This window comes from Grampus griseus, assembly GCF_964374135.1.
Source record: "Grampus griseus genome assembly, chromosome: 6".
In the NCBI taxonomy this organism is placed as follows: domain Eukaryota; kingdom Metazoa; phylum Chordata; class Mammalia; order Artiodactyla; family Delphinidae; genus Grampus; species Grampus griseus.
Window position 1 is genome coordinate 63,477,567 of NC_139000.1, and position 139,931 is coordinate 63,617,497.

At 36.6% G+C, this 139,931-nt stretch overlaps 2 protein-coding genes across 3 annotated transcripts; both read right to left on the reverse strand.

Annotated features, from left to right (window-relative positions):
- Positions 1-34,194: 34,194 nt before the first annotated feature.
- ZDHHC21 (zDHHC palmitoyltransferase 21) lies at positions 34,195-103,233 on the reverse strand. Of its 2 annotated transcripts, XM_082657495.1 has the most exons (9): positions 103,051-103,233; positions 95,696-95,824; positions 90,341-90,539; positions 88,728-88,826; positions 83,442-83,553; positions 80,249-80,387; positions 48,017-48,133; positions 35,691-35,734; positions 34,195-35,138 (listed from the first exon to the last, which is right to left on the reverse strand). In XM_082657495.1, exons 3-9 carry the CDS (start codon positions 90,492-90,494, stop codon positions 35,006-35,008), a joined length of 798 nt encoding a protein of 265 aa, XP_082513621.1. In that variant the 5' UTR covers positions 90,495-90,539; positions 95,696-95,824; positions 103,051-103,233; the 3' UTR covers positions 34,195-35,005. The 2 variants fall into 2 exon arrangements, with proteins under 2 accessions (XP_082513621.1, XP_082513622.1); XM_082657496.1 differs by lacking the exon at positions 95,696-95,824.
- Positions 103,234-116,390: 13,157 nt separating this feature from the next.
- CER1 (cerberus 1, DAN family BMP antagonist) lies at positions 116,391-119,206 on the reverse strand (the record flags this gene model as incomplete). The annotated part of the gene is made up of 2 exons (XM_082657538.1): positions 116,391-116,705; positions 118,544-119,206. 2 exons carry the CDS (start codon positions 119,204-119,206, stop codon positions 116,391-116,393), a joined length of 978 nt encoding a protein of 325 aa, XP_082513664.1.
- Positions 119,207-139,931: the final 20,725 nt, after the last annotated feature.

The following is a 139,931-nucleotide window of genomic DNA, read 5'->3' on the forward strand; positions in this document are numbered from 1 at the left end:
GGGCCCAATGGAGAAAGCAGCTGAGCAGGAAGAGAAAGCCCAGCAAGGTGGGCAGTGCTTGGCCTCAGGACTGAGGCCAGAAGAACAAAATGGAAGCTTAGCTTAGTGGAATTCAAGTCTCAGGGAAGGCAGAAACTGCATACATCCCACTTCCAGTTGCCTAGTGTGATAGTTAACATATAATGATTAAAAACTGTGTGCAGTTGAGTAAACAGTACACGTGGTAGGGCCTTACCGGGTGGAGGTCTGAGGAGGAATCTGGAAGGGCTATGCTAAAAGCCCCAACAGCTGGGATTCCAAGGCCCCAGAACAGGGTCTGGTACCCAGGGAGCCCTCGGCAAACATCCATCACATGAACACCTAATAGGGCGACTAGACTGACAGGTGAGGAAGTGGCCCAAGATACCATGTGTCTTGATTTTGATAAACAGTAGATGAGGTCTGTGAGTATATCCTGTGGACAAGGGCACTGCACAGTGTGGGTGGTAGTTCCATTATGTGTATTTTTACCTGATTGACCAAATGTACCCAAACTGTGGATTAATATCAATAGTTGAAGGTATATGTCATAGGGCTCTGTCTTTGGTTTTGTCTGGTTTACTATTTTCACAATTTGAAATTTTGTTTCTCCAAAGTAATTCCTTTTATAAAGAAAGTTTTGACAGACCTCAGTGTTTGACTTAAATTATTTTATTATAGTATTACTTAAATACAGGCACAAATAAGATTAAATGTTGCTGGTGGCTTTTATATAACTCCAAAGCTAAATGTTAAAAATAAAATGCAAACCCCGTGAAAGTCAAGTGAACAGCATTAATGTGACAGGTGATGTTCTCTGGCTGACATGAAATCACTGGCTTACCTCAAGTGGTCCTGACGGCGACAGGCAGGTACTTTTGAGCTCCACGTGGCAATCCTGGAAGGGGCTGGGGATGTCTGTGAGTCATCCTTCTGCAGCCTGATACAGTGTCATTGGCCTCAGCTCAGCACACATGCATCATTTACATGTCCAGTTGTCTAGTTTTCTTTTCTCATCAGCCTGGACCACTTGTTACAAGCACAGTCTTAAACACTAAAGCAAACCCATGCACCAAAGTACCATGTTGATCTCAAGACAACTAGAGCTTTTCATTTTTTATATGGTCATTGAAAGGAAAGAGAAAATATAAGATTCCTGTAGAGAACTCATTCAACTCATTCAACCAAGAATGGCTGGACTTCCCTGGTAGTGTAGTGGTTAGGAATCCACCTGCCAATGCAGGGGACACGGGTTCGATCTCTGGTCCGGGAAGACCCCACATGCTGCAGAGCAACTAAGCCCGTGCGCCACAACTACTGAGCCTGCGCTCTAGAGCCCGTGAGCCACAACTACTGAGGCCATGGGCCACAACTACTGAAGCCTATGAGCCTAGAGCCTGTGCTCTGCAACAAGGGAAGCCACCACAATGAGAAGCCCGCGCACCGCAACAAACAGTAGCCCCCACTCGCTGCGACTAGAGAAAGCCCGTGTGCAGCAATGAAGACCCAACACAGCCAAAAATAAATAAATTAAATTTAAAAAAATTTTAAAAAAAGAATGGCTGAGCACTGACTAGGCACCAGGCATTTTCTAGATGCTGTAGGTACAGTGATGAACTACACAGAGCATGCTCCTGCCCACAGGATGAACTGAACTAGGGATACTAGGATTTGCAGGTGACACCGGATTGGGACAGAGAAGCAACACGTGAAAACAGGACCTGGATTATAAAGAATCATTATATTTTTTCTCATTATAATACTTTAAAATTCCTAAATCAACTACCTGTTTATTGTTTAAAAAATTGCAAGTGATACAGGAGTCTACAAACCAAGAACTGAAAGCTACCCCCTCTCAATACCCTCTAGTCCCACTCCTCAGGAATCACAACTGTGCTGACTTGAATTTTCCAAACTTTTCCATGAGATCAGAAAGCTCTGAATAAGTTCGTTCTCTGAGCAGAATTCCTTTAGTCTCTTGCCTTCTTCTCCCCTCGATGGCATTTTCTAAAAGGTGTCCTTCTTATGTGAGAGAACCTTCCTAGATTGAAGTTACAAGGAATCACAGAGACTGGGCAAAACTCTTCAATTGTGTAGAATCATTACCTTGTTCTAAGTTTTGTGAAAAGGATTAAAAGTACTGCATGCAAAACACCTGGTATACAGTAGGCAATAAACAGTGATTGCTATGATTACATTTTAAAATATTGGTTGTTCTTAAAATGCACTGGCTCTTCCAAGTGTAGTGTTCTGTGTCTTGATTATGCAGTGATGGTGGTTCTTTTTCTGACAACCCTGGAAAAACAAAGTGTCCTTTAATATGGCTGCCCATCAGGGATTATAGCTTTCCATAACCTTTGGAACGTCACTTCTCAGTTGCACTGGCATTTAATATAATATCCCCTTGTTCTCACAGAGGAGATGCTGGAGGAAGGTGGAGGTTTGGTCATTTGAATTGAGATAGGCGTTAGTGTCAGGACCATATTTCTTTTCCAATTCTAAAATCTAATTTCCTCAGAACTGTGTTTAACAGTTCTACGTTTACAGCTCGAGTTCCTGGCGTCCCATCCGCTCACATCACTTAGGTAATGCTTGGAAAGTACTTCGAAGGAAATGGGCCCAGAAGTGCTAAGTAGAATTACACGATATGAGTCGACAGTTGGGAGCCACAGTGAATAGATAAAATCTCCTGTCTGCACTACATTTCATTTTCTCTGGTAGATTTTATGGAACCCTCATGTGTTGCACTGGAAAGAAAGCAGGAAGTCACATTTTTATGAAAAATCTGTGTGTTGAATATTGAACAAAATAACAAAGTAGTGAAATGGATTACTTGCACTCAGTCACCAGTCGGGCTTAATAAAAATAGTCAGAAATTAAGGGTCAGTCACTTTCCATTCTGTAATACTTTTAATAAATAACAAAAAATAAAGACAGGAGAAGGATCATGGAGGCGGAACAGCTTTGGAAATTTTTCTTATTCAGGGAAAGTGGTTCTGGAGAATTTGAAAGGTTCTTTGTCCATGGAGAACGTTTACTTAAGAATATTCACCCATACATTCATTTGCACATTAATTAAGTCAACCTTTACTACATACCTTCAGAGAACCAAGTGCTGGGCTAGATACTGGTGTAGAAGGCATGCTCTCCTGGAGGCCAGATAAAGTGTGTCCCTGCAGAACAGAGAGAAGGGAATCCTCTGGGAGGTTCATAGAAAGTGTCCCTGGACGAGGTGACATCTAAACCTTCACAACGGTGAATAAGTGTTTTCCAGGTGGAGATGGAGAGGAAGGGATTCCATGGTGGTGGAACAGCAATAACAGAAGCCCAGAGGTACAAAACACATGGAAGGGTGAGGGAATGACAAGGTATAATGAACTGGAACACATCGTGTTTTGCACCTATGATCCACGGAAGAGCCATGTGGCTCCTCAAAGCATCCTGTGCAGCTCCACAGGGAAGAAACCACCACTGCCCACTGTTCCTGTTCTGGGACTGCTCTCTGTACTTGCAAGATGAAATGTACATAATTTGGAGACGTTTGTTCATTATCTTCTGTAGAGCCATCGTCATCATCCCATTATATGTTGATGGAGAAACCTATGGTTTATGAGTGCTTTCCAGCTGTGTGTAAGTTTGTGTAAGTTACACAAACCAGTAACAGAGTAAACTCTAGGCCATACAGCCCAAAGAGACATGTAATACCTTGACACGGGAAATAAACTGATGACTTATTAAAATAAAATAAGTTGGTATTTACTACTAATAGTAAATAAAGAGGAAAAGTGTTTTCTCTTCTCTCCAATGCCAGAGTGATATATGTATTTTGCTTCTGAGTGTCTCCCTCTAACCTCATCTCTATTCCCCCCAAATTGGAAAATCAGATGAGGAGACAGAGGGGTTCGGGAAGCTGAAGTTGAAGAACATAAATAAAACAGATGGACTACTTGACATGTGTGAATATACTGAGGGACCATTTTAACTTCTGGCAATGAGCTTAGAGCTAAATCATTGATCGGTGCATAGAAAAGTAAACGATTTTAAAAATCATGGCAATTATGAACTCCAGGGAAAATAAAAAGTTGTTCTATAAAAGAAATGCAGTCATAATATATACCATGGCTTAGCTGTGAGAAAATATTCACCTAGTTATATTAATGTAAAGACAACATGTATATATCAAATTTATGATATAATTACAGTGAGAGGATATGGAAGGGAAAGTTGATGTGCATGAATTGGGAATGCAGGAGAGGGTATAATAAAGGTAACAGTGTTAAATCTGAAAAATCAAAACAGGGCACTTGATCATGTTATTTAGAAGCACAGAGGTAAACACATAAAAAACAGCTAAAAGTTGAAAATGGCTGCTCATATACAAATGGCCAATAAGCACATGAAAAGCTCAATATCACTAATCATTAGGCAAATGTAAATCAAACCCACAATGAAATACCACCTCCCACCCATTAGGATGCTTCCATCAAAAGTAAAGAAAAATCACAAGTCTTGGCAAGGATGTGGAAAAATTGGAAACCTTGTGCACTGTTGGTGGGGATATAAAATGGTATAGCCCTGTGGAAAACAGTATAGCAGTTCCTCAAAAAATTAAACATAGAATTAATGTATGATATGGCAATCCCACTTCTGGGTATATACCCAAAAGGATCAGAATCAGAAACTTAAAGAGATATTTGTACACCCTTGTTTATGGTACCATTATTCACAACAGCCAAAAGGTGGAAGCAATTCAAATGTCCATCGACAGATGAATGGATAAACAAAATGTGGTATATTCACCCAATGGAACAGTATGCAGCCTTAGAAAGGAAGGAAAGTCTGACACGTGCTACAACACGGTTGAATTATGCTAAGTGAAATAAGCCAGGTACAAAAAGACAAGTACTGTATGACTCCACTTACGTGAGGTACTAGGGTAGGGTCAAGTTAATAGAAACAGAAAGAATGGTGGTTACCAGGGATGGGGGGAAGGGGAAGGGGGAATTGTTGTTCAATGGGTATAGAGTTTCAGTTTCTGAAGACTGTACAACAATGTGAATGTACTTAACGCTACTGAACTGTACACTTAGAAATGGGTAAGATGATTTTATGTTACGTATATTTTACCACAGTTAAAAAAAAATGTTCCTGAAACAGAGAGGTGAATGGCCAAACTTGTCCCTCGGGCCATACTTTGTCAACCCCTAGTCTGAGATTGGAGGTAATGACATCAAAGAGTAGACAGAAAATTTTTTGCCTTAAGAGCTGGTGAATGCTGTGGAGGCAAGCCATTTCCAGGGCCTCTCTGCATCTCTGGGATTTAGTCTTGGGACGGTAAGTCACAGATGCCCGGCACACATTCCCTGAATGGAACTGCAGCTCCTCGACGGCGACTCCTAGAGAGGGTTGAGTCTGGAGTGAATCAAACAGGGAAGGTAAGGAGTAAGAAACAACGTTCACGCTGGAGGAAAACTGGTTTCGGTAACACCAAGGCTCTCCCTCAAAAGTAAAAGTTCCAATCACCTACATTAAAAGCATCCTATGTTCAGGGACCCTGTGATAAGCCTCCGGAAAGTCCTCGTGTGTATCTGCTCCACAGAGCTGCTTTGTTTTCAGTGCTGACTGTTTTTAAGGTATACTTAAGACCATGTCAGAAGATCTTTGGAGAGGGTTTCCAAGTGTCCTGCTGTACTGTAAACGTAAGGTGTCTAGGTTTAAAATAAGAGAATATCACCAGTGACCTGAAGACCCACACTATATGCATCCTCTTGGGGCCACGTTACCTGAAGTGGGGGGTGAGGAGAGGGGGTGGCTCGGTTTTCTAATGCACAAACCCTGGCAGCTGTCACCCTCAGTGAGTGACAGCACTTATGTCCTTCCACTCATGCCCACGCTTCCATATTCTCTCTGAACTACCTAACTGCACAGTACTTTTATCAAACCCATTTCTTTAAAGGACACCTCCCCTGAAATTTGGAAAATATTTTACTAAGAAATGGAGATGATACAGAATCACTGAAGAATATACTTATGGTCCTAAGTCCTGTAGCTCCTGATTTGAGTTAGCTTATTCCTACAGCACCAAGGCATCCTGTCTCCCTCCTTGCCACTGTGCCCCATGTGGTGTCTGATTCACACTGTGGTCCCGGCACCCAGACCCCAGGGTTTGTCCTAGGAAGGGGTGTTTTTTCTGGTCTCAGTTAAGCTCCTTGTGTGTCGGTCCTTCTGGGGACCAACTGGCTATTGGCTGGGGGGACTGAGAAGACTGGGTCACATGTCAATCATTCTCCAGAAGGCTAGCTGAGCTCATGCCACGTGGGCATGTTCCAAAATGGTGAGTAGAAGATGCAAGGCCCCTTGTGGCCTAGTCAGAGCTGTACACTGTCCCTCTGCCACATTCTATTGACCAGAGCCATCACCAGGCCAGCCCAGATTCCAGGGGCTGAGGAAAAGACTTCCTTTTGGTGGAGGAAGCTTCAAAGTCACGTTGCAAGAACTGTGCATCAAGGGAGGAAAATAATTTGGTCCACTTTTACAACCTATCGTGGGGGCCATCTACTCCCTTATTTACCCCCTGTCCATTATACCCTATACTCCAGCCAAACTCTAATCCTCACTTCCCAAACATGACGCAGATACTTTCAGACATACATGTTTCTGGACTTGCTAATGTATCTGCTCGATTGCCTACCTTTCTACTAGGCTTTAGGCTTTTTGAGGTCAGAGTGAAATCTTAATTTAACGCTGGGCATTCAGAAGACATTCATTCCCAACATGCAGAGAGGTAGGGAGTGGAGATTAAATTACGGCCACTTCATAAGGCAAAAATTTTCTCCCTTTATTTATTTTTAATTTATCGATTTATAATTCGTCTTGTTGCTAAAAAGAATCTAGGTTGACTTGTAAAAACATATCCAGTCAGAAGTAAGTGAAGAAATCAGGGCAGATGGGAAGGCTGTGTTTAAAAAGTCACACCAAAATATTATTTAAAACAAAAGAAAGAAGGGTGGGGGAGAGAGGGATGAGAAACACAAGCAGGACAGAAGGAAGGAAGGGCATCTAAGTCACTCAAATGGCCAAAAGAATTTGCCACATGCTTGCGCTTCATCCCCAGCCCTACCATCCACTTAGGAAATCTCACAGCCAGCTCTTCACTCAATCTGTCCTCCCCGCTAACCAGTTCCTTCCCTTAGCCGATGGCCGATGCCAACTCATCCTATAAGACCAGGCCACTCAAAGTGTGGTCCGTGGATGTGTGCCAGTCTAGGAACAGTTTTCTGTTTGTTTTTTAAACCAGTGAATTGAGGTAAGTCTGCAAGTTGAAAGACAGCATTTAGAAATGTTTTGTAGTAATATGTTAGAGTAATTTCATATCTTTGTACTCTAATCACAAAGCTGGGCTTGAGGTTTTTTTAAATTTATTTTGCTTTCCTAGTCAATCATTTTTATTGTATTTGCATGGCAGACTGAAAATTAAAAAGAAAAAAGGATTAGCCCTTTAGTATAGATAGTTTGAAAAGCTACATTAAGACTCCTTTCCAATATCACCTCCTCCAGGAAACGTCACCATTTTCTCCCAGGTGGGGTGGGTGCTTTTCCTCCCTACTTCCACATAGCCAAGCTGACCTTGTGCAGTAGTTTTAATTATCTGTTTATAACTGTTTCCTCCAATAAACTGTGAGCTTCTTGAAGGGCAAGCACTATATCACTATATCTTAGTTATCTTCGCATGCCCCACACTGAGAACAATGCATGGCCCACAGCAGATGTTTAATAAATGTTTGCTGAATATAAGAAACTGAACCGTCTCACTTGGGAATATACAGCCAAAATGGGACTCAGTGCTACCTGCTTATCTAAGTTTCCATTATTAATCAAATCACCTTCTGACTGACAATCATTCTTTAAAATATGCTTAATCATTAATACAGTTATTGGCAAATAATCATACTGTTATCCTGGGAGCCTTTCTGACAAGTTTCTTTAGCATAAAGTTGTAAATACTTTCTCTGAATTTCAGGTTGTGTTGATTTCACAGTTTAACCCTCTGAGGTAATTTTCCTAATTTTTGAGTTCAAATGAACACTTCACTTTTGCTCTCCTGCACTGCCCATATGGGAGAATGAAACCATTTCCTAGTATTGCTATGAGGAATATAGCATATAATATATGAATATAGTAGTACTATACATAGCATATATTAGGCTTAAAGTAAATATTTCTCTCAAGGGATGGCAAATTTTCGGCACATAACTTCTCCCCCGTATCTGAGGCAAACACTGCTAAACAACCAATCACACTTTACTACTGACATAAAACAGACCCCAGGTTCCTGTTCAACAACCGCCAACTGATGAGAATATTTGTCACCCTCAGTACATATCACGCAACCCATGTCGTGATTCTAGGCTAATCCTGAAGCGAGTGAGGAGCCCAGTTCTGACCTTGTTTTTAGCAAGTGTAAGAGTCTAGACAGCAGGCATTAGATGGTATAGAAAAGTGAGAAAATAGTTCTCTCCAGATTTCCTGAAGATAAAAGAACTACCACAGTATTGAAGGAGACGCAAGTAGGCCTTCTGGATGGTTATGCAGTCTCTTTGTTTTTAAGGAACCAGAAGAAATGTAAACAGGCTACTGCTGGGTTAAAACCTAACCAACCAATGCATTTCCCTCAAGAGAGATGAGTTGGTAAATACCAGTCTCCCACTAACTTTACTTGACAAGGTAGGAAATCTTTGTGTCAGTCCTTAAGATGAGGCATGGAAAGTGAATGGATGCTTCAGACATAAAATTAAATGCAAAATAGTATAAAACTTTATTAGACTGTTGAGTACAATTATGTAATAAATATGCATAGCAAAAAGAGACTAGATGGGAATACACCAATTTAAAGATTGTAGTCTCTCTTAGAATGGAGTTATGGGTAATTTTTTCTTGTTTTTTGGATCTTCTATAATGTAGTTTTATTTAAAATAACATTAAAAATGAATGAAGTAACTGTTTCACATTCTACAATTTTCTAAATAAAAGAACACTTAAGAATAGGGCAAACCCTGGTCTCAAGTTGTAAGGGCCTGAAGTAGGAAGGTGGCATAAGTAAGCAATGAGCATTTTGTTGGTTTCCTGATTCTTGGTTATGTACAGGATGAGAAGACAAACTCATTTAAAGGCAGCCATATGTAAAAATGATAAAAAACGGAGACTTCCATACACCCCAAGAAGGATAGGTCTTGACATCTCAAGGAGAGAACTGAGGATTGATTCACTAACTGTGCTATTTTAGCTTGTGTGTGTGTGTGTGTGTGTGTGTGTGTGTGTGTGTGTGTCTTTCGAAGTCAGAGGTAAGTCTGGACCATCTGGAATCAGTCTCTTCTTTGCATAACGCGGTTTTATTCCAGAGCACAAGACAGAGTTACCACATCCACACAGCTTATGAACTGGAAGTTTGTGTATCTTCTTCAAATACTCCAATGTCGACTGGGTGTTTTTTGAAAGGGCCTGTTTTAATCTGACCATCACTGTAACACGTTACAGAGACAGCAGCTTGCAAAAAAAATAATTAAGGAAAACAAAAGAATGTTGTCCTTTTGTTGTAATCTGTTGGAAGAGATGAGATGAATGCTTTGAAATGAAGCATTTAATGTGAGAACACTGAATACTGTGTTGCTATGAGGAAGCCGTCTTGTTTATAATGCATCTGTAGCCAGATGCATTACGAGCTGTTTGCAGAAACTTGGAGTCTGGGTTGGAAATGACTTGAGTATTTTTTTCCCCCAAAAGCTATAGTTTTGTCTCCTCTAATATTAGTGGAAAGTGGTATAAAATCAAAAGTTGTGATCTTTTCTTAAGCTGCAAGTTCATTGCCATCCTGCGGTATTGTACTTTTCATCCATCCTCTTTAGCATAATTGCCTTAGAAGTCTCCTTCATGTTGATTCCTAACACTTAAAAATTTTTTTTCTCCAACCTTCCTGAAACCTAGACCAACCTACCACACACCCATGTCCTCTAGGGTGCAACTGTCAGGGGCTCTGTAGCACGTGTAAGAGGCTGAAGTGACAGTGTACAGACTGAAAGGCCATGCTGGGTACTCACTGCACCCGTGGGAACGTCCCATTAGCTCTTGCACCAGCCCCAAGGTAATGCCCAGTCCCTGTGAAATTCCCAGAATTCAGACACTAACTAGATACTGTAAGATGGGCTGCTAGGAAGGGCTACTGCCATGTGAATCTCTGTCTCCTTGACTGTCTTTTCATCTTTTCAGCTTGATAGTCATGAGTGCTTTTCTGTTGGTTGATTTTTTGTTTTTTCAGGGGGTGGGGAGCTGTATGGGAAAAGGTACTCATTTCTGTATTGCTGCTGTTGCTACTAAGAGGTAAAGTTGAGGGTAACTGCCAACAGCTTCCCCTTTCTCTTCTTTTTGTTCACTCGATCTGTCTGGACCAATGCACAAGGAAAAAAGGCAGACAGAGTGGCTCTGCAAAGTTGCACTGTTTTAAAACTGATAAAGAATGTGTTTCCCACAGCTTAGGAGAAAAATTTATTATAAAGTGCCTGAGCAATTAAACAAATTGTATTTGCAAACATCTGCTGTCCAGTACTGTTGCCTGTGTTCAAACAGAGCCTCACAGTGTCTTTGGCAAACCAGGGTGAGAAAAGCTGGGTGCCATTTGCTAAATGAACTCTTCCAGATTACAAATCTGTGGCCTGAGGGAATTCTTTCAAATACACATGGGAAAATTAATTCCCAGAGAGGTAGTTATTCCCTAAAAAAACCCAAAAAAAACCCCTGGGACTTAGAGTGAAGTTGGCAGTAAGTCAATGAGTGTTTTGTTAACCTCTGCTAAACCATATTTATATTTACATCTGAGTCACAGAATCCTAAAGCTAAAAAGGAGAAAATGAGACTTCTGGTTGAGAATGGCTTCTAACATTACCAGTGCTCCCCCTGCAATTTCTCCAATCGATACCTATAAAGATAAACCCAAAAATAGAAACTCTCAGTAGCATCACAAAGACTGCCAGCCCAATGCCCAATATGGGGAAAATGGTTAAAAATGCAGATTCAAGTTCTGAATTTTGAATCTACTATTTAATAGTTGAGTAACCTTAATTTTCTCACCTGCAGAGTAGAGATAATGGGGACAGTCTCATAGGCTTGTTCTGAGGATTAGAGAAGATATGCCTGTAAAGCCCTCAGCGCCCTGCATTGGCACCAAGTAAATATTTAGCAAATGTTAGCATGAGTAGCATAGTTTCATGGTTATTAATGTTGTCATTGTGAAACAGGATTTCCTCCATTGTCCTGGAATTGTAGCAAATGCAGAAGTAATGGCACAGAATGTTCTACGTTTACTTCGAGGTGCTCATTTTAGTCCTCCCCACCCCTAGCCCCAACCCCCCTCCACTACTAATACAAAGGAAGAACTGGCAGAGAAGTATGACCTCTGGGTGAATATTCAGAAAAAGTGTCTATAATAACCTCTCCGTCCCCATGGGGGAGGATACCTGATGTTTCTTCTCTAAGAGGCTAAGGGAGGGGGATCCTAAGAAAAATTCTAAGTTTGGGGGATTCCAACACCCCCATTTTGCATTAACCAAGAGATTTAATGATCATCCTTACTCTGAAGTTTGGTGAGGCGACAGGAGCTGAGGATCTAATGTGTTCCTTGGGCTTAGAGAAATGAATGTGAAAGATGGCAGAATTGAGGGAAGAAGTGGCTGAGAAGCTGCTTACACTTCCACTGCATTCATAGTAAGGATACAAGAATGTTCCATGGTTGGATGGATACCACTTAGAGGTGGCTGGACTTTTTTCATTTCACCTATATCTCAACAAGGAGCCCCATCTACCATGTAAAAGCATGCCAGCTACAGAGGCTGCTGGGACTGTCTTTCACTGGAATCAAAAGGGAGGACAGAGGCCAAACTGAAACCCGATCCCTCAAATCAAGGGCTCTGCAGAGGACAGTGTCCTTTGTTTCTCCCAGGGTCCTCCAAAGAGACCATCAGAGAGCCGGCAAGGGGAAACTAGCCACACAGAAGTGTCGATAACCCGCTAGTGGTAGCCAGAGAAGCAGGAACAACCAACAGTGAAAGGACCTGCCTCTTGTCCTCTCCCACTCCAACCCCTGGAGAGGAAGCAGCTCTGAAGTCCCATCTCCAGCCCGATTTGTGGTAGGGATGGGGATAGAAAGAGCTTTGAACTGAATGTAAGACTGACATTTTAAACTGATTATGAGCAAGGCTTATTAATCTGTTTTGATAACCAAAAGTGACTGAAAACGTTGCAGAATCTGGGTAAAATATCAAGGGACCCACCACCCGTGATGGAAATGGCAGTTAACAGAGCATAACTAGAAAAAAAAGTTTCATGTTTTTGCTTCATTATGTTGAGATTCCTCAATAAAGTATATGTTATTATTATTAGTTATAAGGCTGTTGGGGCAAGATTTAAAAAGAGAACCACATATAAAGGCTTCAAGTCACAACCAACTCTGGCTTTAAATCACGAAACAGAAATAGCCTGAGAAAAGGCGTAAAAGAGTCCCCATCTCTCCACGATGAGCCCACTGACTCAGTTGATGGAGCCTGTACAAACCAGGAAACCAGGCTACTATCCCTCTCTATGCATTAGGAATGCTCTATGAAAACAATTTTTCCTGCAGTAGTCCTCATCAGCATCTTCTTACAACCAAGCAGGTAACACACACACACACACACACACACACACACACACACACACACACACACACACACACAAAGAACTGGCTCAGAAACTAAAGGGCAAACGGTGGTGCTGTCTGAAATCTACAGCCCATGTCACAAAGCACCGGCAATGGTCAACGGAGAGAGCCTCAAAAGAAGTGCCCCCTGATCACTGTATTTCTCCATGCCTTTTCTTGGCTCAGAACACCAGAGAATCACACAGTAAAGAAGGAGCATCTGCTGAGAGCAGAGGTTCACTAGGTCAAAGTCTCCTGGAAAAGAGAACTGGAAGGGAAACAATATACACTAATTTGTCTTTTAGCTGAAGAAAGATCAAGTGAGTTAAGTGAAACCTGTGACCAGTTGAAACAGGGATATACCTAGGGAATGCATTCAAGAGTCCAAAGCACTCTTAAAAGATTTTTAATGTTTTTAAAAACCTCTTTATTGAGGTATGATTGGCAGGGTAAAAAGTGGTACATATATAATGTATACAACTCAATGAACTTGAGGATAAGTATACAGCTGTGAAACCAGCACCGCCATCAAGGCCATAAACAAGAAAGAAATCTTACCATTTATAACAATATGGATGGCCCTGGAGGCTATTATGCTAGGTGAAATAAGCCAGATACAAAAAGACAAATATTATATGAGCTCACTTACATGTGGAATCTAAGATAGTCAAATTCACAAAAGCAGAGTAGAATGGTGGTTGTCAGGAACTGTGGGGATGGGAAACTGGGGAAGTGATGGTCAAATGGTACAAAGGTTTAGACATGCAAGATAAGTTCTGGAGGTGCACTAAACAGCTTAGTGCCTACAGCTAACAATACCGCATTGTATACTTAAAATTTGCTAAGAGGGTAGATCTCATGTTATGTGTTTTTAGCACACACATACAAAATAATAAAGCAAGTGGCAGGAAACTTTGCATAGTGATGGGTATGTGTATAGCCTTGATGGTGAAGATTTTAAATGTTTTTAATGTTAAAAAAGTAATGTAACCCCCCCCATAAAACTAAAAAAGTGGACAAAAATGTATGAATCAACCATTCTGAGACAGGCAGTACAAGACTATGACCCCTAAAAAAGGGAAAACAAATGAGGTAAATCCTAAAATCCCCTTGGATTTCTGCCCGTAGTCACTTTGTAGGCTGCTAGATAAGGAAGGGACTCCTACACAGAGCATGGTACTCTCACGGAATTCAGAGAGGCAGAGGAGGCTGGGATTTGCAGGGCAGAGTACCACAGGAAAGGCACCACACAGAACAAGAACTCCAGAAGTCTTTGTGAGGATCTCTGAGGCTGCTGCTGAATACGGAGCCATACTGGTATAAGGTGAGACTCCACAAGGTTGAGCAAAAGATGACTGAGAAATTGTGAGCTGAACAATTTTCAGAGCTCACACAGGATTGGAGAAGTTCAAGCTGAACACTCATGCCTCAGTACTAGGATCAAACTAGCGTTTTTAAACAAAGCCTCCAAAGGATCAAGCTGATCAGTAGTAACTTTGCTCGTCATAACAAAGTCCAACACTGTTTTAAGACAATATTCGTTGCTCAAAAATATCAATTTCAAAGAGTCCAGCATTCAACCGAGCATCACTAGACACAGAAAGAAGTATGGACATATAACTAATAATTAGGAGAAAAGTTAGTCAATCAAAACAGATGCAAAAATGACAGAAATGATGGAATTAACAGACAAGGGGCCTAAAACACAACTGTTATAATCATGTTTAAGTATTTAAAGGAAAACATGTACATAATAAAAAGAGAAATGAATGACATAAAGAACTAAATATAACTTCTATGAATAAAAAATACAATATCTAAAATGAAAAATTCACTACATGGGATTAACAGTATATTAGACATTGCAGAAGAAAAGACAGTGAACTTGAAACATCAAAATAGAAACTATTCAAACAGAAGGACAGATTAAAAAAAAAGACTGAAAATAAAAAACAAAACACAGTCTCAGTCACCTATGGAACAACACAAAGTGTTATAGCATATGTTTAAAAGTGATGACGTGGACAAAATATTTGAAGATATAATGGCCAAAGTTTTCAAAATTTGATGAATATAATAAATCCATAGATTTAATAAGGTATTTAATAAACCCAAGCAGCATAAACACAAAGAAAACTACACCAAGCTACATTATAATCAAACTGCTGAAAACTATAGATAAAGGGGGGAAAATTATAACACAATTCTCACCAGAAAATGTGCACACCAGAAAACAATGAAATGGAAGGGGATGAATGTGTGTGTTGGGGGGCATAGAAACCCCACCAACTTAGAATTCTATACTCAACAAAAATATCCTTCAAAAATTAAAGTGAAATAAGAGTTGTCCAGACAAACAAAAGTTCAGTGAATTCATTATCAGTAGGACTGCATCATAAGAAATGTGAAAGGAAATTCTCAGGTAGAAGGAAAAAGATTTACAGGGAAAGCAAGATCTACAAAAGAAATGAAAAGCACCAGAAATGGTAAAGAGATGGGCAAGTCTTTAAAATATTTTTCCTACTTTAAAATTGCTTTAGAAGATCATTGACTGGTACAAGAAAAGTAGTTAACAATGTATTGTGAGGTTTATAACACATGGATCATCAAAATATATGACAACTATATCCAAAAGGGAAACAGAAGCAAAATATTATATAATTTTTATATTATACATGAAGTAGAATAATATTTAAAAGTAGAATGATAAAGAGGCATATTACAGTTTTGAGGGAAACCACTAAAAATCAAAAGAGGTAGAGTTAATAAACCAATAGTGAGGATAAAATGAAGTATTAACAAAATACTAAATTAATCCCCAAAAGATAAGAAAACAGAACAAAGAACAGATAGGACAAACAATAAATGAATAGCAAGATGACAGATTTAAACACAACTATAAAAATAATTACGTTAAGTGTAAATGGCCTGAGCAGTTCTAAAACTGAGGTTTATTGTCCCTTAGCAGAAATCAACATATTACATCAAACTGTACTGGCAATCACTGTATTGTTCATTATCATTAAATCTGCACAGAAAAGAGTTAGTCTCACTTAAGAAAATTCTTCATGAAGCAGTAAAAATTACCGATATTATTAAATCATGACCCTTAAGTACCTCTTTTATAAAATATCCCTCTTCGTCTCTTGTAATATTTCTTGGCATAAAATCTGTTTTGTCTGATGTCATTATAGCTATTCTATCTCTCTTATGATTACTGCCTCCACGGTATATCTTTTGTAACCCTTTTATTTTTAATCCATTTATGTCTTTGAACATAAATTTTGTCTCTTGTAGACAGCAAATAGTTGGATCTTGCTTTTCTATCCAATCTGACCATCTGTGCCTTTTGATTGGAGTTGTTATTCAATTTATAATAGTAATTATTGATACGGTTATATTTACAGGTACCATTGTAATAGTAATTATTGATGTGGTTATATTTACAGGTACCATTTCACTGTTTGTTTCCTATGTCTTACATACTTTTTCCCCTCTGTTCCTCTGCTACTGCCTCCTTTGGTCTTAAATATATATTTTTAGTGTATCATTTTAATTCTTCTACTGATTTTAAACTGTATTTTGGGGGACTGGTTTCTCAGTGGTTACTTCAGCTACTAGAATGTCCATTGTAACTCATCAAAATCAACTAGGGAATGACACTTAACTCCAGTAAAATACAGAAACTTTGTTTCAGTATGGTCCATTTCCTCTCCTCCTTTGCATTATTGTGTTATATATATTTTATAAAATATCTATGTAATAAACCAAACAGTTATACAACCAGGAAGATGTAGCAATTATAAATTCATTTTCATCTAACAACATCTAATATAAATGATACAAAAACTGAAAGAGTTAAAAGGAGAAATAAACAATTCAACAATATATTTGACTATTTCAATAGCCTAATCTCAATAACTGGCAGAAGAACTAGACGAAAAACCACCAAGGAGAGAGACTTGAACAAACATATTAACTAACTTTCCATAACTGACAGTTATAAAATACTGTACCCCAAACCAACACAATGTACATTCTTTTCAAACATACTTGGAACATTCTTCAAGACGCATGATATCCTAGGCCATAAGATAAGTCTCAAAAAGTTAAAAGAATTGAAAAAAGTGTACTTTCCAACAATAATGAAATTAAGTTAGAAACCAACAGCAGAAATAAATTTGAGAAATTCCTAAATTCTTGCAAATTAAACATATTTCCAAATAATCCATGATCAAAAAATAAATCACAAGGGAAATTAAAGTATTTAAAATGGAATGAAAAAACTACACCGTATCAAAATTATGGGATACAGCTAAAGCAGTGCTAAGAGGGCAATTTATAGCTTTGAAAAATCTATGTTAAAAAAAGTAATGGTTTCACATCAGTAATTTAAACTTTCACCTTGAGAAACTAGAAAAAGAAAAGCAAACTAAACTCAAAACAAGCAGAAGAAAAGAAATTAGAGTGGAAATAAGAAATTATAGTACAAGTCAATGAAATAGAAAAAGTAAAGAAAATCTGTGAAAACAAAATACGTCTTTTACAAAGATCACAAAATTGACAAAAAAGGAAGACAGGTTACCAACATTAGGAATAAAAGAGGGGACATCACTACTTACACTACAGAAATTAAAAGGTGGGACTTCCCTGGTGGTGCAGTGGTTAAGAATCTGCCTGCCAATGCCGGGGACATGGGTTCGATCCCTGGTCCGGGAAGATCCCACATGCCATGGAGCAACTAAGCCCATGCACCACAACTACTGAGCCCACATGCCACAACTGCTGAAGCCTGGGCACCTAGAGCCCATACTTTGCAACAAGAGAAGCCACCGCAATGAGAGGCCCACACACCACAACGAAGAGTAGCCCCCACTCGCCGCAACTAGAGAAAGCCTGCGTGCAGCAATGAAGATCCAACACAGCCATAAATAAATTAATTAATTAAAAAAAGAAATTAAAAGGTATCTAAGGGAATACTATGAACAACTTGTGTAAACAAATTAGACAACTTGGATGAAATAGACAAATTCCTAGAAAGACATAAATTCCCAAAACACACTTAAGAAGCAATAGATCCCATTTATTTGTTTTTGTTTTTATTTCCATTACTCTAGGAGATGGATCCAAAAAAATATTGCTGCGATTTATGTCAGTGTTCTGCCTATGTTTTCCTCTAAGAGTTTTATAGTATTTAGCTTTACATTTAGGTCTTTAATCCATTTGAGTTTATTTTTGTACATGGTTTTAGAGAATGTTCTAATTTCATTTTTTTACATGTAGCTGTCCAGTTTTCCCAGCACCACTTATTGAAGAGACTGTCTTTTCTCCACTGTATATCCTTGCCTCCTTTGTTGTAGATTAATTGACCATAAGTGTGTGGGTTTATTTCTGGGCTTTCTATCCTGTTCCATTAATCTATAGGTCTGTTTTTGTGCCAGTACCTACTGTTTTCATTACTGTAGCTTTGAAGTATAGTCTGAAGTCAGGGAGTGTGAGTACTCCAGCTCTGTTCTCCTTTCTCAAGATCATTTTGGCTATTCAGGGTCTTTTGTGTTTCCATATGAATTTCAGAATTTTTTGTTCCAGTTCATGAAAAATGCCACTGGTAATTTGATAGGGATTGCACTGATTCTGTAGATTCCCTTGGGTAGTATGGTCATTTTAACAATATTGATCCTTCCAATCCAAGAACACAGTATATCTTTCCATCTGTTTATATCATCTTCAATTTCTTTCATCAGTGTCTTATAGTTTTCAGACTACAGGTCTTTTGCCTCCTTAGGTAGGTTTATTCCTAGGTATTTTATTATTTTTGATGAGATGGTAAGTGAAATTGTTTCCTTAATTTCTCTTTAAGATATTTCATTGTTAGTGTATAGAAATGCAACAGATTTCTATACATTAATTTTGTATCCAACAATTTTATGTAATTAATTGATGAGCTCTAGTAGTTTTCTGGAAGCATCTTTAGGATTTTCTATGTATATTATCATGTCATCTGCAAACAGTGACAGTTTTACCTCTTTTTTTCCAATTTGGATTACTTTTTCTTCTCTGATTGCCGTGGCTAGTACTTCCAAAACTATGTTGAATAAAAGTGGTAAGAGTGGGCATCCTTGTCTTGTTCCTGATCTTAGAAGAAATGCTTTCAGCTTTTCACCATTGAGCTCATGATGTTAGCAGTGGGTCTGTCATATATGGCCTTTATTATGTTGTGGTATGTTTCCTCTATGTTCACTTTCTGAAGAGTTTTTATCATAAATGAATGTTGAATTTTATCAAAAGCTTTTCCTGCATCTATTGAGTGATCATATGGTTTTTATTCTTCAATTATTTAATGCAGTGTATCACACTGATTTACAGATATTGAAAAATCCTTGCATCCCTGGAATAAATCCCACTTGCTCATGGTGCATGATCTTTTTAATATATTGTTAAAGTCGGTTTGCTAGTATTTTGTTGAGGATTTCTGCATCTATGTTAATCAGTGATATTGGCCTGTAATTTTCTCTTTTTTTGTGTGGTATTTTTGATTTTGGTATTAGGGTGAAGCTGGCCTCATAGAATGAGTTCAGAAGTGTTCCTCCCTCTGAAATTTTTTTGCAATAGTTTCAGAAGGATAGGTGTTAACTCGTTTCTAAATGTTTGGTAGAACTCATCTGTGAAGCTATCTGGTCTTGGACTTTTGTCTGTTGGCAGTTTTAAAATTACTGATTAAATTTCAGTACTGGTAATTGGTCAGTTCATATTTTCTATTTTTTTTCTAATTTTGCTCAGCAAAGGAAGCTATAAACAAAATGAAAAGACAACCTATGGACTGGGAGAAAATATTTGCAAATGATGCTACCGACAAGGGATTAATTTCCAAAATATACAAACAGCCCATACAGCTTAATATCAAAAAACAAACAACACAATCAAAAAATGGGCAGAAGAGCTAAATAGATCTCTCTCCAAAGAAGACATACAGATGGCCAACAGTCACATGAAAAGATGCTTAGTATTACTAATTATTAGAGAAACGCAAATCAAAACTACAATGAGGTGTCGCCTCACACCAGTCAGAATGGCCATCATTAAAAAGTCTCCAAATAATAAATTCTGGAGAGGGTGTGTAGAAAAAGGAACCCTCTTACATTGTTGGTGGGAATGACTGGTGCATCCACTATGAAGAACAGTGTGGAAGTTCCTTATAAAACTAAAAATAGAGTTACCATATGATGCTGCAATTCCACTCCTGGGCATATATCTGGAGAAAACTCTAATTCGAAAGGATACATGCACTCCAATATTCATAGAAACACTGTTTACAATAGCCAAGACATGGAAGCAACCTAAATGTCCATCGACAGATAAATGGATAAAGAAGATGTGGTGTATATATGTAGACACACACACACACACACACACACACACACACACACACACACACACAATGGAATGTTACTCGGCCATAAAAAGGAATGAAATAATGCCCATTTGCAGCAACATGGATGGACCTAGAAATTATCATATTAAGTGAAGTAAGTCAGGAAGAGAAAGGAAAATATCATGTGATATCACATATGGAATCTAAAAAAAAAAAAAAGATAGACATGAACTTATTTACAAAACAAAAATAGACACACAGACATAGAAAACAAACATAATTACCAAAGGGGATAGCGGGGGGTGGGGGGCAGAAATAAATTAGGAGTTTGGGAGTAATGTATACAATATATAAAATAAACAAGGGGGCTTCCCTGGTGGCACAGTGGTTGAGAGTCCGCCTGCCAATGCAGGGGACACGGGATCGTGCCCCGGTCCGGGAAGATCCCGCATGCCGTGGAGCGGCTGGGCCCGTGAGCCATGGCCGCTGAGCCTGCGCGTCCGGAGCCTGTGCTCCACAACGGGAGAGGCCACAACAGTGAGAGGCCCGTGTACCGAAAAAATAAAAATAAAAAAATAAACAAGGACCTACTGTATAGCACAGGGAACTATATTCAATATCTTGTAATAGCCTATAATGGAAAAGAATCTAAAAAATAATATATATATAAATGAATCACTTTGCTGTACACCTGAAACTAATATAACGTTGTAAATTAACTATACTTCAAATAAAAAATGGTTTAAAAAAAAAAAAGGAAGAACTAGAAAACCTGAGTAGACCTATAACAGGTTAACAAAGTGAATAAGTAACTAAAATTTTTCTAGCAAAGAAAAGCCAAGGTCCAGTTAGCTTCACTGGTGAAACCTAACAAACATTTAAATAAATAATACCAATTCTTCGTAACTGTTTCAGGAAGTGGAACAGATAAAAACACTGAGGTTTATTTATGTAACAGAATACCACTCAGTAAGAAAAGGAAACAAACTGATACTCACAACATGAATGAATCTCAAAAACATAATGCTGAGAAGCCTGTCAAAAAAAGAGGACACATTATATAAGTCCATCTATGTGAAGTTTTGGAAAAGGCAAATCTAATCTAGAGTGAGAGATAGCAGACCAGTGTTTCCTAGAGTTGGGAGTGAGCGGGCCCAGGGAATTTTTTGTGGTGACTGAATGAATATTCTATATCTTGATTGTACTGGTAGTCACACGGTGTATATATTTGTTAAGAACTAATTGAAATGTACACTTAAAATGGGTTCCTTTTGTTGTATATAAACTATACCTTAATAAAATTGATTTTAAAATGGATGATATAAAATAATAATCTATAAAATTCCAAATTATATTCACTAAAAAATAAGCGGAAATAGGGAATTAAAACATAAAAAAAATTATTGTTTCAAATGGGTGGAATTAAAAAATACTATTTTTACATGAAGGTTACAATTAGAAAACTATAGGTGAATGCTTTTGAAATTTTTACCAATAACTATTAAAAGAATAAAATGCATGCTACTTACCTTTAAGAACACAAATGATATTATAAATCATATATGCAAAAATGAACTTTGCAAAAAATTGTGTTGGTGATATTTTGTATATCTAAAAAAATTTAAAGTTAGTCTCCCACTATACACTTATTACAAAATAAAAGTTTACATAAATACACAAAAACACTGAAGTTTACAAAAATTAAAGTTACACTGGAGTTTATAAAAGTATCTAAATGAATTCAGCAGCATAATACAAAAGAGCAAAACTAACAAAGTTTTTTGAAAAATAAAGGAAAATATATAATCTTGATTGAGGAAAGGCTTTTTAAAACAAGATAAAACCCCAGACATCTTAAAATGTTTAAATTTCAAGATAACTTAATTCTTCCATAAAATATAATGATTATGGCAGATTTTATTTTCCATATATCTCAACAATACCTCCCTTCCAAGATGATTTTCTTGTTAAATGTGAATTTGACACTCTTCCCAAGAAGTGGAGTCCACATTCTCTTTCAGGCAGGGTTGAGACTACAGCAGGCTTGTGACTTCTGAAACTAGGTCACAAAAGGTGATATAGCTCCTACCTGGTTCTCTTGGGCTACTCTCCTTGAACCCAGCCATCATACTGTGAGGAAGCTCAGATATCTGGAAAGACCCAGGCAGGTGTTCTCAATGACAGCCCCAGCTGAGGTCCCAGCTGACAGCCAGCATCAACCATCAGACATGTGAGTAAATGAGGCTTTGGCTGATTGCAGTTCCCAGTAATAGATTCCTTCACAGTTCAAAACTTTCTAGCTGAGGCCTCAGACACTATGGAACAGAGAAAAACTGCTGTGCCCTTTCTGAATTCCTGACCCACAGAATATGTGACCATAAGAAAACAGTTGGTTGTTTTGTGCCACTAAGTTTGCGGTTATTTGTTACACAGCAGTAAAGAAAAACCATAAAGAAAAACAAGAGACTGGGCTAAAATTTAGAAACATATTGAATAAATTTAAAAACAATATCCAGAAAATATAAAGAGTTAATAACACTCAATAAGGAAAAGTAAAGAGTCAAATGCCATAAACAAGGAATTTGGAGAAGAAAAAAAATGAACAGATGCCCACCTCTATTAGACTGACACAAATTTTAAAGATTAATGGTACCAAGTGAGGCTGTGTGTAAATTAAAGAATTTGGGGAGACAATTTGGTATTTCCTATCAAAATTAAAAATATGCACATCCTTTGACTTATTTCACTTCTAGAAATCTACTTACAGAAATACTAGCAAATGGACACAAAGGTTTTTGTACAAGTGTTTACTGTAACATTGTTACCAATAGCAAGAAAAAAGGAATATATTTGAAGTTCATTATAGAGGCATGGTTGAATATACTTATTTATTTATTTATATTTATTTTATACTTATAGGATATTAATATGATGAGATTTACAGAAAAGTTAGAAAGAATGGGATAGACTATTATGTCGTGATATGGATGATCACCAAGATATATTGTTAAAAAGGCAAATCACAGAAAAGTTAGTTGGGTCTCCCTTGAAAGCCAAATAACCATGCATATGAGAATAGATAGATAGATAGATAGATAGATAGATAGATAGATAGATAGATAGATATGAGATATGTGAAGGAAAGGGAGAGGAATGATGGATACCAGGCTATTCAGTAGCTACCTTTGGAGTGGACAGTGGAAGAGGGGATTTTTCACATTTTGTTTTAGATGGTGGTAAGTGCTATGGAGGGGAAAAAAAAAAAAAAGCAAGAACAAAAGATAACTGCTGTGAGGAGGTTTGTGTAAATTTTAAAAATCATCAACTAATAAAATATTTCTCATGTTTACACACGTGAAAGTACAAAAACATGTTTGGGAATAATACATTCCAAATTTAGAATAGTGTTTACTTCCAGGGATGGAAAAGGGGAAAATTCTACAAGAGTTTGAATACCAGGAGGTGGGGAACACCCGAGGTCCTTTTAGAGATTATCTACCACCGGGAACACCCAAATTACCGAAATTATTTTCCAAATATAAAAAATACACATGGAAAATGAATGGCAAAAATTAGAGCACTTTGTATGGATTAGTATTTTATATTGTGGATACTTTTCCATGTTGAGAACATGTGAAATGCTTTCAAACACTCAAGAACTCTCTAAATCACACATCAAGTTATAACATGTGTAGACCACCCAAAAAATTTGATATTGGTTATTTTTAGTTGCCATTAAAATATGAACCTGTTAAATGGAATAAGGGTATTTGGTCCAACAGCTACACAGCTTATACAGTTTATAGAACAAATTTCATTAACTTGATGGTCATTCCTTATTCATCAAGATTACTCACCCACAGCTTCAAGGTGGAACTATAACAACTCCACATTGTATTAGATCCTCAATCATTCAGTTTATGCCAAGAACCATCACTCATTAGAGTGAGGGAACACTTCTAGTTATAAAAATAGTAAATTTCAGTATTAAGAAAGATAAATATCATCCAGATCATTCCACAATTTACTACTAACAACATACTTAAGCATATATGTACAGTAGCATCTGACTGTCTGGATTTGTATATTCCAAGTTCTCTATTTCCTGAATTATTCTGGCTTTTTCACATGCAAAACACATTGCTATTTGGGTGTTTGATCCTTAAACAGAGGCACATTTTTGTTTGGAGAAAAGGGCTAATTTGAAAAATACTAGGCCAGGGGACATATAAATACTAACCAGAGGACATATAAAGAATATGCTGTGACTGATACAAATATTTTTTTAAGGAAGCTTAGTTTTTTGTTTTTTTTTTCCCAAAGAACACACATCCTCTATCCTTCCTCAGTCCTGTTTGCTCAGCTGGATGTCCACAGGGTCCAATTTTCCCTCCAATTGCCCTTGCACACTAATGTAATTGCTGCTCATATGGATAATTGATCAGCCTAGAGCAGCATTTGTATGCATTTGTTCACTTACAGTATCTGGCAGCTTCTCAAATGATTTTGCAGTATTATAATACTATCATGTATTTTTAGTTTTTGTCTCTTTATAACAAGGCTAAATAGATGTGAATCTTTAAGAACACTACATTTTAAGTACTTCAAAAGCAGGCATACAGAAATACAAATTCTCTTTTTAAGCAGCTAATGCTCCTTTTCACTTATCAAATATAGAGGAAATGAACTGGAGTCTCAAATGCATAGTGTTCTGTCCTACCTCCCCCCCACTCCCCATTGCTCTCCTCCCTAAACAGACTCAAATTAAGTAGACTCAAACAAACCTCAGCTTAAAAAAGAAAATGACAAGCCAGTTTCACTTAATATGCCCTTGATGAATCAGTAAAAATATTTTTTTTTATTAAATGTTGTCCTTTGAGTACATTTTGAATATTCTGTTTGACAACATGGGAAGTAAACATGAAGCCCTTTACCTGCATTCCCAAGTATGACTGTTCATTCCTGAGGAAAAAAGCACTGGTGCTACTGAGTTTCAAGCTGAACATTTTTCATGGAACGTCGGTTTTTACTTGAAAGAATAACTGACAAACTTTCATTTTTCAGACATGGGTATCTGGCAAACATTTTCTCAAAATGAATGAAGTGAACCTGTCACCTTAAGGAAAATCACTGACATTGTGGTTACCAATAACAAAACTCAAGTTTTTACATGAAAATTAGGATTTTACAAAATGTAATGTGTCATTATGAGCTTAACAGTTTTCTAGTACTTACTTTTCTGACCAGATCAGTGGTAATATTAGTTTAAAATTTTTAATTTAATCTAATTTTATCTTACTTTTATCGAATGAAATGTGTAACACTTGGAAGATCTGTGTTACTCCAATAGTTTCCAAATGACTAATGAATGATGTCACAAAATCATGTATGGGTGAAGAGAACTTTCCAAAGTGAAAAAGAGACCAATGGCTTTTAATGTAACACAGTAGGAAAAGTTCCTTGGTATTGTTTCCGGTTCTACAATGCAACTAAACTTTCAGAAACCATAACTTGTTGAGATTTTTATATTATCAAAGAATATCCACAGGCACTTGAAAAGACTATTAAAATATTCTTCCTTTTTCCAATTCCATTATTTGCATGAGACCAGATTTTTCTAGATACTTCAGCCAAAATAACAATGCAACAGATTGAGTGTAGAAGAGTATCAGGACCCAACTTTCTTTTGTAAAGGCAGATATTAGAACTTTGAAAAAAATGTAAAATCATGGATCTCTAAATAAAAATACATTATTTATGTTAACATGCAATAGGTTTATTATTGGTATGTTTAAATGAATTAATAAATAAGCATTTAAAATACTCAGTTTTAATTTCTAATATAGTCAATATTGATAAAGACTATTTACATAAGCAAAAACTCCTTGGGGCCTGTAATAATTTTTATGAATACAAAGGAGTTCTGAGACCAAAAAGCTTGAGAATTATAATTTATCATCACTGAGAAAGCACAACTATTTTAAATGCTGCTTTGAATCAGAGCAAAGGAAATTGAAAAAGGAACAAGAATAAAGTTTTATAATCCTTTAAGGTTTGTCAGCATGCAACAATTTGCTTTCATTTACCAATGCAGCAAAGTTTATAGTTTTATCTGAAACTCTATCAAGTCGTTTAACTTATCTGTTAATTCAGAGTATTTATCAACATTACTTTTCTGGTAATAAAAATTTAAGAAGGGATTTTTAAAATAAAGTTAAGCCCCTATCTTTCAATCTCAGTTTCTATACCTTCATTGTTTCTAAGACATACTGATTTGTCTTTTCAGATATTTTTGACCAATTTATACCCACTAATATACACGTCTCTGTTCTCACTTCTCGCATATACAAGTAAAGCAATTAGTTGAGACTTAGGAAATTTGTCAATAAAAAGCTACCCACATACTCTTAGACTATAACTCCATAACAGCAAAGGCTCTAGGTAATTTAATACCCCTAGATCTAAAACAATGCCTAGATATATACTCTCTGCATTTTATTTTATGTAAATTATTCCACAAAGAAAAAATAGTTCCATAAAATACTGTCTGGCACAATAAATGTTAAATAAACGGGGTGACTGAATCCAGCCAGTTGGGTCATCTCTAAACAAATATGCCTAACAAGAAATACTGCATTTGTCAATTTCAACCCTACTATGTATACCCAGTTTTTCTTGAATATATAAACAATTTTGAGATTATAACAGAACAAAATCCTAAGGCTATTATGTATGAATCATTATCCAAATTGCATGAAACTAAACAAAGTGGCCTGCCACACTGATAGTGCTGAAATCTAGAATTTGGGTTGATTTTAATAAATACAGAGGTGGGGGAGAAGAACAGTCCTATGTTTTTAAAAAATATTTATTTAAAAATAAGATTTCTAAAAATACAGTACATAATACATTTCAAGAGAAGTAAAAACTCCACAATTTAAATTAAAAACAATCTGCAAAGAAAACAGAAATATTACATGAATAAAACTAAATCGTTAAAATAAATTAAAAACAAAACACCGTTCTTAAGCTAGATACATGGTTTGTTTTTCATTTTAAGAACCAGTGTCGACTTTTCATTTAAACAAGTATATCTCAGATACATACATGCCTCCCACCTGTCATTTTCCTCCCTCTTCTCAATCTATTCTCATATCCCTCAACTACCATTTTCCTTATTACCTTTAGCACAAGAAATGTCAGTGAAGATTTTTCTTTAAATGCTCTTAGGGTAACTGACAAGGTAAAACAGACATGCAGCAAAACAGCACTCAGATTTAAACATATGCACTGAATGAAAAAATGCCTGATAAATGTAAAAACAGGATCGTCATATGGCACTTGGAACATACCGCTATTAAAATAAAATCTTTTATTTTAGGGATATAATATTAGACACCATTGAGGTTGACACAAAATTTTAGGAGCCTTGAAATATCACAAATTTTGCCTATTCATTAAACTTGCCAGTCACATTTTAAAAAGACTAATTCCAGGGACATAAAGCTCCTACAAGCAACATCATCTACGCTCAGTTCTCCCAAAAGCCTATTCCATTCCCCCAGGTTAGACCTGCAACTGATTTGTCTGAGTATCTCCAATTGTGGAGAAACTTCTTCCTATTGTATCATTTAGTCGCTTTATTGTACCTATGCTAAAGTAGATATTTCTTTTTAATATTCATCTCTGGAGGAGAGCAGATAGTTGTGAATCTTCTACTATCCAATAACTTGAACAAATAACTGCATTCAGCCACATTAATTTAAGTAACACATAAACAAGCTGAGTAACTCAGAACTGATATTGTCACAACAAAATCTAGAAAATATATTGTTGACAGAGAGAGACAATGTTGTCTCTTCCCATTTTGCTTTTAAATTTTGTCTTTACCCCTAAAAATATGTACATCTGTATTTCTACATATCATTCAAATGATCCTAAGTCACATCTCACACTAGTTTGACTTGATTTTTTTCCATTCAGAATTCACTGCAAAACCATATACTGTATCTACATTCAAAGACAGAGTGATTTTAGTTGATTGAAAACTATGCAAAACATTCTCAAATGTGATTGTCTACTTTTCCAGTACATACACACAGTTATCTTTTTGCCAAAATTTTTAATCATTTCAGCTACAGTTTTTTTAAGGACACTAAATGAGTGTTTTAGAAGTCTGTGGAAAAAAATAGGGAACCAGGATAGTACACATAGCAGTATTACATTTGGACAACTACTTCTAAAGGATGTTCTCTCCCATTTTTTGTAAAATGAATCACTAAGCAGAATTAGTTTTAAAAATACTCTTAACTCTAACTTATGTAAAGTGAGTAACAACATCCAGGCTTTTTTTTGGGTAAAGTTCAATTTTCGTTTTGCTTTTAAATGAAAGTTTTGCATTTCCTCTTGGGCAAGAGTGTGTGTGTGCGCGTGTGTGTGTGCATACATATATCACATATGCGTATATTTTTAAAACGTTCTTTAATTTTATCTTTATTCACAAAACAGACAAATGGCAATTATCATTCTTTAATACCACTAAGGATTACACACACACACACACGCACACACACACACACACACCCCTACACACACACAGATGCAAAATTCTTCATCTGTAATCAGAATGGGCCCTTAACTTCTCCTTTTAGCATTTTGCTTTAGCATTTATTAAAAGGACCCAACAAGCTACAGAGTTCATCTGTAGAGATAAGACTTATTATTTCTCATTTATTCCTGCAGAATAAAACAAAAAAATCTTGTGTAAAGTGTTTCAATTATCTTTGTAAGTTCGACCTATTAAACTACTTTTTAAAGTAGCCAATCTATACGAAAATACAAAATTAAAGACCATATTAAGTAAAAAAAAAAACCTCTTTTTTTTTTACTTTACTTTCTAAGCAAAAAAGAAAAAAACAGACCAAGTGAGAGACATTTAAAGCCAACTAAATTGAGGCAGCAGTGTGCAAAAACTAAGATCTATTAATCAAAATTGTTCTTAGTGACATTAAATTCTACTTTATAAACACAAGGATGTGAGAAGAAAACTCAGTGAACCAAAAAGAAAATTAACTCTTTGGTACGGGAATTAAAAATGTCACTCAATGCTAAAGTGAGTAGCACCAGGATGTCTTAGCTGTTGAGGCTGTGAAACACTAACTTCAGGCACCAGTAGTTCCAATGTCATCCGACACACCCTGGCAAGAACACCGAGTGTGCAATATGCAGACTAGCTCTCCCTTTACTTGACAGCCTACCCAGGTAAACCCTTATTTAGTCAACAGACAAGCAAAACCACAAAAAGACCACCTTACATTGCTACTGTTTTGTCCATATCTCTGTTTAGATATAAAGCTATCAATACCCAAAAGATCAGAGTGTTGAACAACTGTGGTAAACACCACATTACATGTTACAGGGATTCAAAATACCAATAGCTACGGAGACCCTCAAGATATGAAAAACTGAAATAGTCCAAATTTTAAAGTAAAAAGCACCCTTTATATACAAACTGTTGATTTTCCCTCTGTTAACAGATTTTACTACAATACTTAGTATATCCTTTCTCTGCAAGAGGAGACTTATAAAAAGGTCCCAGCTTTTTCAATCAAACCTTGGGCAACCTATTCATTTCTGCTTGGCATTAAGTAGCTGTACTTTCGCATAATTCCTGACACTTCATGTTAGCGTACACTGTACACTTCCGATATTTAAAAATCAAAATAATTTCTTAAAGGCATCTGACTAGCTGACAAGAATCAGCAATATACACTCCTTGGATAAAATAACTCAAACTAAACGCTTACACGCATCAACAACTCTTACAGTGAAACAGTGTCAACAAGAGATAAGGCTAAAATGATTGTAGCAGAGGAATTCTCTGACGTCACAGATTCTGTATCCAGTAAACCCTTCTGCTGAGATGCTGATTATACATGCTCTGTCTAGCCTTCTCTCCATCTTAATACTCTCTTTATCTAATTCTGGCTACTCACTACTCATTTGTACCTGTCCTCTATGGTAGACAAGGGAAAAAGGAAATAATAATAGTAAAAAAAATAATGATAATAGAAAATACCAATGACATAAGGATAAACACCATTACTATTTCTGTTTCAAATTAGCACTAGCAGGTAGTATTACAACATCTGAAGAACAGACAAAAATGTAGTAAATTTTGTTGTTAAAAATTGCACAATGATAATGAAAGGAGACATCAGAGAAAACACTTCCTGAAGTTAAACCATCATCATCCTAAATGCAGCTGAAATGCTAAATACTGATTGATATACATAAGAACAACATTGGTTCAAAATACTTCCAGCAAGTTGGTTCTATTACTTTCTCACATTCTGCTGAAGAATATTCTAGAATTCAATTGAGAATGGCTAAATTCAGAGCATAATGAAATTTGTGATTTACAGAGAAATTCAGAGGATTCTTAGGATCGAAAGTAACAAATGTGGACATTAAATAATACACTCATTCATTTGTTAATTATATGGTTACTAATACTAGCAAGTAGAACATACTAAATGTACATGACTTACTAACTACATTTGCCAGTACTTATATTTTTGAAAGCAACAGTAGTAGAATTGGGTAAAAAATCTAATACTTATAACTATTAATAAATTATTTAATGTTTGTAAGTGTAAACTGTACCAAGTAAATTCTAGATATATCTACATATATAGAGGTCATGTCAAAAACTTATTTAATGAAGCAGCAATAGTTTAGTAAACTTGAGCTAAGTAGTCTATTCATACATGAAGCACAAGGGAAGTAGACACTAGAGAAAAGTCCAGGGAAAGACTAGCAGCTCTGTTAATATTAATACCACTGTAAACTAGAGCTGGATACATTGTGATTTTATACCAACATATGTGAGAACATTCAAACTGCTCCATTATCTAACACATAGAAAGGTATGTGGTTATAATCAAAACTACTTCATACTTCCTGGGTGGAGGTGTTGCCCTAACTCAAGTCTTTATGATGAGCATTAATACACCCTTTTGGGTGACACACCTTCAACTAATTATTTGTAGGAAAGTGACTTGAAAAAGCCTGATGAAGAACAGTTATAATTAGCCGCCATCCTTAGAGAAAAATACCTCTAAGCATTAGCAAACATTCACTGATGTTCATTCTGACAGAAGTTTTAACTTAGCTGTTACACTAAACTTTATGCTTATGTTCTCTATTTCTATTACTTAAAAGTAAACTATGCTTTCTTCTGTTCAAAGACATTAACATATTAATATTTTAAGTATATCTACCTCTTATGTTAACCACAAATATTTTTAATACAACTCTGAAGCAAAATAGTATTTTTTTCACAATGGAACATCAGCTAACAATATTTTTAAAATTCTGAACTCAGTCACTTTTTGCCTACAATCTTGAGCCCATAAACATTTTTGTTTGCAGAAAAGAAGAGCAACAAATATAATTGTTCAAGAGGTGCAATTTATAACAAGTACTTAACAACTACTTTCATTTCCAGAAGTCCAATTAATGACTTTGCTGAATGTAAAACATCCTTTAAAATACATTTCGCTTAAAATGAAATGAAATGTTTATAACGAAATACTTCATCCAATATACAGATTACATCAGTAATCTCACTGCTTATAATTATTTTCTAATGCTCAACATCATTAGTTATTTTCAGGGTTATCCAGAATATATAATAAATTGGCTGCTAAAGCTACAGCTCTAACTCACAGCAGGAAAGTTAAAAAGAATGAAGAGAAGTATAGAAAGAATTATTAATCTCTTATTATTTTAATGCAATTGAATCAGTTAAAAAAATCATTCCAAAACTGGGATTAAAAAACTGAATGTTTTTTTTTAGATATTCAGTAAAACACATTAGACACTGGCTTGCCATTGTAACTACGATAAATTTGTTTTGTAATAAATTGGTAATTTTAAGGTAATGACTTTTTAATTCTAAGGACTTAATTTGCCAAAATAAGGTTCAAAATAAAATTCATGAAATGGTTTATATTTATTTATCCTGATCTGATATAAATTTGTCTGATAGTAAAAAATATAATATGAATATACATAAATGAAGCAAAGTAGTCATATATGTATGAACCAGACATCAGAATCATAAATAGGAACACATTAATTTTCATAAAACCTTACATTTTTGTACATAGGCTTCCCTTAAGTTTGTACCTCTGAAATGTTCAGAATTTGGGTACACATTTCATTTGGGCAACAAATCTCTAGAGCCAGTATAATTACATCAATTAGCCAAAAGAGGGCGCAGAGAGCACACTAGAGTTTATGGACTCCCCAGGAAAGTGCCAGGTGTTCTCTCTCAAGTTGTCTAACAAGAATCATAAAACCCAGTTAGGTGTGCTAACTCTGAAATACTGAAAGTTACAGCATAAGTATATATAGATATACTTTATATAGATTCCTACATAAATATATTGATATGTAGCATTTCTGCCATTCAAACAAAAATAAATATATGCCTTGCCTAGTGCATTAGTTTGTATTCCAGTAATTTAGAGAAATCAGGTACAGAGGGATCAGGGAAGGTAAAGAGAAAGGTGGGAAGAGGTGCCCTAGAAGTGGGGAACCTAAGAAAACCAAGACCAGAAACCGTTAGAGTGGGAAAGAGACCACCTCTTGATTCTCATTACTGAGACAGAGGTTGGCACTCAGTACCTCCCTGGTACCTTTCAAGGTAGCTACTGCTACCATATGAAGTATAAATTCGTCCATAAAGCTCTTTAGGGGGTCTTCACTTGGCTTTGCTGTTTTCTCAATGTCCTTATTTGAAAGGAATGTATACAGCATAAGGCATCTGACTGACATCTATCTACATTATCTATACGTTACTCCTTATAACAGTTCAGTCACCAGGCCAAATTTGGTCAAAACCCAACCCATCTGCCTGGAATGAATATATGTACTAATTTTGTGGTTCATTAAGCTCTATAAATATACTTCTTATATTAAATTTACTATGAATCTTATCAGCACCAATAAATATTTCCATCTGCCACTAAGTTTTTAAATAATAAAGCACTGTAATCAGAACATGAAAGACATGGTACTTGTATCTCTGAGTAGACCTCATTCTATTATTTTAGGAGATATTTATAATTTCTAAAAAATAACCACAGTACAGTTAACTAGCTGACAATGGTAACCTTCTGTTTCATGATTTCTCAGGTATGACTCCTTACTACCAAAACTAACCAAAAAGAAAATATTGATATGCTCCAAGAACACTAGATACCCCTTCAATCCTCTCTTCAAGGGAAAGGCTGAGTACATAATTAGTTTTTTAAAGATATATGGATTTTGCAGTATTCTAATGGAAAAAAATTTTTAACTGAATTTTTTTCAAACCATGCTCAATTTTTTCTCACACAAATATTCTATGCTTTCCAAGAGACCATCACAATTAGCCATTTAAATCTGTATAAGGCTAATAATGAATATAGATTATATTTTCTCATTTTAAGGTCATTTCCTAACATTGGCTACTAAAAATGGTCTCTCAATCCAGATTATAGTTGGTCAATTAAAATTTAATTTCAATCTGGGTGATTACAGGTACACAAAAGTTACTTTTACTAGTAACTTCCTATAAATAAAATTTCAATATTAGTTGGCCAATATCTATTATATAAAAACCTTCAAGGTGTAATTTTAGATCTACTAGTAGGTAAACAAAAGTAAAAAGTATACATATTTTTTTTAAAGCACAATATTCTTCTTTATACTATACATTATATATTATCTAGTTATATTAGCTTTTTTTCTTTTTTGCGGTATGCGGGCCTCTCACTGTTGTGGCCTCTCCCGTTGCGGAGCACAGGCTCCGGAAGCGCCGGCCCAGCGGCCATGGCTCACGGGCCCAGCCGCTCCGCAGCATGTGGGATCATCCCGGACCGGGGCACGAACCCGTGTCCCCTGCATCGGCATGCGGACTCTCAACCACTGCGCCACCAGGGGAGCCCTATACTAGCATTTTAAAAACATATGCATTCTAACATAACTACACTAGAAAAGGTATCAGTGAAATTATTGCAAATTCTTTACCCTTTTTGCTAATAAAAATCTTAGGGTAAAATAGGAACACATGCCTGTTTGGTCAAAAATTTCCCCTTGGAGCAAATATTTTAACAAAAACCAATAATTACAACAGTACAGGGGAAAGAAATGGGAAAGTTAATGTGAAAAAAAATTAATCTTTCCTTTAAAATAAGGTAGGTAGTTGGTGTTTTACTTTAGGGTGTTTTTGGTGAAGTGAAAAAAAAACATTAGAAAGCTACTTCTAAGAAAACACTGTCCTTTTTGTTGCTGTTTTTGTTTCGTTGTTGTTGTTCAATCCTATATGCTAAATTTTAAAAAATCTTGCAGCACATACAAAAGGAAGTATAACATAAAATTGTATTTGAAAAAGAAAATTTACATATAAGGCGTATCAATTTTTGTAAAACCTAAAGAATGAAATTCAGATTTGGTTAGTACTGCTTAAGGGTGAAAATTTTAAATAAACATCCGAAGTTTCCCATAAAGTAAAATCTGTAACACTGTCAGGACTAAAAGAAATTATGTACAATTACTTCATCCCAATCACTGCCTTTTGAGTTTAATAACAAAAGCATTTAAAGAAATCCCTGTGGAAAGCTAATTTGAAAGTAAACATGCTTTAAAACTTAAATATAGATCATGTATTAGTCCCACAACAGGATCAAGATCACTATTAAAATAAAGCCTGGGGCACATTATGATGCTTAAGATTGGTGGGTGGATTTTAATTGACTTGAAGACTGTCATAGTTCTATTATCAGAAAACCTGTAACGCATTTCCAGCATGGAGGACCCATCTGTGCCCACCATCCATCTGTTTAGACGTGATTGGCAAAGTGGTAGGGAACTCGCAGTGGTTGCCTCTGCCTGAAAGGAATAAACCACAGGATCTTCCAACGAGTGCCAAAAACTTCTGAGAAGGTCTGCTGCCATGGCTTTCGGGGCCTCGATCTACAGAAGACAGCATTATTAGTGAAAGACAGCACTCCCATGGTGCACTTCAGTCAGCTAAAACAATACAGGTTGGCTGGGGATCCATTACTGGACTCTGATGAATTGTGTCCCAGCATCACAAATACAGCTTTTCTTTCATTATGGCATGCAGCTGAGTTTTAACTCTGGATAGCAGATATTTTATCTGTGTCGTCAATCAACCTAGGGCAACTTTTGAAGCAGAGGAGAATCTCAGGATTAACAGAATGTGTGTCAACAACACAGTAGCAAATCTCTTTTGATGTATTTTCAGGACAAATAATTTAACTTACTTTAGTAGGACAAGGAACAAGAATGATCAGTACTTATTTTGTTTGAAAACTATCACGGCTAGAAGACCCCTACCCCTACTGTAAGACTGGGTTATGCTTGCTAGCTCAGGTCTTAGAAAAGGCACCAAGAAAAAGCCATCATTATATTATCTTTCAACTACATGCACACATTTTTCAAATATAACCAGGTGTTTGCATTTTCAAATAAGAACACTACAGACTTCACTTTCATACTTACATTTCTTCACAACAGTTTGACATCTTTTCAATAGATGTTGTATCCTATTAAAAATCAAAAAAAATACTCAGATATAACAGTTATCAAGGCTTGATTCTATATCTATTTCATGATGTTTTTAATCATATTCAGAGAATATTCTAAAGATATAAAAAGTTTATATATGGGTACTAAGCTGGGACAAAGTGAGAGTGGTAGTGTATATAAGGACAGATATACACTACCAAATGCAAAATAGCTAGTTAGTGGGAAGCAGTTGCATAGCACAGGGAGATCAGCTGGGTGCTTTGTGACCACCTAGAGGGGTGGGATAGGGAGGGTGGGAGGGAGACGCAAGAGGGAGGGGACATGGGGATATATGTATACATAGAGCTGATTCACTTTGTTATAAAGCAGAAACTAACACACCATTGTAAAGCAATTATACTTCAATGAAGATGTTAAAAAAAAGAATTTTAAATTATCTATGTACATTGCTGAAATTCCCTTGGAAAAACAGAATCAACATTACGTTGTGCTAAAAAGAACCAATTTATTCAGTTACAACCCCCCCCCCCCCCCGGCAAATTGTAGGAGTCTCACTTCATTAAAAAATAACCTTTTATTACACTTGCCTTCTTGATAATTCTTTTAAAAGTCTATATTTAATCCAACTGTCATTAAATATGCATTAAAAAATAAATACCAAAATGATAAATGAAAGACACTATTGAACAGAAAACTGTCAAGAGCCAAAGAGCGCTACTGGTTATGGATTTCTGTAAACAAAGCCAAATTCAACAAGGCAATGTATGCATTTGCCGTACTACAACATTTATTACTCTGAAAAGGAAAGCTAACTGATCAGTGTTCTTTGGTAAAAAAACTTTTTTTTTTTTTTCAAGAGAAAAACCAGTCCCTTCATCATAATGCAATTTCTCATTATGTGTTTTCTATAAAGCTGTTAACACAAATATATAAGAAAAACAACTCAATAAAGAGAAGAAAGCTTCTAGACATGCTGGTCTAATTCATGTTAATGGAAGATCCATCATTAGACTGAGAAACAGTGATGATAAGGAATATCCAAATAATCAAAACACAAATTATATAATCTTATTTTAGATATATATATTTACATTTTAAATATACTTTTAAGTTGTACAAAAGAAAATATATTCTTTTAAATATACAAAAAAATCTTCCTCCTTTTATCCTTTCCTTTATTAGCTTCCTCAGATATAGCAGGTGGACTGCAGTTATTAAGCAATACTATTCATGCAAATATTTGTGGCTGCAACTCCAATTGCAAGAACTTATTTAGCTATAGAACTCTCTTCCAATAATACTACTTAAAAGCACCTTTACTTCAAAAAACTCTTTAAAGAAGTTACACGAATGGCTCAGAACATTAAATTCTTATGTATGAACAGCTGTCTAACTACAGTTGGCCTACATACAGGAAAACAAATCTATCATTTTTTATGTGACTAGTAACTAATAACAGAGTTTCATTTCCAGATTTCCCAGTAATCTGTGTGGAGGCTATAGATTAGTCACTCTATAGTCACTAATTTCCTAGCATTTTCTGAAATTCATGGTTTCCAATGACAATTCTATTTATAATTAACCTTTCCTGGTTCTGTTGCATAATTTCCTCAAAATAATGTTTTACTTTGTGAAAACACAGTCTGCAAATACATAAAAAATTTATTAAAGACTTAGAGGAAAGCTGGGGTTCTGGTTCCATATCAGAAAAAAAGAGTGAAGGAAGTAATTTAAATGGTATCTTAGAACTGATGGTGACAGGTTATTCCAAAACAATTAAGATAGCTTGCGCAAAAATACCAAGGAAAAGACAGGAAAGAAATTTAAAAGTGTTATCATGAAAGGTATATAAATGGCCCCAAATTGCAGGTGTAGATAACACTTAAAAGTGGAAACTATTTCAGGATAAGGAAGGCAATTACAAGGTTAGACTACTAGAACTAGCCAATGTTACAGGACATTTTTACTGTGCAGAAACTTAAAACTCGATTATAACTTTGAGGAATGTAGTTGTGACAATAAACTAATCAATTTTAAGGACTTTGAATTTAGACTTCATATGGGAAAAGCTCTTATTTGCAAGTGCTTTTGACATCTTTCTAGAATCTGGTTCAAGAAATACGAGGAACACTACCTTTCAAGTCATCATAAACAGACTGTCATTCAATCAAAGGATGTGATGTCTACCATGACTTTATGAACAGGATTTGTGAGGCCAGCCAAAAAAGACTATTTTTTTCCACTAGAAATGGCAAATGCTTATCTCTCAGCTATCCAGAGTACTATTATAAGAAAAAAGAACAGCCAAACATGTCACAAAGTTTTTGCACTGGCATTTATACAGCATACTCAGGGAAACGCAAGTTATCATGCTATCGTATTTATATGCGCAATAGAAACAGCAAACTAGAAGAGAAGAGAGGTTACTACTGGCAGGAATATTGACAACCATAAGTTATTTCCAAGTGCCGAACTAGGCTTAATAAACTTTTTGTTTTGTTTTATTAAGCGGGGAATTGTGGAATATTTCACACATGAAAAATAAACTAAAAATATTTAAAATAGATTTTAGTGCAGCTAATTCCATTCAACATAAAAGACTCAATACCTTTAGTGACTATCACAAAAATTACCAAAAAGGTAATTGCTATCTTCACGGAGTATATTTTATAAATTCTTAGTTATATGTAAAACAACTATCTAGAAAAACTCACTCTTCAAGGAATGATAAGAAACACATTTTTATTGTATTATCTACAATCAAAATACCTTATTTCCAAAGAAATATTTATGTATTGATTATGGTCTAATGATAAAAATATCCAAGACTTCTGCCAGTCTGCATAACTGAGATAAATGAGAATGCTTTCCTATTTTAAAAACCGGAAGTTTATCTTCCAAAAAAAAAGAATAAACTAGAAACAAGAAAGACTTACAGAAATATAGGGCTCAAGTATTTTATCAACTATACTTTATCTCCTCCTGATGGCTCATCTTACTCTAAGAAATTATCTTTCAGGTTCAGTCTAAGGAAATATGTTTGACTTAAAAGAAAACTGTATCTCAACTAGTAAGATTATAACTGGAATGGGAAAAAAAAGTTTCTAATAGGAAGGGGGAGGGAGGTATTTATTGCCTATTGGAAAAATTGAGGGGGGGGAGGTGAGAGGCAAAGAGCAAGAATTTATCACCAGATGTTTCCTGGTTAACAGACCTGAGAATCTAGTCCTCTTGGAATAGACAGCTTGATGATACAATCCATCCAACTAACTCATTCTGCTTTGAGTTCATTCTCACAAAGTAACACTTTGCCATATATGTTGTTGTACAGGAGAAAGAATGTACTGCAGACTCCTTTGGTACCTGACAATCATACATAAGGGAATAAATAGTCAACCTGGTTTATATGACTATCACTTTTGAGTCTAGAAGTAGAGTCACTGTTTCTGGGCCTGATTAACCCTGGAAACATTTTCAAAATGGAGTTTCCAGATCTGTCAAACTGAAGATCTGAGGAAAGTAAGAACATTCTATCAGAAAGTCTCCTTGAAGACAGTTCGATCTAACCTCAAGGATCGCCTGCACTCTTTAGTCTTATCATAGGTCTTGTTGATGCTTTTAACTCTACTGCACATACCTGATTCAATGACTCTGCTGATTTAACCTGGAGTAAAAAACACTATTAAGGAAAGTTTATCACAACTAGAGATTATATACCTGTTTTGTCTACTACTGATTTCTGCTAATTCTAAAATAGACTTTTGCTTAACTTCCTAGAATTTCTGCTCAACATACAGAGAGCAACTCATTTAACTTTGTGTCTTTCATAGCACCGAACAGCACAAATTATTCAAAGTGGGTACTCAATATATGTTTGCAGCACTAAACTAATTGAACATGGACAGAAATAACATGATTCCTTATCTTTAATTTTTTTCAATCCAAAAAGAGAAAACTTTCTGTTAACCTTAGCTCTCTCTCCTCCTTTGAAGCCAGAACTCACTACTATATTACTCACTTGAAATAAATGGTTCATAAGCATCCATCTCCAACAGAGGACCAGCTACATCTTTTATTAGAGATCTTAAGTTAACACAGACATTTAATCAATCATGAAACCAAACTGAGAAGGCAGTAGATGTTACTTTGATAGCCACTTAAAACATTTCTTTCCAACACAATTCCCATACTCCTCTTCATCAAGCCATTTTCTGGCTGTATAAAACCTTAAGAAAGTTACTAAAATTCTGTATCTCAATTTTCAAATACTACTATTTACCTCATAGGTTTTTGTAGAAATTAAATGAGTTAATATCTTAGAGCCCTTAATAACTCCTCAATAAATGACAGGCCTCAGTTTTTATTGTAGGGCTTGGAGCTATCTTAATTACATTAGAATGTAACTAGAAAAATTTATGTTTAAACAAACAAGTGTTTTTTATAATCAAAGATACAATGACATGGACTGTAGGAGACTACACAGATAAAATCCAATGTCCACAAGGGGCTTATAATCTAGTTGAAAAAATAAGTACTAAGTACATAAAACATGATTCATTTACTCATTTATTGTCTATCAAAAATTTACTAAGTACATATTATGACACAGTCCTTAGCAACAGGAGCTTACAGTCTAGTGAAAGTAGTTAAACATACAAGAAATAATTATACAGGAATATACCGAGGATGTCAGAGAGGAGGATTATATACAATAACATATATAAATAAGCCATACACTATTTAGAAACAGCTGAAAACTTACATTTGCAATCAACAATCAAATCAAGGTCAACTATTCTTACATTTTTAGTACAAAACTATACTTTCATAAGATTTTCGGTTATCAGTAGAAGTAAGATGGGCTAATGTGCCCCTCTGGCTGGAATTTGAGAAGTAATTAATATAGTGATAGATTGTGACAGAGAGAAGCATATGAATCACTGTGGAAAAAGATCTAAAAGTTAACTATAAATATAAAATTCACTGTTTTCTCCAATCCTATAAAGTTGTAAATTCAGATTAAAAATTCACGTGGATTCAGAACATGAACAATAACATGGGAAAAACAGCAAGTACAACTCATAAATGTTTAGCTTCCTTACCAAAAAAAAAGCATCTATTTAATCACTCAAGCTATTCATCATGTTTTAAGAAAATTAAAATGCACTATTCTTATTGAAAAAATCTACAGAAATAGATTTAAGTTGTTTTAAATTACTTTCAAGAAGTTTATTACATTGAGTAAAGAGAGAGGATGCAATATAAATACATTTTCACATAGGAACACGTTTATGCTAAAGAGCAATCCACTTCCACACATAATAATTACGATGCTAGCAGGAATTTTTAGAAAGAAAGCTTTTCTATTACTATGCAATGTAACACAGTATGTATTTAAATTAATTCCTTGGCGAGGGGGAACCTAGTTTCTATAAAGTTCTCTACTGTATCCAAAATTCAAAGAAATATTATAGCCAATATTAGAATATGACATTAAAAACATATAAGAAGTAACAATTTAAATTTTAATGATTCTTCTAGGTTTTAAAAAAGCTACAGAGAAGATACTTCCCATAATATAATTAGAAATACCGTATTAAAAATATATTTTGTTTTTATTAAATGAAAACATAATTCAGAAAGGAAGACAAAATGCTGTACAGAGCTCCCTTTACAGAAATGTAAGTGAGCTGGGTTCAGCATAATTAGCAACGATTTCCATATTTGCAATGCTGATTTGGAGTTGAGTAAAGCAAACATAATTTGTACAGAGACTATACCGAATGCTGTTAATTCACCACACTGATTCAGGGGATACTTAGCAGAATTTCATTATAAGGATTAATAATCTCAGGACTACATTTCTAGGTACATGTTAAAAGGCAGGTAAGTCCACTAATCATCTGATTAATAAGAATGTTATTTAATAGATAATGCCATTTAAACTAATTTAACATTTTGAACACAAGATACTTTTCATTGTATAACATAATCAAGTTAAAATTAAGTCACTCCTGCATCTGTGATTCTGTCTATATTTATTTAAGTAATCATGAGCCAGTATTTAGGGGGGAAAACATTTTCTCCCTTTATTTTGAAAAGCTTTGCTTTAAGCTATCTTTAGTAATTCAAGTAGAGTCCAACAATAGTTACCTGTGAGACCAAATATAAAAAGCTCAATTTTTTTCTTTGAGAATTTAAAACCTTTTACAAAATTTCAACTAAATATATCTTCCCCACCCCACCCTCAATCTCACCACAACTGAGAAAAGCACTAAGCTCCAGAGACGCCATCAAAAGCTTAAGCTTTTACACAAACTCCACGGTGCCCTGAAAACAAAAATGCTTGTATACAAAATTTAGATAAACTGTCAGAGCAGTGTCATGGTATACAATAGCTCACTGTCAGACCCTCACCAGAAGGCGCTGTACCAGCTGTTACAGAGCTTCTTGATTAACTCTCTCCAAGCCCAGCAACTCAAAACATGACTAATACAATCACCCAGCACTCTTAGTGTTGGTGCTCATCAGAATGGACATTATTCTTGGCTGTGTGTGAACTACTGCTCAATAAGAAATTCTGACATCAATTACAATAATGACAACATCACTATCCATTTCATTCAGAAACAAACAAAAAGGCTAAACGGTCTAAGTAAGGAATAATTAGAATAATCTGTTCCCTAACTAAATAAAGAATGCTTCAAAGCAGACTTTGAAAACACTTTAACTTCAGTATTAATTTTAGTAAAAAGGAACAAGCATATATAGTTAAATCTTGTTTAAAATTATATCTAAAAATAATCAAAGGTAATCCTTTAAAATTGGGTTTAAGATTAGTCTGTTCCATAGAAACATCAGGTTGTGTTGAGATCTTTTAACCTTGGAAATGGGATTAGAAATCCACTGTTTTTAAATTTAAGTAATTTCTAATTATTTTATGTGGGTCACAGATAATCTGCTCTTACTAGGTCTAAAATGACATCAGATTATCATTACTATGATTATCCTGTTACCTTCTACTATCAATAAGATGGGATTTTTCCTCTTATACAGGAGAGAAATGATTTTTCCAAGTAAGAACAAATAATGGGAAAAATTACTGAAAATTAATACACTGCTTCCTCAAAACCTCAACCTAAACCTAAATAGAGATGGCACTTGTTTTGCTTGTTTGTAGTCTAACAGGCCTATATTCAAGCTATGTAATTACATACTTTCTATAATGAAATGATACTCCCACCAGTGTTTTCCCAAAATGCCTCTTGGTCTTTGGGGGCAGGAGTAGGGGAAGGAGAAAGACATCAATGAAGTAATTAAAGTCACTGTGATTCTTTCTCCCCCTTTTCTTTCTTATGCTAACTGACAAATTCGTCACTGCTTTCACACTGTAAAGAGAGATCCATGGATTCAGATTATGACAAAACCATGTCCAGATGTGAAATGTCCTGTAGGCAGTATTAATTTTTTATAAAATGAAACAGCAAGCATATTTTATAAAGAAAGGAAGCAAAATCTATATTTTAAATTTTAATTTTAATATTAAATACTATTTTTAAATACTAATAATTCGTTAGATTTAAAATTAAATACTGAATGCATAACAACTTCAAATAATTAAGCCCTAAAGAACCTTAAATCAATGTGGGGAGGAGTGAATTCTGGAAACCTTTAAAAAATGTTTTTTTTCATTCAAAAAGAGTGGTACTTGAAGTTCACTATGAAAGCCCAGGTAAATGGAATTGAAATTTACTGTAATTTTTTTAAGTACTTAGATTCAAGAGGAAGTACAGTGCCTAAAGGCTGGACTAACAAATGGAATATATTCTCTCTCTTAATGCTTGCATTCCTTTTTAAATGTTTCACAAATATATAATTTCCAAAGACATGAGACCTGTCTAGCACAGAGTGTTCTGAGAGGGTACTAAATGTATACAGAAAGAGATGAGACTTGGGGAGAGAGCATTATTTAACAAATGTGGTTTCTACTCAGTTTTAGAAATATCACAACATCAGACCCAATCTCCCTGTCTTAAAATGGTGAAATGTTGTTCAATATTATAGCAAAAGAGAAAATCATGCAATTTGAAAATTAATATTAACATACTGGTAGTACGGAATAGTCAGAAAGGGACCTGATACTATATACCCTTTAAAAACCAGCAAATACTATAAATAACTTTATGTCCAACTCAGAAGTGATTACTAAAATTTGAGAATAGGAATTCTTAAAATATCTTGAAGTCTTTGCTGCCAAACCCCACTTTCTGCTTAGGTGAGAAGGAAACTGTTACCCTCAGCTATAAACCTCTGACAGCTCTCAGAAGTAACTTGTAGTCTTAACAGCAACACTCTCAAACGTCCATTTCCAGTCATTAATCATAAGAAATTGGGGGAAATCAGAGAAACTTCATTCCAGGAAATATAAATATATACCAATGATTTGGGCAAATTCAAAAGTGGAAATTCAAAAATGCAAGCATAACCTGGCAATTTAGACTTGACTTATGAATAGGCTATAAAGTAATTATGAATGAGTATAAAAGCAGAGAAAAAAGATGTTAGGGGAAGCCCTATTCTCATCCACAGGAATGTGATTAATATCATGTTATTTATCATCATCACTAGATAAATCACAAGAGATATTAGAAAACATTTCAAGCCACTGAATAATAATAAAAACATATTTAAACAGACATTATACAATCCATGAATGTCCAATAAGCACATGAAGAAGTGTTCAGTATCATTAGTCATCAAGGAAATGCAAATTAAAACAACCAGATACTATTAAAACCTACTAGAACAGCTGCAATTAAAAAGACTGACAACAATAAATGCTGATGAGGATGTGGAGCAACCAGAATTCTCATACGTTGTTGGTCAGAGTGCAAAATGATACAGTTGCTTGGGGAAAAGGCCTGGCAGTTTCTTATGAAATAAAAGATAAACCTGTCTCAAGTGACCAGCAATTCTTCTCCTAGGTATCTACCCAAGAAAATGAAAACATGTTTCCACAAAAAGACTTGAACAAGAATGTTCACAGCGTTTTTACTCATAATTACAAAAACCTGGAACCAGACCAGTTGTCTTTTAATAGAATGGATAAACAAACTGTGGTATAGTCATACAATGGAATACTACTCAGCAATAAAAAAAATTACCAATACATGCAACAACATGGATGAATCAAAAAAACATTATATTGAAACAAAGGAGACATATTAATGGGTATATATGAAATTCTATAACCAATACTAATCTGTGATGGATGGGAAAAAAAACAACACATCACTGCTGCCTCTGCAGAGGATATGGACTTACTGATATGAGGCATGATGGAACTTTCTAGGGTGATGGTAATATTCTGTATTGTGAAAGGAGTTTGGGTTGCACATGTGTGCATTTATGCCTTTCACTGTATGTAAAATTTGCCTCAAAGGAAAAACATAAACAAGCACTGAGCTCCAGTTAATGATTTGTGTGGTGAACTATCTGATGCTGCAAATTACTTTGATATATATTACAATATATAATGGATTGATGGACAATTTGAAGTGAGATAAAGCAAATACTCTAAAATGTTAATTGTGGTTGAGGATTCACTGTAAGATTCTTTAAAATTTCCTGTGTTTAAAATTCTTCCTATAAAATCTAGAGGGGAAAGGTTATTATGAGTACCTTGCAAAATATTAAAACAATGGTTACACAATAAATGTTTTCCTTCCATTTCTGACTGCATTCTTCCAGTTTTCTTCAGAGGCCAGTACCATTACTAGTATCTCATGTGTCTTTCCATAGATAGTCTTTGCATATAGATAGAGGGATAGAGAGAGTTACCTCCGCATTATTTCTTTTTTTTGAATGTTTTTATTAACATTTCTTATTAAACCATAAGAGAAAAGAACACCTGAATAGAAAACAGACAAAGGACATCAACAAACCATATATAAAATGAATAAATAAATGAATGAATGTGAACAAATGAATAAAATTAACATTTAATTTATGCCAGAAATATTCTTTTGTTAACAGCTTTACTGACATATAATTCATATACCATAAAATTCACCCATTTAAAGTATACAATTCAGTGGTTTTTTTAGTATGTTCACAGAGTCATACAATCATCACCACAATCAATTTTAGAACATGTTCATCACCCTATGAAAGAAACTCTGTACCCTTTAGCCATTATCTCCAGCCCCCACTAGCTCCCCAACCCCACACAACCACTAATCTACTTTGTCTCTATAGACTTGCCTATTCTGGACATATCATTAAATGGAATGATACAAATATGTGACCTTTTGTGACTGGTTTCTTTCACTTAGCATAATGCTCTCAAGGTTCATCTATGGTGTTGCATGCATCAGTACTTCACTTCTTCTTATGGCCAAATAATATTCCATTTTATGGATATATACCACATTTTGTATATATCCATTCACCAGCTGATAGATATCTGGATTGCTGAGAGTTTTGGTCTATTATGACTAATGCTGCTATAAATATTCATGTACAAATTTTTATGTGAACATACATTTCATTTCTCTTAGGTACATACCTAGGCGTGGAATTGCTGAATCAAAACATAACTCATGTTTATTTACAGAATGGTCAGACTATTTTGTAAAGTATCTGCACCATTTTACATCCCCACTAGTAGTGCATGAGGGTTCTGCTTCCTCTGCATCCTCACCAACCTTTGTTATTACCTTTTCTTATTATAGCCTCCTTGTGTGCATGAGAAGTGACACCTAATTATGGTTTTGATTTTCATTTCCCTGATGACTAATGATGTTGAGCATCTTTTCATGTAGTATTTATTGTCCATTTGTATCTTCTTGGAAGAAATATCCATTCAGATCCTTTCCCCATGCTTTAATTAGGTTCCCTTCTTATTACTGAGTTTAAGAGTTCTTTATTCTAGATACAAGTTCCTTATCAGATACACAATATTTTCTCCCATTCTGTGAGCTGTCCTTTCACTTTCTTGAAAGCATCCTTTGAAGTGCAAAAGTTTACAGTTTTGAGTAAGTCCAAATTATCTTTTTTTTCTTTATTTACACTTTTGGTTTCATATCTAGGATATTATTTCCTAGTCTAAGATTTAGTATTGCCTAATCCTTAGTATTGCCTAATCCTATGTGTTCTTCTAGGAGTTTTATAACTTTAGATCTTATATTCAGGTCTATGATCCATTTTGAGTTAATTTACATATATGGTATGAGGTAAGGGCCCAACTTCATTCTTCTGCATGTGGATATCTAGCTGTCCCAGCAGTATTTGTTGAAAAGACTTTTCTTTCCCCTATTGAATAATCTTGCTACTCTTGCTGAAAAACTGACTGACCATAGATATATATGTCTATTTCTGGACTCTCAATTCTATTTCATCTATCCTTATGCCAGTACAACACTTTCTTGATTACTGTTGCTTTAAAGTAAGTTTTGATGCATTTTCTTACATTTTTTTCCACTGAATATAGTCTTATAAACACTTAAGTTTTCATACACTATATCAATATAACAATGAAGATCTTTTTTAATATACACACTTATTTACACACATGTGAAAAAACAGTATCTAGAGGTGGTCAAAAGGGTTGTGCCTTTAAAATTTTGATAGACATTGACAATTTGCCCTTCAAAAAGTTTATACCAATTTATACCCCCGCCAACAACATATGAAAAAGCCTATTTACTCTGCATCTTCTGCAATGCAGTGTATTTCCAAACTTTTAAATCCTTAACCAATGTTATTTTTCTCATTTTTAAAACCTTTTCTGTTGTGACAAATCCACTTTGGCTAATAAGTACATTAAAAAAAACCCGTTTAATTACTAATAAAATGTTTCTACCAGCAACATTCCATTTTTTGGAATTTACCTTAAGTTACTAGTTTAAAGAGGAAAAAGAGATGTTCAAAGAGCTATTTGTAATACAGAAAAAAAAGATTGCATAGTAGATGCTGATCAACAGAAAAATGATTAATTAAAATATGTTATGTTCACTAAATAGTATATCCAACTATTAAAAACTATAAACATGATGTCGATAGCCATATAAAAATACTTTAATCTAATTTTTAAAAGCAGGATACAAAATTATATGTACACTCTGTACACTGATTATAACTACTTTAAAATTACACAGGCATACGGAAATGGAAATACATAAATGACTACGGATAAGTTTCCTCTTTAATTTCTAAACTTCCTGTAACTTTTTAGAATTAAGTTCGTAATTAGGCAATATGTTCACAAATACATTACTTTACATTAAAAATATACTTACTGTGATGATGCCAATTAGTTGAGTATAAAAGAGTCCAGTTATTCCAACGAACATTGTAATGCCCATAAAGGCAGCTAGTCTCATTATGGCCAATTCATGTCTAACAACAAAGAGGTCCTATAAGAAGAAAAAGAAAATCTTAAAAACAATTCAAAAATTACTTACAGTTGCAATAATAAAGAATTGAGCCATAACATTTTCCCTTATTATCTTAAAAGAACTACTCTCCCCATTTTTTAGTTTATTCCACTTCATAAACATATAAATATTTGAAAATTTCAAAAATAATTGTTTTTAATTCATAGTAGCAAGCTGAAAAATGGGATTTTACTACTCAATTGTCATAAAAACTCCTAATCCTAAAGTTGCAAATTAGCCATGCTCATTTACTATTTGGAGCAAAAACAAAACAGAAAACCCTCCAAAAATCAAAAAAACAAAAACAAAACAGATGGTGTACAATCTCTGGTTCAACAAAAGGAAATTTTATTACGGTACTGCTAAAAAGCTTGAATGCACAAACCTGATTCATAATATTAAAGTTCAAGTGGCCAAGATACCTAGAGATTATGTATTTTAGTCAAAATGAGGGGGTAACACAAATAATAGGATCACATGAACAGCCCTCTGCAAGACCAACTCATTTATTCATCCATCCACTCACTCAACTACCACTGCCAAGCACTGAGCTATGTAGTAGAAATGTAAAAAGGATAAAGATATGGTCTGTGCCCTCAAGAAGTATGCAGTTTATTCAGAGAGAGAGCCCAACTCTGCAAAACTCCAAAACAATGCGATATATACTTTAACAGGAATGTGTGCACAGAGGACAGCAGAAACATAAAGGAATGCCTAGACAGGAGACAGAAATGGAAACGCTGTGAGGGAAAACTGATTTTCCAGCCCAGGGCATGAAAATGAGGGTCTTGAAAGTGATCCAAAGAAACTGTGGCAGGAGGTCAGGAAAACCAGGAGAAGCCATTTCATTTACCCTCACTGTTCTTTCACTCTCTCTCCCTTGTCTGGCCAGACCGTTCCAGTCGAGGGAGAGAGAGTGAAAGAACAAAGACTTCTGGAAACCTGTAGTTACTAAGCTTTGGAATAAAATAGCCACAGTGGATAAAAAGCAACAAACGAATGGGAAGGACCCCAAAACATAACCACGCACATGCTCTTTTAATACTGATTCAGGTTAAGGCTTAAAGGTACCCTGGTAGCAATAGCAGAAACGGGGGTCACCGAACATAATGATCTTGTTTGAAACAAAAGAACTGATGCTTTTCTGTGTGGCACAGTGATCATCCATCTGACTTAAGCAAAACTCTGAGTCCACACCCAAACCACTCAGTTTATTAGCCAGGGAAAACTTAAAATTCACCAAGATACTTAAGGTGTTATGTAACAGTTACATATTAGTTTTGACTATTTCAAAATTTCACTAAAAAGAGCCTAATGCAAAATCCTTACCAAACATGTAAAGAGGAAAAGATGGGGCTATGAATGATATTAAAAATTCAGTACAGTAAACTCTGCTATTATGCTGTATGAAAACACAAATATGTTCCAACATGATTGATACATTAAGCAACAACTTGAGCATAGCAAGACTCTTGTGTTTGTTTATGTGTGATTTTACCTGCAAGAAACCCAAGATGAACAGTAAAAACTTCACCCAGCTAAACCAAGCCATACAGGAATACACAAAACATACACCCCCAAACATCTACCGGCTAACTCAATTTGTCATGTGTGTTATGAGCCACACTCATCCGTACCTGGTATCACAATTTTCCCTCCAATTTCATATGACTCTCCTTCCATCACTTGGTAATAACTCACATAACACAACCCTTCTGATGCCCACTTCCACAAGAAAATTTCAGGTCTCTTCTAAGGTAAAGTGCAATGTTTGTTATAGTATTTACGTATTTCTTAACTAGTTAACATGTATAAAACTGTGCTGCTATTTTTATTAGGAACCCTTTTAAGTGTCACTGACAAAGTTTTTGAGTGTTGTGTCTTCATTTTCCCATAAGCCCTATGGTTTTCATTGCATGATTTTGCACAGTGGGGCAAATTTTAGGAATGAACATACTGTGTCATAGTAGAGCTTACCCTAATAAAAATACACATGGTCCCCAATTTACAACGGTTCACCTTACAATTTTCCGACTTTTAAGATGGTGCAACTTTGGATATTTTCAACTTAGAACGGGTTTATCAGGATGTACCCCACTGTAAGTCAAGGAAGATCTGTGCCATATATGACCAAATAAAATGCATCCTCTTTTCTCCCAGTGAAAAGATTAAAAAACTTTTTTGTCCACTAGAATTTATACATGTTAGGGATGAAGATGAGACTAAAAGATCTACTTAAAATTACATTTATTCACTTAGGTATACATTTATGTTAGAGAGTACTTGTGTAAAATAGTAAATTGATTCAGAAATTGCTTTTTATCGCTCTTACATTTTCAAAAAAAATGCATCCCAACTTTACACACACACAATTAACATCAGTACTAAATCCATATTTTGAGTCATTTAACATACTTCTCCAGAGCACAACATCTTTACTTCTATCTTAGATTTTTTTTTTTTTTAGATCTAGCACTTTTTGAATCCAAAAATTGGCTTGGGAAATTTTATCTACATCACAAGCATCCATTTGCTATTCAAATCTTTATGACATAATCAGTGTTATTATGGCTGAATTGTGTCTCTCCAGAAATTCGTATGTGGAAGACCTAACCCCACCCTCACCCCAGCACCTCAGAATGTGAGAGTATTTGGAGAGAGGGCCTTTAAAGAGGAGATCAAGAAAAATGGGGCCCTTAGGGTGGACATTAATCCAATCTGATTGGTATCCTTATAAGAAGAGGAAACTCAGAAACACAAAGCGACACCACAGATGCTCAAGCACATGCGAAGACACAGCAACAAGGTGTCATGTGCAAGCCAGGAGAGAAGCCTCCAGAGAAACCAAACCTGCCGACATCCTGATCTTAGACTTCCAGCCTCCAGAACTCTGAGAAAGTGAGTTTCTGTTGTTTATGCCCCCAGTCTGTGGTATTTTATGTCACCCTAGAAAACTAATACAGTAACTGTATTTCTTTATCGTTTTCATTCCTTTCCATTTTTTGGTTAAGAAATGTGCTTATATATAGAGAAATGCATAAAACATAAGTTCAGTTTAGAGAAAAGAATGCAAACATTTGAAAACATGCAGACGCTTTCCTCAGTGCATTTCTTCCCCATCACATCCTCTCCCGCATCCCTACCTTAAAGAGAAAGGTTACTGATTCGTTCTTCAGACATTTTCGATACTACATTTCAGTTGCATATTACAAATATCTTTTCCTACTCTGAGTCTACTTTTTCATTCCCTTTATGGCATCTTCGAATAATCCCAAATTCTTAATTTTAATGTAGTCCAGTTTATCAATCTTTTCTTTTATTGCTTTTTATTTCCTGTTTAAGAAATCTTTCCCAACCCTGACATGATGATGACATTCTCCTATATTACCTTCTAAAGCCTTTAAAAGCTTTATAGCTTTGCCTTTCACATTTAGGTCACTAATCCACCTGGAATTGATTGTGTACTGTGAAATACAGGGTTCTGAATTTACTTTCACTATATGAATACTCAATTGTCCCGGGACGGTTTATTTAAAAAGCTGTCCTTTCCTCAGGGATCAGAGGTCAAGTGTCCATAAGTGCCTGAGTCTGATGTGGGCTCTCTATCCTGTTCTCTTGGTTTATCTGTTTATCCCCGTACTAGTGAGCACATCTTAGTTACTATGGCTTTGTAATAACTCTCCATACCTAGTAGGCCAACTTATCCCAACTTGTTCTTTTTCAAGAATATCTTGGTATGGGACTAAGAGACACAAACTACTAAGTATAAAACAGATAAGCAATAAAGATATATTGTACAGCACAGGGAAATACAGCCTTTGTTTTGTAATAAATTTAAATGGAGTATAATCTATAAAATATTGAATCACTATGTTTTATACCTGAAAATAACACAATATTGTAAATCAACTACACTTCAATGTAAAAAAAGGAATGTATTGGTTATTCTAGGCACAGTTGACCCTTGAACAAGGCGGGGGTTAATCTGCATATATCTTATAGCAGGCCCTCAGTATCCACGGTTCCTCAGCATCAGCGGATTCAACCAACCGTCGATCCTGTACTACTGGAGTATTTACTACTGAAAATATCCGCATATAAGTGGATCTGCACAGTTCAAATGTGTATTGTTCAAAGGTCAACTGTAATTTGTATTCCCATAACAATTTTAAATTAGATTTCGAGTTACAACACACTCAGACATACACACACATATGATATATTCTCTCCACTAAGAGTCACAATTTTCCCCTAGAGGTCTTGTGCTTTTTAAAGTCAGATTTAATTCCTGTTTCTTGATTCTATTATAAATGGTTCTGCTGTTAATTTCATTGTCTAAAGCACTGTTTGCTAGCATATAGAAATAAAACTGATTTTTTAAAATATTGTTTTATAGTCACACTTCTTAAACTTGCTTAAAAATTCCAAAGAATCTACAGGTAAGTTATTTACATGATCATACCATCTAAGAGTAATGATGGTTTTCTTCATTTCAGCAGTTATACCGTCTCTTTCTTCCTCTTGCCTCACTGCATGGACTAGAATTCCTAGCACTATATTTAATAACAATGGCAGTGGGGGCACAGCAGGCATCAACACCTTGTCCCTCAACTCGGAGGGAAAAAGGTCAACATTTCATCATTAAGCATGCTACAGCTATTGTGTTGGGTTCTGTGTGTGGTTTTTCTTTGTTTGTATTGGAACCTTTTATCTCACTAAAAAAGTTCTCTAGTTCTAGTTTGCTAAGAGTTTATAACATGAATGGAGGCTGAATTTTATCTTTGTCCTCACACACTAATACGTACAGTCTCCATACATCTGGGTTTTTTTCCCCTAATTTGTTAATTGATAAAAGTACTGACGGATTTTCTAGTGTAAAAACAACCTTTCATTCCTAAGATAAACTCAACTTGATCAAGCTGGTTATATATGACCAGATTCAGTTTGCTAAAATTTTGTTTAGGGGTTGTTTATCTATGTTCATAATCAGACTAATTTCCTTTCATTCTCTTATTGCCCTTAATAGGCTATATACCCAACATATGCTATACACATAAAATGAGTTGGGGAGTTTCCTCTTTTTCTGGTGTTTTGAAGAGTATGCATAAGACTGGAATTACTGTTTCCTTTCATATATGATAGAGCTAGGATTCACTGGTAAATGTGTGAATATTCTTTTCAGGAAAAGTTTTAACTACTCACTCATGATCATAGGACTACCCATGTTTCCAACTTCTTCTTGCTGCTATACTATGCTTATGATCAGGAAACTCAGTAAGGTACAGATGTCAACTAACCAAACTGATGTATAGAATCAATACAATCCCAATAAAATTCCCCCACCAGTAGAGTATATACTGGTAGGAGTTTTTACTTTGTTTTGATTTGTAAACTGCTAAGTAAGCTGTTTCTAAATTTCACTGAAAAAGACAAAAGCAAAGGATAGCATACCACTCCTATATAAAAAGAACAAGGAGGAGGATCTGCTCTACTGCATGCATTCTCAGTAGGGGTAGTATCGCCCCCAGGAGGGAGAAAATTGGTTCTTGGAGGAAAAAAAACTTAGCTATTACAGTGATTTGTGGCTGTCCACAAATCAATCCTACCTGACAAAATCTTATTCCTTAGTACTTAACTTCACAGAGAAAAGAAGAGAAAGTGTCTAAAAAGGCTCCTGATGGGAGCAATAATAATGAAAAAAAAAGGCAGAAAAACTCTCTTATACTGGATAGCAAGATTTATTATAAAATTACAGTTGTAACAGTGTGGTGCAACCACAAAGATAGACTAATGGACTAGAAAAAAAGCAGAAACAGATACACACATATATGGCTCTTGGTTTATGACAAAGATGGTATTGCAGAGCACAGTGGAATTATCTTTTCAATAAATGGTGCTAAATCAATTGGATATCCATCTGTGAAAAAAATGAAATCCTAACTCCTACCTCATAAGCATTATAAAAAATCAATTCTGGGTAGAAATATAAAAAATATAATACTTGGAAGACAATATAGGAGAATTATATTGATGATTTAGGATAGAAAAATACTTCTTAAATTGAACCTCAAAAGCACTAACTAAAAAGGAAAAGACTAGTAAGTTGGAATAAAGTTAAAACTTCTGTTCATCAAAAAATAGCATTAAGAGAGTAAAAAATTTAGCTACAGAGAAGATATTTACAACATACATAATCATAAAAGGACTCAAATCTAAAACATGCTACAATTACCAGGAAAAATAAAGTTAAATAACCCGCCTACCAAACACGCAAAATAAACAGACACACTGCATCAAACAGGTTATACATATGGTTGATAAACATGTGAAAAGGGGCTCAATAACACAACGAAGTACTGCTCATCCCCACTAAAATTACAAACTTTAAGATGACTGGAGGGCATTATGCTAAGTGAAATAAGTCAGACAGAGAAAGACAAACACTGTATGATATCACTTATATGTGGAATCTAAAAAAATACAACAAACTAGTGAATATAACAAAAAAGAAGCAGACTCACAGATATAGAGAAGAAACTAGTGGTTACAGTGGGGAGAGGGAAGGGGAAGGGGCAATATTAAGGGTAGGGGGAAAAGATGTACAAACCATTAGGTATAAAATAAGCTACAAGGATGTACTGTCCAACACAGGGAATATAGCCAGTATCTTATAATAACTACACGAATTGTGAATCATTATATTGTACACCCATAACTTATGTAATATTGTATATCAACTATACTTCAATTGAAAAATAAAGGAGATACTTTTAATATTATGCCATTAAAAAAAAAAAGGAAAACCTGAAAAAGTATTAGCAACACTATGAAGTAACGTGAACTTACATACTCTATGAGTGGGGTTTTGAATTGGTACCACCACTTTGTAAAACTTTAACAGTATCTAAAGGAACGTACACATAACCTTTGAAAACAGCCACTTCTAGCTGTACATCCAAGTGAAACACATGCACCTGTACAGCAAGAGACATGAACAAGGTTGCTTCTGGCAGCATTATTTGTAATAGCCCCAAACTGGAAACAATGTAAATATCCATCAATAGAATGGATATATAAACTATTTTACATTAAATGAAACACTATGGACTTCCATGGTGGCGCAGTGGTTAAGAATCCGCCTGCCAATGCACGGAACACGGGTTCGATCCCTGGTCCGGGAAGATCCCACATGCCACAGAGCAACTGAGCCTGTGTGCCACAAATACTGAAGCCTGCGTGCCTAGAGCCCATGCTCCGCAACGAGAAGCCACCACAATGAGAAGCCCGCGCACTGCAAGGACAAGTAGCCCCTGCTCGCAGCAACCAGAGAAAGCCCGCACACAACAACGAAGATCCAACGCAGCCAAAAATAAATAAATAAATAAATTTATTAGAAAATGAAATAGGGGCTTCCCTGGTGGCTCAGTGGTTGAGAGTCCGCCTGCCAATGCAGGGGACGCGGGTTCATGCCCCGGTCCAGGAGGATCCCACGTGCCGCGGAGCGGCTGGGCCCGTGAGCCATGGCCGCTGAGCCTGCGAATCCGGAGCCTGTGCTCCACAACGGGAGAGGCCACAACAGTGAGAGGCCTGCGTACCGCAAAAAAAATAAATAAGTAAAATAAAATACTATGAATATTTGTAGCAATGTTCATAGCAACGAAAATAAACTGTATCTAATGTAACAAAAGAATAAATCTTATAAATATTGCTCAAAGAGGCTTTGCCATCATTCACTGAGCTGTATGTTCTTATTTTTGTGCACACCTATATATGTGTATTATATTTTACAATATAAAAGGTACAAAAACTGAAACTGCAGTAAAAAGAAAGTTGTGATCATGAAATATTAAATACAAAAATACTTTCTTAATTTTAGAATAGAAACAGAACTCTTTTAAAATATATATAGCAAAATGAAAACGTTTAGTTACATATGGCCTGTGAAAGGACAGACAAAAAATGTCAAATAAGTTATAGAAAAGGATACAAGAGACAAAGGGAAGAAAGAGAGAGGAGGAGTCGGACTGGCCTTCTGAGCTCATCTACCACTTTCTTCCTGGACCACTCTGATCCCACCACATTGAGCTCTTTGCTATTTCTCCAACATATGAAGCAAACCCCACATCAGTGATGTTACACTTATCCTTCCCAGCAAAATCTTTCCCCAGATATCCACAGGTTTACTCCCTCATTTTCTTTAGGTCTCTGTTTAAACATCACCTTATCAGAGACCCATTTGTTTATTTTTACCAGGGCCCATTTGCTTATTTTGCCTTGACCAAACTACAGAAAATCCCAGCATTCCCTACTGCCTTGGTCTATTTTATTTTTTCTAGAGTACTTACCTCCATCTGATATTTACTTATTTATGTAATTATGTATGTATTTACTATCTGCCTCTCACAACAGTAAGTTTCTTGAAGATGGGAACTCTTGACTGTTTTGTTCAATGACGAGTCCCTGGAGCCTAGAACTCGCTCTAGCTCACAGTAGATGCTCAATAAATGTTTACTGAATGAATAAATGAAAATGAGGAAGAAAGCGAGCCAAAAAAGCAGTCTCCCCCAACACATGAAGAGTCAGAGTACTACCTACAAAGACTATTACACACATGAAATAGCAGAGAGAAACACAGAAAAAGAAACACATAGGCAACATGTACATAGACACACGTCACACAAACCAAGAGAGGTGGAAAAGGACACTTACATGAAATAATATTCCTATATTCCTATCTGCTAATTACATCATTTAAAATTTCAAAATCGTACACAACTAGGGAGCAGTGGGGTCATCACCTCCTGATGCAAGCTAAATGAAAATAAACCAAGGATCAGATTTGGCTATTTATGATCTAGCAAATAATTCTTCCAATACTTGGTCTGTGAATTCCTTGAACTCATTTCTTCTAATAATCTTATTCCAATCTCAATCCAAATTCTATGATTATATCCTCTACCTTAATATTTCCCATCACTGTGCTCATGACATGATTGCAAATTCAAACACATCACCTTCTGAATACCACCTTGTATCTTTCAATCTAACTCCCTGTAGACCATCAATGTTAACACATTCTCACCCTCAATGAACGTCCGATCTGTTGACCCAACCACCATTTCACTGTCCATCAATGCCTTCCTCCAATACCTTCACTTGACTTCCTACTTGTTTACAGTCCACACTACATTGTTATAATTTCTCCTTCAATATATACCGTCAACTTTTTTTTTTTTTTTTTTTTTTTGCGGTACGCGGGCCTCTCTCACTGTTGTGGCCTCTCCTGTTGTGGAGCACAGGCTCCGGACGCGCAGGCTCAGCGGCCATGGCTCACGGGCCCAACCGCTCCACGGCATGTGGGATCCTCCCGGACCGGGGCATGAACCCGCGTCCCCTGCATCGGCAGGCGGACTCTCAACCACTGCGCCACCGGGGAAGCCCCCGTCAACTTTCTTGATGCTCTCTTTCACTAGTGCTCCCTGGTTTCACCGGGTATTCCTGCTTAGTCACCTTTCTGTTTCCTCCTCATCTTTCTGTCTTCTAAAATTTAAGAGTATTCCAGGCTTAGTCTTAAGACCTCCTTTCTTATCTAGCTATACTTACTCCCTAGAAAATCTCCTATCAGGTCCCATGGCTTTAAATACCATCTTTACACCTAAAGGTCCCAAATTTATATATCTAGCTCAGACCACTCTACTGAAATCCAGATTCCCATATCTGTCTACTTAACAACATCTCTTCTTGGATATCAAATAGGTACCTCAATAGAACCAAAATCTTCAAACTTTTTCCGAAAACTTACTCTTCCTCCAAGCTTCTCCATCTCAGTAAATGACAACTCTATTCTTCCAGTTGTTCAGGACATAAAACCTTGCAGTTATCCTCTACTTGTCACTTTCTATCTCATACCCCACATCCAAATCAACACTAAATCCTGTCAGCTCTTAAACTATAACGCACCACTTCTCAACATTCCACTACTCCCCACATCATCTTGTTTGGACTATATTTTAACAGTCTAGTAAATGGTCTTCTTGCTGCCATGATTGTCCCTAAATTTATTCTTCCTAGCAATCAGGTTTCTTTCTCTAATGTAAATGAGTTTGTGTAATTTTGCTAAAAAGCCTTCAAAAGCTTCCAAAGTCCCAACCACTAAACATCCTGACAAAACAAAGTCTCACCTTCAATCCGCCCTCACTGCTCTCAATTCATCTCCTACAACTCTCTCCCTCACTCAAGATACACTGGCCTCCTTACTCTTCCTTAAAAATGTCAAGCATGCTCCCACCTCACAGTCTTGGCATTGGTTCTTTCCTCTCACTGAAATGCTCTTCCTCCCAGTATCAGTGACATGCTTGAGCTCCAGGTCTCTGCTCAAGTGTCACTATGAGAAAGGCCTTCCTTGACTATATCATCAATCATTACTTTCTATCCCTTACTCACCTTTATTACACTTCATAATACGAATCTTGTATACCATATATTTGTTTATTGCCTGTCTCCCCCAATTAGAATGTAAACTCTTTAATTCAGGAACTTCGTTTTGTTCACTGCTGCATTCTCAGAGCCTAGAATGGCTACCATGCACATCGCAGGCACTCAATAAATATTTGTTAAATGATTTACTGAATGTTCTTCATAATTTTTGAAAATAAACAACTGTTTTACAAATAAAATTTTACATATAAAATAATAGTCTTATTAAATCAGTAGGAAGCAATTTTATTTACAAACTATTATTTATAAGTCGTTTTGTGTTTTTATGAGACTAGCCTGAAAATTAACATGTGAGGTATTTGTTATCTTCCTCCTACTGAAGGCGTTTCTCAACCTCAACATTACTATACTTTGGGCCAGATCAGCCTTTGTTGTAGGAGGTGGTACTATGATTGTAGGATATTTAGCAGCATCCCTGGCCTCTACCTACTAAATGCCCATAGCATTCTCCCAGTTGTGACAACCAAAAAAGTCTCCAGATATCATTACCAATGTCTCTGGGGTGGAGGGGGGGAAGGGGGGCCAGAGACTCCCTCCTTCCCCCACTGTAATACTGGAAGGGATGTGTTTTCTGTTTTTCAAAAATGAAAATAGCTTAGATCACAACTAAGATATCTAGAGTATACAGATTTGAATTTTCAAAATGGCTAAATAACCAACTTCACATGCTAAGTTAGGTTCATGTGGCAGTTACTCTTGCATAAAGTAAAATCCTACCATATCTGTATGGTTATCAGCACTTTTGGGAATGGACCTCAGCTTAAGTTTTATCATTACATTCAAAATTATAGGCAAAGAAGTTACACGATTATTCTGTATATCCTTCTCACCTCCAGCCCCCTGGTAAAATGTACTTTTTTTTCAGTCTTGTTAAATCCTAATGGAAACTAATATCTAAATGAAAAAAATCACTATTCATACTTGACTCATGGCTATCACTGAGTGACCAGAATTACACATTCAATTTTGATACAGATATAAATGCAGCTTTCTTAGGGAGCAAATTTCACTGGCACCTGACTGCTAGGTTCATGGCTGAGGGTACAATATTTCAGAAAAATCATTTTGTCTGCCTTCCCATCTTTTAGCAGTAAAAACTCTAGAAAAGTTATAGCTGTTCAATAAGAAACGATACTTTCTTGCTACATTTACCATTTAATACAGTATGCATTTAATACAGTACTATAGCATTTGATAAAAGTAAAAGATGAGTGAGACAGTAAAACTGCTGCCAGCGTTTAACCATTTAAGCTCAAAGTGACTGAAACATTCTCACAGAGAAATAAAACTGCTAAATTTTTATGCTAAGTGCTATAATATTCATAAATAATTAGCTATATAAAATTTAATGAGGACATATATTCAGTAGACCTGGTACTGCAAGGCAAGGTCAAGATTTAGCATAAGGTTTCTTTGTTCCATCTGCCAGTCAAAGCACAGGGATATATGACATATAGAATTGACAATTGTTAGAATAATAGGGTAGTCTTATACTTTTTTTTTTTACAAACGTAAACTAATTATATATCTGACACCATACCTTCCAAGCAAAAAAAAAAAGAAAAAAGAAAGAAAAGAAAAAGAGAAAGAAAAATTTACCAAGAGATGCTACTACCTCCACTAACATTTCAGGATACAGAGGCAAAAACACCAAATTACCCTTACACTTGCTAATGAAATAATTTTCATTTCATATTTACCTTAATTCCACACTATTGGCTATTCTTGCCAAAAACAAACTAAATACATATTTCAGCAATTTTATTCATTCTAAAGTACCCACAATAAATGACCCTATATAAATATTGAGTAAAGCCTAAATCATTTTTTAAAAATAGCAATAAATAACAGAAGTGCTCAGGATACTTTGAGATTGATTATATAAAAAGATTAAACTAAATTGTAAAGAGCTTTACTAATATTCAGAGCTACCTGCAACTAAGTCCTCTGGCTACTTCTATTCTTTGTTAGCCAAAAAGCTACGCAAATAACTCTGTGGCATAGTTCTATCCGACATCAAATCCCTAGCAACACTATTAGATAGGAGCTAATCAGAATAATAATGATGTATCTTCCTAGCTGAAGCTGTTGGCTGGACTGCTAAACATTATTTATTTTCCTCTTCTGAATATTGGCAGCATGTCCTTTATTCAAATTCTCACCCTTCCTTCCCCACTTCTATCACTCTACCCATAACCTTAAATGCAGGTAGTATATTAGTTTTTGCCCTTCACATAAAAATAGACACAAAAGAATCATCTGGGAATTATCTAAATCTACTTCGTCTAAAAACAATTTAAAACATATAACTTTAGAACTATGCCACAAATGATTAGTTGCATAAGCTCTACACTAATAGCTACCAATTATTTAAGAAAGAAAACAACTTGTTTTCTCACATAGAAAGTAGAGATAGTACTGCCTACAATATGTGATTATCAGCAGGTACATAATTTAAAAAATATTTTTAACCTACTATAATGCCTTTATAAGATGTATTTTGACAGTCTTTAGATTAGATTAACTACTAACAACGTACTGCCTCAATGAAAAATGAAAACAGCAAAGTATGAATTTACCAATCAGGAGATTCAATAAGCTGTCCCTGAAGAAGAAATTTTGTGATGCTTGAGTATTTTTTAAACTGCTAAAAAGTATCCTCAGGGAAAAGTGTAAAAAAGGGAAATAGCAGCTTGATACTATAGAAAGAACACTGACTTAGGAACAGGCAGAAATGGGCCCAAATCACACCTCTGCCAAGTGGGATAATTCTCTGCTTAAACAAGTTACTGGACCTCTCTGAATCTCAGTACCTTCTCTGTACAATGGGAACCATACTACTTATCCTCTCAAGGATATTTTAAATAAGTTGACATTTTCCACTAATCCAATTCTTACAAATTGAGAATAATATAAAAATCCTGAAACATATGACTAATGAAATATTCATGGATCAATAAATAATAATCTTTAGAAAGTATACTCCCTAATTATAACGACACCTTCCTTCATATTTAATCATTGGGCTGGCCAAAAAGTTCTTTTGGTTTTATCCCATAAGATGTTAGAGAAAAACCCAAGCGAACTTTTTGGCCAACCCAATAAAATGCTGTAATTTTCTAATAATGGTTTTGGTAAACAACTAGTATACAATAAGACGAAGTACATTTTTGTAATTTAATAATATGCCAAACGGCCAGGCATTTGCTTATAAACATTTAAAATAACTATGTGAAAAATAGTCAAATATAGACTTTGGCCAAAGAAAATTTATTTTATTTAATATCTATCCATTTTATTCATTTAAAATGCCACATCACTCCCCACTCTACAGGTTTTGAAATCTTTAAAATGATTTTCATCCCAATAACTACTTAAAGGAAGACATTAGTTTCAAGAGGATTTTAAGTAAAAGTTAACATTATAGCAGCATGATAAATACAAATGACGGTCAAACTAATTTGACATCTAACATTTGAAAAACTTCTCCAAATATCTCCAAGCTTATAATCTTTATTAATTTTGGATTCTGTGATTTTAACTAAAAATGCTTTATTTATCCCCATTTATTTGGAAAGATACCTATTACTTACATTTCTGTAATTTTCTAAATATGAATTTTTGTCTTAATATCAACTGAGAATTTAGAGATTTTTTTTTTAGTTACTATTTACAAAGAAGATGGTAATACTAATTCTTCTCAGGTTTGTAGGCCTTCTTTATAAGACTTAGGATATAAATCAATACTTACAGCATAAAAATAAATCCTTTTTGGGGGCACTGATTCATGATGAATAAATTCCTTATCTTCCTTACCTCTTATTAACTCCTTCTCTAACTAAAGGATATATTAAAGTATTTCCTCAAAACTTCACATAGTAAAAACACATAATTCCTTGAAAGTCCATGATAGGTGGATATTTTAAAAGTAAAGATTAAGGAGAAATCTAAAAAGCACTAAGTTACTCTCAAAAACAATGGGGTTATTGCAAAGCAATTCAAACAATCCAGCAGAGAAAGCACTCCCCTGAAAAGAGAAAGCCAAGAGGAGAGAGAAATGGAAGAAAATCAGGTCCCAAACCCTTTATTTTCCAGAGTTTGTGAACAGCCTGCTTTCTCTCAACTCTTTCTTTCCCATGTGCTTAATCATTAATGTACCAGTTTTCTACTAAATACAGGTTAAGCGACATCACCACAAAGTTTAAAAGTCAGTCCAGTGAATAAACACTTTCATGTTAAAAAAGAAAAGAAAAGAAACAAAAACCTAAGTAAGAGTTTTTAACACTTTCTTTTCCCACCCAGAGATAAGCACTCAGTTTTAGAACTTAACGAAAGATACTATGCTGCCATCTATCTACCTGAAAGGATATAAAGAAAAATGCAGACTAAAGCTTTCACTTCCTCTGGCTGACAGAATATAGAGTCAAAGTCCATGGCATACTTTCATTGTACTTTTTCTCCAAAAGAAAGAAGCACAGTAATCAATAACACAATCTCTAAAGATAATTAGGGATATCTGGGGGTCTTTATACCATATCCCATATAATGGAAAGAATAACAAAGTTTACGAACAACTTTACACACAAAATGAAGACCTGGATATACTTTGTTTGTTTTAGAGAAAAATGAAAGAGAGACAGGCAAGGACTTAGAAAAAAACTGATGGGGCAGGATTGTTTGAAGAATATTCCACTACAAAACATTAATTTTTTTAAATGTCAATAGTGACTTTTGTACTGAAATTACTGGCAATTTTCTACCTTTATAAAAAAAATGTAATAAATGTCATCACTAAAAAAACCCCAAAAAAAACAAACAAAAAAACCAGTTATAAGGATAATTTTCTATTATTTAGCTTTAAAAGTATTTGCTATAGAGTTTTTTAATATCTTAGAAAAAAATGTGACCTTAAAACCAATTTCCAATTAACTGCCTCAAGCTTTCTGTTATTCTCTTGTCCAGCAATGACTTCCTTCATCTCTCCATCTGGTTAATCTCTACCAATACTATCAAGTCCATCACCAGTCTCATTTTCTACAGCACAATAGTTCTCAAACCTTATGGCTATAGTCGTATGGTTCTGCACAACTCCACAGGATATTGTTTACATAGATTATGACATTAGTGTGGTCTCCTGGAGTTGTGTAGTTAGGAAGCAATGATTAAAATCACTTGGGAAGAAATTTTTAAACAAAATCTTACTGCCAATGACACCTAGGCAGGAAAAGATTGTATGAGACTAACCCTACCAATAAGAACATTACTAAAAGCCAGATAAAATCCAATTAATTGGTCAATAAACAGCTAACTGAAGACACTGGGAAGTAGCCAAACTAGCCAGGACTTAAAGGACAAAGATCCCAGAAAGAGTAGAAATGCACTAAGGTGAGTCCTACATTCCTCAGTACTTTTTACTTAAAGGTAATTGCCACCTCATAAACATTACATATGAAAGGTCAAGTAGAAGTGGAGGCTCAGAGTTTTCTGCAATCCCAGAGAACTGGGGAAACAAAAAGGAGAAGGCACAATCCACTGTTAACATTGAAGTTTCCAGCTGAGAAACTCCTGAAGGGCTATGACATAAGAGAAAGGGCAAACTGAAACTAGTTTTTATGAAGACAAAACCCGAAATCATAAATCCTTACAAAGTCTCAATAAACACAGTAAATGTCATCTTCAAAAGCACTGCTGTATTAAGACCAATATTCTGTTATTAGTCTTAGAAATATTTATTATACAAATCCTTGACTGGATCAAGATGAGTCTTCTCTTACTGACAGTCCACAAAAGAAGTAAATCATATCTTGAAAAACAAAGAATCAACCAGCTCTTCTACAATTTGTCATACAAAATGCCCAGTATCTAACAAAATTTATTAGATATATCAGAAGAAAGGACAAACTATCTGGAAACTACAAAAGAGAAGGAAAAAAAGTCAACGGAAACAGACCCACAAGTAGATCTCAACACTGAAGTTATCAGACATAAATACTAAAATAACTTTCATTAAAATGTTCAAAACTTTAGATGACAAATGAAGAATTTCACCAGAGAAGTGATCTATGAAAAAAATATCAAGTGGAAATTATAACTGAGAAAAATATAATAACTGAATTAATAACCTCAACAGAAGGGTTTGACAGTAGATTAAACAGAGCAGAAGAGTTGAGCAGTAAACCAGAAGAGGGGTCAGTAGGAAATACCCAGTCTGAAGCACAGAGGGAAAAAAAGGAAAAATGCAGGAAAGACTGCAAAAGTTATGCAGTGCAGTGAGATGTCATGTGCATATAATCAGAATCCCAGGAATGCAGGAGAAAAAGTTGGGCAGAAGTAACAGTTGAAGTGACACAGGTCAAGAAATGTCCATAACTTAAAAATGTCATCAAGCCATAGATTTAAGAAGTTATATAAACTCTCAAACAGGAAGAATGCAAAGAAAACAACAATGAAGCACATCATAGAATAACTGCTAAATACAAAAACAAAAAGAAATCACAGGAGTTCTGGGCCAAGATGGCAAGAGAGAAGGCTCCTGAACTCAACTCTTCCCACAGACACAATGAATCTACTACTAAGCATGAAGCAATTCCCTTTGAATGAAGTCCAGAAACTAGCTGAGTGAATCTTATATTGATAGATCAGGCACAGCACTAAAGAAAATCACCAAAAAACAAAGGAAGAAAGCAAGAGAAAAAGAAAGAAACAAAGGAATTACAGAACAGCCAGAAAACAATTTTTAAAATGGCAACAGTAAGTCCATACCTATCAATAATTACTTTAAATATAAAAGGACTAAATTCTATAATCAAAAGACAAAGAATGGCTGAATGGGTAAAAAAAAACCAAGATCCAGTCATCTAGGGCCTATAAGAGATTCACTTCAGCTTTAGGGACACACAGACTGAAAGTGAAGGGATGGAAAAAGATATTCCACACAAGTGAAAACCAAAAGAAAGCAGAGGTAGCTATATTTATATCAGACAAAATAGACTTCAAGCCAAAGATTATAAGAAGAGACAAAGAAGGTCAATATAAAACAATAAAGAGTCACTCCAACAAGAGGATATAACATTTGTATAAATATGATGCATGCAACACAGGAGCACATAAATACATAAGGCAAATATTAACAGACCTGAGGGAGAACTAGACAGCATTATAATAATAGTAGGGGACTTCAGTACCTCAGTTTCAACAATGGATAGATCATCTAGACAGAAAATCAATATGGAAACATCAGACTTAAACTACATGTTAGACCAGATGGACTTAACAGACATTTAAAGAGCATTCCATCCAACAACAGTAGAATACACATTCTTCTCAAGTTCACAGGAAACAGTCTCCAGGGTAAATCATATATTAGGCGGCAAAACAAACCTTAATAATTTTAAGAAGACTGAAATCATATCAAACATCTTTTCCAACCCCAATGGTATGAAATTGGAAATCATGTTATAAGAAGAAAACTAGAAAATTCAAAAATATGTGGAGATTAAACAGCATACCACTGAACAACCAATGGGCCAAAGAAGAAATCAAAACAGATACTAAAAAATATTGAGGCAAATTAAAATGGAGATACAACACACCAAAATTTACGAGATGCAGCAAAGACAGTTCTGAGGGAAGTTCATGGCTATAAATGCCTACATTAACAAAAAAGAGAGGAGACTAGGGGAAGATGGCAGAAGAGTAAGACGCGGAGATCACCTTCCTCCCCACAGATACACCAGAAATACATCTACACGTGGAACAACTCCTACAGAACACCTACTGAACGCTGGCAGAAGACCTCAGACCTCCCCAAACGCAAGAAAGTCCCCACGTACCTAGGTAGGACAAAAGAAAAAAGAATAAACAGAGACAAAAGGACGGGGACAGGACCTGCACCAGTGGGAGGGAGCTGTGAAGGAGGAAAGGTTTCCACACACTAAGAAGCCCCTTCGCGGGTGGAGACTATGGGTGGTGGAGGGGGAAGCTTCAGAACCGCGAAGAGAGCACAGCAATGGGGGTGCGGAGGGCAAAGCAGAAAGATTTCCGCACACAGGATCGGTGCCAACCGGCACTCACCAGCCCGAGACGCTTGTCTACTCACCCGCCGGGGTGGGCGGGGCTGGGAGCTGAGGCTCGGGCATCGGTCGGAGCAGAGCGCAGGGAGAAGACTGGGGTTGGCGGCGTGAACACAGCCTGCAGGGGGTTAGTGCACCACAGCTAGCCGGGAGGGAGTCCGGGGAAAAGTCTGGACCTGCCGAAGAGGCAAGAGACTTTTTCTTACCTCTTTGTTTCCTGGTGCGCGAGGAGAGGTGATTAAGAGCGCTGCTTAAAGGAGCTCCAGAGACGGGCGCGAGCCTCGGCTAAAAGCGCGGACCCCAGAGATGGGCATGAGACGCTAAGGCTGCTGCTGCCACCACCAAGACGCCTGTGTGCGAGCACAGGTCACTATCCACACCCCCCTTCCGGGGAGACTGTGCAGCCCGCCACTGCCAGGGTCCGGTGATCCAGGCACAACTTCCCTGGGAGAACGCACGGCGCGCCTCAGGCTGGTGCAACGTCACACCGGCCTCTGCCGCTGCAGGCTCGCCCCACATCCGTACCCCTCCCTCCCCACGGCCTGAGTGAGCCAGAGTCCCCGAAGCAGCTGCTCCTTTAACCCCATCCCGTCTGAGCGATGAACAGACGCCCTCCTGCGACATACACGCAGAGGCAGGGCCAAATCCAAAGCTGAGCCTCAGGAGCTGTGCGAACAAAGAAGAGAAATGGAAATCCCTCCCAGCAGCCTCAGAAGCAGGGGATTAAATCTCCACAATCAGCTTGAAGTACCCTGCATCTGTGGAATACATGAATAGACAACGAATCATCCCAAATTGAGGAGATGGACTTTGAGAGCAAGATTTATGATTTTTTCCCCTTTTCCCAGTTTTGTGAGTGTGTATGTGTATGCTTCTGCATGAGATTTTGTCTGTATAGCTTTGCTTCCACCATTTGTCCTAGGGTTCTATCCGTCCTTTTTTTTTTCTTTAAAAAATTTTTTTTTCTTAATAATTATTTTTTATTTTAAAAACTTTATTTTATCTTACTTTATTTTATTTTATTTATCTTCTTTCTTTCGTTCTTTCCTTCCTTCCCTCCTTCCTTCCTTCTTTCCTTCCTCCCTCCCTCCTTTCTTCCTTCCTTCCTTCCTCTCTTTCTTTTTTTCTACTTTTTCTCCCTTTTATTCTGAGCCATGTGGATGAAAGGCTCTTGGTACTGCAGCCAGGAGTCAGTGCTGTGCCTCTGAGGTGGAAAAGCCAACTTCAGGACACTGGTCCACAAGAGACCTCCCAGCTCCACATAATATCAAACAGCGAAAATCTTCCAGAGATCTCCATCTCAACACCAGCACCCAGCTTCACTCAACGACCAGCAAGCTACAGTGCTGGACACCCTATGCCAAACAACTAGCAAGACAGGAACACAACCACACCCATTAGCAGAGAGGCTGCCTAAAATCATAATAAGTCCACAGACACCCCAAAACACACCACCAGACGTGGACCTGCCCACCAGAAACACAAGATACAGCCTCATCCACCAGAACACAGGCACTAGTACCCTCTACCAGGAAGCCTACACAACCCACTGAACCAACTTTAGCCACTGGGGACAGACACCAAAAACAACGGGAACCACGAACCTGCAGCCTGCATAAAGGAGACCCCAAACACAGTAAGATAAGCAAAATGAGAAGACTGAAAAACACACAGCAGATGAAGGAGCAAGATAAAAACCCAACAGACCTAACAAATGAAGAGGAAATAGGCAGTCTACCTGAAAAAGAATTCAGAATAATGATAGTAAAGATGATCCAGAAGCTTGGAAATAGAATAGACAAAATGCAAGAAACATTTAACAGGACCTAGAAGAACTAAAGATGAAACAAGCAATGATGAACAACACAATAAATGAAATTAAAAATACTCTATATGGGATCAATAGCAGAATAACTGAGGCAGAAGAACGGATAAGTGACCTGGAAGATAAAATAGTGGAAATAATTACTGCAGAGCAGAATAAAGAAAAAAAGAATGAAAAGAACTTAGGACAGTCTCAGAGACTTCTGGGACAAAATTAAACGCACCAACATTCTAATTATAGGGGTTCAGGAAGAAGAAAAGAAAAAGAAAGGGACTGAGAAAATATTTGAAGAGATTATACTTGAAAACTTCCCTAATATGGGAAAGGAAATAGTCAATCAAGTCGAGGAAGCACAGAGAGTCCCATACAGGATAAATCCAAGGAGAAATATGCCAAGACACATATTAATCAAACTGTCAAAAATTAAATACAGGGCTTCCCTGGTGGCACAGTAGTTGAGAGTCCGCCTGCCGATGCAGGGGACACGGGTTCGTGCCTCGGTCCGGGAAGATCCCACATGCCTCGGAGTGGCTGGGCCCATGAGCCATGGCCGCTGAACCTGCGTGTCCAGAGCCTGTGCTCCACAACAGGAGAGGCCACAACAGTGAGAGCCTCACGTACCACCAAAAAAAAAAAAAAAAAAATTAAATACAAAGAAAACATATTAAAAGCAGCAAGGGAAAAACAACAAATAACACACAAGGGAATCCCCATAAGGTTAACAGCTGATCTTTCAGCAGAAACTCTGCAAGCCAGAAGGGACTGGCAGGACATATTTAAAGTGATGAAGGAGAAAAACCTGCAACCAAGATTACTCTACCCAGCAAGGATCTCATTCAGATTTGATGGAGAAATTAAAACCTTTACAGACAAGCAAAAGCTGAGAGAGTTCAGCACCACCAAACCAGCTTTACAACAAATGCTACAAGAACTTCTCTAGGCAAGAAACACAAGAGAAGGAAAGACCTACAATAACAAACCCAAAACAATTACAAAAATAGGAATAGGAACATACATATCGATAATTAGCTTAAATGTAAATGGACTAAATGCTCCCACCAAAAAACACAGATTGGCTGAATGGATACAAAAACAAGACCCATATATATGCTGTCTACAAGAGACTCACTTCAGACCTAGAGACACATACACACTGAAAGTAAGGGGATGGAAAAAGGTACTCCATGCAAATGGAAACCAAAAGAAAGGTGGAGTAGCAATTCTCATATCAGACAAAATAGACTTTAAAATAAAGACTCTTACAAGACACAAAGAAGGACACTACATAATGATCAAGGGATCAATCCAAGAAGAAGATATAACAATTGTAAATATTTATGCACCCAACATAGGAGCACCTCAATACATAAGGCAAATACTAACAGCCATAAAAGGGGAAATCGACAGTAACATATTCATAGTAGGGGACTTTAACACCCCACTTTCACAAATGGACAGATCATCCAAAATGAAAATAAATAAGGAAACACAAGCTTTAAATGATACATTAAACAAGATGGACTTAATTGATATATATAGGACATTCCATCCAAAAACAACAGAATACACATTTTTCTCAAGTGCTCATGGAACATTCTCCAGGCTAGATCATATCTTGGGTCACAAATCAAGCCTTGGTAAATTTAAGAAAATTGAAATTGTATCAAGTATCTTTTCCGACCACAACGCTATCAGACTAGATGTCAATTACAGGAAAAGATCTATAAAAAATACAAACACATGGAGGCTAAAAAATACACTACTTAATAACGAAGTGATCACTGAAGAAATCAAAGAGGAAATCAAAAAATACCTAGAAACAAATGATAATGGAGACACGATGACCCAAAACATATGGAATGCTGCAAAAGCAGTTCTAAGAGGGAAGTTTATAGCAATACAATCCTACCTTAAGAAATAGGAAACATCTCGAATAAACAACCTAACCTTGCACCTAAAGCAATTAGAGAAAGAAGAACAAAGAAACACCAAAGTTAGCAGAAGGAAAGAAATCATAAAAATCAGATCAGAAATAAATGAAAAAGAAATGAAGGAAACAATAGCAAAGATCACTAAAACTAAAAGCTGGTTGTTTGAGAAGATAAACAAAATTGATAAACCATTAGCCAGACTCATCAAGAAAAAAAGGGAAAAGACTCAAATCAATAGAATTAGAAATGAAAAAGGAGAAGTAACAACTGACACTGCAGAAATACAAAAGATCATGAGAGATTACTACAAGCAACTCTATGCCAATAAAATGGACAATCTGGAAGAAATGGCCAAATTCTTAGAAATGCACAACCTGCCAAGACTGAATCAGGAAGAAATAGAAAATAGGAACAGACCAATCACAAGCACTGAAATTGAAACTGTGATTAAAAATCTTCCAAAAAACAAAAGCCCAGGACCACGTAGCTTCACGGGCGAATTCTATTAAACATTTAGAGAAGAGCTAACACCTATCCTTCTCAAACTCTTCCAAAATATAGAAGAGGGAGGAACACTCCCAAACTCATTCTACGAGGCCACCATCACCTTGATACCAAAACCAGACAAGGATGTCACAAAGAAAGAAAACTACAGGCCAATATCACTGATGAACATAGATGCAAAAATCCTCAACAAAATACTAGCAAACAGAATCCAACAGCACATTAAAAGGATCATACACCATGATCAAGTGGGGTTTATTCCAGGAATGCAAGGATTCTTCAATATATACAAATCAATCAACGTGATACACCATAGTAACAAATTGAAGGAGAAAAACCATATGATCATCTCAATAGATGCAAAGAAAGCTTTTGACAAAATTCAACACCGATTTATGATAAAAACCCTGCAGAAAGTAGGCACAGAGGGAACTTTCCTCAACATAATAAAGGCCATGACAAACCCACAGCCAACATCGTCCTCAATGGTGAAACAGCGAAAGCATTTCCACTAAGATCAGGAACAAGACAAGGTTGCCCACTCTCCCCACTCTTATTCAACATAGTTTTGGAAGTTTTAGCCACAGCAATCAGAGAAGAAAAGGAAATTAAAGGATTCCAAATTGGAAAAGAAGAAGTAAAGCTGTCACTGTTTGCAGATGACATACTATACATAGAGAATCGTAAAGATGCTACCAGAATACTACTAGAGCTAATGAATGAATCTGGTAAAGTAGCAGGATACAAAATTAATGTACAGAAATCTCTGGCATTCCTATACACTAATGATGAAAAATCTGAAAGTGAAATCAAGGAAACACTGCCATTTACCACTGCAACAAAAAGAATAAAATATCTAGGAATAAACCTACCTATGGAGACAAAAGACCTGTATGCAGAAACTTGTAAGACACTGATGAAAGAAATTAAAAATGATACAAATAGTTAGAGAGATATACCATGTTCTTGGATTGGAAGAATCAACATTGTGACAATGACTCTACTACCCAAAGCAATCTACAGATTCAATGCAATCCCTATCAAACTACCACTGGCATTTTTCACAGAACTAGAACAAAAAATTTCACAATTTGTATGGAAACACAAAAGAACCCGAATAGCCAAAGCAATCTGGATAACGAAAAATGGAGCTGGAGCAATCAGGCTCCCTGACTTCAGACTATACTACAAAGCTACAGTAATCAAGACAGTATGGTACTGGCACAAAAACAGAACTATAGATCAACGGAACAGGATAGAAAGCCCAGAGAAAAACCCACACACATATGGTCACCTTACCTTTGATAAAGGAGGCAGGAATGTACAGTGGAGAAAGGACAGCCTCTTCAATAAGTGGTGCTGGGAAAACTGGACAGGTACATGTAAAAGTATGAGACTAGATCACCCCCTAACACCATACACAAAAAAAAGCTCAAAATGGATTAAAGACCTAAATGTAAGGCCAGAAACTATCAAACTTTTAGAGGAAAACATAGGCAGAACAACCTATGACATAAATCACAGCAAGATCCTTTTTGACCCACCTCCTAGAGAAATGGAAATAAATACAAAAATAAACAAATGGGACCTAATGAAACTTCAAAGCTTTTGCACAGCCAAGGAAACCATAAACAAGACCAAAAGACAACCCTCAGAATGGGAGAAAATATTTGCAAAGGAAGCAACTGACAAAGGATTAATCTCCAAAATTTATAAGCAGCTCATGCAGCTCAATAACAAAAAAACAAACAACCCAATCCAAAAATGGGCAGAAGACCTAATAGACATTTCTCCAAAGAAGATATACAGAGTGCCAACAAACACATGAAAGAATGCTCAACATCATTAATCATTAGAGAAATGCAAATCAAAACTACAATGAGATATCACCTCACACCAGTCAGAATGGCCATCATCAAAAAATCTAGAAACAATAAATGCTGGAGAGGGTGTGGAGAAAAGGGAACCCTCTTGCACTGCTGGTGGGAATGTGAATTGGTTCAGCCACTATGGAGAACAGTATGGAGGTTCCTTAAAAAACTACAAATAGAACTACCATATGACCCAGCAATCCCACTACTGGGCATATACCCTGAGAAAACCAAAATTCAAAAAGAGTCATGTACCAAAATGTTCATTGCAGCTCTATTTACAACAGCCCGGAGATGGAAACAACCTAAGTGCCCATCATCGGATGAATGGATAAAGAAGATGTGGCACATATATACAATGGAATATTACTCAGCCATAAAAAGAAACGAAATTGAGCTATTTGTAATGAGGTGGATAGACCTAGAGTCTGTCATACAGAGTGAAGTAAGTCAGAAAGAAAAAGACAAATACCGTATGCTAACACATATATATGGAATTTAAGAAGAGAAAAAAATGTCATGAAGAACCTAGGGGTAAGACAGGAATAAAGACACAGACCTACTGGAGAATGGACTTGAGGATATGGGGAGCGGGAAGGGTGAGCTGTGACAGGGCGAGAGAGAGTCATGGACATATACACGCTAACAAACGTAAGGTAGATAGCTAGTGGGATGCAGCCACATGGCACAGGGACATCGGCCCGGTGCTTTGTGACCGCCTGGAGGGGTGGGATAGGGAGGGTGGGAGGGAGGGAGACGCAAGAAGGAAGAGATATGGGAACATATGTATATGTAAAACTGATTCACTTTGTTATAAAGCAGAAACTAACACACTATTGTAAAGCAATTATACCCCAATAAAGATGTTAAAAAATAAATAAATAAAATAAAAAGAGTCATGTACCAAAATGTTCATTGCAGCTCTATTTACAATAGCCTGGAGATGGAAACAACCTAAGTGTCCATCATCAGAAGAATGGATAAAGAAGATGTGGCACATATATACAATGGAATATTACTCAGCCATAAAAAGAAATGAAATTGAGCTATTTGTAATGAGGTGGATGGTCCTAGAGTCTGTCATACAGAGTGAAGTAAGTCAGAAAGAGGAAGACAAATACCGTATGCTAACACATATATATGGAATTTAAGAAAAAAAAATGTCATGAAGAACCTAAGGGTAAAACAGGAATAAAGACACAGACCTACTAGAGAATGGACTTGAGGATATGGGGAGGGGGAAGGGTAAGCTGGGACAAAGCAAGAGAGAGGCATGGACATATATACACTACCAAACGTAAAACAGATAGCTAGTACGAAGCAGCCGCATAGCACAGGGAGACCAGCTCGGTGCTTTGTGACCACCTAGAGGGGTGGGATAGGGAGTGTGGGAGCGAGACACAAGAGGGAAGAGATATGGGAACATATGTATATGTATAACTGATTCACTTTGTTATAAAGCAGAAACTAACACACCATTGTAAAGCAATTATACTCCAATAAAGATGTAAAAAAGAAAAAAAAAGAAAAAAGAAAGATCTCAAACTAACTTTATATCTCAAGGATCTAGAAAAGGAGGAACAAAATAAGCCAAAAGTAGAAAGAAGGAAAAAACAAAGATTAGAGTCGAAGTAAGTGAAATAGAGACTAAAAAGACAATAGAAAAGATCAAGGAAACTAAAACCTGGTTTTTTGAAATGATAAACGAAATACACTAGACTCACTAAAAAAAAAGAGAGAGAACTCAAATAAATAAAATCAGAAATGAAAGAGGAGACATTGCAACTGATACTGCACAAATACAAAGGATCATAAGAGACTACTATGAAAAATTATATACCAAGAAATTGGACAACCTAGAAGAAATTGATAAATTCCTAGAAACAAACAACCTACCAACAATGAATCATGAAGAAACAGAAACTCTGAACAGACCAATTACTAGTAAGAAGATTGAATCAGTAATCAAAACCTCCAAAAGTGAAAAGTCCAGGACCAAATGGCTTCATGGATGAATTCAACCAAACATTTAAAGAATTAACACTAATCCTTCTCAAACTTTTCAAAAAAAATTGAAGAGGAAGGAACACTTCCAAAATTTTGTACAAGGCCAGCATTAACCTGATACAAAAGCCAGACAACAACACTGAAAGAAAAGAAAACCATATCTCTGATGAACAAAGATGTGAAAATCCTCAACAAAATATTAGCAAACCAAATTCAACAATACATTAAAAGGAACATACATCATGATCAAGTGGGATTTAATTCCAGGGATGCAAAGATACTTCAACATCTGCAAATCAATCAGTGTGATATACCAGATTAACAAACTGAATGATAAATATCATATGATCATCTCAAAAGACACAGAAAAGCCCTTGACAAAATTCAACATCCATTCATGATAAAAACTCTCAACAAACTGGGTGTAGGAGGAAACATACTTCAACATAATAAAGGCCATATATGACAAACCCACAGAAACATCAGACTCAGTGAAAAGCTGATAGCTTTTCCTCTAAGATGAGGAATGAGACAAAGATGCCCACTCTTATCACCAATATTCAACGCTGGATATCAAAACAATTAGGCAAGCAAAAGAAACAAAAGACATCCATTTAGAAAGGAAGAAGTAAAACTGACATTATTTGCAGATAACATGGTATTACATATAGAAAACCTAAAGACTCGACCAAAAAACTGTTAGAATAAACAAATTCATAAAGTTGCAGGATACAAAATTAATATACAAATATCAGTTGCATTTCCATACACTATCAGGAAGTTATTAAGAAAACAATCCCATTTACAATTGTATCAAAAAGAATAAAATACCTAGGAATAAATTTAACCAACAAGGTGAAAGATCTGTACAGTGAAGACACTGATGAAAGAAACTGAAGACAACACCAATAAATGGAAAGCTCTTCCACGCTCATAGATTGGAAAAATTAAATATTCTTAAAATGGACATACTACTCAAGCAATCTACAGATTCAATGCAATCCCTATCACAATTTGACTGCATTTTTTTCACAAAAATAGAACAATCCTAAAATTTGTAATGGACCCACAGAAGATCTCAAATAACCAAAGCAATCTTAAGAAAGAAGAACCAAGCTGGAGGCATCTCATGTCTTGATTTCAAAATATACTGCATAGCTATAGTAATCAAAATAGTATGATACTGACATAAAAGGCACTTATATCAATGGAACAGAATAGACAGCCCAGAAAAAAACCCACTCTTAAATGGTCAATTAGTTTACGACAAAGGAGCCAAGAAGAGTCAATGGGGAAAAGACAGTCCCTTCAATAAATGGTCCTGGGAAAACTGGACAGTCGCAAGCAGAAGAATGAAACTGGACCCCTATCTTACACCATACACAAAAACCACTCAAAATGAATCAAAGGTTTGAACATAAAACCTAAACCCATAAAAATGGTGGAAGAAAGCATATTGGGTAAGCTCCTTGACGCTGGTCTTGGCAATGTTTTTTTGGATTTGACACCAAAAGCAAAGTGACCAAACCAAAAGAAACTAGTGGGACTAAATCAAACTAAAAACCTTCGCGAAGCATAGGAAACCACCAACAAAATGAAAAGGCAACCTATGTTATGCGAAAAAATATTTGCAAATCATATCTCTGATACAGGGTTAATATCCAAAATATATAAAGAACCCATACAACCCAACAGCAAAAAATAATAATAATAATTGATTAAAAAATGGGCAGAGGACCTGAACAGACATTTTTCCAAAGAAGATATATTGATGGCCAATGGGTATGTGAAAAGGTACTCAACATCACTAATCATCAGGGAAATGCAAATCAAGACCACAATGGGATATCACCTCACACCTGTTAGATTAGAATGGCTATCACCAGAAAGATAAAAGGTAAGTGTTGGCAAGGATGTGGAGAAAAAGAAATCCTTTTGCACTGTTGGTGGGAATAGAAATTGGTGTAGCCACTATGGAAAGCAGTATGGAGACCACTCAAAAAATTAAAAATAGAACTACCATATGATCCAGCAATTTTACCTCTAGGTATATATCCAAAGGAAATGAAAACAGGATATCAAAGAGATATCAGCACTCCCATGTTCACTGCAGCATTATTCACAATAGCCAAGATATGGAAGCAACTTAAGTGTCCATCAATAGATGAATGGATAAAAAAGATGTATATATACACAGTGGAATATTATCCAGCCATGAGAAAGGAGGAAATCCTGCTATCTGTGATAACATGGATGAACCTTGATGCCCTTATACTAAGTGAAATAAGCCAAATGGTATCACATATCTGTGGAATTAAGAAAAAAAAAGTTCAACTCATAGAAACTGAGAGTAGACAAGTAGTTGCCAGGGGCTGGGGTTGTGGGAAATAGGGAGAGGTTGGTAAAAGGGTGCAAATTTTAGCTATAAGATGAATAAGGTAAAGCTCTAATGTAAAACATGATGACCACTGTTTTATCACCGTACTGTACAACTGAAATTCACTAAGAGAGAAGAACTTAAATGTTCTCATAAAAAGAAAGATTAATATGTGAAGTGTTGGATGTGTTAATTAACTAGATGGGGAAATCCTTTCAAAGTTATACATATATCAAATTATCATAATGCACAATTTAAGTATCTTATAAATTTATATGTTAATTATATAATTATGCCTCAGCAAAGCTGAAATAATATAAATAACTAAATCATAAAAGCAGTCAGAGAAAAGATACATTACTTCAGTGGAGGAACAATAAAACTAACAACTGACTTTACAACAGAAATGATGGAAACCAGAAGACAAGGAAATAACATCCTTTAAAACCTGAAAATAACTCCAAATGTATGATTCTATGCCAAGCAAATAAATCCTTCAAAAATGAAAGAGAAATAAAGACATTTTCAGGTGAACCAAAACTGGGAGAATCTGTTCCAGTACACTTCCACCAAGAGGCAGAAAAAAAATACTCCCAGAAAGAAACTCAGAAACTTACGAAGACATGAAGGACTAGAAAAAGCATCAATATGTGGGTAACTCTAAACAAATAGTGACTTCATATAACATATGTATTATAACACATAATATATAAACGACAATAATTACTTCTTGTTGTCATGAGTTTTAGTTCAACATCTATTTTATGCGCCCAGAATACCAAAAATGATGATAGGAGGGGTTCTAAGGCCACTACATTTACTATCACAGCGATGTTTAAAGTACCAACTTATATTAAACTTCAGAAAACCAAGGAAGAATGTTTTGATCTCCGGGAAAACCACTTTAAAAAGAGTAAAAGGAGGAACACCATCAGAAGGGATAAATTGGAAATCTTTTTAAATTGAAAATTTCCAAGCAGGTAAGAAAAGGAGAGCAGCTATGTTTCAAGTAAAACTTTATTAACAAAAACAGGCAGAGGAAAAAGAAGACAAAAAAAAAAAAAAACAGGCAGAGGTCCAAACTTATCCCAACGCCCATGGTTTGCCAATCCCTTCACTATCCTACAATGCATTCCCTCCTAGAGAAGCTCTAGTCGCTTTTCATTAATACCACTAAATTTTACCTCTCTCTCAGTTTTTAAAACATTCTGACCTTAATCTTACTGGGAAATTTTTATTTTAATGCTTTTCTTATTAGGCTCAATCTACTTGAAACAGGTTACTCTTGGGAGAATACGTATAACCTTTTACATATTTTAACTACAATGCCAATTATATCAGAAATTAACCTATAATTGAGATTCAAACCCAAGGAGTTTGGCTTTAAAGTCACTCTCATGGCTAGGTCACCTCACACAGTTGTTGTGGGAATTAAAAGAAATAACACGTGCAGAAAAAGTACCTTGTCGACCCTAACGACTCCCTAAATATTAGCTGCTATTGCATTAGAGCTTTTGATCTGGATGTTTTGGGTGACCATTCTTTTGTACCTGGTCTTACTAGAAAGTAAAATTAAAATATGAGAAAGCATAAAAAAAGAAATTCATCTATAAATAAAACGTTTCTAAAACCACAGTACTAGCATGCACTAAAGTCTCAGTGTGATGATGTCAAACACCTATATTTACAGTTCTCCCTTTTGAACTTTTTTCAGTTATTAGTTTTTAATTGCTCACTCTGTATTTAATAAGGAGAATTACCACAAGGCCCCACTAATATATGCAACTAAGCAACAATAGTAAATATCTTCTTTTAATTAAACAAAATGACCATGTGTATAAAAAAGATCTAAATACACAGAACTTAAAGACCTTCTCTCAATTGCTCTCTTATTACAAAATTTAATTGTATGTACCACCACCGAACTTGTTATTTTTAATAAAAAAAGATTTAAACAGTATAAAATGATATAAATAGGAAAGAAAACACCCTTCTCCATCAGGGAATCTATTCCTTCTTCCCTCTCTCTTCCCTACCGGTTTCTCACACGCACCCTTGCTCATACTCTCTCTGTCTGTCTCTCTCTCCCACACACAAAACACACACACACACACACACACACACACACACACACACACACACACACACAGAGGGCATTTTAAAAACACAATCTAAGTCCAAATGACACATAGGATCAGGCTCAAATACCAGTTCTACACACAAAGCACACAAGATATGATTCAGAAAACACAAAATCAGGTTCAAATCCCAGCTCTACAACTAAAACCAGTTTAATAATCACTTCCCTAGCTTTGCATCTTCAGTAACTATTTATTCAAACTCTATTAGTCTGTTTCCATCTATAAAATGGTGGAAAATCGTACCCACCTCATGTGGCTGTAGTGAGCATTAACGTGAGAATTAAAATCACACGCCCATAGCATAGTGTTGATATAGAGTCAAGCCTTAACATTCCTAGGTGATGCTATTACCACTGCCACCACTAACACCACCATTCTGGGCAAATCTTGTTAACATCTATTGTAGTTCCTCTATAAAATGGAAAAAGCAATGCCTCAAACGGTGTATGTAATAACTTTTTAGGGCATCCTGCAAATTCGTCTTGTCCTTTCTCTCAAGAACTTAATGTTCCTTTGAGAACCTTTAAGAATTAAACAAGTCTATTTTTATTCCTGAGAAGAAGCAAGAAGCTAACATTTTCACTTTGTTTTTCATTACTGTAGATATTTTTAAACCAATATATTATTAAGAGATCTAATATGTCACTTTTTAAAGAACTCAACACTAATAAATAATCATAAATAGATGTGGTTAAAAGGCAATATCAGAACAGGGTCCACTTTCTCAATTCCAATATATTTTAAAATGCACCAATTTGAGGGTTTATGTTTGTTGTTTTTGTTTTCAGTTTTCTGCACTTAAAAGCACCACATGTTAATAACTGTATAATATAGTTGCTCTAACATTAGTTGATATAAACATTTCTTACCAAGTTATGCTTTTTTAGTGGAAGAAAGTAATAATAGTGGCAGAAAGAAAACATCAGTGCGTAGCAAGTAAGAAGTTCAGTGTAGAAACACAACTGCAGAAAAAGCCAGTGATTATCTTCACCAACACAATTGTTAATCCTGAAGAAAAAAAGGAAAAAGAAAAATTATTTCAAACTTTAATGTTAATTTTAGGACGGTAAAACTAGACGCAAACACACACAAACTTCACATAAAGCACAAACTTCATATGTGCTTTACTTCACAGAGATAAGCTAAAGTCACTCAAACCTAAAAGCAAAGAGTACATAAGATATGACACAAATATGCCACTTCACATTTGTAAAGCACATTCTACTTTTTAAAGAAGTCCTGTATATGATTCCCCTTCAACTCAACAACAACCCAGTGAGGCAGGGAAGAACAGATGGCAGCCTCCTTGCTTCACTGATACAAAAAAGGAACAAAGGAGTTAGGACAATTGCCAGAGGATGTACAGTTAGGAGAGACAGTGGTCAAGAGAACAAGAACCCTCTTCTGTATACTGCTCTTCCACCGCAGCATTCTAGCTGTGCAGACCAATTTGAATGATGTGAAGTAAAATAACTTAAACCTGCCACTCTGAGATACTGCTAAGCATTCACAATTTTTCTTACTTTTAAAATCTAACCTTGGTTCCTGAAAATAAACACATATCCAAAAGTATTTACAAATTCTTAGAGCTACATTTTCACCAATACAACAGTGAACCACAACTAGGAAAAAGGATTAATGTCATAATCCCAAAATATTCAAGATTAATGCAAGCTGACCATATTATTGTTCCAAGGTTATTTATTGTACCTAAATTTTCAAAATATTTTACAATTCCAGCAGAAAACCCTAGTTCAAAACTACAAATTACCTTTCACAAATGTTTTCATTTCAATATAGCATTACACTGCCACTGTTTGAAAAAATAAATAAATAAGGTCAAATTCCTAACTTAAATTGTTGTTTTAAAGGTGTGTTGTCTGTTTTTTAAAATCAGATATATAACTGAACCGAAAACCTGGAAGAGGCATTTCTTAGACTAAAGAGTGCACGCTTTGTAAACAAGAAAACTTCCTGTGTTTTGTTATCTGCAGGCACGGCTACCAGAGAAGGGTGCTTCTGTATGCACTCAAAAATACTCTTCAATAGCTGTTGCTTGAAAGATGACTTATACTTGCCCCATTCCTTTCTGTCCCCCTAAAATTTGAGAAATAACTGCTATGATCATGGCGCTCTTCTTAAGCACAGAACTTTAAGAAACACTAAGATAATCTACATGTAAGAGTTCTTTTGATAGCAAGTTCCTTGGAAGGAGTGATTAGAGCCAAAAATAGAGTAAACCTTGAGGTCATCAGAGAACTGACCTCCAAATCCAAAGCTGTTAAGCAGCTAAGATAATGCAGTTTCTGAAAAAAATCAAAAATTCTCCTTGCTTCTAGTTATACTGTACATTTCCCTCACTCTCTGAATATCTCAGCACTGCTCTATTAGGGAATTCAATCACATAAATCCCTAAATCTACTCAGGCCCCCTGGTCTACCCTCCCTTCTTATGCTCCAGCTCTTTGTACTTTCACTCTTCTTCCCACCAGTGTTCTGAGAAGGTGACAAAAACTATGGAGGCACAAGGCCTAGGAACAGAGAGCTCACCCCAATCTTAGAATTTTGGTTAAACAGCACTTTATTTTGTCACCAAGTCAATCTTTATTCCTTGAAAATAAATCAATAAATAAAATCACTCATCTATATAGTACCAAAACAGTTCCTAGTTGATTATTTTTTCAGCTTAAGCTATTGCATTCACTTAAAAGGAGGTATCAATATCCAACCAACTATCCTGAACATTTATTATACTTTTAATCAGAAATATTACTCTAAAAAGTGTATAAAATTGAGTTTTTAAGTGTGATTATCCCTTACCTGAATACATGTTTTACATAGCTTTAAAAAATCTACTACTATTGCAACTGTAAACAGAACACTGAGGTTTGTAAAATCACTTGAGAATTGATCTGTTTAAAGTCAAGGCACATTTTTTCAACACCAACTGTATGTTATATACTAAACTATCCTGTTGATGGAATTTTCAACTTTTTTACATAGTAACAAAGTGCTTTTACTTTTTCTTAATCTCAGGAAATTACCTTGTATTTAAACAATCAGTTTATAGTGAAAACCAAATTCTTACTAAAAGCTTGCTAATAATAACTTGTGTTATCAAAAACAAGGGAAACTCTAAATTGATTAGCATTACTAGGCAAAGCTAAACTCTACCCTGAGTCAACCTTAGATAAATGCAATTATAAACTTAAGAAGATTATTATGTAGCTAACTTTGCATATATGCATGTATGTGTGTACAAACATAAATATATATGTATATAGATATATTTATAAAGTGCTACACCATACCAGTTTAAATATTTATACAGAGATCCCATGCTAGGAAAGCAGAATTAAATACAATATCTTTTTCACAGATTTTTGTGACAGCTTTGAAATGAGATACAATGAAGAACTCTCACAGCATTTGTTTTCAAAAATTCTATTTCTCAACTGAACATTTTCTTTAAATATTACAAGAGAGCCCCCTATTGACCAAAAATGTTGGCAGTTCAGCAGAATCAGCTAACTACCACTTTACACATCCAGCCAGCATGTAATGTTAATACCTATTACCAATTCATAGCACTGAAAAAGGCTGAAAGTGGGTGAAATGAGGTATAAGGGTATCTGAAATGTGTTACTCTTTAATTAAACAAACTGGAAGGGAAATACAAACAATGAGATGTATACGGTTTATTACAGTTAGAAACAATAACAGCTACTATATTTATATTTAAGTATTTTCTATGTCAGATACTACACTGAATGCTTTACATACATTGCCTCATTTAATAAAACCACCTTAGTTCTTTTGTATATTTGGGTGCATGTTAATTCTTAGTTTTCTGCTCAAATATCTCCTTGTGAGAAAATATAGGATCTCTGGAAAAAATGACTTTGGGAGTTGACAGAACCATATGATCAAATAAAGGGATCTTCATTAAAAAGGTTTTCTTAAACTGTGTAACTCTAATATAACCTTTGTTTAAATCTGCTAAGTACTAAGATTTATTTTTTACTACCTTTTTTTTCCAAAAAGTGAATTACTTATTTCTTACCATGGACAGTGATGATCCATTCTCCTAACACAGTGGCCGCAGCGGCTGCAGTGATGGGAACGCTTTGGTCTCATCAAATTACACTTGTTACACAATTCCCAGAACTCCCTTTCTAGAGGAGGAAATTAAAATCCATTTAATAAAGGCACATGAATAATGTTGAAATTTAGCAACAAGTGTTTAGAAGAGTTTATAGGAATTCTTCGATATATATGTCTAAGTGTCCAGTGAAAATGTCTGCCAAAAATGTTGCTGCTCTATTCTATGCATGTTTTATTTTGTACGTTTCTAATTTTAAACACTATAAAAATAAGACACTATTAATAGTTAAACTAAGAGATAGAAAACAATATATTTGAGTTTAAGCATATTGCTGTAAGTAAAATTTAATGACAAAACTCCGAAGTACAACCAAATTATTACATTAAAACAGAATTATATTTAAACAAATTAATTTCTAGAAATTTATTATCTAAAGGCTCTAAAGAAGAAATAATGCTGAGTACTGGTTTCATAGATTAATAAGTCAAAATCAATCGTTATGATATTGTAAGAAAAACAGAGATGGCATCCTCCCAAACTCCCCACACGAAACCATTTTTTAAAATATTAATGAACTCATTTGGGAATGTTTATGAGAGAGGGTTGGAAAAAGATTTCAGATGGGTTTAAGAGGTACTAGAATAGTTTCAGAGGTGAAGAAGATTACAAGAAGATTACTATTTAATGGAAATAAAGGAGTCCTTTACAAAATTCTATCCTACCACCAAATAGCAATTTCCTCTAGTCTGTTGTGAAAGAGCACACAATTAAGCTTTGTGCTTAAAAACATGAAGTTTACAGGAATAAAGGGAAATGTCATTTGTTTTCATTAAGAACTGCTCTAATTAGATCCATAAAAACTCTATGGGACAGTCATCTACCAAGATAAGACAATTGTTATATAGAACATATCATTTTAATATTTCTTGAAATGGAATTTTACTTTTATAAAAATTTTTAAACTTTATATCACTTATGGAAAACTATATCCTAACCTCACTAAAAGTATGGGCATAGTAAAATTAACCTAACTCCAATACTCAGAGTGAGTATTAGTATATGCAAAATGTGACCCAGCACACAGTAGGTAGTAACTAAATCCTTGCTAAAGCATGAAAAGTTTAAAAAATTTTTTAATGAAAGATTCTAAATATAAGTAATAGAATTGTGGGTAGTTTTCAATTTTCTAAAAAGATACCCTATTTTAATTCCATTATTTCTAGTTTAATGGCCAGAAGTAATCTCAAGATACTGGAATTTTATAGTAAAGTGCTGGAAAAACATTCTGCTACCAATGTCTCTGAAGAAATCAATAAAGTATGAATAAAAGCTATATCAAATCAACTGTTCATTCCAATAATATGAAAGTTGAGAAATTATCTTTTACATTTAAAATATTTCACTTTAAAATAAAATTCTCTTCCGTTTCTTACTTACAATTCTTATTTTAATGAAAACATATTACATGAGAGAGCAACAATATTAAAGCTTAATTTAGGTACAATTGAACTATGATAATTTAACTGTTAGTGAAACAGAAATATTTCATTCGTAGCATAATACAAGGTCACAAGCATGTCACTTTTTTTTTCCCCTCTAGATGTTAGTGGATGTTAGATGTTCCCAAATATCCCAATGTTAAAACTTTGAATTCACATATTACAAGGAATATGGTCAGGAAGGAGACTCTCTTTGATGAGCCGATTTTCATTAAAAGACAACATGAAAACTTTATGTTCTTAAACCAGCCCCTTAAAAAATAAATATGGGGTATTCGCTATTGGCAATTTCAGCACATAATACTGCAAAGAATAAATTATTTATTTCATACTTAAAATGTTGTATTCTCAGAAAAGAGCGTTTGGCTAGACTCAGAGAAAGACTGTAATTCATTCTTTAGTGTAGACTATGGTTGGCAAACTACAGTCCACAGGGAAATCCAGGCCACCACCTGTTTTTGTGTGACCCATGAGGTAAGAATGTTTTTTACAAATTTAAATGATTGAAAATTATAATGATCATAACAATAATAATTTGTGGCATATAAAAATCTTGGAATTTAAATTTCAATGTCTATAAATAAAGCTTTATTTGAACACAGCTATCTATGCCCATTCATTTACATATTTCTATGGCTGCTTTTGGGTTACAATGACAGAGCTGAGGACTTGTGACAGAGACCATATGGTCCATAAAGCTAAAAATATTTGTTATCTGGCCCTTAACAGTATAGAAGAATGTGCTGACCTATGGTCTGGTACATAAATTTGTTCAAAGAAAGGGTTTGAGCCATTTAAGACTCAATTTAAGATGTAAGAATCTAAAATGAAAAATACAAATGAAAATGCACATTTTCACACACAAGTACACACACACATTTATGTTTTTAGAAAAGAAAAAAATCACTATTTTTAAAATCCAGAAATTAAAGTATCATCTATGTTTTTGCTTTGCAGAGCAAGAAAAAAAGCCATCCATCTTAACCTACCACCCTATGTATCTATAAACCATTTCTTAGTCTTCTCCCTTTTTTCTTCAGGGTTTATTCATGTCCAGATAGAATCTTGATGACTGATACATTCTGGTGTCTGATGGTCACCTACAAGACTTTTGTACTACCCATCTAACAAAATAAAAGCCTATGGGAGACAGAATCCAACTCCTAATTTATGGTAGCTATAGAAGATAAAAAATCAACAGATACATTTTTTAAAGGAAAGAAAAATCAAACATAAAACAAATAAAAGAAAAAAGGTAAACTCTATAAATGATAGATGCTCTTTAATGTAAGGTAAACAGCATCTCATTGTTTAACAGGGAACCTTATTAATGCTGTAAATGCATGAATGACTATAAAGCAAGATTTGGTTTGGTTTATCCCTCAAAAAGGAAGGAATCACCTTCTATTTGAGTCTTTTAAAAGACTCACATATGAGGAGGCCTTTTCTCAATTACTATATCTCTAATCACAAAGTAATGTTTTGGGGAGAAAAATATAACTTGCAACTACAAAAATCAATACAAGGGTTGGGTTTTAACAGAGGTTTTCTGACAGAATCGGTTGCCAGTGTAGCTCTGTAACAATACCAAGAGACTTTGGAAACATTAAAATGTGATAAATGAATGCATGTTTTTTTGGTTGGGCAAATGGGAACTCTTCACTGAAGAAAAACAGGCCAAATGTCAGTGAGACCAGATATAATGCAGATATCGTAATAGCTGGCAAGATGCCATGGTGTCCTCCATCACTGGAGTCTATAAGCTAAAGGTAACACAGCAGTTTCAGGTGGATTCAATCTGACCCACAGGTATAATCTGTTTGGTATTTATTTTAAAACGATGCTTTAAAAATTTTGAATTAGTTGCCAATATTTTTAAAAATCATGAAATGTCTCATAAAAATTGAGATTCCATATTTTCTCTTCAAAAATTGCAGTATCTAATAATACCAGGCCTGTATGACTATTTCACTGTAGCTGAATAGTGCCACTCCCTTTAGATAAGATATGAGATTTTCAACGTAAAATAGTTCCTCCCTGGCCCCTTTCACTGATTTGCAGTATCCGACAGATGTAGGCATTTGAATGTTTGACCACAGAAAACTAAAGATTTCATCAGAAATGAGTCCTGAGTTAGGAAAAGCCTGCTTCTTTGATTTTCTGATAACATTGGGTTTCAGAGTTGAAGTAGAAGATACATGTATCAGGGCTTCCCTGGTGGCGCAGTGGTTGAGAGTCCGCCTGCTGATGCAGGAGACACGGGTTCGTGCCCCGGTCCGGGAGGATCCCACATGCCGCGGAGCGGCTGGGCCCGTGAGCCATGGCCGCTGAGCCTGCGTGTCCGGAGCCTGTGCTCCGCAACAGGAGAGGCCACAACAGTGAGAGGCCAGCGTACCGCAAAAAAAAAAAAAGAAAAGAAAATACATGTATCAATATTTTAGAGAGCCTTTGGTTTAGGCTAGTAGAGAAGAGGGATTCTATACAAATTACAGAGTGCCATCCTCCCTGACCAAACACAGGTACACGCGCGCGCACACACACAATAACCGCTAAATGACAGTGATACTGCTTCTATAAATTAATAAAACTAAATATTCAAGATAATTTTCAGAAACTTCTACATAAACATCAGTGTCATATCATTTCCACTTAATCGTTAAACTTGCAAGACCAAGTAAGCCCCAAATGATGGATCTCAAAAAACAATCAGAAACTCAAGGGAGGCTATATAAGTGACTTGCCAGTTTATCTAATTTTAGAAAGAATTAGTACATTGGTTCCCAAACTTTGTGACACACTAGAATCACCTTGGATCTTTCAAAAATATGGATACCTGGCTCTCACCCCCAGATATTCTGATTTAATTAATATGGGATGTGATCTGGACATTGAGATTTTTTAAAGCTCCCCACGTGGTTCTAATGTACAGCAAGTTCGGAAACTACTATAAAAATTTTTCTGGTTCTATAACGTATAACAAAGACATATAAATTTCTTTCTAGAAGAAAGTACAGAGAGTTCTCAAAGCTTACATAGCAAATGATGGAAAAGTGAAACTTGGGAAAGAGGGTAAAGGAGGTTTACTATATCTAGCATGTAATAAAACAAGCAATACATTTGTAATTTTTTTGTGTTGCCTGAATGGTTACTATGCAATAAAGTGACCAAAAATTACCTTCATTGACACTAGAATAAAAGGCTTTCAAAATTTTCACTGAATTGTTCGAACTTGAAGAAATATAGGCAATAGTATTATAATACTACAAATATTTAAGCAATATTATATCAATAATATCATGAGGTAAGTGGCACCATCAAAAAATTCCTTTACTAAAAAAAAATATAATTTCTCAGTAATTATACAGCATTCAACAAATATTTACCTAGCAACTATTACTAAGTGACAGAGACTATTTAGGCATTAAGGATACAGTACTGAACAAATGAAGAAAACAAAACAAAGAATCTACACCCTCACAGAGGTTACACAGATCTAGAGTGGGAGGAGGGAGAGACAAATAAATAAACAAGTAAACTGAAAAGGAGAGCCAGAGAGTGGGGGATATGAGGAGTCAGCTGAGATTTGTGGTTTTAAATTGAGAAGTCTGGAAAGGAAACAACTGAGGAAAGACTTGAAAGTGGCGTTACATGACATATATAATTAATATACTAAAGGCAGTCAAATACATTAATAAAGATGATAATTCTGGCATTGTAAAACTGATAAATCTGAAAGGTACCATACCTCCATGTGGGATCTTTGGGTTCTCAGGGAGTCTTCCTGGATCAGTTATTGAGGCCCTCACTAAGGCAACCAGACAAAATATGGCAATGCCATAGAATACTTGGAAATAAACAAACAAATAAGGAAATAAATAAAATTAGTATTTACCCTTCAAAATATTTTTCAACAAGCATATCTAAAGGATAAATGTATATTTTAATTAATACCATCAGGATAAATAATTTTCAAAAATAAGATGGAAAGATGATTAATTCATTTCATTCATCAAATAATACTGCCAAGAGGATTATCTAAAATGTAGTAATTTTAAATAGTTATTTTGTATAATAATAACTGATAAACTTGTTATAAACCAGATTCTTTATTAACAGAAATTCCCTACTAATATTGGTATAAATGAATCCCTTTTAATTATTACATGTATTATATTTGACAGAATCAAAGCAGCATTTTTATTTTTATTTTTATTTATTTATTTTTTTTTTGGCAGTACGTGGGCCTCTCACTGTTGTGGCCTCTCCCGTTGCGGAGCACAGGCTCCGGACGCGCAGGCTCAGCAGCCATGGCTCGCGGGCCCGGCCTCTCCACGGCACGTGGGATCCTCCCAGACCGGGGCACGAACCCGTGTCCCCTGCATTGGCAGGCGGACTCTCAACCACAGCGCCACCAGGGAAGCCCCAAAGCAGCATTTTTAAACCTATTCTACAATTAAACTTTTCATTAACTCTAAGTAGCTAGCTTCAAAATTACACTGGGTTAGTGATGTTCAATTGCTCTTTTCAATAGATCTTAAGAGAGTTAATTTGAAAATAAAGAATCTAGAAATTTTTGTGTTTTAAAATGAATAACTAGAAAAAATAACAGTAAAGGAAAATATATTCATTCATCATAATTCTACCTTTTAGATGAAAAAGAAATAGGCATTTTGTTGGGGGGATAAAGGCACTGCACCTGTAATAGGAAACTTAGTTCAAGTGCTAACTCCAGGACTGACTGCATGGTATTGGTCAGTTTTATCATTTGTAAAACAGATTATACTTCCCACAGCTCTTATGAGATCAAAATGACATAATGTACATGAAAATGATAAATGCCATGTACATGTAAATCATATCACTTCAATCTTATTCTTTTAATCATAAGCAAACCATCACCATTAAACTATAGGAGAAAATAATTATCCAGAAGTTCAAAGTATTATCATAATCAAAATCATAATCAATAACTTTTATATCATGAAACTTTTTCTCAATAATGTGTATCATAATCATTCTTAAAACTCCTTCCACATTTGCAATAAGTATATAACAGAAACATTAAAAATACACACAGACCTACACAAATAGCACTATTGTGCCAGTCTTTTATTAAACAAAATGGTCTTTATATATTTTGTAGAGTTAGGTATGAAGATATCACATTTATCTAACCCTGCAAAATATATAAAGGCCATTCTTTTTAAAAATGTCCATAATTTAGTAAATAACTTCATATTAATAGCACTGAATAATGTTAAAAGGAAGGTTATTATAGTGGTATTTTACTCCAAAAACATTCACAATGAGAAAAAGCTTTAATTATCCAAAGAAATAAATAAAGATCTAGAAACTTACTTATTATTAATATGCCTGGAATATGTCCTTCTTCATAGTGAGGAAAGAGGACAATTTTGGGAATTAAAACAAAGTTGTATAACCAGACAAAGACAATCAAACCCATGCAGCACCAACCATGTGGGTCAGCAACAAAGTGAATCCGGAGACCCATTTTGCAGTCCTATGACTGCCTGCCAACCCACAAGGAAAGATCAACCTAAGGAAAGGGAAAAAGAAAAATTTACTTATATAGGAAAAATTATTTGAATAAAACAAAACTACCTTTTTGGCAACTATAAAATGACACTTAAATTTTCTTTCTATGTATATTTTTGACAAAATAGAACACTTTGGAAAACAAAGGGAAGTTTCAGCCTATTAAAATTTCACCATAAGCTTCAAATAATTTAATTTCAATTTTCATATGAATTGGAATCACAGAGTATAAACTGGCATTACCTTCTGAAGTTAAACACAAGTCTGCCCTTAACTCAGCAATTCCATGTGTAAATTCAAGAGAAATGAGTGCACATATTCACCAAAAGATATGATTAAAACTACAAAAAGGTTTTATACATAAGACTAACTGATAGTAATACAAGTCAAAAGAGTGCTCATCTTGTGGTGGGAGGGGTGTTTATTAATTGGGAAGGGAAATGGGGGAAACTCTGGGGAGCTAGAGATGTTCTAGATGTTGACCTGTTGCCTTACAGATATCTACATATGTAAAAACTCACTGAGCTATATACACTTAAGATTTGTTCAATTTAATTTAATTTTAAACCACAACAAAATGCTTAAAAATCATTTTGAAAAATTATAATAAAAAGTGAGAAGTAATTACAAATTGCCAAAAATACTTAAATTCATGGAATGAAGCCCAACTAATATTACTATCAATTCGAGAAGACTCCTGCTTAAATGGGGCTTTTTTCAGTCCAGTGTTAACAAAATGCTAATAGGCCTCACAATGAGAGGCTTAAAGATACTTCAACATATGGTATTTAAAAAGTGACCTAGGGCTTCCCTGGTGGTGCAGTGGTTGAGAGTCCGCCTACCGATGCAGGGGACACGGGTTCGTGCCCCGGTCCGGGAGGATCCCGCATGCCGTGGAGCGGCTGGGCCCGTGAGCCATGGCCGCTGAGCCTGCGCGTCTGGAGCCTGTGCTCCGCAACGGGAGAGGCCACAGCAGTGAGAGGCCCGCATACCGCAAAAAAAAAAGTGACCTAAAATATATCCTTACTTTAGTAGCTATAATTTATAAACCTTAAATAATAAATTACTATATGAGGTCTAGGGGGCAACTTTTTTACCTAAAATACAATGGAATAATACAATAATACACTAGGACAATGTTTCTCAAACCTATAAGCAAACTGGAATCAGTTGAGGAGCTTTTTAAAAATACTTATTCCCAGGCCTCATTCCAGATGTACTGAATCATAATTCTTTACAGAGTAATGCTCAAAAACCTATAAAATGTTCTAAAATGCTCCCCAGGTGTCTCGATACAGCTGACGGGTATCCAGGAACCACGGATCCAGGAGCTTCACTAAGACTTCAATGTACAGCAATGAGCTGAACTCAGTTCAACAAATATTCATTGAGCCTCCACTATATACTAGTCACTTGCTAGACACTGTAGATACAATGATGAATAAGACATGGTCTTTGCTTAAAGGAACTAACAGTCTAATTGGGAAAAGAGCCATAAAATGGGTTTAATATAATACATTCCAGGGATGTGGACAAGATCTTACTATAGGCACAGAAAGATGGGGACTGATTAAATCAGGGCAAGACCCCCCTGCAGGGGAGGGAACTGAGTTCAATCTTAAAAGAGTAAAAGTTATCCAAGCAAAGAAAAGTGACAACAATACTGCAAACAGAAGGAAGAGCAGGAGGTAGACAAGAGTAAAAATTGTAGGAGGTATTACAAACTGCCATGATAAATCACAAACCTTTCAGTGGAGAGCAAGTGGTAAGAAATAAAGGGCTATATCATGATGGATACAAAGATGCCATTCTTAGGCACTGGAAAGCTACTAAAGCAGGCGGGTAACATAATGAGGTTCATATTTTACATAAAGGATTAAAGCTCTGGTGTGGAGGATGAAATTAAAGACAAAGATCATTTAGGCTACGAGAAGGCAAAAGCCAAAATTAGTTTTGGAGAGATTAACTGAAGAAACAGAATCAAACCAGTAAGCTTCTGGAGGATGACTCCCAGATTTCCAGCTTATATCCCAGACTACTTCATTCTAAGGATAATTTATCATCAGTTGAAGAGCCTCAGGGTACTACCCTTTAGAGGCCTTGCCAATGTTCTTTAAAGTTACAAAGCTACCAGAACAAAGAAAAAAAGATTAAGGATTAATTTTAAAAGAATACCCCTATCCTGTTATCCCTAGAACCTGGAAACACTGGGACAGCAGAAAAAAAGACAAGAACTCAAACTCACCACCCAACTCTTTAAATCAGATATGGTCTCAGTAGCACTTATGTATGAATTTTAAAATAGGAATAATGCCTAGGCCTTTAAAAAAGTAAAAGTTGAACTTCATTACCTTTTAATTTAAAAATTAAAAGACCTATCAGTATCGTTAAAGTGAGGAAAGTCACAGAGGATTTAATTTTCTAGGGATGATTATTTTAAAAGCTAAATGAACTCAAATACAAATGACAAGCTATCAACATACCTAAAAAGAGAAACATTAAAAAGAATGTTTATTTTTATAGTCTTGCCAACCATCAAGTGCTAAAAGAATGACAGAAGGCTCTGTCTCTCAACATGTTCAATATCATTAACTTCATGTACTTTCTTTCTTTTAATGTTTCAGTTCCATTCACGACTAAAAAAACAGACAATGAATTCCAGTAACTATACAGAACAGAGTAATTTCGTTGCTTATTTCTAAATGTATTAGTATTAGAAACAGAAAAGCATACAAGCCAGCAAAACAAGTAGCAAAATTATCAAACACTCATTTGTTTTTTTAAACTCTATTTTTATTCTCCTCTACCAGAGAATAACAAATTTTTCTTATCACTGCAAGAGTTCCTCACAACAGAAACTATAAATGAAAAGTATAGTTAAAAATGTGTCTGTTTTTCCTGGATATAAACATACACAGACAACAAACTCTAAAAGAACAAGCATCTCCAAGGAAAAGTGCACTAAGGAGAGAAAAATAAAACAATGAACAAATAAGATGTTGAATACTTTTTAAAATACCTGAGTAGTGAAAATTAATCCACATAATTAGTGCCACATAATCCTTACAACTAGATTGTAGAAAAGAAAACAGTAGCCTTCCAAGAGCTCCAAATCAGATTACAACCAGAAACGTGTAACTGGTAAAGTTGCAGGATCACTCCACTCAGTTATTATCTACCAGGCGCGGCTCACGGCTGAACAGAAACTATTACACATCCTGAGCAACAACCAAACTGAACACAATGCTGCTACTCAGTCTTAAGGGTGGCATCTGTAAATACTTGCATCAGCTAGAGAATCCAACATATTAATCTGTATATTAAATGGTGAGCTCATAACTCTTTGATGTAACTAGTGGACACACTGGTATTTCAACATTTTTGAAGATTGATATCTGGTAACTATACTTGAGTGCCCTCACTTCATTAATGATGTAAATTACTACAGCACGACTTTTTTTTTAAAGAAATTATAACTCAACTCTAATAAACTAGACTAGTAAATATTCACAATGTTCAAACTACTCTGGTAGGAAACCACCTTTCCCTTTTTTGCCTTTTCAGGCAACAAAATTTCACCACATATTTTCCTCAGGAAGAATACTGAAGTCACTATGAAAAGAAAGTGACAGAAAACTATTGCATGACAGAAAACTATAACACCAGAATGCAGATTTTAAAAAGTGAGCCAAAATAATTTACAAGAAATGGAGCCAAATGAATATCTCTAAACTTGCAGTTTTATATGACTCGCCACCTCAGCCAGTGGTCTTATTATTGTTCCATGAATATGAAAAATATATTCCCTCTCTCATTCCTTCTGTCCAAAATGTCTCTACCATTTTGTCTACTCTATTTAAATTCAACTCACACTTCAAGGTCAATTTGAATCTCACTCGCCATATGAAATGTTTCCTGGCACCTTAGTTCACAGTGATTTTTCCTTCTCTTCAAAATTCCAAATAAAAAGCAAAACTAGTAGAAGAATATAGCAAGTGGTTTTATAATCTTAGAATGAGGAAGATCTTCAACAAGACCCATAAGCCACCTTTGACCACATAAAGATGAAAATTTCTGAAGTTCAAAACACACCAGAAACAGAATTAAAAGACAAAGCATCCCTGGAAAAAAAGAATATACCATATGACTAGTAAGAGTCATACAAAGTAAATACACAGAGAGGCAATTCACAAAAGAAAAAAAAATCCAGTGGTTAATCATTACTGATTAGGAAAACGTGAAATCACTAGGTATATTATTTACCCTTAGTACTGACAAAATTCTAGAAAGACAGGTGACACCCAATGTTGAAAGGGAACAGAGAAAAGGACAATCTCATCCATTGCTGATATGTATGTAAACTGACTGGGGAGAGGGGGAAGGAAGTATACTGATGTCTGCAATTTACTTTCAAATGGATCCCCTAAAAATGGACTGATGTGTGGACAGAGAGATGGATGAGTATGTGATGTAGTTCAGTAAAATATTAGTTGTAGAATCTAGGTGATGGGTATTCAGATGTCCATTGTATAACATGTTTCTTTTTTTGTTAGAAAAAAAATATGTATAAGTAATTTCTGTATGGGTGGAAGAAAACACATCTACCAAACTGTTAACAGTGGTTACCACTGGGCTGAGGAAGGAAAGAGTAGTGAGAAGGAATGCTGTCACATTTTATACATATATTTATGTGTTCATGTAAGTTTATTAATAGACATATGTACTTCTAAATTCTTCTCGACCAACTGAAAAATAAAGATAGCCAATAAGGTGTGATTTGACACTACAACCTCACAAACAAAATTTTTACTTTTAGCGTCTCTTTATCACTATGTATTATCCTTATATGAAATGCTTTTAAAATTAATATCTTTAAAAATGCAGCACAGAAGCATCAGCTGTAAAGCCATATAAAACTTATAATTCAGGAAGATGTTTCTGAAACTTGTATTATTTACAGATTTTTTTCTCTATGGAAAAAGCCTTATTTAAGAAAATGTGTAGTTAAAAGATAATACGAAAATTTTATATAAACATAAAGCAACTATCATTTTTTTTGCAAATGAAAGATTGTTAAATTCATCTAAACAAAACACTTTAAGGATACTACGCCGCACAATTCAGAAACATATTCCCATTAAAATTAAATGCACTTACCACCTGCAAATTCACTGAGATGTGTTGTAATTTTTCTGGTACTTGCATTTAGAGGTTTTATCTTGATTCATTCTTTTTATTATATCCCAACAAATGGATCTCTCCTCAAGAGCAGTTCTCCGTGCAAATCTATTAATGGTTTAACAAATAATATCTCACAACAAAGATAAAAACTGTAAGCAACTAAATATTCTAACTGTAAAAAATGTCAATTACAAAAAAAAAAGTTTAAATTTAGAAATAAAGTGATTCAACTCCACTTAATTCTATGCTTTCATATCTAATCCAGCCAGCCCCCCAAAATCTTTATTTGATTACCATTATACATGAACGTTCTACGTTCTCTCTTTTGAAACCACTCAGTTCCCATAAAATCAAATTAGTATTACATGTTCAGCATTTGGGCTTCATCAGACTTACTGACCACAAATCACAAAATGACAATACATTCTGAGGTCACTGATGTGACAAAATCCAATGTAATATCTATCAAGATATTAGGCCTGGACTATCTAATCACAATTGATAAACATAAAATAAAGAGTTTAAAATAGAAGCACATATTAGTTTAAATGTTTTAAGAAAAAAGTTATCCTCCTATAATGAAACCATTAAGAGAATCAACCATTAAAGTTAGTTTCTACAGTTCAGGCTTAAACAATAATACTGTAAAGAGTTCTAGAAAACATATACTGATTCAGTATCTCACTAATTCTATCACTATCTATATTACTACGCCTTGGCACTGGTATAGATAAAAAAGAGACCCTCCCTATTCTCAATAGAGACAAACTAGTAAACAGACATGATCAATACCAAGTAAGACAAAGTAAGACAGAGGGCAAGGGGGCAATAATGCATCTCATACAGGAAGGGTATTGGTTCATGGAACTTTTCAGTTATGTAAATATTTGTGTGTACAAGGTTGCAATAAAAAATTTCTTTTGGTACGTTACCATCAGGAAAAGATTTCTGGAGAGAGCAAAACCTGTGGATGAAGCATCGAGGCTCTTCTGAACAAGAGAGCGGAGTACGCAAAGGTATAAGGGCAGGCAAAGAAAATCTAAGTAAACTGAAATGACTAGAGTCATTGCATATAGAAGAATGGGATAAAACGCATTTAACCTTTCGAACACAAGCATCTTTAAGAAATATAGTTCAGGACATCTGGTAATATATACACAGAAATATATGAGATATGTGAGTATATATTTCACATATATAAAATATATAACTGAAAAAGTTTAATGAAGTGATATTCACCCTGACTATATGTGACGTACTCTGATACCGTACTATTTTATTATATTTCACTTTAATAAAAATATATAATGCTGGTCACAGCCGACTAGACTGATTTCATGACCTACAAGAAGAGAGTGATCTAAGAATAAAAAACACTGTTAAACCATGCCAATGAGTTTGGACTTCACCCTGAAGAAAGTAGTTTGGAAAGTACTGAAGGATTAAAGGCAGAAGAATGCCATGATGAAATGTGCACTTTGGAAAGAAGAGCAACACTTTGAAGAATGAACTTGGGTGGATGGATAAAGCTCCAAGACTGACTATATGGAATAAGCTAGGCTTACTGGTTATTCAGGTGAGAAATGAGGGCACATGGTAAGTACCCCAAAAACAGTAACTTCTAAAGGAAGTGGGGAGGGGAGGGGGGTGAGGAAGGAACACTTAAGACAGGAGGTATGCTGGAAAAGGGCAGAATAAGAACTTAATGAGTAAAACTGATAGGACGTCGTGATCAATCATGCAAAGGGCAGATGCTAGGATGACTCCCAAGTTTTTGGCTTAGGGTCTTGCTGAATGGTGGTACCATTCTCCAAGAAAGGAGATAAAGGACAAATTGTGAGTTTGTTATGCATACTGCTTACCACAGCAATAGGAATCTATTACATACTGAGGATGTGGGAAAAAACATCAAAATCATTATCATTACATTTCCATTCCCCTTACAGACTTTTTTTTTAAACTGTACTTTCTCCCAGGGTCACTTTTTCTATGGTCCATGATTGTTAGATTGTGATATATATATAACTTGTTTATACTCTAACTTTCTAAGCTAATTTAGAGTGGTCTCTTTGGCTGCACATTTGCTTCTTAGAGACAAAATACAGAATGATTTAGTAAAGGAGCTGCTACTCTAGTGGCAATGAATGAATTCATCTTCTTCTAGAAAAGATCTCAAGCAGAATTAAGTGTGGTACGATGAAGTGCTCTGAAACATGGCCAAAGTCAGTAATTCTGCTAAAGCTATGACTCTAGGGTGGCTTCTTACTGTTGCAGCAAAACAGTAGTTTCCATCAGTAACATTAGGTAACAGCACAAGTCAACCGTCCATGAGTCAAACCCTAGTCACTCACTGGCTTAAAACCAAGGAAAAAATCCTACTTTACATTTACAGTTATCAGAACTAAATCACAGCCATAGCATCCAAAATGAGATGAACGTTTTATCTAGTTCAGCATCGCCATCACTGTGGAATCAAATCTCACCCACGTGATATAAAAGCAATTCTAGTCTTAAAAACCCAAGAAATTTTGTGATAACAAAGAATATCTCAAAGTTCTGTAACTACAAAATGTTAAGTATTTTTAACATTGCTACATCTGAGACTGCAATCAACAATTTACAGGGCAAACCAAAAAAAAAAAAAAAATCCCCCCGAGGGTCAAAACAAAATGGTTAATATACAAATATATAAAATTTTTAAATATATAAAATTTAAACCTTATAACTGCAGCTTAAAATGAATCTTACATATTTATACAGCTATTTAATTTCTGATTTTATCAACTCTGAAAAATTGGTCAAGTAATTCTACCTAAAATATCAGGATATAGCTGTCTTTAATTAGCCAAAGAGGTAATTCAATTTTTAAAATATCAGAGGTATTCAGTTTATTTCAATAGAGTAGGAAATTAATCTTATACAGACACTTAAGAGAGCCACATTCAAATTATGAAACAGCCTCTTATTAGCTCTCCAAACTTCAGTTTCTTTTCAAGCTTCGGTTTAACCATCTCTAAAATGGTAATAAAATATCAACACACAAGGTGGTTGTCATACTTAAAAGAGAAATTGCCTGGCAAATGATAAGCACCTCCAACAATGGCAACTTTAAAGGGGCGTTTGTGGGGGGTGGTGGAGGACAGGGGGGACTAAAGATGAGTTGTACATCTAGTCTTACAAACTCCAGGATGAAACAGTGTTTCTGGGTCACCATCATTAAATACAATTTAGCTATACCCAGCTGCCTACCTTCTCTAACACTGAAGTCTGAGAACTTGTCAGAGATGAGAAACCTCAGATAGGACAGTACACAGCCTTTTCCCTCGCATCACACTATAAGCATGTAGGGAGGTTGTATTTCCACAAGGCTGGCGTGAGGTCTCTTCAAGCAGAAAACCAAAAATAGAGATCTGATCTAAAATAGAGTGACTGAACTAAAGCCTGTAAACTAAATCTCTTTCAGGTAAAAGTGGAAGGACTGGGAAATTAAGCAATGAAGCATGGCAGAAAACCAGGACGTGATTTCAAAAGCTAAGGAAGAATGCAGAATTAAAGTAGGGAATTCTGACCCAATTGCTCAGTTCTCCAGGAAGACTGTTAAAATGTGGGTAGACAAAGTGTCAAAGCATATCAAACCTGTACCATCAATGGTTTCAAGAATCCACTTCCTAGAACAAGTCTTTAAATCACTATATTCTGGGCAGAACTGAACGTAAGCTGTTGCTCTTCTGTGTACCCGCCTCGTGAGTGAAAAAAATGTAAATTAATACCTTTATTAAAAGTATTGCACTACAACGACACACTTCTTCAGAATCTCCCAACAAAAAGTAAAAATAACTGGGAAGGTGTGTGATGATATGAATTAAAGACTACCAAATACTGTTTCAATCAGTACAAAATGTCTAGGCAGGGCTCTTCATTTAGGAAGGTATGGGTGTGGGAAAAAGGACAGGACAGGCAAGGGAAGAACTGGAGTTAAATGCAGGGTAGGAACAGAAGGCACGGGTAACCTTTGCTCCAAAAACAGCACAAGGAAAAAACTTCAGCTACAGTAAAAGCCAGAAGTTAGACTCTGGCATTTCCTGGGTGTGAATCAGACATGTTCTTCCATGAGGAAAGGCAAGCCAGCTACTTACCTCTATCTAGTACTCACTGCACCAAGAACAGATTGAAAAAAAGAACACACAAACCAAAAGGCTAAATTAGATTTCCTTCACACCAGGCTTTACCAGAGCAGACATGATTTAAAACCAATAACACTAAAAGAAAAAAAATCTCTCCTTGCTTGCTGAAGTTGAAAATCCTGCAGCAGGTAAAAAAGTTATTCATTCCATAATTACAGATAAAAGGCTTAAAATCAGAAGCCTGGTTGAGATCACAGTGGAGCACATTAAGTTAAAATTGAATGAATCAGTGAGTAGTAAAATACTAATTTTTACCTAACTTGCCCTTTTGTGGAAGTGGCAGCAACAGAGAGATGAAGAGAGCAGAAACCTATTCAGTCTCTTAAATGGATCAAGTCAATCTACCTGAGAGGAAAAGCACAGGGAAAGAAGAGGCCTAAAAGGCAGAAGACAAACTTTGAAAATACCACGTTTCTTCCCATGGTACATCAAAAGAGGGAAATAAGTAAATAATCTACCATCACTTTAAGATATTTTGGGGAAGGTAGCTACCATGGAGAGCAGTGCTATTTCATGTCTATTAAGATATGCTTTTTAAACTAGGCTAACTCAATTTACCAAAGATTCTTAACCAAAAAAAGCACTACTCTGAGAGACCATGGACATATATACACTACCAAATGTAAAATAGATAGCTAGTGGGAAGCAGCCGCATAGCACAGGGAGATCAGCTCGGTGCTTTGTGACCACCTAGAGGGGTGGGATAGGGAGGGTGGGAGGGAGATGCAAGAGGGAGGAGATATAGGGATATATGTGTAGGTATATAGCTGATTTCACTTTGTTATAAAGCAGAAACTAACAAACCATTGTAAAGCAATTATACTCCAATAAAGAAACAAAAAATCACCACTCTGATAATAAGCAAGACTGGTGTTTTTCCATTTTTCTTCATGTTGTTCACCTATAGTTTTTACTTATTCAAAGCAAAACATTTTCAACTTTAATAAGAGGTATTAATTCATTGATTATTCTACTACATGCTACGATGCCGTTTATACTTAGTGCATTTGAAAAGTTGAAACTGAGCCCTAATGTTTTACTAAAGTAATATAAAATGTCTTCATTCCTTAATATAAAAGTAAAACTGAGCTTAAGGAACAACCTCCTGGTAATAAAAAGAGCTTTTCCTCCGCCTTCCCTGTTATGCCTGGTAGTACTGATAACACCACTATGTAGCCTTCTACACTGAAAAAGATTTTATTGACTCACATTCAATTACAATTCCTGAAAAAAAGCTCCATGGAGACATTACTAGACTTCTAAATTCATTTCTTCACTAATACACGACATTATTCTATCCATGTGCTTTTCCACAGGTTCTGAATCAGTCTCTATGAATTAGAGAAATCAGGCAGTGGGTAAATAAGTAAAAAATTTTATGATTCACTGGTTACTTCTTTAGAACATACCTGTTAAGCTGATGGTTACATGTTTGCATTTTTAAATGCTTAAATTTCTTTTTATTAAGTAAAACACCCCAGAGATAGGCAATGTGACACCGTTTTATTTAAAATATGCTCTAGTTCATTTATTCCAACTACGGCTTCGAAAGTACGTTAAATTTAACAGAAGTCACAACAGTTTGAAGGGACTTAATATAATCCTATTGTTTTACCTCCAAAATGAGGAATTCTGGAATAGTACTACACCAAATATTATTCTAAAAGTATAGAATTATACATTTTTTGGTTATATTTTGATACAATTTTACTAATACTTCTTCAGGTAAATGTTTTAAAAGTAACTTTAACATGTTAAAGGGTCTTAAATTATTTACAAACTTAGCATATGCCAAGTAAGGATGGAAAAGCTAAAATAAGCATTAAAGAATTTATCCTGACTTCCTGGTTGTATAGATGAAAAATGGCATGGGTCACTGACCTACCCATGACCCCACAGCTAAATAGTGACAGCAATGGAACTAAAATCTAGTTTTTCTTTCCACGACACCAAATCATTTGGTTCCTTCTTTCCAACTGATTTCTCATCTCTTCAAAAATCTTTTTTGCCATGACAACTTAGCACACCTACGGCAAAATAAAGCATCTCTCTGGATTTTATCTTTAAAATAAATAAAATCTAAAGAGTTGGAAGGATTTAACAAGATATTACACCAAAGGCCTGTTAGTTCAGGAATGGCATATACTAAGCAATCATCAGATGATAATTATTATTACTTTTTATTACAAGGAAGGCAGTGAATTTTTTAAAGTACACATATTAGGCCTTGGATCCATCTGACAAATATTTTTAACCTGCATGCTTAATTATCGTTAGTTGTCATGATTTTATACTGTAACTTTACACTATGATTTATGACCTGCTCACAACGACCTTGATTTTTTTTTCCTCTTGTACTTTTATAGACTGCTATATAGCAATATTTTCAAGTAATAAACTGGTCAGGTTTTCTTAGCCCTAGAGATACAGACATCCTCCACTGACTCACAAGGGATCTTAAAATACGCTCCAAATACAGCTTGAGAAAGAGCACAACTTTAAATGGACTCCCCAGTTAAAATTTAGCGGTCTGTTACAGTGAATGGTAACAAGTGCAAACTGCTGCCATCCATAAGCCATTTTCTTAAAACCACTCTTGAATCTGGGGGAGGGAGGCAGAAGGTCAGTAAAGGAGCAAACTATTTCTCCTCCTGCAAGTCTTCTGAAGCCTCACCCAGCGATCTGGAAATGAATGAAAGGCTGTGATGGCAAGGATAAATCCCAGATCCCTATGCAGGTCTCCGGGCGCAGGTACAGAGAGAGAAACTACAGTTCACACGCGAGAAACTCAGGGCAAAGGTTTTTTTTAATTAAACACACACACACACACACACACACACACACACACACACACGAAAAACTACCCCAAATCATCTTGACTGGAGCACGAACCCACCCACCACCAGTTATAGGAGGGGCACTTGGCGGGCGGCTGCAGCTCTGGCTGAAGATGCTGGGAGAAAGGCCAGGCCCCAGGCGGGCAGGGCACGCAGAAGACCCGGGGTTCTGAGCGGGAGCGAGGGCAGGTGCGGGCAGGGAACAGGGCGCGGAACAGGGGCGCAGCCAGGGGCGGGCGGCCGGGCGCCGGGCTGCAGGGGCCGGGGGCGGGGGGGCGGCCGTGGCGTTCTCGTGCCTGCACACACTCACCGGCGCCGGGGGCTCGCCTCTCCCCGCCGCTGTTCTCGCGGCCGCCGGCAGCTCTTCCCCCTCCACCTCCGCTTCTTCCCCCTCCGCCTCCTCCTCCTCCTCTAGTCCCGCCGCCACCGCCCTAGCCGGGCCGCGCTCCCCTTCCGCTTCCGGGAGCCAGAGCGCCGGGACCGGCGGGTTAGGTGTGCGCCGCCCGCGCGGTGGAGTGACCGGCTGCCGCCGCCGCCGCCGCGGTCCCAGCTGGGCGCCCGGGAGCCGCGATGGGAGCCGCCGAGGGCCTAAAGACCAGAAATCGCGCCTCGAGCACGCGGAGACGCGCCGCGGCAATGTGCCCTGCCGGACAGCCATCACCCGAACACCCGTACCTGACGCACCTCGGCGCCGCCGCCCTCCCCGGCTGCCACCTTCCCAGCTCTGCCCACGCTCTCCTCCTCCTTCCACACCATTGTCCCCGCTCTCCTGAGTGACTGGAGAAGGGCCTTTCTTTAAGGATCGCATTTATCCTCCTTCCGTACTTCGGGAAGGATGCCCCACGGGCCTCTCTACCCCTAACGCGCTCTGGATGTCCTCTGGTACCTTGCTTCAAATTGCAGTCCCCAGCATCAGCATCCTCTGGGAACTTGTTAGAAATGCACCGTTTCAGGCCTGCTGAATCAGTATCTGTATTTTAACAAGATCTACAAATGATTCCTACATGTGCACCTTAAAGATTGAAAAGCACTGGCCTGTAGTGAATGGTCTTGCCCACTTCAAGAGCCACAGTTGCCCAAGACATCCATGATTTTTTCGTATTCCTGTCAGCAACCAAAATCCATACTGAAACAAGCTTTACTTAGTGTTTCAGATGCCATCCAAAAGTTGCTGGCTTTCCCATCCCTCCAACCTAGGAAAAATAAATTGACTCTACACTGCAAATAATCCAACTCCCAATCTCAATTCGTATCTTCATCAAACATCAGAGACATGCTAATACCTTCCCTCTTCCCACTCACCTCAGCTGAACAATACTTTGGGAAGGTTAAAATGTTTGCAGTAACCTGGAACTAGAGCTTTGTGACTGCATGCCATGGGAGGAATAATGTGGGAATGGAAGAAATACTACCTGCTACATAAAATCTGAACTCTTTATAGAATGGCATTGAAAGCCATTCTCCACAAACTGGTCCCTACCTACCCCTCCAGTCTTACCTCTAACTAACTTGATTCTTCTGCCCATCCTAGAATGCCCTCCACCTTCCTCTCTGATGATCTTAATTCCATCTAGAATTGGGAGTCAGCTCAAATCCTGCCAGCCCCGAATTCCCTCTCTCTCAATATCACACACACTGTAGCTTATTTTGGACCCTTATGTTACCTTGTATTACTAGGTAGTTTAAAACATGTTATGTCCTGGTTTCTGAATTAATTACCAATACCTCACAACCTTAAAGTCCTACATCAGTGGTTATCAGCATGTGGTTTCCACACCAGTAGCATCAGAATCACCTCGGAACTCATGAGAAATCCACATTCTCCAGCTCCACCCCAGATCTACTGGATCAGAAACTTTGGGGATGAAGCCCAGCAATCTGTATTTTAACAGGCCTTTTAGATGATTCTAATGCATGCTCATTTTAAAATTACTGAGTTAAAATATTATCTGTTAATCCCAAAGGAACTCATTGGTAGGGGTTGATTTGACTATATGCAAGTTTTATTGCTTTTCAGATTGAGAAGTAAGCTCCTTCGCTCACGAATAGCTAGGTTTGAAGGCAGTCACACTTGCTTTTGGAAGAATTATCATTGATTTTCATAATGCTTTTGCTGTTGTAGGATTTTTGTAACTGGGTTTGTTTGAAAAGAAAGAAGTAATAATGATAACTAGTCACTTTGAGGAAGAGGAAACATGGAGTTTTGCCCCCTAAACCCTGGTGCTGAATAGCATATTCTTTTGCTCTCTCTTTGCATACCCTTGTGGGAGAGAATAAGCTGTGGCAAATGATCTCAACAGGTGCCAAAATGAGGCTTAGTTGATGGGCATGTGAATGCACATGACTATTGGAAGTGTACATATTTTTCATGCCTTTTTCTAATGCTAACCTGTTATTAGCCAAGTCAGTTCCACAGAGACTTTTCTAAGAAAGGCATGGAAGAAGTGGCAGGAAAAACATTCTCAAAATCATGAGTCTTTTTCTCATGGGCAGTATCATCAAGGGCCTGTCTCTTGCACTGAAGGTCAGGTCATAGCTGTCTCATTCATGCTCAACATTGACTGTATTGTCTTGCAACCCATATACTTAGACACCTGTGTTAAAGTGAGAGAATAGGAAGATATGGCATCATATAATCCTTTTGAGGAGCTTTTCTATTTAGTCTAAGGATGGAGAAAAGAAATATGTCATGCACTACTTTTTCCCTCCAGAATTTTAGTCTTCATGGTGCCTGTGACAGACTGAAATGTGATTATTAATCAAACTAAAATTTATCTGGGAATAGAAAAAGTAGATGAGGACAAGTGGCATTGCTGCCACTGCCAACTTGGCTTCTCAGCAAAGGCACGGTCAGGGCATTTATGTGGACAAACTCAGCCAATGACTGTGCTGCTGTGCCTTGACGGGGGAGGACAGAATTTTATTGCAATTTCCTAAAGTCAGTGAAAGTACAGTCCAGAGTTTAATCAGTACTGGCAAATAGCCCTTGGCAGCTTTGGGTAGATAGAGTTCTCCACCTGCCCAGCTGGGTACCATGCCCTAAGCACCCACATCTGATGCACATTCATGATTTCTGGGTTGTTTGTATTCCTCTCCCCCATCTGTTTGAGTGGCAGAGTGCCCATTCCACAACAGTCTAATATTCTAATAGTTATTCTTAACCTCTTTGGGGTTACACATCTCTTTGAGCATCTGCTGAAAGTTGTAGACCCTCTTCCCAACAAGTTACACAATTATATAACGTGTACATACAGATGTATACATAAAGTTTCACAAGATACTTCACCTTCCCATGTCCCCAGACATGAAGTCATGAACTTCAGGTTAAGAACGCAGAGAGTTCTATGTTCCCCAGGACGTAGAGAGTCGGTAAAATAACACTTTTCCCCCCAAATATCACGGATAACTCTAAAAAACACTGCGTTCTTAGGAGACCGAAGAAAAGCAATGCTAACCAGAGGCATAAACAAAGTGCTATGGGAATGCTAAAGAAGCAGCTGGTAGTGTCAACAGGCTGATTCAGGAGTGGCTTCCTGGAGAAACTTCTTGCTTCAGATAAGTGAGAATAGGATTTTGATTGGGACAGAGGATCCCTCCAGGATGAGGGAAAGTGTAAGCAAAGGCATGGAAGTGTAGAAGTACAAGGGTCACTCTGATGTGGCTCAAATGTGAAACACATAGAAAGAGAGGAGAATGGAAAGGTAGAACAGAGCCAAATCATGGTGAGCTTCAAAGACAATGAGATTTCCAATGAGGGGCCATTAAGCTTTCGGAGTAGGGTAACAGACCTGCTCTAATCTAGAAAGTCTATTTGTGAGGGCAGTAGCATCATCAAAAGGCAGAGTGGTGGGGCATTTGGAAAAGTTCTAAATATCCTAAACTGGAACCTGGGAGTGAAACCACATGGCTTTGCCTCAACTTTTTAAGGTTGCTTGATGTCTGCTCTAGAGTTTTCTATTAAGTTAAATCAAGATGAACCCAAATACTTACAATTGGTTAGGTGGGGAAATGTATTTCAGTGAGTTTAGAGTCTGGGATGCTGAAAATCTGTTTGGAATTGAAAGAGGGAAAACCAACTTGGACTGAAAAGAGAAAAAAAGAAAAAAGCCCTGCCACTAATCAGGCTGGGAGGACAGACACAGATGAAGGCAGCTGCAACGTTAATAGAAAACACTGTTTCTGCCAAGATCAAGGAGCAGTTAGAAATTACAATAACGACCCTCTCTTTGGGTGGTTACTGACCAGTGATGCCCCAGACCACGTGCTATTTTCATTTCTTACTAGGGATACCCAATTGCTCAGTCATCTTGACACCTTCACTTCATGAAAACACCCAGTTCCTAGTTAATTGCCTCTTTTTCTACTCGTACCTCAAAACAACAACCAATGCAAAACTGATCCCTGCTTCCCTTAGACCTTCTTCAAAGTCCTTCAGTGAGAGCCCAGTTCACAAAAGATGCCTACCTCTTCCTGCTTGTCTAGCGGCAGGCACTCCTCTGATGTGCCCTCCCTTTTTCCAAGGCAATAAATCTGCTTTTTTTTCATGCTACAGGCTAGTTCCTGGTAGTCTTTGGCTGAGTACGTTTTAAGAACCCATTTGATAATGAAAGCTCCCTGTTGTCAGGACTCAAAAGTCAAGGTTCTTCAGGAAAGAGGTCTCCCTTTCTGTGTCAAAGGCACAGCAAAGTAGCTGCCATTCTCAGCAATGAGACTCAGCAGTCTCACACGTGGACTCTTCCAACATGGGAGGAAGTGATGCTTTGGGCAGATCCCCCTGATCCTTCATCCTTTAGAGAAATATGGATTGAGATAGAAGGTTTTTAAATGCTTTTAAAAACTATTTTTGTGAGTGGTATTTTCAGAAAACAGCTTATTCTAAGTAAATGGGATTAACAGAATTCCAAGACAGAAATAAAATGGGTCTAGAAAGATGATGGCAAGTTCTGCCCTGATTCGATGCAAACAACGTATTAAAAATAGGGCAATTTTGATGATGCTGACCTCTTTGCATGACAGAGAAAGATTGAGTGAGATTTTCATCGAGAGATGTTATTATAAAGAAAACAGCAGAAAGAGACGGAGAAAACCGACAAGACAAGACCATAAAAACAGAGAAGAGGAAGACAAGTTAGAATTGGGAGCTTAAACAAAGTGAAAGGCAGGAGCACCAGTAGAATCAAGAGTCCAAATAGGAGGGTTTTCTTTGGTAGAGAAGAAACAGCTGCTTAATTCTCAAAGTCAGAGCAAAGAAGAGCCAGAGGGTGACCAAGTGGGAAATCTTGAAGGGGAGAGGAGGGAGGCTAAGAGTTCAAATTCAATGGCTTCCATCTTTGTGCAGACACAAGAACAGGAGGTGCTGGGCTCTCTGAAAGGGGAAGAAAATAGGGGAATATTCAGCACTAGGAAAGGGGATGAAGAGACTAAAAGGGACAGCCCATGTGACTCATGTGGAGATATGTTGACTAGGGGGATAAAACAATTTCTGAGTCCTTCAAAGAAAACCCAGATGCCAGAGATAATAAAAATAGTACTTTCTGCTGTTCTGCATAATAGTACTTATGGCTGTAAAACACTTTAGAGGATTTACTTTGGTTGTTTTCTACATATACTAACTCAACAGACCTGGTTTGGATTCATGGAATCTACATCTAATATAGATGAAAAAAATTGAGGCCACGAGGCATTTCACCTTTTGACACCCTGCAGTGCCACAGCAGGAAGCTGTAGCCTTAGGTGGTTAAAAAAAAGAGTGTAATTGACATGGGTGCACCACCAAACAGAGATGCCTGGGAAAATTCCATAGGTAATGCAGGCTCAGAGTGTCACAGTGGAGAAGAGCATGGGGCAAGCTAATGCGTAATTGAAGAATTCAGTGCAAGCGATGGTGAAAGACTGATGTACTATTAGAATGTGCTGACCACATCTTGGGTTTATTAAATACCTGTGCTGCTTTGGATAGCCATACCTGCCAAACTGATAGACATGCACGACACACACACACACACACACACACACACACACACACACACACTTCTGTTGATATCTTTGTTCTTTGCTCTCTTAGTCAAGGAGTAACTTTCACTGTAACTGCATTACAAAAACAAAAAGTCTGTCCCAAGCTGTTCTAGCAAGTGACCCCCTTGTTCCCATCACCTTTTCCTAGTCCATTTTTGCTGTTTGGGGAGAACCTGGAGATATGACCCTACAGAACCATGTAGGCAATAATGAAATGGTGCCAACCTTAGGTTTAGAAAATCCTGAACCCAGGAATCGTCCTCAGGTCTGGATTTGTGAATACCAGCATTCTGAGAGACTTTTTCCTGAAGATGTCTGATCATGGTTGTGCTGTCATTCATTACTTGCCACAGAAATCACTGAAATCTTCTACGGGCATACTGTAAATATTAAAGGAGCATGTTAAACTTACACTGTGTGCAGCAGCAGCAGTTGATGCTGTTTTATGGAGAGGATATTAGCAAGCATGCAAAAGTATCACGCTACCACTCCCACCATCCCTGTCCTTTACAGCTCCCCTGAAGCCTGACGCTGGACCACAATTTTAACTCTTTAATCACAGCAGAGAATCATTCAACATCATTTCCACGGAATCAATCTTATCCCTTAAACTGGGATTGTAGTTAATGATTGTAGATACCTTTTTGTACACTCACCACCCAACTTTCTATTTTAAACGTAAGGGCAGGAGGATTTTCTCTGAAGTTTCCCAAGGCAGGAAACAACATTTCACCTTTCTTATAGTTCAAGCCAGTGTGCGGGAGTGCACCCTAGGAGTTGTATGACCTGTCTGGCTTCTCTTAGGCTTTGTGTCAAGTGGAATGGGTCTTCTGGCCAGCTGGGACATTGGCCTGTCCTGATTTGTGAAATCTACTCAGAGCTAACTCAAGACTTATTTGGGTTGTCTCATAAGTCCTGGTTGCTCCCCTGGGATCTCCTCCACTAGCCCACCATAAAGTCAGAAATTTCCACCTCTATACTTGAGAGAGTGAGCTAGATCCAGGAGACATCAGTTAAAATGCAAATAACTTGGTAACATGTTGGAAATATTGCTAATTTCCTTAGGAGTGATAATGATATCATTATCTTTATTACATAGGAAAACATCCTCATTCTTGGGAGAGGCATACTGGAGTATTAAGGGTGAAATGTCATGATATCTGTGATTTACTTTTGAATGGTTCAACAATATAAAAATATGTAGTGAGCACACATATACACACATTCATACAAACAGAGAGATAAAGCAAATATGGCAAACAACAACTGTTGAATTAAGGTGGAGGCTACGGAGGTATTCTTGGATCTATTTTTTTCCAACTTTTTGGTACGTTTGAAAACCTACATAATGAAAAAGTGGAAAAAATGCAGGCTCCCAAACATATCTCAGACCCAGTGAATCGGATGCCCTGGGTGTGAAACGAAAAACACATTGCTTGTGAGCACCCAAAGTAAGTTTTAGACACACTAAAATATGAGAGTTATTGAATTACAGTGCTAAATGCTAATGGAAGCATACATGCAATAGGTATATGAGAAAAAGAGGAAATGATTTGGGGGAGAAAAATCAACTCAATTAAACACCTCTATTTCCTGTGGGCAACAAAGTGGAATTTAGTTAATCGGGTGAGAGTAATGCTACTCATAAATTGCATGAAAATGAAATTTAAAGAACTTAAAAGAGAGTTTTGGTGGAGAACAACAGGAGGATCAAGAAGGTCTGGGAGAATAACATGATGTTCTTGTTCTAGAAGAAGTCTGAGCAAGTGTTCAGAATTCCTGTGACCAGAATTCTGCAGTGGCTCCCACCTACTCATTATCTGCCCTGGTGGCAAAATCACCAGTGGAGCTTTCAAAAATATATCGACTATTACCTGCTGTACCCCGCCCCTACCTCCAACTATTAGAACAGAATTTCTGTATTTAAAATGCTCATGGATAATTCTAATACACAGCCAAGGTTAAGAACTAGTTACCTGTATAATGAAACCCGAACTCTCTAGTCAGTAAATTCTGTCTGCTTAAGGAAGGGAAGCTGTCAGAGCCATCTTGGTACCCCAGTGGGTCAGCCCAGTGCCTGACGCTTAATCCATTCTAAATAGATGTTAACTGGATGAATACACTGATGAGCTACATAGATGAATGGACATGAATTAGGAGCCCTGGGCAATTGTAGATAATTTGAATATCCTAAAATCAAGGTGAGAGAGGGAAGGGAGCTCAAGGGTGAGGCAGAAAGAAGGAAAAGTAGACACCAAAGAAAATTCCACCTGCTTTGCCATTTTCCTTAGAGCTATGCCAGGACTCATGATCTCCTTTGCAGACGAACAGGAGAGTGAGGGACATAAAGCCTCTTTTTTCAATCTCTGCACATGGGGGAGCCCCTTCCACTGTGTTCTCATGGTCCTGAAAAGCTCCAGGTCCTGAAAAGCTCCAGGATATTATTTTTTTAATGGTCAAAGATTACTAAATCCCATGGATCCCAGGGTCCCTGATGGAGGCATCCTTTTAGTGTCTTACTTGAACTGCTGTAAGATGTAAAATCTGTGTATCCACTTAAATATTTATCTATTTCTTGCCTGAGGTTTGGGCAGGATGCAGGTCTCCTTTAGTAATGGAATAGTGACTTATAAAGAATCATGTACTGGAAACTCTTGTTCTTTGTATATTGAACATAAATAGGTGTGTTTCCCTTAGCTGGTAGACAAGAGGAAGTTGTGATCATTTCCTTGAGAAACATTAACCCAAGTCCCCACCCAGAGATGGGTCACTGGTGATTGTTTCTTTTGGATGAAAGGAGGAGGAACAAAACAAAATAGGAGAGAGGAAGGCAATAAAATGAAAATCTGAGCTCTCTCCCGGATATGTGGGTGGATAAGTGGGGCCTGGCTTTGGAAAACTAGTATTTCAGGAAAGTCCATTCCTTTGCTCAAGGTATTATTACTCACCCACTTCACCATTGCCAACTCCTGAATGTGAACAGTAGATTAAACAAGGTGAAGAGGACCCACTGACTTACACTTAAAACTTGTCTGCTGTTCCTGACATGGAAATGTGACTTTCTTGAGATTCAGGCAGAAGAGTTTTGTGCACATGATTTCCAAGCTTTCTTCCAGCTCTTCTGGCCTCCATGCTTTCTCTCCATTCCAATTGACCAGCCCCACTGTTAAAATTTTTGGCTCATGGAAATTTTGTAGAAGCAGAGGAAAGTTCTGGAGATCTCCCCTGAAGTATGTCCATATCCACAATATTTGTGCACACTTCAAGTGGGTCATGAGCCCCTCTGAAGCTACTGTTGTAAATCCTTACCATCTAATCTGCTCAAAAACCTTCAAAAACTCCCCACGGCCTACCAAATACATGCTTAAGACCTGGTGGCTGCCTTTCAAAGCGCCCCACGCTATGTACCCTACCTATCCTTTCAAGAGCATCTCCCAAAATTCATTTATTTAGCTTTACAGGTAATAAACATCTATTCCTTACAAAACATTAAAGTTATACATTGTAGGCATAGGTGTATGTTCATGTATACATGCAAATATATCAATCTCAGAATATATAAATACATGATATTATAATATATACAGAAATATATCTGATATATCTAATAATACATTACAATAATGTAATATATAAAATATAAAACATATTAGAAATGGAAGAATAACAAAGGTGTATAATAATTATACAGGACTTGCTCACTATTATTGCTTTATAATTTGCATATATTTTCTCTGCTACTATATTATAAGCTACAAGGTAGGGGGAAATGTGTTTTATCTATCTTTGGTTAACTGAGGGTCCTCAGAATAGTGTCATGTATAGAATAAATGATCAGTAAAAGTTCAGAGAACACATAACATTCTTAATTAGGAATTAAATTGACAGGTTAAGGAGACTATGTACACCAATAGCTTTGATAATTATCAAAGCTAAGTTAACCACCCTCTGTAGGGAATACTTAATGCCAACTTCCTAGAATAGAGATAAAATATATGGGAAAAAACAGCTCTAAAAACTTTTGTAAAAACACACCAGAATCCTATATGGAGAGAAGAGTAACCATAGAGCAATTTATATAGAATATCATGCTTGTAATTAAAAACTCAGCTTTATTGTCACCCTTTCAGAAACTATTCAGTCTAAGGTAACTAATTTCTAGCACACTCCTCTATTTTCATTCTTTGCATATCACTTACAACCATCTGATATTTTACCTTTTCAGCTGATTGATTGATGAATTGATTGATTTTCAAATTGCTTGTCTCCTCCCACTAGAATGTGAACTCTAGAGGACCAGGGACCTTGTGTGACTTGCTTCCTCGCTATAGACACAACTATACACCTATATCTTGCACAAAGCTGGTGGACAAATAAATACCTGCCAAATAAAGGAACACATTCACAAAAATAATACTATGTATTATCTATGGATGTTTATGTACCTTTTCAAAAATATAAAAGGTATTGGAAGTGTAAACAAGAATTTTGGGGGGTGGGGTAAGTACTGAGCGGTCAGAGTCTTGGAGGATAGAACTCAACACGGTAGTTAAAGGAGACTTTACTTACATGAGAAATGGTTTATTTCTTTAAGAAAATAGACAAGAAGCACGAGATGACAAACATTAACTATTCTGGTGGTGAGAATTTGAGTGTCTGTTATATTGCTTTTTGTACTTTTCTCTATCTTTTAAATTTCTCAAAACAATTTTTTTTAAAGGTCTGAATAGAGAAGAGTGAATTTATCCTAGCTTTACAGGATCTAAAGCTCTCTGATGTGCTGTTACCTATACTTGATCATTACAGTAATTCTGACGTAATTATTACCAGCCTTATTTTATACAGGAGGAAAATGAGACCAAGCTTGATAAGGGGGCTTGCCGATAAGGGCAATGCTTGGCTGAGAATCTGACCTAGGGATGATTTCTCTTTCAAGAGATAACATCACTGCCTCATCAAATATGAGGGCTAGACCAGAGGTAAAAAAAAAAAATTAGCTTTGAGGCCAATAGGCAAGAGACCTAGAAGAGTTAAATCTAAATTGACGAACAACAAATAGGTAAATATTTTAATACAAATAGAAAATATGCCTCACATGATCTTAGGCAAGTTGCTTAAAATTTTAAGGCTTGTTTTCCTCTCCTATAAAATAGGGTATTTACTTACCTCATTTGATTCTTTTTTTTTTTTTGGAACTGGGTCTTAGTTGAGGCTCGCGGGCTCCTTAGTTGTGGCTCGCCGGCTCCTTAGTTGCAGTACATGGGCTCCTTAGTTGCAGCATGCAGGCTCCTTAGTTGCGGCTCCAGAGCTCCTTAGTTGTGGCTTGCCAGCTCCTTAGTTGTGGCATAAGAAGTCTTAGTTGCAGCATGCATGTGGGATCTAGTTCCCTGACCAGGGATTGAACCCAACCCCCTGCATTGGGAGCGTGGAGTCTTATCCACTGCCCCACCAGGGAAGTCCCATTACCTCATTTGTTTCTTGTGAGCATTGTATAATTTATGTATTTATGTATGACATAAATTATATTATATATAAAAGACACAGCATAGTATCTGGCACTTAATAGATTGTTCAATATTTGTGTGTTTCCTCTCAGTTTCTTATGCTGCCATGTATTATGTTGAACAGTTAGAAATTGCCTTTTTTTAATAAAAATCATCGAATATGGACAATTTTGTGAGGTTCATGCTGCTACTCTTTGAATGTGACCTCTGATAACAACCATCATCTACCTCATCTTGAATTCACACATGAGGGAAGGGCAGAGCAGAGTTTGAATAAAACTGATGATTGTTTGGGGCTTGGGCTGGAGAGTCTATTTGCAAGGATAGATAAAAGGGATTTGCAAGTGTGTAAGGAGGAGAAGGATAGTCCAATTGGCAGAGAAGGGTTTACATAATCAAGGTTAGGCAATTGCAAGCTAGACAGCTGCTCAAGAGCTTTTGGCACCAAAATATATTGACCAGCTGGGATATCATTAATGCTTAACAGTTTTATCCTCATGACCATACCTTGGCCAATTAGGTTGTCTTTGACCACCGAAGGGTATGATATATTCTGATGTAAATGTCACATGTGTATCTGTGTAGCACGTATCCTGTTGCTTTGATGTGTTGTAGAATATACACTAAATATAAATGCATTCTTTTCTTCAGAACACACGGTTAAACGGTGTGATTAAAGAGGAATAGAATTTAAATAGGCATTAATTTCTTTTAAAAAACAATTATTATTCTGAGAAATACTTTTTTGTATATTCTGAGAGTAAAGGGATTCAAATAAAATTATTTTTAAGATGAATTTTTAGAGAATGATTTTAGAAAAAGAAATATGGGTAAGGAAAGCCAGTTCTGCACATTTTTCATACAAATAAATACAGACAGGAGAAATGTAATGACTAAAAGACAGTGATTGAAGGACCTTAACAGAAAGCTGTTTGCAGTGTTAAAAGAAACACTTGGACCAGTGTCATTAGCCTATGAAGCCGTTTCAGAAATGCTCTTACTAGGTAATTTCCCAATAGTGTCTTTAAATTATGGGACAGGCAAAACAAATAAGGACAAAATATAAGACAATTGAATGCCACAACATTTCCCAGAATGCTTCATACACTAAAATTTAATACGTTAGAATATTTGGAATATTTTCAGAATTTGCAACTGTGACATTGGCAAGTAAAATTTGTAATACAGAGTTTTTATACAGTAGCAAAAACACAGTCATCCAAACACAGAACCCTTACTAAACTACCTAATCCAAAATGCAATGTGGATAAGGGTTTCACCTGTAAATTGTTTTTTAAATTTTAAATCATTTGCAGTTTATTTAATTTGATATCTACTGGAATTCCTTGGTCACTTGCATTAGCATTTCTGGATTAACCTTTAAACGTGGTACTGGTCATATATTTTTCCTTCCCCATATTTTAAGTACTAGTTTGGCTACTGATGATTGTTCCTTATCCCTATGTAAACCACTACAAGTAACGTCAATGTTCCTTCTTCAAAGCTGGAGATCTGACATCAAGAATTTTATATGGGGAGTATCAAAAATAAGGAGGCAACCAAACAAGTTACTCCTTCCATCTATGGAACTACTTAATCATCTGATAGAAGTCAAATAAAACACGGCCTGAGGGCAAAGGCAGCTATAAGTATGAGGAATCCTTTCTACAAATACCATACAGATATGTATATATACATGCATATACATATATGTATAAATATATACATATAGTTTTCTGCTAATGCTTTGATAAGCTATTAAAGAAACCCATTTTTATGGTCTAGTTTCTTTTCTTTCTCCAGATGGAAGGCTTTTACCAAAACTTGTAGACAATAGATCATGTAATACTAGTAGCGGAAAGGACCTTAGCTATCATCTAGTTCAAGTCCCTCCTTTACAGATGAAAAATTTAAGGGGGTGAAAGCCTTTGCAACTTGTTAACATCCTACAGCCAGTTAGCGGCAGAGTCATGACCAGATCCCAAATGTGCACCGATAACTAGATGAATGCCATGACCTCTAAATCGTTCTTACTTTGTAAACCACATTTCTCTTAAAATACTACATACCCACTTAACATTTCAGACTGAATAATCAGCAACTTTGCTGATAATAGTGGGATGGCTTTTTTTTATGTTGAAAGTCCTGGGATAAAGGGATCCTGGACGTGAAATTCTGCCTGAAAGCCAGCCTGTTCGGGGTGGCCATGCTGTTGCTCTGTCTTCACCTTGCACTGACACTCCTCCACCAGCATCACCAGCTTGACCACGGGGGCAAGGCCAGTGCAGTTGAGCTGCAAGTGCATCGTGGTGAACTTGTCAGGTAGGCAGTGGGAGCAGAAGGTGTAGGGGTGCTGCGCAGCTTCAGGAAAACGAACAGACCCGCATTTTCCAAAGCAAAGGTTGTTCTGTACAACCACTTTCTCACAGTCTTCATGGGTGATAGTCTAAAAGACAAACACATCTCCATTAAAGTACCTTGAGTCATTTCTTTACCATACATGATGCCGAAGCTATAGACTGTAAGCGAGGATAACTTAGACTAAAATTTAAGTCTTTCCAGGGACTTCCCTGGCAGTCCAGTGGTTAAGACTTTGCACTCCCATGACAGGCGGCACAGGTTTGATCCCTGGTCAGGGAACTAAGATCCCACGTGCAGTGCAGTGGCCAAAAAATAAATAAAAAGATTTAAAAATCTTTCCAATGTTGGATACAGTTTTCAATAATCAAGTGATGGCATCTCAAGAGCTTGTAGCTACCTTAACTAAATTTTTTATTGGATACATTAATAAATTAGCCTGTAGAAAATAACTAAGGTAATATGAAAATATTTTACTCTACACTTAAATGCCAAACTCTAAGACATTTTGTCTAATTGGGTGTTACCTGTCTGAAAATTCTAATGGTTAGCTTCTTATAAGTAATGTGCCTTACCCTTCTACTCTTCACAGTGCATTGTACAAAATATATTCTCAATACATGTTTGTTCAATTGCTCATAGAATAGATCAGAACATCCAGAGTTTAATTCTGTCCTATTTTACAGCGCTTATAGTACATTCAAATCTATTAAGTTGCATGGAGCAAAGTTGCAGCACCTGTGCCTCTAAATCATCATGCATGACATCATCTTTGCGTCTCCCATAACCCCATACACCTAGCTTTATGTGCCCTTCAAAATATATGAGCCAAACACCTTATTTTTAATTTAATTAGTGATAGAATTCAAAATAAGAGTTCAAAGGAAATTTGATTGCCCAATTCTTAGGAGCAATTTTTTAATTATACATGGGCCAACAAAGCAGTCATTATTATTTGATCATTGACTTGTCGTTGCTACATATCCTTGCCTTTTCAGAATACTTAACTGCCTTGCACAGTCAATTACCTTATAATACTGCCTGCTTAATTGTGTAGCTTTACTGGACTGTAAAATTTTACTCTATCCTGCATTGCTTTTGGTTCAGTATCTTTGTGTTTAAGGACCTGATGCAATTTCTCAATTTTAATTTAACATTTGGAGTGTGGGCTTTGCCAGGACTGACTGGAGGCAGTAGATAGTAGAATGCTCCTTTGTCTTAATAGTGTGGAATCAATCATAATAATTGCAAATCAGCCAACCAACATGAACTGGGAAACAGGTGTTTCTAAGAGGAGGAAATGTGATTTCACATCAAGATTACTTTTTGAAAGCTTATGAGAAAATACGTTAAATCATTTTTGTGATAGTAATGCTAGAACTAACAAGGCAACTTCTGCCTGACAACCTCAACATATTTTATAGACCTACGAAGTAGTTAGGTGTGAAATACAGGGGTTAAGACCACCATACATGCATGTCTGGGGAGGAGTCCAATGTATCCCATCTTATCTACAGATGGAATCCACCTGTTCATCCATGTCCTAATAGAGTGTAGAGATGTAGCTAGAGAGAAGTTCTAGTGATTGCTCTAAATCCCCAACTTCCTAACTGGGGGTACAGTCAATTACCTCTCCAGATAAGACCACCCCGATGTACAAATAAATAAATACATCCCCATAAAACAAAGCTCTATGCCATCAATATGAAGTACCATCATACCATTCTTGCAGCATTTCCAAGGTTGGAAGGAAATGTAGGGAGTATGATCATACTTTGCCAAATCCACTGATGAAGGCCCAAGGACCAAACCTGGGAATGAGGTGAGACTCGGGCTCCTGGCACATTCGTCCCCTACTTTCCACCTGTCCCAGCTGTCCACCCGCTCCTGAAAACCTGGATCCCCTTCCCCACCCAGAACAAATACCTGGCTGAAGGGCACCGTCCTACAGGTCTCCCGATGCACTTCATGGCTTTTGATGGGCAGGATGATCCCCTGAGAAGCTGGACTCATTCTGAACATGAAATGGTGCCAGAATTTCTTGGCTTCTTCCCGAAGAGGAGATTTCTCCATTGGCATCCCATCCTCTGGCTGAGTGAGACCCTGGGCCCCAGGGAAGAATTGCTCACTGACTGAGCCCTGGGGTGGGTGCAGCTCTCTCTCAGGCTTCTTCCAGAATCTCCCAAACCTGGACAGCATCTTTTCTCTCTGCCTCTGGCCTTCCCCTGCAGTGCTGGCATCTATTAGGTGTGGCACTGCCACAAACAGATCTGGCTTCTCCTCAGCTTCCTCATGGTTGCCCAAGGAGAGCTCTCTGCGATGCCTTTCTAGGAGCAAGAGAGAAACAGAATTCTGACTCTGGCGGCCATCCCCGTGCCTTGCAGCTTTCCCTAGAGGCAGGAGTAGCAACAGCTGAAGGAAGAGAAGATGCATGCTGTCGGGGCCGAAGCTTCTTGCAGATTCACAGATGGTGAGGCCCCAAAAGAGGTTCACTCTCTGCAGGACTGTGAACAGGGAGATGCTATATATAGATACCTGCCTTGTGGGATGGGAAGGCAGGTGGTCAGTAGCCAGGCAGAGTAAACACATTCCTTGTTTGCTTGAATTATGTAGTGCTAATGGTGTCCTGCCTTCATTTTGGTTTTGTGTATTTTAGAAGGCCTCAGTGAAAGCCGGGGACCCAGGGGGTAATTAGCTGACACTTTATCGTCTGAGATTTAAAGAGCAGTATTTGTGAAAACAACACATTCTTTGCCCGGATTTCCCATCACTGTTGTTAGAAGGACCAGAGTAAGGTCCTTACTATGTGGTGCATCTGCTTTGTGCTGGGATAGAACAGACATGTTTTAAGGAGAGAAGTATATCAGATAAAAATTAACGCATACATTTAGCCAAAGATCAGGCTGTTAGGCTCTACACACACACACACACACACGCACACGCACACGCACACGCACACACACACAGAGAAGCAGCCAAAGAAGTATATAAAAGTTGTAAGAAAGGAAGAAATAGAGGGATGTTAAGTTCGTTGAGCAGAGGACACTCCCTGTTACTGAGATGTGGTTAGGGTTGTTGATTTTTGCATGGTAACAGTAAAGGGAGTATATTCTCCTTTTCCACACATGGAAACTCACAATTCCCAAGTAATCCCCTCACCTTAAGAATCAAATACTTGGTGCTAAATTTCACAACTGGTCAATCATCAGATAAGCTTTTTCAATTGTTCACAAATTTCTCACAGGATCCTAAGTAATAGACTGACAGCTCATTAGCCCTCACTGAGGATGGGGAAGTGTCTTTCCCTCAAGCCACCCTATTGACTTTTTTTTTTTTTTTAATTTCTCTAAACAAAGAGCCAGACTTGAGAACGTGGATTCTAAGAACCAGGTTTGATAGCTCTGGGCATGAAGCTGGCTGGTCCATTCTTTACCTTACAGAATCCACATCATCTTTATTCTGCAGTAATTGATGACCAGCTTAAATAAAGATGAAGGCAAACATGACTCTTCAGGGATCAAAGGAAAATTTGTTAGATGACTATCATTCAAAAATGTTATAAATCAGATGAGGGTATGAGAAAGGAACACATCCACAAAAATGGAACCCCAGAGTTGAGTTCAAGCTACCCTCTACACTAACTGAACAGTATTTCCATTGGGAATTGACTCAGTACTTGCTTGTATTTCTCCCCTTTTAATTTAATCACCATATTGTTTGCTTTCAGTAACACACGTAAGCCTGGAACATGCCCTTCTCTTTTTTTCAGTACCGATTAATCTTTCTTTCCAAGAAGTGATCCATTTGAATATTTTTTTCAGACACTAGTGTTCTTCTTAATAGTCAGGCATGATTTCTGTGAGACAAAGCGTCAAGTCCTTTTACCTACAATAATGAATTATTTTTAAATGAACCATCATTTTTCCAGAAATCTATCAGAAGAGATATACTTTACTTGTACCAAGTACCCATAGAACCTGTGCTAGTATTACTTAAGGTACAGTTGATTCATACTAAATGAACATTAGTATTTGCCATTTCTTTTAAAGTGCTTTTTAAAAGTTGCCTGCTGTTTGAATTTCTTAATTTCCCTCAGCCATCCAATGCAATAGGCCTTCCAGAGCTAGCCACTCTAAATATAAATGACATAATTTATATTAGCTGACCACTTAATTATAAATATGGTGTGGGAGCTAACTATGATAGGTTTCCTGATTCCTTTTAGACTTTACGTTTTCGTGCCTGAAGTTCCATTGCCATCAATCACAGTTTTTCCCCAGACTGAAGACTATTCCAGAAATTCTACTCGAGGTCTCAGGTTGCTTGTCTCTGAACATAGGGTACAATTCAAATAATTTCTTTTGAATTAAAATTTGTAGAAGACTCACTTTGTGGGCCAAGCATCATATTAGATACTAGAATATGATAGAAAATGATGAAAACTTACTTCCTGCCCTCAAGTAGTCTAGTGGTATCACACATTTTATAACTTTATTCAATTAGCTGTAGGGATGTCAGTTATGCCTATTTATCCTTTCCTTAGTCCTAAACCCCTCTTCTCCTGATACTAATTTTGGTGTTTATAAATGTCATTTAAAAATTACTCATGGAGCATTTCCTTTTGCTGTTCTGTCACTCCTGTTGAGAAAATGTGCAAATATCTTGAAGGGTAAATCTAGCAAAGTAAAGCCTTCTGTGACGAGTACTACGGTACAGGAGTCTATCTTCAACCCCTGCCTTTTACAGTTAACAGCAGATGACATTCTCCCTTCACCACTGTGTCCTTACATCAGTTCTGAAGCTGTGTATGTGGTACATTATAGTTTATGCTTAAAAACATAAACATTTTGGTGTGGGTCTTCAGTCATACAAGCATACAGTGACCTCCCAATTTGGATGAAGCCAAATGGAGATATAGGTGTGGAGGGGGTCTCCAGACACAGCAGGGAGCCGCTGTGTGGAGAGAGCACCACAAATTGCTGGTGTCCTTAGTACCAAATGCCACAGCGGAAGGCAGGCCTGAGCTTTCATGAGCCCAAGTCTGCCTAAATCTGCTTTCTGGGACCACCTCAAGCCTTCGTGCGAGCCAGAGGGTCCAATCCCATCCTTCATTCTTTCCGATTTATAACTCACGCTCCGCGTGATCTGAACTCTGATACTCTGATACTCTGATATCCTGGCTTCCTAGGCACTAGGATGTCTTCAGGACTGGGTGGAGCTCCCAGTGTGCCTGTGAGAGAACAGTAACAGCTATGTTTTCCTGTCCCTCTTACAGACTCTCAGAAAGGAGCTAAAAGCAGTCCAGTGCTCTCTAAGGGGAAACAGAGAAACTCAATTCTTTTGTAAAAACCCCAGACCTAAATCAACAAAAGGTGAGAGGCAGCGTTGGGGTAGGAGATAGGCATTAGAGTTAAAACTGAGAGACAGAAAGGGGAATTTGGGCTGATGGCTTTGTGGAAGAAATCTGTCTAGGGTACATGCCATTGCCTCAAAACTCTCTCTCTTTTCAAAATAGAGAATAACCACAGGACCATGGGAGTTTAGATTATTTAAAAAGAACTCAAAAGAAGGCAAAATCTTTCCCTTCTTTTCCAAAGGACAAGGAAGACAGCAAATTAGGGTACGTGGTTTCCCCTTAAACCTCTTATCATGATTTAGTTTAGTAAATTATTTAAAACATAGTTCTCTCTCCCTCTCCACTCCCCTCCTTTCCACTTTCTATGGAAAGAAAACATTAGGAAGGCCTACCTCCCCAAAGCTACTTCACTTATTGAACTCATGGATACACTCATTCATACAGCATATATCTGAGTGCCAGCTCTGTGCTAGGTCCTAAGGATAAAATAGTGAGGGTGTCCTTGTCCAGGCCTAATGAAGTTTGCAATCTAGAGGGAGAGTATAGCTTATTCAAAATGAGTTACACAAGGAAAACCTAGGCAGACAACATTCCTAGCACTAATCAGGGACTTTCAGGTAGATCCAAATCCCAAAGGCACCGTGGACTGTCACACTGTGTTTCTACTAATTTTATTCAATAAACATTTGCAAATAAGTATTGCACCAGGTAATGCAATAGATGTCATGCAAATTTTTTCTTTTATTTTTGATTAGGTAATAAATAGGTGTAGCAACAAAATTGAGATTATACAAAAAATTGTATGGTAAAAAGTAAATATTCCTCTGAACTCCCAGGCTTCCTGTCCTGCCGTGGAGGCCATCAGTGTTGTCAACTTATTTATGTTCAATCGTTTAAAATTGTTACCGCTTATGGGCTGAATTGTGTCTTCCCCCTAATTTACATGTTGAAGTCATAACCCCCAGTATCTCAGAATGTGACTGTATTTGAAGATAGGGCCTTTAGAGAGGTAATGAAATTTAAATGAGGCCGTTAGGGTGGGGCTTCATCCAATAAGGCTGATGTCCTCATAAGAAAAAGAGATTGAGACAAAGACACACACAGAGGAAAGACCATGTAAAGACATAAGGGGAAGACGGCTGTCTACATTCCCAGAAGAGAGCCCTCAGAAGGAAACAACCTTACCAACACCTTGACTTTGGACTTCCAGCCTCTAGAACTGTGAAAAAATAAATTTCTATTGTTTAAGCCACCAAGTCTGTAGTACTTCGTTATGGCAGCCGTAACAAACTAATACATCACTCAAAGAGAAAAAATATGTAGACAATAGAAAAGGACAAATACCAAATGGTGTACCATATTATAAAATTTCCCCATTTCCACTCTTCGGCACTGATCTCAGCATTACATTTTAAGGTCAGATTATTCTGTTAGCAGTTTCAGTGATCTTATTGCTCTCTGTCCAAAACACTCCCACACCGTAAAGAAGCATTTTACTTTTTGCAACTGGGGATGTATCTATTACTATGCACAAGTCATGGACAATACCTAAATTTGACAAATAAGCTACTTACCAGGATCTCATAGAGGGCTCCTACAAATCTGAGAAGGAGGCCAAGGCAGCCAAGGCGACTTCACTATGTGCCCCACCATCCATCCATCCCCCACTGCCTACAGCCTCTATTTATAGCTAGTCCAGGATGCCTTCACTGATGATAAACATCTGTCATGCTCCTTCTTCCTAATCCTTAAAATTTACCTGGATCATTTCTCATTTTGCAGAAAGCTGCTCTCAGAAAGAGTAATGTAAGTGGGAGTAACTCCAGATTTGAAGCCAGAAAAACTCTGGCTCGGCCTGACAGTTTATTAAGCCTCATGATCTCAGGTACTTAACTTCATGTCCCCAAACCGTGCCAGAAAAAATACCACCTGCCATGCTTTCCTCATCTGGCTCATTGCCTTTCTTTTCACCCCAGATCCTGTTACTACCCTGGGTAACTTCAGGATTCACATGGATGGGTCTGACCAATAACATGCCATCAGTATTACATGATGTCCTATTCAGTACCCTGGCTGAAATCTGATGATTCCACTCCGCCTGGCCTCTCCATCCCCTTTACATTCACACCCCTGTTATTCCCAGGAATTGCTCCACCTCTAAACGGTAAATTTCACATTCCGCTCTCTCAGGACAATCTTCTGTTGTTTCCGTTCTCTCAGTTGTTTCCACAGCATCTGTTTTCTGCTTTGCCCTTATAATAGTGCTACCACAATTGCAGTTAAATAATTACTTCTATGAACATTTGCTTAACATTTGTCTCCACTTTAGATTTTAAAGTCCATGAAAGTAGGGGCTCTGCCTTTCTCGGTCACCATCTCAGGCCCTAAAAGAGTTCCTTCTGTGTAATAGATGTTCAAAATATTTGTGAATGAATGAATATAAATCCTCTGGTCTTCACTTCCTTCCCTATCCAGCTTGTATCCATGGCCCATCACTTCAAATTTTTGCAATATTCCCAACTTCCTCATCCCTTTTTCTTTCTCTTGCATGATCTAGTAAAATTCCAACCCTGGAAACACCCAGTTGTCCCTCTTTCCTGGACCACTTCTGGGCTATGGAATTCTGGCAGAGACAATTACAAAATGGCGAAAATTGATTCCATATAAATGATCTCCCATCTTAACTGAACCCTCAATTCTGCCCAGCAGTCTTTTGTATGACTCGAGTCAACTCTCTCTTCATTTTCCAGGTAGACTATTTAAAAATCTTCTCTGATAATCTCAAACTTTTGACTGCTCTGCCTCTTTCAACATTTTCAGCAAATGAACTCACCCCTTCTTCCACAGAGAAGGATAGAAGCCATCAGATGGGAGCGTTTCCTTTGACTTTATCATCAAACCACAACAATTCATTCCTCCTTTCCACTCTGCTCTTGAAATCCACCCTTTCCAACCTACTTTATTAATAGTCTCGTCCCATATCATCAAACTCCCTTCACTCCACTGGCTGCCTCTTACTAGCATTTATATAGTGTGTGCTTGTTTTCAAGTTTTAAAAATGTCTCTTTGATTTCATAAAGGTTTCCAGGTTCTTTTCTTCAGTATTGTCTTCTGCCTTCCCAGGCAAACTTTGGAAAGAATTGTCCAAACCCAAACTCTACTTTCTGACGTCCACTGATGTATCAACCCACCGAAGTCTAGCTTTTTGCTGCAGCCCTCCTTTAAATCTTTCTTCCCAGGATCACCCATGCCTCCGTGCAGCTATTGGAACTCTCTGCAACATGAAACTCACTTCTCATGAATTTGGTCCTAAATAAAATGGAGAAAGAAAGTGAGGTCAGAGTAGGCAAAAGAGCTACGAGAAACCTGAAATTTTAACCTCCAAAAGCAGATCTGCCATCCAGCCAGCTTTCTGGGGAGTAGAGCATTTACAGGGAGTCACCTCTCCCATAACACCAGGATTTATTTGGGGCTCCGGAAGCCAAGTCCCTTCTTTACTCTGCCAGTTAGCAATTCCTCAGCATTGATTTAATTTGGCTGCATGTGTGTCTTCCCAACCGGGGGAGAAGGCTCCTTGGAGGCAAGGTCTGTGTTTGCTGGAGACTGCATTGACAGCAGTCTGACACAGACTTCGAGAACAGGGATTTTGCTTAATGTATTTTTGTTTCTTTCCTGTTCCTGGCTCCTTGCTCTACACTAAGGTTAATGAAAGTTTGCTTTTTTTTTTTTTTAATGAATGTTTGCTTTAACATACCAAATCCAGTAAAAATTTTGGACAGCAATTTCTGACATGGGTCCTTGTTGTGCTTTACTTTCTAAGAGGTATCTCTTTGTCCTGGAGAACTTATCCTTAATTCTCTGTGTTTAGACCCTATTTTAAAATCAAATTTCCACTGAGTCTCGGAAGACTCAGAATAAAACTTTATTTCCCAGCCTGGCCACAGTCTCAGAGTAGGTCTTTGAACTTTGTCATACCAGCCACGGTTCCCAGGCAAATCTCTTCCGAAAGATAATTATACTTTGAAAAAAGGCAACTCAGGCCAGTGGACTCTGTGTTACTTAACTTTATGCAGCTTGTAAATTGTTTCCCTCCAGTTGGAAGATGGGGATGGTGTATCACCAACAGAAATGAATGTAGGGGGCAACTTCTGAAAACTGTTCCCCCACTGGCCACCTTGCCAGTTTCTGCTTATACAATGCAGGCAGATTGGGGGAAACATATTGTCCCTATAAGCTCATAACACATGGACAAATGATTAAAAACACATGGAAAACAGTTCCACGGCTAAGCTAAAATTCAGATGGGAATGGAAAATCAACTTGCAAAGCTTTCAACTGTCTCGGGGCCAAATGTAGGACAGAATGCGAGGCGAAGTTGCCAAAAGAGAGGGAAGTTGGGGAAAAAAGCAAGTCGTGGATAGGAAACCTAAAACAATGGTACATTGTATTCACAACGCTTCTCTAAGCCTCTCCAAGAGTAGGCACCAAAATCAACTCTGGAAATATTAAGACCTTTATTTCACAAAAGATTTTAGACAGATTTATATTTTCTACTCTCTATAAATAAAGGTTGGCTTTGCTCTCTTGGCAACACCTATGCAGAAACATAATGTTAAGTATCTGTAATATAAATATTAAAATATTACACAATTTTCCCTCCAAGGTGTGGGAATTAAGTAACAAGGTGGTATAAGACAAACCGTGAAAAATCGTGACAATAAAATGCAAAAGCAAAGCAGAAACTTCCAGTAAGGCTTGCCTTTGTGTACCTGACCCTGGGTCCAAGTTTGCTATAAAATTGGGCACACCTTAGTCACATGTGCAAAAGTTCAAATGTGACTCGATTCAAATCTGAAACTCTTAGAAGCCTGTTATTCGCAGCTAGTCACCAAAATGACCTAAGGATTCTGCTGGGTGGGAAATCTGTAGGCAAGAAGGTGATTTACTGGGAGCCAGTCTCAGCTGGCTTTCTCTGTCCTTCAGCTTCTAGTCTGAATCCTCCCTGACTCCTGTACACCCCAAACCACATTTTTCTCCATCTAGCACCATTTACATATTCATTTGGAGGCCTGATGAACACTCAATATATGCAGCAAGTGTGTTACTTTTGTATGTAAAAGGGAATTTTGAAAATATGGCCTCACTGCAGAGCCATTCTTAGAAAACAACTATCATCCAAGTCCTTAGCAACAAACAATCCTTTAGCAAAACAAACAATCCTTTCTGTCAGGGGAAAAACCATCCCCTAACTTGTCTCTCTTTACAATGAGATTTGTGTATCATAGATCATGCCTGAAAGCAAGGCATATTGAGGTTTTAAAAAGAAAGAAAACTCTGGATTTTTCCAACAAATGGAAACATTTCTATATTCAACAAAATATCCTAATACATGGGAAAGTTCTTACTGGAAAATGCAACTTTAAAACCCCAACTGTCTTACTCCCCAGCTCCTCCTTCCCTGCTTACTGGTAAGGACAACACTGCTTGAAGTTGTCACCCTCTTCCAAGTACTATGCATTACACACACACACACACACACACACACACACACACACACACACACACACACTCACACTTCATAGCTCTTCAACTTTTACAAAGGTACCTTTCATTGAATGCCTACTCTGTCCTAGGCATATTCTTCATAGTTTCACATTTAATTCTCACAATTTTTTAGGAAGCTATTATTACTCCCACTTTCTAGATAAGAAACCTAAGTTTAGGATACATAGCTAGTCAGTGGTGGGATTGAGATCTAAACCTACCTCATGCTTTTCTCCGTGGTCAGTTTGCCTATTGCAATATAGCTATTAAACTTGTGCATATATTATTTTAAATTCTGCTACTTTAACATTATGGGATAGAATTATTATTTTAATGGAGGCAATATTCCATTAAGCATTCTTCTGTCATTGGACATTTAAATCATATAACTTTGCTCCAATTTTTTATTGCCCTGAAATAAAGATATCCTCATGCATATAGCTTTCATTTTCTTTTGAAAAATTTCCACTGTGTTGTAGAGATTATTTCATTGTTTCTCTTTCTTTATACTGCTTTATTGAAGGATAAATGATAAACAAAAACCAAAATGTACTTAAAGTGTACAGTTGGATAGATTTAGACATATATGTGCATATATGTATACACGTGCATATCTGTGAAACTATCACTACAATCAAAATAGTGAACATATCCATCACTCCTAAAACTTTCCTTCTGTCCCTTGGCAATCCCTTCCTCTGCCATTTCCCGTCCTCCTCATTTATTCCCAGATAACACCTTATTTGCTTTTTGTCAACATAGATTAGTTTGCACATTCCAGAATTTTCTATAAATGGAGTACATATACACTATATATTCTTTTTTGTCAGGCTTCTTTCACTCAGCATAAGTATTTTAACAATCGTCCATGTTGTAGCAATGTCTCATTTGTTTTTATTCCTGAATAGTATTTCATTGCAGGGATATGCTATAATTTATTTATCCATTCACATAATAGACAATTGGCTGTTGACAGTTTTGGCTGTTACAAATAAAGTTGCTATGAACATTTATGTACAAGTCTTTGAACGGAGATATGTATTTTCTTCTCTTGTATAAATTCGTAGGAGTGGAATGGTTGGATCATATACAGTTTAACTTTTAAACAACCAAATTGTTTTCCAAAGGGGTGGGGCTGTTTTATATTTCCACCAGCAGTGTATGAGAGCTCCAGTTCCTTCACATCCTCACCATCACTTAGTACAGTCGGCCTTTTTAATTTTAGCTATTCTAGTAGGAGTGTAATACTACCTCATTGTGGCTTTAGTTTATAATTCCTTAATGATTGAACAACAGGAGAACATATTTTCATGTATTTATTTGCCATCCATATATCTTCTTTGGTGAAGTATCTGTTCAAATCTTCTGCCCATTTAAAAAATTATTATTGATTTCTTAATAATATAATCTTCTTTAAAAAATAGATCTTTATTGGAGTATAATTGCTTCACAATACTGTGTTAGTTTCTGTTGTACACCAAAGTGAATCGGCCATATGCCCAGCAAATGAAACCATAAACAAGACAAAAAGACAACCCTCAGAATGGGAGAAAATGTTTGCAAATGAAACGACAGAGGATTAATCTCCAAAATATACAAACAGCTCAAGGAGCTCAATATAAAACAAACCAAACAATCCAATTAAAAAATGGGTGGAGGACCTAAATAGACATTTCACCAGGGAAGACATACAGATGGCCAAGAGGCACATGAAAAGATGCTCAACATCACTAGTTACTAGAGAAATATAATATAGTCTTATATTCTCTATATTGGAGTTTTTAAAAAATATGGTTTGGATACAAGTCCTTTATCAGATATATGCATAGTAAATATTTTCTCCTAGTCTGTAGCTTGTCATTTTCTTAAGTGTCTTGGTCAAGATGTATTATCCTTTTGTATGTATTGTTGATTTTAATTGGTAAAAATTTTTTAGAATTTTTCCATCTATATTCATGAGGGATGTTGGTCTGAAGTTTTCTTTTCTTACAATACTTTTGTATGGTTTGCTGTCAGAGTAATACTGGCCTCAGAATGAGTTAGAAAGTATTCATTCCTCTGTGATTTTCTGAGTTTTATAAAGATTTGGTACTATTTCTTCCTTAAATATTTGCAGAATTCAATAGTGAAGCTATCTGAGCCTGGAAATTTCTTTGTGAGAAACTACAAATTCAACTTTTGTAAGAGTTCTAGGCTTTTTTCAAGTTACCTATTTTTTCTTGATTGAGCTTTGGTCGTTTGTCTCTTTCAAGGAATTTGACCATTTAAGCTGTCTATTGATACAAGTTGTTTATGATAGTCCCTTATTTTTCTTTTAGTAGCTATAGAATATGTAGTGCTGTCACCTGATGTCACTTATCATTCCTGATATTAGCAATATGTGTCCTCTTCTCATCTTTTCCTGATCAGTCTGGTTAGAGATTTACCAATTTCATTGATATTCTCAGAAAATCAGCTTCAGTTTCACTGATTTTCCCTATTGATTTCCTGTTTTGCTATTTCATTAGCTTCTGATCTGGTATTTTTCATTTCCTTATTTATGTTTTCTTCTTTTTCTATTTTCTTAAAGTGGAAGCTGAGGGTAATACATTTCTTCCTTTAATATAGGCATTTAGTGCTATAAAATTCCCTGTAAGTACTGCATGGTATCCTACAATCGTTGATGTGTTTCCATTTAAATTCAGTTCACCATAATTTTTAAGCTCCCCTTTGACTTCTTCTTTAATCCAGCATTAAAGAAGTCTATAATTTAGCTTCCAGACACTTACGGATTTTCCAGAGATATTTCTGTTACTGAATTCTAATTTAATTCCATTGTGGCCAGTGAACATATTTTGTATATCGAGACCCATTTTATGTCCCAGAATATGGTCTGCCCTGGTAAACGTTCCATGTGCACTTGCAAACAATGTATATGCTGCTGTCTGTGGGTAGAGTGTTCTATAAATATCTACTAGGTTAATTTGGTTAACAGTATCCATACTTCTCTATCCTTACTGATTTTCTGCCTACTTGTTCTATCAATCATCGAGAGAGGGGTATTAACATTACCGACTATAATCATAGATTTGTCTATGTCTCCTTACACCTCTATTTTTAATTTTGTTATTAGCTGCATGACTATTTAGGATTATTATGTTTTGCTGATGTACTGGCTCCTTTAAATTATAAACTAACCTTATTTATCCTTGGTAAATACTCTTTGCTCTAAAATTTTCTGATAACATAGCCACTGCAGCTTCCTTTTTGACTAGTTTTAGGACAGTGTATTGTTTTCCATTTTTCTTCTGTAGGATAAGTTGGCAGTGATTACCTGTAGGAAGCAATAATACAGATGGGGATAGAAGTGAAAGGTGAACTCATACTTCATTGCTTGGAAAAAGTATTGCAGGTTACCATAAGGCCTTTAATGGAAGTGTTGGTTGATTTTGTTCCTTTCTGTCTTAGGATAAACTAAACTTTATTGCCTAGCAGAATATAAGACCCATAAAAACTGTTCAAAATGAACAGTTATATGTGTAAGTTATGGGGATAGTCTATTCATTTCCTGCGCAATCCTTTCTGAAGACTTATAAAATAAATTTTAAGAAAATCATGGCATTCTGGATATTACAGAAACACTCCGCCATCAGTAACTGTTGTCCCATGATTAATAGCGGGAAAGAGGAGGAAGATCAATAAAGCAGTACCTTAAATTTTTAAATATGTCGAATCAGTATTTTCTTTCCCTTAACCAACTGTATTAACAAATAAAAAACCTGAGAGAGACTTGGGGCAAAGACTGGAAAAAGTATCTTGGATGAATTACGTAAACACACAGCTAATACATCAACACGCTTATAGCTCTCTAAAATACATTTTTACATGGTGATTTTTACTAGCGTTTTTTCAGAAATATTTCCTATAACATACAACTTACCGTTTTTTAAACATCTTTATTGGAGTATAACTGCTTTACAATGGTGTGTTACTTTCTGTTGTATAACGAAGTGAATCACCTATATGTATACATATATCCCGATATTCCCTCCCTCTTGTGTCTCCCTCCCACCCTCCCTCTCCCACCCCTCTAGGTAGTCAAAAAGCACTGAGGTGATCCCCCTGTGTGATGCAGCTGCTTCCCACTAGCTATTTATTTTACATTTGGTAGTGTATATATATCAGTGCCACTCCCTCACTTCGTCCCAGCTTACCCTTCCCCCTCCCCGTGTCCTCAAGTCCATTCTCTGCATCTGCGTCTTTATTCCTGTCCTGCTGCTAGGTTCGTCAGAACCTTTTTTTTTTTTTTAGATTCCATATATATGTGTTAGCATACGGTATTTGTTTTAATCTTTCTGACTTGCTTCACTCTGTATGACAGACTCTAGGTCCATTTACCTCACTACAAATAACTCAATTTCGTTTCCTTTTATGGCTGAGTAATATTCCATTGTATATATGTGCCACATCTTCTTTACCCATTCATCTATTGATGGACACTAAGGTTGCTTCCATGTCCTGGCTATTGTAAATAGTGCTGCAATGAACATTGTGGTACATGTCTCTTATTGAATAATGGTTTTGTCAGGGTATATGCCTAGTAGTGGGATTGCTGGGTCGTATGGGAGTTCTATTTTTAGTTTTGTTTGTTTGTTTGTTTGTTTTGTGGTACGCGGGCCTCTCACTGTTGTGGCATCTCCCGTTGCGGAGCACAGGCTCCGGATGCGCAGGCTCAGTGGCCATGGCTCACGGGCCCAGCCGCTCCGTGGCATGTGAGATCTTCCCGGACTGGGGTACGAACCCGTGTCCCCTGCATGGGCAGGCGGACTCTCAACCACTGCGCCACCAGGGAGGCCCTATTTTTAGTTTTTTAAGGAACCTCCATACTGTTCTCCATAGTGGTTGTATCAAATTACATTCCCACCAACAGTGCAAGAGGGTTCCCTTTTCTCCACATCCTCTCTACCATTTATTGTTTGTAGATTTTTGGATGATGGCCATTCTGACTGGTGTGAGGTGATACCTCATTGCAGTGTTGATTTGCATTTCTCTAATGATTAGTGATGTTGAGCATTCTTTCATGTGTTTGTTAGCCATCTGTATATCTTCTTTGGAGAAATGTCTATTTAAATCTTCTGCCCATTTTTGGATTGGGTTGTTTGTTTTTTGTTATTGAGCTGCATGAGCTGCTTGTATATTCTGGAGATTAATCCTTTGTCAGTTGCTTCATTTGCAAATATTTTCTCCCATTCTGAGGGTTGTCTTTTCGTCTTGCTTGTGGTTTCCTTTGCTATGCAAAAGCTTTGAAGTTTCATTAGGTCCCATTTGTTTATTTTTGTTTTTATTTCCATTTCTCTAGAAGGTGGGTCAAAAAGGATCTTGCTGTGATTTATGTCAAAGAGTGATCCTCCTATGTTTTCCTCTAGGAGTTTTATAGTGTCTGACCTTACATTTAGGTCTTTAATCCATTTTGAGTTTATTTTTGTGTATGGTGTTAGGGAGTGTTCTAATTTCATTCTGTTACATGTAGCTGTCCAGTTTTCCCAGCACCACTTATTGAAGAGTCTGTCTTCTCTCCATTGTATATTCTTGCCTCCTTTATCAAAGATAAGGTGACCATATGTGCATGGGTTTATCTCTGGGCTTTCTATCCTGTTCCATTGATCAATATTTCTGTTTTTGTGCCAGTACCATACTGTCTTGATTAGGGTAGGTTTGTAGTATAGCCTGAAGTCAGGAAGCCTGATTCCTCCAGCTCAGTTTTTCTTTCTCAATATTGCTTTGGCTATTCAGGGTCTTTTGTATTTCCATACCAATAGTGAAATTTTTTGTTCTAGTTCTGTGAAAAATGCCACTGGTAGTTTGATAGAGAATGCATTGAATCTGTAGACTGCTTTGGGTTATAGTCATTTTCACAATGTTGTTTCTTCCAATCTAAGAACATGGTATATCTCTCCATCTGTTGGTATCATCTTTCATTTCTTTCACCAGTGTCTTACAGTTTTCTGCATTCAGGGCTTTTTTCTCCTTAGGTAGGTTTATTCCTAGGTATTTTATTCTTTTTGTTGCAGTGGTAAAGGGGAGTGTTTCCTTAATTTCTCTTTCAGATTTTTCATCATTAGTTTATAGGAATGCAAGAGATTTCTGTGCATTAATTTTGTATCCTGCAACTTTACCAAATTCATTGATTAGCTCTAGTAGTTTTCTGGTAGCATCTTAGGATTCTCTATGTATAGTATCATGTCATCTGCAAACAGTGACAGCTTTACTTCTTTTCTGACTTGGATTCCTTTTATTTCTTTTTCTTCTCTGATTGCTGTGGCTAAAACTTCCAAAACTGTGTTGAAAAATAGAGGTGAGAGTGGGCATCCTGGACTTGTTCCTGATTTTAGAGGAAATGGTTTCAGTTTCTCACCATTGAGAATTATGTTGGCTGTGGGTTTGTCATATATGGCCTTTAGTATGTTGAGGTAAGTTCCCTCTATGCCTACTTTCCGGATACTTTTTTATCATAAATGGGTGTTGAATTTTGTTAAAAGCTTTTGCTGCATCTATTGAGATGATCATATGGTTTTTATCTTTCAATTTGTTAATACAGTGTATCACATTGATTGATTTGCATATATTGAAGAATCCTTGCATTCTTGTGATAAACCCCACTTGATCATGGTGTATGATCTTTTTAATGTGCTGTTGGATTCTGTTTGCTAGTATTTTGTTGAGGATTTTTGCATCTATGTTCATCAGTGATATTGTTGTGTAGTTTTCTTTTTTTGTGACATCTTTGTCTGGTTTTGGTATCAGCATCATGGTGACCTAAGAGAATGAGTTTGGGAGTGTTCCTCCTGCTATATTTTGGAAGAGTTTGAAAAGAATAGGTGTTAGCTCTTCTCTAAATGTTTGATAGAATTTGCCTGTGAAGCCATCTGGTCCTGGGCTTTTGTTTGTTGGAAGATTTTTAATCACAGTTTCAATTTCAGTGCTTGTGATTGGTCTGTTCATATTTCCTATTTCTTCCTGGTTCAGTCTCGGAAGGTTGTGCTTTTCTAAGAATTCGTCCATTTCTTCCAGGTTCAGTCTTGGAAGGTTGTGCTTTTCTAAGAATTTGTCCATTTCTTCCAGGTTGTCCATTTTATTGGCATATAGTTGCTTGTAGTAATCCCTCATGATTCTTTGTACTTCTGCAGTGTCAGTTGTCACTTCTCCTTTTTCATTTCTAATTCTGTTGATTTGAGTCTCTTCCCTTTTTTTCCTTGATGAGTCTGGCTAGTGGTTTATCAATTTTGCTTATCTTCTCAAGGAACCAACTTTTAATTTTACTGATCTTTGCTATTGTTTCCTTCATTTCTTTTTCATTTATTTCTGATCTGATCTTTATGATTTCTTTCCTTCTGCTAACTTTGGGGTTTTTTTGCTCTTCTTTCTCCAATTGCCCTAAGTGTAAGGTTAGTTTATTTGAGATGTTTCTTGTTTCTTGAGGTAGGATTGTATTGCTATAAACTTCCCTCTTAGAACTGCTGATAGCATTTAAATTTTCTTAAATTTACCAAGGCTTGATGTGTGACCCAAGATATGATCTATCCTGGAGAATGTTCCATGAGCACTTGAGAAGAAAGTGTATTCTGTTGTTTTTGGATGGAATGTCCTATAAATATCAATTAAGTCCACCTTGTTTAATGTATCATTTAAAGCTTATGTTTCCTTATTTGTTTTCATTTTGGATAATCTGTCCATTGGTAAAGTGGGGTGTTGAAGTCCCCTACTATGATTTTGTTAGTGTCGATTTCCCCTTTTATGGCTGTTAGCATTTGCCTTATGTATTAAGGTGCTCCTATGTTGGGTGCATAAATATTTACAATTGTTATATCTTCTTCTTGGATTGATCCCTTGACATTATGTAGTGTCCTTCTTCGTGTTTTGTAAGAGTCTTTATTTTAAAGTCTATTTTGTCTGATATGAGAATTGCTACTCCAGCTTTCTTTTGATTTCCATTTGTATGGGATATCCTTTTCCACCCCCTCACTTTCAGTCTTTCTGTGTCCCTAGGTCTGAAATGGGTACCTTGTAGACAGCATATATGTGGATCTTGTTTTTGTATCCATTCAGCTAATCTATGTCTTTTGGTTGGAGCATTTAATCCATTTACATTTAAGGTATTTATCGATATGTATGTTCCTATTGTCATTTTCTTAATTGTTGTGGGTTTGTTATTGTGGGTCTTTTCCTTCTGTTGTGTTTCCTGTCTAGAGAAGTTCCTTTAGCATTTGCTGTAAAGCTGGTTTGGTGGTGCTGAATTCTCTTAGCTTTTGCTTGTCTGTAAAGGTTTTCATTTCTCTGTTGAATCTGAATGAGATCCTTGCTGGGTAGAGTAATATTGGTTGTAGGTTTTTCCCTTTCATCACTTTAAATATGTCCTGTCACTCCCTTCTGGCTTGCAGAATTTCTGCTGAAAGATCAGCTGTTAACCTTATGGGGATTCCCTTGTATGTTATTTGTTACTTTTCCCTTGCTGCTTTTAATATTTTTCCTTTGTATTTAATTTTTGATAGTTTGATTAATATGTGTCTTGGCATATTTCTCCTTGGATTTATCCTGTATGGGACTCTCTGAGCTTCCTGGACTTGACTATTTTCTTTCCCATATTAGGGAAGTCTTCAACTATAATCTGTTCAAATATTTTCTCAGACCCTTTCTTTTTCTCTTCTTCTTCTGGGACCCCTATCACTCGAATGTTGGTGCATTTAATGTTGTCCCAGAGGTCTCTGAGACTGCCCTCAATTCTTTTCATTGTTTTTCCTTTATTCTGCTCTGCAGTAGTTATTTCCACTATTTTATCTTCCAGGTCACTTATCCGTTCTTCTGCCTCAGTTATTCTGCTATTGATTCCTTCTAGAGAATTTTTAAGTTCATTTATTGTGTTGTTCATCATTGTTTGTTTGCTCTTTCGTTCTTCTAGGTCCTCATTAAATGTTTCTTGTATTTTCTCCATTCTATTGCCAAGATTTTGGATCATCTTCACTATCATTACTCTGAATTCTTTTTCAGGTAGACTGCCTATTTCCTCTTCATTTGTTTGGTCTGGTGGGTTTTTACCTTGCTCCTTCACCTGCGGTGTGTTTCTCTGTCTTCTCATTTTGCTTAACTAACTGTGTTTGGGATCTCCATTTTGCAGGCTGCAGGTTCGTAGTTTCCGTTGTTTTTGGTTTCTGCTTCCAGTGGGTTCAGTAGTTGTGTAGGCTTCCTGGTAGAGGGGACTGGTGCCTGTGTTCTGGTGGGTGGGGTTGGATCTTGTTTTTGTGGTGGGCAGGGCCACGTCCGATGGTATGTTTTGAGGTATCTGTGAACTTATTATGACTTTAGGCAGCCTCTCTGCTAATGTGTGGTGGTGTGTTCCTGTCTTGCTAGTTGTTTGGCATGGGGCATCCAGCACTGGAGCTTGCTGGCTGTTGGGTGGAGCTGGGTCTTAGTGTTGAGATGGAGATCTTTGGGAGAGCTTTCGCTGTTTGATATTATGTGGGGCTGGGAGGTCTCTGGTGGTCCAACATCCTGAGTTCTGCTCTCCCACCTCAGAGGGACACCAGGCCAGAGCACCAAGACCTTGTCAGCCACACGTCTTTTGGGAAGTCTGAAGTCTTCTGTCAGCATTCAGTAGGTGTTCTGTAGGAGTTGTTCCACATGTAGATGTATTTTTGATGTATTTGTGGTGAGGAAGATGATCTCCACGTCTTAGTTCTCTGCCATCTTGAAGGTCCACCTACTATGATAATGGGCTGATAATGTGGTTTCTCCAATTCCAAGAGAGAGGCATACTGTACAGTACTATAATTCTTTGAAAGTGACAAATATGTGGTGGTGACAGCAGTTCCTGCAGTCACTGTGAGCTGCGGGTGGCTCTGAGGGCAGCAAGGGCATCTCTAGATGCAAGGCTCACGCAGTGGTGGCCCTTTGGATACAGCCCAGCTGTGCAGTGGCCTAGACCTCAGCGTGGCTGAGGGCTCTGTGCGAGCTTTACTATTTTAAAGTGTGCACTTCAGTGATGGTTGTGCAACCATCACCACTATCTAATTCCAGAACATTTCCATTCCCTCAAAAAGGAACCCTGTACCTATAAGCAGTTAGTTCCAACTTCCCCTTCTAACAACCGTCTGGCAACCACTAATCTACTAATGTGGACAATTCATATAAGCAGAATCACTCAGTATGCAGCCTTGTGTCCATCTTCTTTCACTTACAATAATGTTTTCAAGTATATGGTTAACTTCATCATAATCATCATTGAAAAATATCTTACTTGAACATAATAAAACCATTTGCTCAGAGTGGTAATAAACACATGGGATAATCAGAAGAGATCCAGCCTACGATTTGGAAGACTGTAGCTTTAGTGCTGATCTCTTCCTACTTTAACATCTGAGGACTTCAGTCTCCTCTGCTATACAAAAGGGATATTAGATGAGATGACATCAAAGGTCTCTCATTTTCATTCCTGTTACTCCAGGAATCTCAAAGACACACAGACACACACTGCTTGTCTTCTTGGAAAAAAATAATTGTTACAAAATTAATTACCTAGATTTGAAAACTTTAGTTCCTAACTTGATCTGGAGACAGAAAATCTGAGACAGCTGCTATCAATAACACTTTGACCAGATTTATATATTCAGGAAGTTAACACCAGCTTCTTAATCAGTTGAGAAATAAAACAAAAGACAGCCTGAGCTCTTTGTGTCAGTGTGGCTTTCCCTCCAGTTCTGAAAAGGGATAATGTAATCAATGACTTCCTCCCTGATTAAGAAAAAGAGCTCCATGCTTAAAAAGAACTATTAGAAATTTGCATATTTGCACTATGCCTTTATACTTTTACCTTCCTATCTCATTCACTCCACGTCTCCAGTATCCAGAACACTATCAGGTACAGGGTTGGCACTTCATATTCAATATTTGTTGAATGGATGGTGGATGGATGGATGGATGGAATCTGTATAATGAAAGGCTGATCCAAACAGTAAGGATGAAACATACATGTTGACTTTTCTTCTCCGTTTCTTCTTACAATGGGTAGAATAAATAAAAAATGTTAAACACTAAAGGGACAATGATTCAGAACCAGAAATAAGTTTGTTTTATTAATTTGTATACAACTCTAGATACAGTATATTTAATAAGCTGCTTTGTCACAGAAATTAATCAGCACCAGCTTATGATTTAAATTACACAGAACCATAGTGTTAATGAAAATATGTGCATATTCTTTTTGGCTGTCTTAAAAATAAACACAAACAAAAATGTAAGTAAATGTCACCTACTTCATTTTTACCACTCCTTGGAAGGAGATGAAGTGATTGTCATATGTTTTTTAAGTTTATGCTTAGCAAATATATACTATATATATATGTATGTTTTTGTTGAAGACCAACGGTACAAGATTCTGAAAAGCTACACACTATTGAGCTGAGTTAATGCCCTTGGATTAACTGGGACTTTTCCTGAGTCGGTATTCAAGTCTGGGGAGAAGAGTTGGGTGGCATTCAGGTCCTTCCTTCTGATGCTCTCTTTCTCAGCTACAAATCAACCCTCATCTCTTCCTCCACTCTTCCCTTTCTTCTCCTTTCGTATAACCTCCCATTGCCATTCTACCATCACTCCATTTCCTTCCTTCCCACTCCCATCAGAACCTAAAGGATGACAGTAACCAATCAAGGTGGAAAGACCCATGACCATCATTTACTTCTATTTCCCCATCAGTCAAAGCCCAATCATGAGAAGGAGATGAAGGTCATGATGAATACTGCCCAGCACCTACACTTGCCTGAATTAATGTTTTCATGATCAAGAATATTTTAAATATTCTTCTAGTATTTCTAGTTGCTATAAAAATCAAAGCAGTCTCTCTTTGTGCTAACATTTGCAATTACATTTAAATATCATTGTCATGGCAGGAATGTAAAATAAAATCTACCATGCTGATCAGGTTCTACATAGTTGCCATGGTTCTGGATTTCCAGTTTTAGTTAATATAGTTCTATAGTTCTAATATATTCCTCATTCCTTGAACTTTTACTTTCCCTCCTAGGATATAGCCCTTTAGGTAAACAACTCTTCATTTCTTTCTTCGGCATTCCACCTTTCCACATTGCGGAAGCCAGTGGATCAGAAGGGATTTGAACTGATACAGAGAATGGGTTTTACATCTTTTGGTTAAACACCAGAAACTACTTGTGTCATACAGAAGGCCTGTGTATCACAGCAGTCCAGAGCCTACTTGTGATATCTAAGGTAAGGAGCCTCCCAACTCCACAAAGATGTTGGAATTTAATAAGATGCAGAATGTCTAAATCTCATTCCAACCTCTTTTTGTAAATATTTCTATTAACCAAAATCTTGATAAATGAGCACAAATAAAATAAGCCTGTCATGTTTTATAACCAGAAACGG

Coding starts and splice junctions, on each gene's coding strand:
- ZDHHC21 (XM_082657496.1), bottom strand. CDS start 90,494: ATGGGTCTCCGGATTCACTTTGTTGCTGACCCACATGGTTGGTGCTGC. Junction 88,827..90,340: donor TCCAGGCATATTAATAATAA/GTAAGTTTCTAG, acceptor TTTATTTCCAAG/TATTCTATGGCATTGCCATA. Junction 35,139..35,690: donor TCAAACTGTTGTGAAGAAAT/GTAAGTATGAAA, acceptor TGTCTTCTGTAG/ATCGAGGCCCCGAAAGCCAT.